Source organism: Nicotiana sylvestris, chromosome 5, assembly GCF_000393655.2.
Source record: "Nicotiana sylvestris chromosome 5, ASM39365v2, whole genome shotgun sequence".
NCBI lineage: Eukaryota > Viridiplantae > Streptophyta > Magnoliopsida > Solanales > Solanaceae > Nicotiana > Nicotiana sylvestris.
The window spans coordinates 650,898-794,632 of NC_091061.1; the positions used below are offsets into that span (position 1 = coordinate 650,898).

A 143,735-nucleotide genomic window follows, 5' to 3' on the forward strand; every position below is an offset into this window, starting at 1 on the left:
AACGAGTTTATCGCAAATGCGAATGTCCCTTCACAAATGCGAAAATACCCTGAACTCTCCAGTCGTCGCAAATACGACAATTCCATCGCAAAAAGCGAGTTTGCAATTGCGAACATTAATTGAAAATACAAAGTTAGCAGTCTGAGGGGTTCACAATTGCGAACCTTGGTCGCAATTGCGATACCTGCAACCTGCAAAATCATAACTTAGACGCATTTCAACCATTTTTCAAACCCTTTCAAAACCAAAACACTTATGGGCGATTATTTAAAGACAAGTACTCTTCCAAATCAATTGTAAGTCATTTCTAACTTGTTTTTATTAATCTTTAACATATTTTCTCATGATTTTAACTCAAATCAAAGGTTTTCATGAGGGAAATTGGGTGTTTTGAGTAGAACCTAGGTTTTTCAAATTTGTGGATTTGGACCTCGATTTGAGGTCTGATTTCAAAACAAATTATATATTTGGGTTCGTAGGGGAATGGGTAGTCGAGTTTTGGCGAGAACCTCAGGGTTTGACCATGTGGGCCCGGGGGAGATTTTTGACTTTTTGGAAAAAACTTTAGAAAACTTATTTTCATGCATTGGAATTGATTCATTTAGCATTTATTGATATAGTTAAGTAACTTGTGGCTAGGTACGAGCGAATTGGTGGTGGAATCAAGAGATAAAGCGATAGTTTAGACTTGAATTATGTTCGTGGCATCGAGGTAAGTGTTTGGTCTAACCTTAGCTTGAGGGATTAGGAATTGTGTCCTATTTTCTATGTGTTATTTTTTGATTACAACGTATAGGCATGGTGACGAGTATCTATACGTTGGTGTCAAGCATGCCCGTGAGTCTTATACTATGATTAATGTAACTCCGTTTGTATTGTTCATGTCTTATGTGATGATTTCTATTGTTGAGCAAAGTTTGTAGAAGAAATATTGGTATTTGAATATTGAAGAGCGTTGGCTCAAGTTGTAAAAGGAATTGTGGAAGTATAATTGGCAATTGAACCATACAGAGCATTGGCCCAAGTTGTGAAGTGTGTTGTGAAGTAAGTGTAAAAAAGAGAAGAGGATTATTATCTCGTCTCCCTTGCGAGGATGTTGTTGCTTTTAATACTATCTCCCTTGCCGGGATGTTGATGTTTTTGATATTGTTCCCTTGCCGGGATTTTATTGTTGTACTATTGTTCCCTTGCTTGGAAACAGCCTCTCTACCTGCATTAGGTGTTGATACCCAATTTTTTCTTAATTATTTTTTACACTCAAAATACTTTCAAAATAACATATATGTGCATACATAAGCATGCCCAAGTATTTTGGCATTTTTTCCAAATTTTTAAAGATTTTCAAAACCAATTTATTGTCTATTTCAGCAGTGCAAAATCCAATAATTATTCCCAAAATTATCATTTTGGTGAATAATTTATTTTATTTCTCATATTTACACCAAAATATAATTAAGGTGATTTTTGTATATTTTTTACAAATCTATTTGGTATTTTTTAAGCTAAATTGCATGTAATTGCAATTATAGCCTATCTCACGATTAGTAGCATTTTATAATTATAAAATTATTTCCAGTATTTTTAAATTAATATTTATATATTATTAATTGGGTCAGTACTTTTAATGTGCTTTTAAAATCATTTTTTATTATTTTTATATAATAAAAAGGAAAAACTGACTATTTAACATTTAGCCTCATTTTATTTCAATTACAGCCTATTTACATTTCAATTTTAGCCCTTAAATTGACTCAATCCTAACCCCAATCGGACCGACCCATTTTTTATTTTGACCCAACCCATAACCCAATCCAAACGGCCGTACCCGGTTTCCACCTACCTTCTTAGATCTAGGCCGTTGATCATACAGATCAACGACCATAATTCACCCTTCCATAATTAAACCTAAACGACTACCCTAATCCCCTCATTCTCACTTGACCCGCAGCCTTTGAAACCTCTCATCTCTAAAACTCTCTCAAACTCTCTCAAACTCACTCGAAGGTTCTTAAACTCATCTCCCTCTGCTCTTAAACACTTGGTGTTCGAAGTTTTGAGGTTTAACCTCAATGGTGTCCGTTCATATCCACCTCGATTCAGGGTTCTATGGCCTCTTCGGCCTTGCTCCGACGTATCCAAACATTATGAGCCTATTTCTGACTTATCCGACTCAGATCGGACCTTTTCCAAGCCTTTCTCGCTTTAGGGTTCCTCTGAAACCCTAGATATTCGAGGTTTTCTTTGATTAAGTTTTCTTAAATCTGTTCTATATATGTGCTCTACTTGAGTTTTTAAACGTTTTCCCTAATTTTTCTTTCAAAAATTACTTCTTTCCGATTTAGGGTTTTTCTGAAAAGCTTAAAATGTTTCTCTGACTTTTCTTCTTCTTTTCTTTGTGTGTATTTGTCTTTACTATGTTCTTATGTTTTCTTTTCTACTATGTTCTTGTGTTTTCCTTTATCATGCGTGTTCTTCTGTGCTTTGTTTTTCTACTGTGTTTTGTACCATGCTCGCATGTTTATCTTGCTATATTTTTCTATATGATATTTTGCTATGCTTTTCCGGTATTTTTGTGTTCTTCTACTGTAATTTCCTACTGAGTTCTTAAGTTTTGTTTGCCTTCTACTGAACTCTGTTTAAGTCCCTTCTAAAAGGTTTTCTTAAACACATTTCTTTTACTGTCATGACTATTCTCTCATTATGCTCCTACGCTTTGTTTGCTTTGAATGTTATTTGTATTTGCTTGTCTTCTTATGAGATCCTGAAAAGAAATCTCTGAGCCTGTTGCCTCCTCATCTCTGTATTTGACTCGAGTCGAAAACCCTAGGATGTGGGGGTTTCCTCCGATTTTGGTCATATGATCAAACTAGGGTTATGTTTGAGGACCCTTGACTATTTCAGACTTATTTCTGGGTTTAGGAACTAAGTGTGAACTTCTTTTGTTTACACACAATTTTGATTCTCCTACACTAGACTCTTCTATTGAATAGCATGACAAATTTCTTCATGTTTAACGTGTCTGTGTGCTTTTATATATAAGGAACCTTTCTTCAAAAGGGCTTTCCAACTTGTGATTGATTCAGAATCCCTTTTAATAGGTCTAATTGATTGTTACTGATTTTCCCCTAATTGAACCTCCCTTTACCTCTCTTTCTGACTTGGTTCATTGGTAATTTCGAATCCCTGATTCCTTGATTTACTAGGTACTAATTGATTTACTGTGTTCTTGCCTTATTTGGGCTAACCGTATATTTTAAAATTTTCTTTCCTTAGTTAAACCCCTATGTATTTACCCCTAATTTCCTACTTTACACAAGATGTTTACTTGATTCTCTTTCCTTAACTGATTGTTGTCCATTACCGTTTGAGTTTGAACTCCTTAATTAAAGGAAGTTCTTATGTTGATTGATTATAATTGATACATAGTTCCATAATTACTACGATTCTTCCCTTACTCTCTACCTGTTTTTCAAACTATAAATACTCGACTCTTTTTCTTTCCACAACACCGAATACACTTCAGAGCTTCACTTAATTCTCACAACCTCTTCTAAAACTTTCTGCACTTTGGCTTTCTCGAGACTTCTGCTTTCATTTGTTTTTCCTGAAACTGGTATGTCCTAGTTTTGATTCTAGCATCAACCCCAATGTGTTTACTTACAAGCTTTTATGTCCATGCCTACTTTACTGCTTTGTAGAGTTCCACTTCTATGATAGTATGCTTATGTCTTGCTATTTGTTACTGCAATGAATCCCATTTCTCATACCCCTTTATGTGCTTGAGTTGTGGTTTAAGACATGACAATACACAAAGTTATTGTCCATGGATTAAAACTGGATCCTTTGGATCCTAGGCTCCTTCAATTTCCCATACCCTATTCCCTTATGTGTGTTGAGTTGAGGTATAGCCTGGCAGCATCCAAATTGTTGTCCAGGGATAAACCTGACCTTCAATAGGTCCTAACTCTCTAATTTTAAAGCTGACGGGCTGGTCAGGGGTGTGCCAGAATCCCAATTGTTGGGCATGACCACCAACCTGTCATGGCCTTCCCTAATTCCCCTCTATTGCACTTACACTTACTCCTAGCCTCTAAGTTCTGCCCCCCTCCTATGAGCCTTGCCTTGGGACATTGAGTTCCCTCTGAACTTGGACATTTGAGGGCTGGCTTTTCCACACTGCACTATAATTCAAATTCTGCAATGATATTTGGGGGTGTAAGCATTGCCTGGAGTTCTTGAAGCTCCTTGAAACTTTGACACATCCCAAATAAGAGAAAGACTTTGGAAATCTGATCTTTGGAAGTTGGTTTATTTCATATTTTAGACCTGGGGTCTGAATTAGGCTCCCCTTGGTTGGAATCTTTAATTTCTGATATATTTTTTTTCTTTTCTGGTATGTAATAAACTACTGGGGTGTTAGTGGAAAGGGAGGGGAACTATACATGCAAGGGGTAGATATCATGCCTATAGGGGTTATCATTTATAAAATTCTGCATCTCATCTAGAGATCATGCCTATAAGGATTACTATTTTCTAAAGTTCTGCATTTTATAAATCACTGAAACTCTGCATTCTCGTATAGATACCATGTCCATAAGATTTTCTACATTCTCATATAGATACAATGTTTATAGGATCTTCTGCATTCTTATATAGATACTATGTCTATAGAGTTTTCTGCAATTTCATAATAGATGCCATGCCTGTAAGTCAATTCTAAAATTCTGCATCTTCATATAGACACCATGCCTATAGGACTTTCTGTATTCTGCATCCGTCATTAGGCAAACCTATTATAGGATTTAAATAACTAATCAATTGCATGTAGACAACCTGCCTATAGGATTCCTGCATAAGCAATAACAGTGCTCAAATCAGTAACACCTAGAAAACATGTCTATAGAAGCTGTTAACTAAACTTGAATCGCCAATTCGTCTAAAATCAGTAGCAATAACGCGTAAACACCTGCAGAACTTATGCTTTTGTAACTAACAAATCTTTTCTGCAATTAGTTTAATCTCTTTGTTTTTTCCTGAAATTGATAGATATCATGCCTATAGGTTCTGTTTAACGCCTAGGTAAGACTTAGGGTAAAAACTATAATTGCATCAATCTTTGATAATTACAACCAGCAGGAAGGCCTAATTAGGACTTCTTATCTGAAAATATGTGATAAATCAGCCTTCCTTAATGTTTAAGTTTAATTCAGACCTAATCAGTACGTGTAAGACATGCTAAACTATATGATTTTCTCTGATTTAAGGAGGTTTATTTGAGCCATATCTGCTTACTTGCTTTCCCAATACTTGCTGTATATGTTTTTGAATATCGCCTTAGAATTTTATCCTTTTGAAAACTCTGAAAAAGCCCCAACTCCCTCCCCTTTAGGATTAGTAGTCTCAATGCCTCCGAGACTGATAGGATTGGGACTGGTACTAGCATGCAATAAGTAACAAAACTTTCCGCGCTTTAATACCTTAACGGGGTGGGAAGGGTAGATATGGATATGATGACCGATGCGCTAATATCACGTGCGACCCCTCTTCTGAGGAGTGATTGCTGGATATTGCATTTAAGTGATCCATATTAATCATAAACCTAGGACCCCCCTCCCTTTATTTGCTTTCATCTCTTCTTGTAAAACTATTCAAATCTTTTTCATAAATTTCTGCCCTCTCTACTTACCTTCAAAAGTTTTCAACCTAATTGCGATGTTGTATGCAAGTCTTTATTTGAGCCTTGATTGTTTACTTGTAAAGTCACAATTGTAACATGGCCGGGACCACACTAGTGGATCTTGAGGGGTGCCTAACACCTTCCCCTCGAGATAATTTCTAGCCCTTACCCGAACTCTGGTTTTTCCAACTCAAACCTTTCTTAAAGTGTCCTAATGCACTATAATCATTAGGTGGCGACTCTTCAACTTCTAAACCCAATTCTCGAAAGGGAATAGAGTTGTCCTCCTAATGTCGTATACCCGATTTTGACCCATAGAAAAAGAGGGCGTCGACATTAGGTAGGGGTAAGGTCTGCGTACAGACTACCCTCCTGTTGGGATCAAACTGGGTTTGTTGTTGTTGGGTTTGTTGTTGACTATTGTTCCCTTGCCAGGATTTTATTGTGATTTCATTTATTTCCTTGCCTTTATTTCTTGGAATTATTGTCTGGGTGAGGAAGAGTGTTAAAGCACAAAGGGTGATGTCGTGTATGATTTTGTGAGGAAGAGTAAAAGCACAAAGGGTGATGCTGTGCCGCATGATGTACAATTCCGTGCCGATTATATTGATTTTATGGTAAGGACGAGAGTAAAAGCACGAAGGGTGATGCCGTGCAGATTATATTGATTCTTATGGTGAGGACGAGAGTAAAAGCACGAAGGGTGATGTCGTGCACTTGTCCTTGATTTTTCTGATTCTTGTTGATAATTGAGTTCGGTTGTCCTTTACGCTTATTTACTGATTTTTTGTTGTTGCTTGATTTTATTTTGATGTTATTGATTCCCATACCATATTTGCCTTGTGATTGTTGCTTGGGTGAGGAAGAGTGTAAAGCACGAAGGGTGATGCCATGTACTATTTTGGTGAGAGAGTGTTAAAGCACGAAGGGTGATGCCATGCATTATTTTTGTGAGAGAGTGTTAAAGTACGAAGGGTGATACTGTGCACCTGTCTTGATTTTCCTGATTTTTATTGATAATTGTGTTATGGTTTCTCTACATTTAATTGTTGGTTTTCTGTTGATACTTGTTGTACACCGTAGCATAATTCCCGCATCCTATCTTCAATTGAACTGTGGTGATCCTTATATCTATTTGTTGTTCTTCTGTTATTATTCGATGTCCCCGCAACATGTTTTCCCCTCCCATTCTTAACTGTACATTCCTGCTTTTATTTTCTGATGTATATGATTTAACTGCATATGTTTAATTGGTAATCTGGTCCTAGCCTCGTCACTACTTCGCCGAGGTTAGGCTAGGCACTTACCAGCATATGAGGTCGGTTCTGCTGATACTACACTCTGCACTGTGTGCAGATCCCGGTACTAGAGCATACGGACCACAACTTTGGGTTGCTGCCCTTGGTCCATTCGGAGATGATCACGCCCAACTATGCCTTATAAAAATGACTAAGCGGTTGTTGCAAATATAATCCGGTTTACAAGTCCGGAGTCGAATCCCACAGAGAACTAAGGTTTAGCTACATATGTTCACTATCACCAAGAAAACAAGCTTGAACAATTCCTAAGTTATTAATATTAAGGTTCTTATATCTAATTAACTAAATAATTAAATTAGTAGATTAACAACTAAAAATACTACGGGTTGGAGAAAAGATTAAGGAGGTCTAGAGTTATGATTTCCCTAATTGTTGGAATCCTTTCCGCTATGTCTTCTATAATTTTGCGTAAGTATTCTCTACCGATCATGAGCACTCTTATCACCGTAAATCTCTCCGAGTAATTACGACAATTTACTAGATGTACTCTCCCGAGCTATGCTATCTGGCTTTTAATACAGCTCACTTCAGATCGCACCCAAGGCTTCGTTATCCCTAATCCCACCTTTAAACCCTTGGTTATCGATTCCTCACATATGTCGGGAGTAATGTTGTTCAACAACTACTTAAATATGCACTCTCTCCCGAGTAATACATACTAAATAGGCACAGCTAATTGAGGATCCTATCAATTAACTACAACAAGAACGTAGTTGAACAAATAGAGATTATACTACGACTCAATTATATAAAAATATAACAAGAATTTATCCTATAAAAGGTTCCATCAAAACCCTAGATAACAAATTAGCTATTCATAATAGTATGTAAAACTACAATACTAAAAGTCATAACCAACAATGAAAAATAGGAAGAAGAAGGAAAAACTCGTAGAAGAATTCCCCGCCTTGATCCTATTGTGTCTCTGCCTCCTTAGGTCTAAAATATGTCAAAAGTATGTCCAATCTCTCAAAATAGCGTTTTTACATGTATTTATACCAAGTAGGGTCGGGTCCAGACGAAAAAACCCTTTCCTGCGCGAACTAGGACTTTGCTCTGTAAAAGTTGAACAGCTGCGCTGCACCATGCGGCGCGTTAGTGAATTTTATCAGCAGCCTCAACTTTTCGCATCAGACAACATTTTACACTGCTGTGCCGCGCCTTGCGGCGCCCCATGCGGCGCGGCAGTGTAATTTTCTCAGCGTGAACTTATTTTGTCCTCTTTTAACATCCGGACTTGGTACACGACCTCCGAACACAATCCCGGCTTAATGTATTGGGGTTTTACTCATACTTCAAAGCTCCAAATTGATTAATTTAGCTCCAAATTAACTTTTGAGCTCAGGATCACTTCCTACAAGGCATAAAACACGCACTAAGTGCAATTCACTATCATTTGAACTCAAATGCACGTAAAAAATGCAGTCATTGGCATGTAATACTACGGCTAAAATACGGGTTTCTAGCCTAACATCAGGAGATCCAAGGTAATCCTGTAGGCGTCCGCATGCCCTGGCGTCTCCCTCTATCCTTTCATCCTGGTTCATTTACGTATTTCAGAAACAATGTTGCATTTATTTTTCGAACCTTTTTTGTAGTATTCCTAGACTGTCTGTGAAGTTGTGACACCAGTTCTGGGTAGTCTTTGTTGTGAAGTTGTGAAGTTGTGACACCAAAAGTCAACCAGCAAAATTAATAAATGATTCTCACGTATATTAACGAATAACACATTACTTCAAACCAAATGAAAATAGTATCAGTTGAAATATGCCATGAAGTTAAGCTTTTTTTTTGAATGATTATGTTTTTGTTTAACCCATTACGTGCGAAGTTGCAGCATACTATTTTATTTAAAGTATCTCCTCCATGAATTTTGAGGAATTTTACTATAAGCTAAAACAGTAAGCAACGAAGAAGCTTATATAAGATGTATGATGTGTTGGTTGAATTGTTTGTGGTATATATTACTGTCTTGATGATTATTTACATATTAATAGCATTATCAAACTTATGATTACATCTCTTATACATATATTGTACTTCGGACAACCTAAGTTATGAGAAAGTTCTCCTTAATCTTAATGCGCTTAAAAGAAATGTTGAGGTTAAAAATTCCGGCAATAGCCTGTAAATTCGGGAGAAATTTAAAAATAGCCAGATTTATAAGTGGTCATTCAAAAATTGTCATAGTTTCAAAGGTAATCGAAATTTAACCACTTTTCATGTAAAGATAAATTTGAACGAAAACACTGTTCAAAATCCGGAAAAATACTTCAGCATAATATACTGGAGTTCCAATATAATATACCGGTCCAACATAATATATTGGAGTTTGGAGCACCGGTGCTCCAGTCTCCAGTATATTATACTGGAGCCAGCAAAGTATACCGGTCCAGCATAATATGCTGAAACTTCATACACAGGTGCACCGAATTCCAGTATATTATGCTGGACCGGTCTCTATTGCAGCAAAATAGTGGCTATTTTTCATTGACTTGGTAAACGGTAGCTATTTTTGAATGACCAGTCCGAAAACTGACTAAACCGTGCTATTTTAACTGCAAATTCCTACAATAGTTTGTAGGTTCTGGCCTCAATTACAGTCAGACCTCTCTATAACAACATCCATATATAACAGTCATTCACTATAAAAGTCTAGTTTTTCTCAGAATCGATTTTTATGCTATATTTTACCTCTGTATAACAACATTCTGCCTATAACAGCAACATCCATCTTTATGACAGTACGCTCTTTGTAAAATTACCCTCTATAACAGTCATGTAGATTTTCTAAGATTATTACTAATAATAATTCTAAATTTTAACCAAATATTTTATAACGTTAATGTACACCTTATAATATATATATATATATATGTTATCTTAAGGATAGTAGTATATTCCATGAACATATACACATCAAATATTTTTATAACTAAAGATCTACAAATGTTATACCTTGTATTAGAAAAATGCCAAAAGATACTTAAAAGATCTATTTATACTTTTTGAAGATATGCCTATCATTCTTTTTTTATTTGAAGATATACACATGATATATCTTATATTGGACAATTACCAATAATATGTAAACGTAATCTATTCATATTTTTTAATTGTGTGCCTTAGAGTTTAAACATTTGTGCGTTTAGTTAAAAAATAATAATAATGTATTAGATTTCTTTAGCATTTAATTTGTGAAATATTTATATCTTTTGAGATTTTGAATTTAAATATTTTATTAATTTTTTATATATAATATTAAAAAAAACAATTAGTTTTTGGATAATTTTTGTCTATAATAGCTAAAATATATTCAAATGCCAAATGTTATTATAGGTGTCTAACAATCATTCACTATAAAAGCCGAACAATTACGGAACAAACGATACTGTTATAGAGAAGTTTGACTGTAATTCAGCGTGTTCGTTGATTTTTGGGTTAAAGGAAGTTCCCTTTCCCATTCAAAAGGTGAAGGGGTATTGTTTCCCAACGCTAAAAGGTTAAGGAGGTAACTAGTCTTGTTTCCTTTAATTGCTCTTGTAAGATCCATGTTATTTTCTAAAGAAAGACTAAACATATGATTCAGCTTTTCATTTACATATTTTTGAATATGATCTTACCGAGGAGATGATTAATCATAAACATTAGTAGTATTTATATCAGAAGGTAGAGATTTTTTTTTATCTTGTTTTTCATTTTAAATATTACGTAAAGGAAAAGAGAAAAATTGATTAGTGGAAGAGATAAAGAAGAAAAGAGGTGAGCATATTTTCCACTCCTTTACAGCACCACTAGCACTTAGCGAAATTATAATAATAAAAAAAGGAATTAATTGGTTCTCCATTAAATCACTAATTTTTCTAAAAGTAAACACGTTGAATTAAAAAAAAAAATTGAAAAGAAAAAGGCGAAAGACCACATGAAAAAAGTGTAGAACATATCTTTTGGGAAAAAGTTCTTAAAATTTTTTAATTTAAATTTTTAAAAAGACTTTGTGCAAAAGAAAAATATGTTTGGACAAACATGATTTTTTAAGGTTTTGTTAGTTTTTTATGAAGGAAAGAAATTCTTCTTTAAGTTTTTTTTTTTTGGTTCAAAAAGAAATTTAATCAAACGAGTTATATGGAAAGTTACTCTGTGTTTCACAAATTTCTCGCGTCCAAACTTTGAATGTTAGAAAATTGTGGCAAAAAGATCAGAAATATCCTAATTCACAACTTATAATTGAAAAATAGCCACAATTTCAAAAATAATTGAAATTTGGCTACTTTTTCATGTAAAGATAAAATGTGAACAAAAACACCCTTAAAAATCCGGAAAAATTCCAGCATAATATGTTGGAGTTCGAATTTTTTACACATGATATTCCAGCACAATGTGTGGAATTTCATAATGTGTTGGAATTTCAATATAATATGCTGAAAGTTTATTATACACATGAGCTCCATAATTCAGTATATTATGTTGTAACTTTCCGTGTTTCAGCTAAAATAATGACTATTTTTCAAAGACTTTGCAAACGTTTATTATTTTTCAATTACTAATCCGAAACTAACTGGGGCATTTGCATCTATATCCGCTTTTTGGGTCACGTTTTAACTTGTGCCCGCTTTGCAAAAAACATTGCAAACGTACCCACTTTTTCGTGTAACTTCAGCATACGGGGCTGAAGTAGCAAAGTCAATCACACAAAACTTCAGCATTCTAGTAGACGGGACTGAAGTAGCAAGTGTGCTGAACCAAGTGTGATGAAGTTTTTGTTTGTAATTGCTGAACTTAAGCATAGTAGCTGTAGTTTTGTTCTCTATTTGCTGAAATTTTTATTTGTAATTGCTGAAGTTTTTGTTTTTGTAACTGGCGAACTTCAGCTCTAGAGTTGAAGTTTTTGTTTTTGTAACTGGAGAACTTCAGCTCTAGAGCTGAAGTTTTTTGTTTCTAACTGGCGAACTTTAGCTCTAGAGCTGAAGTTTTTGTTTGTAACTAGCGAACTTCAGCCTTCTTAGAGTTGAAGTTTTAACTGACTTTCCATATGATTCGAACGTTAAAAGTATTCACAAATATTTTTTTCTTTTAGGTAATCCAATTCACATGCTGCCTGTAATGACTTCTACTTCCCTATCTGAGGCAAGCCTCAAGAGTTCCTCTTGAAAAATAATCCCCAGTTCCCACTGTTGAAGTTTGGCAAAATGCCAAAGTCCCACATTGGTTGGGAGTTAAGTTTGGGGGGGGGATTTTTCCCCTATAAAAGAAGGCCTAATGTTTAGGATTGAAACACACCTCTCATTTGCCTTCTCATCTGTTTAAGGCATTTGTATCTTCTCTCTTTAGTATTATTTCACTTGTATTTTGGAGTGGAATAAAATATTGGTTGTGTCCGAGGAGTAGGCAAAATTAGCCGAACCTCGTAAATTCTGGTGTTTCCTTTATTGTTGTTTTATTGTCTTATTTATTATTTGGTGGCTGTCATAATTTTTGGTATAGTAGTTGTGACTTATTCACACTATATACATTTGGCTTCCGCAACAATTGGTATCAGAGCCAAGGTACTGTCTAAGTATGCTCTGTGGTTGCAGCATAGTCTGATCTTCCACATCAGAAAAGATTTATCTTGGTAACTGAGTCAAGGTTCTGTCTGAGTATGCTCTGTGGTTGCAGCTTAGTCTGATCTTCCACACCAGAAAGGAAATAATCTTGATTTGTGTCGTCAGCTATTAAATAATATTTGTGTCAAAGATGGGAGACAATAAACAAGAAGAATCTACATCAAGTGTCAACAATACGTCATCATTGGCATCTTCGCTTATGACAAGAATTGTGTCAAATGCGAAATTTGCGGTAGAAATATTTGACGGGTCCGGACATTTTGGGATGTGGCAAGGCGAGGTTCTAGATGTCCTTTTTCAACAAGGGCTAGATCTTGCTATTGAAGAAAAGAGACCAGATGCTATTGGAGAAGAAGATTGGAGAATTATCAATCGTGTTGCTTGCGGTACCATTCGATCCTACCTTGCTAGAGAGCAGAAATATCCATACACAAAGGAAACTTCTGCAAGTAGATTATGGAAAGCACTGGAGGATAAATTTTTGAAGAAAAACAGTCAAAATAAATTGTACATGAAGAAGAGACTGTTTCACTTCACCTATGTTCCTGGTACCACGATGAATGAACATATCACCAGTTTCAATAAGTTGGTCACAGATTTGCAAAATATGGATACAACTTATGATGATGGTGACTTGGCCTTGATGTTGTTGGCGTCACTTCCTGATGAGTACGAGCACCTTGAAACTACTCTACTCCATGGAAATGACGAAGTTTCTCTCAGAGAAGTTTGTTCGGCTTTGTACAGCTATGAACAAAGAAAGCGAGAAAAACAGAAGGGCGGAGAAGGAGAAGCACTATTTGTGAGGGGTCGTCCTCAAAGTCAAACGAGGACAAAGAAGGGAAGATCCAAGTCAAGATCCAGACCCAGCAAAGATGAATGTGCCTTTTGTCGAGAAAAAGGGCACTGGAAGAAAGACTGTCCGAAGTTGAAAGAATAAGGCCAAACATAACAATGGAAAGGCCATTATGGATTCAAATGTAGCTGATTGTGATGATTCAGATTTCTCATTAGTTACAACAGAGTCATCAACATCATCAGACATATGGTTGATGGACTCGGCTTGTAGCTATCATATGTGTCCCAATAGGGACTGGTTCGTGGAATTTCAAGAAGGAGAATATGGAGTCGTCCACACAAGCGGATAACAGCCCTCTTACCTCATATGGCATTGGTTCAATACGATTAAGGAACCATGATGGAATGATCAGAACATTAACAGATGTTCGATATGTACCGGATTTGAAGAAGAATCTCATCTCTGTGGGAGCCCTAGAATCAAAAGGGTTCAAAATCATTGCAGAAAATGGAGTGATGAGAGTATGCTCCGGTGCACTAGTGGTAATGAAGGCTAATCGAAAGAATAATAATATGTACCGCTATCGTGGCAGTACAATTATTGGGACAGCGACAGTGACATCCAGTGACGACAAAGAGGCAGAAGCAACCAAGCTATGGCACATGCGCTTGGGACATGCTGGAGGAAAATCCTTGAAAACTCTATCAGATCAAGGATTGTTAAAAGGAGTCAAGGCTTGCAACTTGGAGTTTTGTGAGCATTGTGTTAAAGGGAAACAGACAAGGGTTAAATTTGGTACAGCGATCCATAATACTAAAGGCATTTTGGATTATGTACACTCTGATGTTTGGGGTCCTTCCAAAACACCTTCATTGGGTGGGAAGCACTATTTTGTAACCTTTGTTGATGATTTTTCCCGAAGAGTATGGGTGTATACAATGAAGAGCAAAGATGAAGTGTTGGGAATTTTTCTCAAATGGAAGACGATGGTGGAGAATCAAACAGGCAAGAGGATCAAGTGTATTCGCACAGACAATGGAGGTGAATACAAAAATGATCATTTCAATAAGGTCTGTCAAAATGATGGCATCGTCCGACACTTCACTGTCAGACATACACCACAACAGAATGGAGTGGCTGAACGTATGAACCGGACCTTGCTGGAGAAGGTACGGTGTATGTTGTCCAATGCTGGCTTGGGCAAAGAATTTTGGGCTGAGGCAATTACATATGCATGCCACCTCATTAATCGTCTACCATCTGCTGCTATTGATGGCAAGACACCATTTGAAAAATGGTATGGAAAGCCTGCTGTAGATTATGACTCTTTGCACGTGTTTGGCTCAACTGCATATTATCATGTGACAGAGTCAAAATTGGATCCAAGGGCAAAGAAGGCTATTTTTATGGGAATTACTTCTGGAGTCAAAGGATATCGCTTATGGTGTCCTATGACAAAGAAAGTAATATTCAGCAGGGATGTTACCTTTGATGAATCTGCTATGGTAAATAAGGTAACAGAAGATACCAAACAAAATAAAGGTGCTTCTAAGCAGGTGGAGTTTGAGGGAAAATTTATTTTTCCTACACAAGAAGCAGAGGAGGAAACAAATGAAGATTACCCTCTGGAAGGAGAGCCAGTAGAGGAGATTCCAACTCAGGAACCTCAACAACAACTTGAATCAATAGCAACCAGCAGGCCAAAAAGAACAATAACGAAACCTGTTCGTCTCATAGAGACGGTTGCTTGTGCAACCTCAATTGTAGCTGATGATGTTCCTACTACTTATAAAGACGTTGTCCAAAGTTCAGAAGAAGATAAGTGGAGGATTGCCATGAATGATGAAATACAGTCCCTTCATCAGAATCATACATGGAGATTGGCCAATCTCCCGAAGGGAAAGAAAGCAATTGGGTGCAAATGGGTATTTGCAAAGAAGGAAGGATTTCCTAACCAAGTAGATGTTCGCTACAAAGCAAGATTGGTGGCCAAAGGATATGCTCAAAAGGAGGGAATTGATTACAATGAAGTGTTTTCTCCAGTTGTAAAACATTCCTCCATTAGAATTATGTTGGCTTTGGTAGCACAATTGGATTTGGAACTAGTTCAGATGGATGTAAAAACTGCGTTTTTACATGGAAACTTGGAGGAGGAAATCTACATGACTCAGCCAGAAGGATTCAAAGTTGCTGGAAAAGAAAATATGGTGTGCAAACTTGAAAAATCGTTGTACGGTTTGAAACAATCTTCTAGACAATGGTACAAACGATTTGACAAGTTTATGTTGCAGCAAGGGTACAAGAGAAGCAAATACGATCATTGTGTGTATTTGCGCAGGCTTAAAGATGGTTCCTTTATATATTTTCTCCTATATGTTGATGATATGTCGATAGCTTCCAAGAATTCGGAAGAAATTTGATAAGTTGAAGATTCAACTGAAGAAGGAGTTCGAGATGAAGGATTTGGGTGAGGCAAAGAAAATTCTTGGCATGGAGATAATTAGAGATAGACGTTCAAAGAAACTCTGTTTATCTCAAAAGGAATATTTGAAGAGAGTACTTCAACGTTTTGGCATAGATGACAAGACTAAGCCAGTTAGTACTCCACTTGCTTCCCATTTTAAGCTAAGTACTATTATGTCGCCAATGGATGAAGCTGAACGAGAGTATATGTCAAAGGTACCATACGCAAATGTTGTTGGTAGCTTGATGTATGCAATGGTTTGCACAAGGCCTGACATTTCACAAGCTGTTGGAATTATTAGCAGATATATGCACAATCCAGGGAAGGAGCATTGGCAAGCTGTGAAGTGGATTCTACGGTATATTCATAATACTGTAGATGTCGGGTTAGTTTTTGAGCAGGAATACAATCAGTCTGTAGTTGGATATTGTGACTCAGATTTTGCGGGTGATCTGGACAAACGAAGATCAACTACTGGTTATGTGTTTACTTTTGCAAAAGCACCAGTTAGTTGGAAGTCTACTTTGCAGTCAACAGTTGCTTTGTCTACAACAGAGGCAGAGTACATGGCTATTACAGAGGCTGTGAAGGAGGCAATTTAGCTTCAAGGATTGCTAAAGGAGCTTGGTGTTGAACAAAAAGGTATCACAATTTTTTGTGATAGTCAAAGTGTTATTCAATTAGCGAAGAACCAAGTTTATCATGCAAGGACGAAGCATATTGATGTTCGGTATCATTTCGTACGAGAAATCATAGAAGAAGGAGGAGTCACAGTGAAGAAAATTCATACTACGGAGAATCCTACTGATATGCTAACTAAGGTGGTGACTGCGATCAAGTTTCAACATTGTTTGGATTTGATCAACATTGTTGAACACTGAAGATTGAAGATGAAGACACAACCAAAATTTGTTATTGAGAGAGAATTGAAAATGTGGAATTTTGCCAAGGTGGAGATTTGTTGAAGTTTGGCAAAATGCCAAAGTCCCACATTGGTTGGGAGTTAAGTTTGGGGGGGATTTTTCCCCTATAAAAGAAGGCCTAATGTTTAGGATTGAAACACACCTCTCATTTGCCTTCTCATCTGTTTAAGGCATTTGTATCTTCTCTCTTTAGTATTATTTCACTTGTATTTTGGAGTGGAATAAAATATTGGTTGTGTCCGAGGAGTAGGCAAAATTAGCCGAACCTCGTAAATTCTGGTGTTTCCTTTATTGTTGTTTTATTGTCTTATTTATTATTTGGTGGCTGTCATAATTTTTGGTATAGTAGTTGTGACTTATTCACACTATATACATTTGGCTTCCGCAATACCCACCACCGCCAGAAGAAAGAGGAGGGAAGACAAGGGGGACACAACGAAAAGCTCACCTTTGACGTAAATGGAACTGACACCATCTTGTCAACATGCTTAGAGGGCCAATTTAAACAGAAAAAGCAAAACAAACTCTACCTGATACAATCCTGTATCCACAACAATAATATCTAACTTTGAGGGCGGATATAACTTTGAGGAGGAGAAGGGGGAGGAGAAAGATGGCTGAAGTTGTTTAAAAAGTGGGTACAAATTAAAATTTTAAAAAAAATAGGTATAGGTTAAATGGGCACGACCAAATAGGACACCCCGTACAATTTTTATAAACTAGCTAGCTCATTCTATTTTCACGGGAACGTTATGACAAGACATGATAGATCAAACACTTGAGCCTCACGTGATAAAAAATCAAATCACTACCTAACTAGAGAGTTGGGTGGAAATTTCTCTTTTTTCTTTTATTTTTGTATCATAACTATGTACAATATTTATGAGTTTAAATTTTAGGCATTGATGATGTAAAAATACTTACACAATCAAGCCGCCTATTACGTAGTAACTACAGGTAAATCTTTATAATAAAATATTTATAGGTAATTTGGCAAAATAATAACTAACCATTAATCACAGGTTAACTGAGACCATAGTATATACCAACTTAAATCCAATTTTTGTTTAAAAATATAAAAGAATATGAATTGACAACAAAACTAAAAACTTATTGGACTCTCGCATTTTACGCCCAGCCATTCTAGCAGAACGGAGGAACTAAAAGTTGATTACTTCTTAATAGTCATTTGATCATAAAACACACGTTCTCTACACTGTGTCTAATAATATACTATCATTTCATATAAAGAAAACAAACCATCTTTAGGCTTTGGAGAAGAAAAGCTCCTTCTTCACCTTCTTCCTTTTTACATACAATACAATAGAAAGAATAAAGCACTTTAATTATTTTTCTCCTTTTCCTTCATTTTTGAGTATTGCTATAGTGAATTTGATTTCCCAATTCTTTTGTGGAAATCACCTTTTTTGTCTATATATATAATTGACCAAAATGGAAGCCACACAACAGCAATAGCCATGGCCGCCAACAATTCTAAAGCTGTCACCGCCATGCCACCACCTCAAAGTAAACCAATCAATTCTCTCTCTCTTTATGTATATCTGCATGTGTTTTCGTTTTCTTGATTTCTTTTGACTCTCTTTTTCCTGCATGCATTATTAGTACAAAGGAAAACGCGTGATTTTCTTGTGTTCTAGTTATGAATTCCAATGGCGCAACGGTAAAGTTGCTGCCATATGACTAGAAGGTTACGGGTTCGAGCCGTAAAAACAGCCTCGGTAAAAATGCAAGGTTGCGTACAATATACCCTTGTGGGGCCCTTCCCCGGACCCCGCACATAGTGGGAGTTTAGTGCACCCGGCTGCCATTTTTTCTAGTTATGAATTCCAAATTAAGGAATGAGTGACCAAAAGGTTGAAATAGGAATAAATACAGTCAAACCTCTCTATAACAGCCTCGTTTGTTCCGAATATTTTTGGATGTTACAGCGAAAAACTATTATAGAGAACATATATTATAACATAACATAAAAATAGGTTTCGGAAAAACTTGGCTTTTATAGTGAAGTTTTGTTATATAATGATGATGTTATAGAAAGGTGACTGTATAACAAAATGCAAGAATGTCAAATCTATGACCATATTTTGTGTAGACCATGTTCAATTGATCATATAATTACCAAAATGTTGAGAAATCTAAACATGTTGTCATTTCTTTATCTTGACAGAGACAAATCCATCAACGAAAAACTCAAAAGGATCCCTCGACAGAGGTATGTATATATCGCGGACTAGACCTTAACCACTTTTTACAACATTGTAACAATAGTAGGATGTGCTTCTACTTCTGCGATAATGTCCTAAGGAGTCAAAACTAATGGTGCGAAAAGTCTTAAATTTCTTTGGAATATCTGGTTTTTGGAAGTTGAAGGGAAGCCCTGACAGTAACTAGTAAAGTTGCTGCCATGTGACCAGGAGGTCACGAGTTCGAGCCGTGGAAACAACCTCTTACAGAAATGCAGGGTAAGACTGTGTACAATAGACCTTTGTAATCCGGCCCTTCACTGTATCCCGCGCATGGCGGGAGCTTATGCACCGGGCTGCCCTATCTGGTTTTTGGAAGTTTAGTTTGATGCTCTAGTGTTTAGTTACCAAATTCACCAACTGAATGATTTTATTCACATTTCAGAAGCTAACAAGTATCCTGTTTCTTGTTTTTTTTCCTTAGATACTGCTCTTGCGCAGCTTAATAATGACAAGAAGTCTGCTTTTATCAAGGCATGGGAAGAGAGTGAAAAAAGCAGAGTGGATAACAAGTAGAATTCCTTACTTCCTATATATATATATATATATATATATATATATATATATATATGTTGTCAATTGTTAGTTATCATACAATTGGCTCCTCTAAGTCATCTTAACATTGCCTGTGTGATTGAATAGGGCCCAAAAGAAGCTATCTAAAGTTGCAGCATGGGAAAACAGCAAGAAAGCACATCTTGAAGCTAAACTGAAAAAACTTGAGGTAAACATGCACAAAGTCTAGTATTCGCATTCTCAACAATTTTTGACATTACATCCTGTAAAGAGGAAAGTATTGGCAAAACATTTCTCAATCTCAAATTGTTCTGAAGAGCCTTTCAAAATACAAGCTCTTAAACACTTTTAAAGTATGTTTGAAATGACAGAAGTCATTTTCCATGAAATCATTTTACTGGAAATGCATGGCGTGGAACAGCCTCTCTGCCCTCCTAGGGTAAAGGCAAGGTCTGCGTACACACTACCTTCCCCAAATCCCACTTGTGTGAATTCACTGAGTTTGTTGTTGTTGTTGTTGTTGCATGGATTGGAAAAATCCATGTGGTTTAGTTTAGGATACCATTGAGTCAAATGTCTTTTAACCATATAGGCTTTTCAGCAATGTTGATAAGCTTGTGGAATTTGCAGGAAAGATTAGAGCAAAAGAAAGCAGAATATGCAGAAAAGATGAAAAATAGAGCAGCTTTAATTCACAAAGAGGCAGAGGAGAAGAAAGCGATGGTTGAAGCTAAACGAGGGGAACAAATTCTTAAAACGGAGGAGATGGCTGCCAAATATCGCGCCACAGGACAAACTCCTAAGAAGTTACTTGGATGTGTTGGATGATTAAAGCTTTTCCCTTGTATATTTTCATGCTTGCTGCTTTTTAGTGTGTATTCTTTTACGCGTCAAGTTTTGTTGTAAGCTTCTAGTCTGTAAAGGATCTTACTAGTCTGCATAGGAAAAACACTCTTGTGCTCTAAAGAATTCAATGTCAATAATAATAATTCCACTTGAGAAGTTTTCACAAAAGCCAGCATTTTCTCCCTTGTTTTAGCTACTCAAAAGATGTACTAACTTACAGAAAATATGCTTCAAACGTGGCAATAGTTGCAAAAAAGAAACATGCCATGCCACTAGGCCTAAATTTGCCCAACATTCTGGCTTACAATAACACATAAGATGGCTCTATTACTATAACATTAATACATAATGAGTCGAAATACAAACCTTTTCTGCATCTGGCCTACTAAACAGAAAATTTTCGACAATTTAGGCTTCCACGACTACCATATTTAGAGAAAGCCAACTCTATGGTCTGCTAAGGAGCAGTTCAAGGAACTGTCACTCAAAAAGCCAAGAAAGCTCATGTCATTGCTACTCGGGAAATCCAAAAGAAGTTGCAATGCTGATTCAGATGAATCCTCCAACTCACTGGAGCTAGAGGTGTCAGATCCTTGCAAGATATCTTCAGTATATGGTTGACTGTCCTTCCACTCGATATCTTCAGCAAGAGTAAGGTCCATCTCAGTTGTGATGCCTGAAGCAGATCCATATTTTGCAGATGAAGATACTTGAGAGGCTGGACTTTGACACTTGTCTTCTGTCTTGAATTTCCTAAATGCTTCTCCTATCTCTGAATTCCATATGCGTAAAAAGTAGTCAGTCTCAGACCTTCCTGCTGACGATGGAACCAAGAGTTGCGATTCCCTGGAGAGACGCGCTTCAGCTTCGAGCCTTGCACTTTCCCATTGTGCCATGTGACGTGCTGAAGTTGATGTAGGCAGTCTTCTCAACAGCCCATTAGAGGGTTCATGAGTCAGAGGATCAATGCCCATAGAAAATAGGCGTTTCTTCAGGTGAGTATTCCATAAGTTCTTTATCTCATTGTCCGTCCTTCCAGGAAGTTGTGATGCGATTGCAGCCCATCTGGATAGAAATTTAGTTTCATAGTTATACAAGTAAAAATTCCAGCTACAGATTCTGTGAAACTACACTGGACTAGGTTCCCTAATACTGGACAAAAGTTCAATTTTGATTACTTGGCATACATGGATCAAATTGATGTTCTATTTGTTGCAGAAACTCTGAGAAATTACTAACAGGAAACTCCAAATAGATTCTAGTAGCTTATCAATTTTTGTGAGAAAAAAAAAAGGCAGTCCAGTGCACTAAGCTCTCGCTATGCGCGGGGTCCGTGAAAAGGTCGGACTACAAGGGTCTATTGGACGCAACCTTACTCTGTATTTCTACAAGAGGTTGTTTCCCACGGTTCGAACACATGACCGCCTGGTCACATGATAGTAACTTTACCAGTTACGCCAAGGCTCCCCTTCTATCAATTTCTCAGAGAATACCAAAAAAAAACATTTTTAAGCAGACAAAAGAGTAAAATTGAAGACCAATGGAAATGTCACTCATATAGATGTATCAAGATGAAAGTTTCATACTATCACCTGTTGCCAAGAATGCCATGTAACTGTATGACAAGCTTTTCTTCTTCAGGGCTAAAGGGACCTCTTTTGATGTCTGGCCTGAGATAATTTGTCCATCTAAGACGACAACTCTTCCCACAACGAAGAAGACCTAAAAGAAAAAACAATTACAACAATTAATCTCAGACATTAGTAATGCTTTTCCTTCCTTCATTTCCCTCCTCGATGTGTTTTGTAAAAAAAATCTTACATCCCCAAAAAAATTTAAACCATAGAACAAGAATGAAGTCAAATGAATCAGTATTTGCAAGATACAATACAATACTATGTATTACTGACCTATGTTGCGCGGACTCTCCAAAATATAGCCGCACCCGTGTCAGATCCTTCAGAAATGCACTACTTTTGGAGGATCCGACACGTATCCGGCCACATTTTTGGTGAGTCCGAGCAACATAGTTAGTGACCAAGATCCAGCAATTTAGCATTTTAGACAGGTTACATATATAATTTAAGCAATGCCCTTTTGATATCTGAATATGTACACACCATGTACCAAATTCACCCCCAAAAAGTGCAAGGTGAATTCTTGTATACAAAGCTGATTTTTCTTCAAAATAGTTACAATAATGTGTTTGAGAAATAAATAACCTATTTTTCCAATGAGTGAACATGATACTAGCAAAGTCTAAATATTTGAACTTGGATAATAAAAGCAGAGGAAATTCACCCTCTCCTCATAACCATTAACATGAAAAGAAAACTCCAATGCTCATTAATAGAGTAGAGAAACAAATGGCTGCTTCACTTTCCTCTTTTAGTTCACTTCATCCAAAGTTGGAAATAGGAAGTATTTCCTCACTTCCCTTCTTCTTACCACATAAACACAGACACAAACAAGATAGGCCATTCAATAATGCTGCCAACCACAAGCTAACATTTAGGTTCAAAGAATTCTAATTGACATATTGCATGATCTAGCTTCTAGGCATGTTTCCCTTACAATCTTAAAGGAGTCCAAAACAAAGCAATTCATTAGTAACTTGGAAAGTAAGACTTCAAGATCAGTTGACCAGTAGTTATATACAAAGGATTATTGTTTTTCTACACAACAGAACTAAGTATTTACACACAAAAGAGAAGAGTTGTGAAGAAACCTGCAAGATTTGGAAGACAACGCCAGCTACCATGACCATGCTTCTTGATATACTCAACAAGCTTTTCATCTTCCTCAGGTGTCCATGGTCCTTTCTTTAATCCTTTCTTATCACAACATGGTGTTCTTCCCATCTCTCTCTCTCTCTCTCTCTCACACACACACACACACACGCAAGTCCTTTGTATTTGTTTCTCAATGTTTACCTTGAAAAACAGGTCTTTAAGCTATGAAGCAAGAGTCTTTTTATGAGTAAAATGGCAGCACGGTGCATAAAGCATCTCGCATTCACGTAGGTCCCGAGGAAGGGCCGCATCCGAAGGGGATGTGATGTAGACAGTCTACTCTAATGCAAGCATTAGTGACTCCCTTCAGTCTTTTTATGAGTGAGGGGAAAAAAAGAAAATGAATGTCAAATGGAGTAACAGTACAAATTGTAGGTCATATATCAATAGGGTAAAAGCATCAACAGGTCTTAAGCTGGCCATGCATTTAATGCCATGATATGATGTCTAAAGAGATACCACTACTATTGTTAGTGTAAATAAATGTATACATAGGTCACATGCTACAAGAAAAATTGAATGATTGATGCAATAGAACAAGAAAGTTGCATTGAATGCATGCCTAATCTTCAATTCTTGAGGTTTGAGAATCTGATCTGAGATAGTATTGGATAGCAAAAGCTTTTGGTTAAATGCACAGTGCACAGACAAATATATATAGAGAAAAAATGAAAAATAGAGGAACACAAAAATGTATAGTGAGCATTAAATCCAATTGAAATCAGCATAGACTTAACTCTGTCTTTAGATTGAGAACAGAGAAATAAAAGCAGCAATTGGTCAACAAGTACTAGTATCTTGTCTGTGAAAGTCTATATTGACACTAATTTATCAGAAATAAATGCATAGGCAACTTAAGTACTACATGTGTATCTATCTACTGTAATTGCTTTGAGTCAAGGTATAGAATCTAACTACACATGAATAGGCTCTTCATTAAACCTAGCCGGTTAAAAGCTATGTTGTACAGACTCTCCGAACATGTAGTCGGGTGTGTGTCGGATCCTCCAAAAGTAATATATTTTTGGATGATCCGACATGAATGCGACAGTATTTTGGAGAGTCCGTGCAACATAGATTAAAAGAAACAAATCTTCCTATGTCAATGTTGTCATTTGCTACCCTTTTCTATACAGATTGGTTATTTGTAAGCACCAAGTTAGCTGAAAGCCTTTAGCTTCTTTGACCTTTCTAGCGGTATAAAAAGTTACCTCTGTTCAGTTTTATGAATCTTTTATTTAGTCTGCTCCAAAAGAAAATGACATTTTTTAATATTTGAAAACTGTCTAGCTATAAATTCTCATTTTATTCTCAATGACATGTACTTAGAAACACAGAAATATACAACAATAATAATTCCTCAAGTGGGGTCTGGGAAGGGTAGTGTGTACGCAGACTTTATCCCTACCTTGTGAAGATAAAGAGACTGTTTTTGATAGACCCTCAACTCAAAGAAAGCATGGTCACAACAGACGCCAAAGAAATATAGAAGTGAAGAAGCTATAGAAAAAGAAACGATAACAACAGCCAGTAAAATAAGATAATCGAAGTAAAATAAACAACAAATAATAATAACATCTAAGAATGGGAAATACCAGAAAAACACTAGTGCTATATTTGAGGGAAAGAGATACAAATATGGAAAAGAAAAACGCTCGACTACTAACTAATCCACTACCTTAATCCTCGACATCCACACCCTTCTATAGAGGGTCATATCCTCGGTAAACTGAAGATGTGTCATGTCTTGCGTGATTACCTCACCCCAGTAAGATTACAGATATCAAAAGTTATCCTTTCTGTCTTAAACTTTATGTCAGTTAAACAGTGCTTTATGAAATGAAACAAAGGGAGTAATTGATAAATCGTTTTATCAAAATCGCATCTAATTTAAATTTGAGGATGTAGCAGTACATTTGACACCTAATGTACAGTTTAATCAAGCCATAGAAACAACCTCTTGTAAAAATGCAGGGTAAGGCTGCGTACAATAGACCCTTGTGGCCCCGGCCCTTCCCCGAATCCCGCATATAGCGGGAGCTTAATGCACCGGGCGACCCCTTTTAATCTCATTATAATGATCATGGTTATCTATTACCCTTGCTATGGACAAACTTATAAGCAGAAGATTACTTTTCTTGACTTGCATTACATATATTGGGAAATTTTTGGAAAAATACAATAAAACACTGAACTTAAATCAATTTTTATCACAGAAAAATAGCAGTGCAATGACTCTACATTTACTAACATAAATTCTTGGGACCCCTTTACTTACAGGATTGAAAAAAAGAGAACTACAGGAGATGCATTAAATATGAAAGAGAAGAGCAGTTAATGGGAGGATCATGAAATTTCAGAGCATTCATAAATACAAGATGACAAAACCAACATACACCATATATGTAAAACACACATTACCAAGCTTTGGTGGGCAAAGTTGCTCGATATTTGGATAGTCGAGACGTGCGCAAGCTGATTCAAACACCACTGACATAGGAAAAAGAATGTAAAATACACAGTGTAGAACAAAGGGTCATAGAGAAAGAGCATTAATGGAGGTGACAAAGAATAATCAAAGGGGTTGTTTGGTATGATGTATAAGTTATCCCGGTGTTAATTTTATCACTGAAATAACTTATACCTTATAGAAGGTGGGGTAATTAGCACTGGTATAACTTATACCTTCTTCTTAGAAATTATGCAATTGTCATTCTTAATACAACATACCAAATAATGAATAAACAACAATTCCAACATAACTAATCTCAGCATAATTTATCCCAATATAACTTATAACTGTATAAATCGTATTCCAACGAAACGACCCAAAAGGGAGGGAAGAGTGTAAAGGGAACACTTGTTAGGCAATGACATGGAAACGTCTTTTTTCTTGTGATAGGTTAACATGGCCTTCGTTTTCTGGGGCTAGGCTAGTAGTCTAGTACCATCTGACTCTTGTATTTGAAAAATGAGAAGGTCTATTCGATGTCAGTGAAATGAATGTGGTCAAACCCCATGTTTGCTGTACATGAAAGCCCCTATAGGTATAAGTCTACACTTAACAACCCAAAAATTATTGCAAGTGTCCTGGTAAAGTCTATCAAAGTGACATGATTATATTATCATATATAGTCAAATATACAGAAAATGAAAAAACAATAATAACACACCTCAAATCCAAATTAGTTAGAGTTATCGTATTGCATTGTACTGCATTGTATTGTATTGTTTGATGAATACAACGTTTGGATAGACTATATTGTTTACCGTCATTTCAAGATATCATGCACAACATTGATGAATGAACTTGCAATATTACCCACAAAAAAAAAAAGATATGGAGTAGAATTATTATATAAAAAGTATGGTCAAGGATGAAATATAATTATTTAATAATAAGGAAGAGGAAGATGAGAGAAAATATCAAGGAAACGACGTCACCACACACCAAATTCGTCGTTCCATAAGGTGACTCTTTTCGTCGTTACGAAACTATGAATTTAATGATACGATATAATAAAATTTAAGTAACAATCAAAACAAACATTATATTTAAACTAACAGTACAATACAATACAATAGGTAACAACCATCCAAACAAGCCGGCGAAGTTAGAAATTTATACAAGAAGATCCGAAAGTAGCAATTTTTTAATTTCCTTCACCACTTCACTAGAATTAACTCTCTTATGTGAAGGGGATTTAGTAACTTATACATATTTTTTGTAAAAAAAATTTTTTTTTGCTTATTTACATAGTATGTAAAGTGAAGAAGTAGATCACGTATATTAATGCGAGGTGCCGGTAAGAATTTTATTTTGAATTTCAATTATTTTATGTTGGTCGCCTCATAATAGCTATCTGTATAGTTATTTGTTTAAGAGAAAATTTCCAAATATTCTTAACGGCTAACTGAAACAAAACCTAAAACTAAACATTGAAATTCAAATTAATGGTATAAAAAATCGAAAAAGAAAACAACAACAACATACTAGTATTATCTCACACCGTAGGGTCTGGGGATGATAGTGTGTATGCAGACTTTATCCCTACCTTGTGAGGACAGAGGTTGTTCTAATAGACCCTCAGCTCAGGAAAGCATAAGTACCACATTAATGACAATATAGACAAGAATGACAGTACCGAAAAGTCATACAAAGGCAGAATAAAAACAACAAGATAGTAAGATGATCAACAATGAGAGAAAACAACGGTTAGTCATAAAAATCTACCACCAACAGAAAGCGAGACTGCATGCTAATATTACTGTTAAGAACACTCTAGACTACCTGCTCTAATACCTTAATCCTCGACCTTCATACCTTCCTATCAAAGGTTATGTCCTCGGTCATCTGAAGTTGCGCCATGTCTTGTCTAATCACCTCTCTGCACCTCTTCTTTGGCCTACCTCTACCTCTCTGTAGGCCCTCCAATGTCAACCTCTCACACCTCCTCACCGGGGCGTCTGTGCTCTTCCTCCTCACATGACCAAACCGCCTAAGCCGCGCTTCCCGCATCTTGTCCTCAATAGGGGCCACATCCACCTTGTCGCGAATAACCTCATTTCTGATCATATCTAACCTGGTGTGCCCGCACATCCATCTCAACATCCTCATCTCTGCTACCTTCATCTTTTGGACATGAGCGACCTTGACTGACCAACACTCAGCCCCAAACAACATTGTTGGTTTGATCACCTCTCTGTAGAACTTATCCTTAAGTTTTGGTGGCACCTTCTTGTCACACAAAACAGCAGAATCGAGTTTCCATTTCATCCATCCCGCCCCGATACGATGTGTGACATATTTATCAATCTCCCCATCCCCCTGAATAATAGACCCAAGGTACTTAAAACTTTCTCTCCTAGGGATGACCTGCGAGTCCAGTCTCACATCCCCTTCCCCTCCTTGATTCTCGCTTCTGTACTTACACTCCAAGTATTCTGTCTTGGTCCTGATCAACTTGAAACCTTTAGATTCCAGGGCCTGCCTCCATACCTTTAATAGCGCGTTCACACCGTCTCGCGTCTCGTCAATAAATACAATATCATCTACAAATATCATGCACCACGGCACCTCCTTAGATGTGGCGCGTTAGTACGTCCATTGCCAGAGTAAACAAAAAAGGGCTGAGTGCCGACCCCTGATGCAATGCCATCATAATCGAAAAATGGTCTGAGTCCCCACCTAGTGTCCTCACAAGGGTCTTTACTCCATCATACATGTCCTTAATCAACCTAACTAGGCAATAGGTACACCTCTAGCCTCCAAATATCTCCACAAAACTTCCCTCGAAACTTTATTGTATGCCTTTTCTAAGTCGATGAACACCATATGCAAGTCCTTCTTTCTCTCCCTATACTGCTCAATCAATCTCCTAACAAGGTGGATGGATTCTGTAGTCAAACGCTTTGGCATAAACCCAAAATAGTTCTCGAAAATAGACACACTCATCCTCACCCTTAGCTCTACCACTCTCTCCCAGACTTTCATAGTATGGCTAAGCAGCTTGATACCCCGATAGTTATTGCAATTTTGGATATCACCCTTGTTCTTGTATACAGTAACTATCGTGCTCCACCTCCATTCTTCGGGCATCTTCTTCGTTCTAAAAATAACATTAAATAACCTAGTGAGTCATTCCAAGCCTACCTTGCTTGCACTCTTCCAAAACTCCACCGGAATTTCATCTGGCCAGGTCACTTTGCCCCTGCTCATCTTACGCATATCCCCCTTAACTTCATCAACTCTAATCCGCCTACAATACCCAAAGTCACAAGGTCTCCCCGAGAGTTCCAAATCACCTAGTACAATGCTTAGGTCCCCCTCCTCGTTCAAGAAACTATGGAAGTAGGTTTGCCATCTCTGACGGATAAGCCCCTCATCCAACAAAACTCTACCTTCTTCGTCCTTAATGCACTTCACTTGGTCCAAGTCACGCGCCTTCCTCTCTCGCAGCTTGGCTAACCTGAACAACCTCTTATCCCCACCTCGGCCTCGAGTTCCTCATACAAACGACTAAAAGTTGCAGCCTTGGCCATCGTAACTACTATATTTGCCTCATCTTAGCCAACTTATAATGCTCCCTATTCACCCTCATCTCCTCCTCGTCTAAACTTTCCACTAGCTTCAGATACACTGCTTTCTTGGTTTTCACTTTTCTTTGCACCTCTCCATTCCACCACTAATCTCCCTTGTGACCGCCAGAGTAACCCTTTGAGACCCCTAATACCTCACTCGTAGCTTCCCTAATGCATTGCGCAGTCGTGGTCCACATAGAGCTTGCATCCTTACTACTCCTCCAAGCCCCCATAGTCAACAGCTTGTCCCCCAACTCCTGCGCTTTAGCTTCCGTCAAGGCTCTGCACTTGATCTTATGCTGGTTATATATCGCCCTTTTCCTCCTCTTTCTCGTGATCTCAAGGTCCATGACTAGGAGCCTATGAAGGGTCGAGAGGGTTTCACTCGGGGTGACCTTGCAATCCGTACAAAGACTTCTATCGGACTTCTTGCAGAGTAAATAATCAATCAGAGTCTTGACCCATAAACTCCAGAATGTGACCAAGTGCTCCCTCTTCGTCGGGAAACTCGAGTTTTCTATCACCAAATTAAATGTTCTAACAAAGTCCAGCAGAGACGTTCCTCCTCCTTTTCTATCTCCAAAACCAAAACCACCATGCACATTATCATAGCCCCTAGACGTCGCTCCAATGTGGCAGTTGAAATATCCTTCTATGAAAAGCTTCTTGGTATGCGAGATACCATGCACCATCTTATCCAAATCCTCCCAGAAATACCTCTTGACTTCCTCATCCAAGCCTTTCTGGGGTGTGTACGCACTGATTATGTTCAAAGTAAAACCTCCAACAACTAGTTTAATAGTCATCAGCCTGTTATTTACCCTCCTGACCTCCACCACTAGTTAACGAAGGTCCTTATCAACCAAGATACCTACCTCGTTCCTGCCCTCACCCTCCAGAATACCATAGTTTGAAACTGCCCACATCCCGCGTTTTATCTCCTACCCATCTAGTCTCCTGTACACAAGCTACAATACTATCACACACATACACATATATACATGTGTATGCATGTGTGCGAGAGAGATATTATAGCATGGGAACATGATTTAATTTTTTTTCTTCTTTTTCGATTTTATATATATGTATAATAACAGTATTAGTGTAACGACCCGATCAATTGTTTTGAGAGTAATAGCCCTGATCGCCTATCTACTGCTTCCCCCTATCTTTTTTTGCTTATGTGACTTGTCAGGGGGTTTTGTTTTTGGTTTCAGAGTATTTTGGGACACTTAGTCCCTAAACGGAAGCTTAAGTCTTAGAATTTTGACCATAGTCAGAAGTGTGTAAAGACGACTCTAGAATGGAGTTTTTTGGTCATGTTAGCTTCGTTGGGTGATTTTGGACTTAGGGACGTATCTGAATTGTGTTTTGGAGGTCTGTAGCTGATTTAGGCTTGAAATGGCAAAAGTCGAATTTTTGGAGATTTTGACTGGTAGTGGACTTTTTGATATCGGGGTAAGATTGGATTTCCGGAAGCTGGAGTAGGTTCTTAGTGTCATTTATGACTTGTGTGAAAATTTTGAGGTCAATCGGACGTGGTTTGGTAGGTTTCAGCATCGGTTGTAGAAATTTGAAGTTTCAAGTTCATTAAGTTTGGATTGGAAGGTAATTCGTGTTTTTAGCGTTGTTTGATATGATTTGAGGGTTCGACTAAGTTCGTATGGTATTTTAGGACTTGTTGGCATATCTGGTTCAGGTCCCGGTGTTCTCGGGTTGATTTCAGATGCTTAACGGATCAAAAATTGGACTTGTGTCATTGTTGAAGTCTTCAGGCTTCTGGTGTTTTCGCACCTGCGGTCGAGAGACCGCAGGTGCGGGTAGCACGTGTGAGAGGAGGGCCGCAGGTGCGGTCTGGAGGAATTGGACTGTGGGCGCAGGTGCGAGAAGGGAGCCGCATATGCGCAACCGCATATGCAGAGAATTGACCGCAGAAGTGGATTCTAGATTTAAGTAGAATTCGCAACTGCGATGGAAATTCCGCAGGTGCGGCGTCACAGGTGCGACAGGTAGCCCGCAGAAGCAAAGATCGCTGGGCAGAAAAGAAGAGTTTTGAGGGTTTTATCCCATTTTTAATTTTGGGACTTTGAGAGCTCGGATTTGGGAGATATTTTGAGAGATTTTCAGAGGAAGATTTTAGGTAATGATTCCTAACTCCCTTATGGATATATTTCACTAATCTATAGTTGGTTTCTTCATTAATTAAGGAATTTGAGTGAGAAATTTGGGTGAAAAGGTTGAAAGTTCTTTAACAAATTTTTTTTATATTTGATTGGGACTTTGATATCATATTTGGATAATTTTTATACGAGTGAACTCGTGAGTGAAAGAGTGTTCATATTTTGTGACTTTTATCCGATTCCGAGACATTGGCCCGGGGAGACCTTTTAGGGCAATTTTCGAATTTCTTATTGAAGTCTTGATTGTATTAATTAGATTAGTCTATTATAGTTGTATTTATGATATGTAATTGCTTTTGGCTAGATTTGGGCCATTCAGAGTTTGACATTCGTGGGAAAGGCATTGTTACTGATTGATTGAGCTTGATTTGAGGTAAGTGGCTCGCCTAACCTTATGTGGGGAAACTTCCCTTAGGATTTGGTACTGTTTTGGTATGTGAGTGTCGTGTACATGAGGTGACGAGTGCGTACACGGGCTATTTGTTGTGAAATTCGATTTTTACCGAGTAATAACTTGTTTCTTCTTATAGAGTTATATCAACATGTGTAGTTATCCTGTTTAGCCTAGAATAGCATGTCTGCGTGCGTTAATGCTTATCTGAACGTTGTGAAGCATGCTTAGTGGATTGTCCTACTTTTTCCTTGACTTGTACTTAGTATAAACTGTAGGATTTTCTCGTTGTAACTATTATATTTCATTATTTGAGCTGCGTATTTATTTGGGGACTACGGAACGGTTATTTCGGGAGATCCCCCTGCATAGTTACTTTAGGGCTACGGGACGGTATCTTGGTAGATCCTCCTGCACATTTACTTTTGGGACTACGAGACGGTATCTCGGGAGATCCCCTGTTGTTATTTCTGTACATTGTACTGTTATGTTTCTGTGATTTCCTTTTTGTTAAATTTCAATCTTTTATTATACTGCAATATTTTGTTCTGCCTTATTATATATATATATATATATATATATATATATATATATATATATATATATATATATATATATATATATATATACCAGTAGGGAACTGACCTGACCTAATCATTACTCGACCGAGGTTAGGCTTGGCACTTATTGGGTACCGTTGTGGTGTACTCATGCTAGTCTTCTGCACATGTTTTCATGTGCAGATCCAAGTACCTCCTAGCAGTCTCGTTTTTAGTTGCACTGTTGCTGCTGCTTCGGAGACTTCAAGGTATATCTTCTCGTGTCTGCAGACCTCGGAGTCCCCCTTTATCTCTTTTGCGTTGTTCTTCATTACTTCATCTAAATACTAATGTACAGAATAGTTAGATAAATCCTAGAAGCTTGTGACTTATGGTATTCCGAGTCTTTGGATAGTTTTTGTGTATATTAAGAGTTAGTTATTGTATATGTCGAGCGACATCTCTATCGTTTATTAGAATATTTGTTATAGCTAGTTGTCGAACTATGTTTTCATTTCATTATTCCGCAATGTTAGGCTTACTTAGTCGCAGAGACTAGGTGTCGTCATGACATCTAACATAAGGAGGATTTGGGTCATGACAAGTTGGTATCAGAGCTCTAGGTTCATAGGTCATGAGTTACAAGCATGTTTAGTAGAGTCTTGCGGAGACGTTCATATATCTCTTCGGGAGGCTATGGAACTATTAGGAAAATTTCACTTCTTTTGATTCCTTGTCGTGCGAAATTTGTTGACCTCAAAATTTTAAACTTCTGTCTTCTATTCTCGGCCTTTTTGTCCTCTTGAGCCGAGGGTCTTTCAGAAACAGCCTCTCTATTCCTTCGGGGTAAGGGTAAGGTCTGCATACACACTACCCTCACCAGACCCCACTAGTGGGATTTCACTAGGTTGTTGTTGTTGTTATCTTCTATTCTCTCACAGATGGTGATGATACGTACATCCGGATCAGATGACCAGGCACTCGCTCCCCTTACTAGAGCTGTCAGAGGCCGGGGTTGGGATATAGGCCGAAGACGTCTACCTGGTGGAGTCAGAGCACCCGCACGAGTTGCCACAGAGGAGCCCCCAGTAGCTCCAATTGGAGGACCGACACATGAGGTACCTGTTGTTGCACCAGCCCTCTAGGAGACTCTAGCCCAGTTTCCGAGCATGTTCAGCACCTTTGCTCAGGCTGCATTGATTCCACTTGCTACTGCCACATCTCAGGCCAGGAGAGGAGTACAGACTCATGCCGCCTGTACCTAGAGTAGCGGGTTTAAGTCTATCAGATTCCAGAGGTTATACCGATGCCACCAATAGCCTTAGTTCAGCCCAAGGGTAGAGAAGTAGTTTCTGAGGAGGAGGAGCATAGGTTTGAGAGGTACAAGAAGTACTACCCTCCTATCTTCAGTGGTTTGACGACAGAGGATGCTCAGGGCTTTCTGGAGGAGTGCCACCGCATCCTCCATACTATGGGCATAACGGAGTCGAGTAGGGTTTCTTTCACTGCATTTCAGCTTAGAGGAGCAGCCTTTCAGTAGTGGCGTGCTTCTGAGTTGGACAGTCCATCTAAGGCAGCTTCACTTTCATGGACTCAGTTCTCAGATATGTTTTTAGGGAGTATCTTCCCCAAAGCCTCAGAGATGCATGGAGCGCCGAGTTTGAGCAGTTGTGCCAGGGTGCTATGACTGTGTCAGAGTATATAGTTCATTATAGTGATTTGGCCAGACATGCACCGACATTGGTTTTTACAGTTTGAGAGAGGGTCCATCGGTTTATCGAGGAGCTCTATCCCAGCATCAAGACTAGCATGGCCTGGGAGTTAGAGATGGTTATTTCGTACTACTAGGTGTGAGTATTTCTAGGATAGTGGAGGGCATGCTTACTCGGGAGAGGGAGGAGAGAGAGGCCAAGAGGTCTTAAGAGACTAGTTCTTATATTGGTACTCGTGCCCCAACTACAGTTCGACATGGTAGGGGCTATGTGAGTCACCCCATTCGTTCAGCTCTTCCAGCCGCCAGTGGTATTCCGGCTACTTTTAGGCCCCAGGAGCCTTATTATGCATCGCCAGTATCTAGTGTGCCTCATGCACGAAGTGTTTCCAGCGATCAGTCCAGCAAACCTAGCCCGAGCCAGTCACAACAGCCATGTCATCCCATAGCGTTTTTTGAGTATGGCAAAACTCTCCATATATATGGTGAGGGATTTCCCCAGACATAGGAGGATTGTACCTCCACAGACTTCTCAGGTACCGCATGCTCTACCGGGTCCTTAGACTATGGTTACAGCACCCGTCACTACTCCACCTGCTCATCCAGCTTGAGGTGGAGATCGGGGAGGTAGAGGTTACCCTAGAAGGGGAGGCCAGACCAGATACTATGCCCTTTCTGCTCGTACAGAGGCAGTTGCTTCTGGCTCTATCATTACAGGTATTATTTCGGTCTTTCACAGAGATGCATCGGTTCTATTCGACCCAAGCTCCACTTATTCCTATGTGTCATCTTATTTTGCTCCATATTTGTGAGTATCTTGTGATTCTATGAGTTCTCCTGTATATGTGTCTATATCTGTGGGAGATTCTATTATTGTTGACTGTGTGTATCAATCGTGTTTGGTTGTTATTAGTGGTTTTGAGACCAGAGCTGATTTATTATTGCTCAGTATGGTAGATTTTGATATTATCTTAGTCATGGACTAGTTGTCACCCTATTATACTATTCTTGATTGTCACGCCAAGACCGTGATATTGGCTATGCTAGGTTTACCACGATTAGAGTGGAGGGGTATCTTAGATTACACTCCTAGCAGAGTTATTTCATTCTTAAAGCTCAATGAATGGTTGAGAAGGGGTGTGACGCGTATCTAGCTTATGTGAGAGATGTCAGTATTGATGCCCCTACAGTTGAGTCAGTTCCAGTAATGAGGGATTTCCCTAATGTGTTTCCAGTTGATCTTTCGGGCATGCCGCCCGATGGAGATATCGACTTTGGTATTAATTTGTTTCCGAGAACTTAGCCTATCTCTATTCCTCCATATCATATGGCTCCTCCTAAGTTGTAGGAGTTAAAGGAATAGTTACAGGAATTACTTGATAAGGGCTTCATTAGGCCCAGTGCGTCCCCTTGAGGTTCTCTTATCTTGTTTGTGAAGAAAAGGGATGGTTCCATGCATATGTGCATTGATTATTGCTAGTTGAACAAAGTTACAATGAAGAACAAGTATCCCTTGCCTCATATTGATAACTTATTTGATCAGTTACAGGGTGCCAAACTGTTTTCCAAGATTGACTTACGTTCAGGTTATCATCAGTTGAAGATTCGGGAGCCAGATATCCTTAAGACTGCTTTCAGGACTCAGTATGGTCATTACAAGTTCCTTGTGATGTCATTTGGGCTGACCAACGCCCTAGCAACATTTATGCATTTGATGCATAGTATATTTTGGCCCTATCTTGACTCTTTCGTCATTGTGTTTATTGACAATATTTTGGTGTACTCCCGAAGTTGGGAGGATCATGAGCAGCACCTGAGGGTTGTGCTTCAGACCTTGAGAGAAAATAAATTATATGCAAAGTTCTCAAAATGTGAGTTCTGGTTAGATACCGTGGCATTTTTGGGTCACGCGGTATCGAGTGAAGGGATCAAGGAGGAAGCAGTGTAGAGTTGGCCCAGACCGTCCTTAACTTTGGAGATCCAGAGTTTCTTTGGTTTGACGGGTAATACCGTCAATTTGTTAAGGGATTCTCATTTATTGCAGCACCTATGACCAGGCTGACCTATAAGGGCTCTCCATTCAGGTGGATAGAGGAGTGCGCAGAGAGCTTTCAAAAGCTCAAGACAACTTTGACTACAACCCGGTATTGGTATTGCCTATAGGTTTGGGGTCTTATACTATTTATTATGATGCATCTCGGATTGGTCTCGGCGTGGAGTTGATGCAGGATTGCCTAGGCGTACAGACAATTGAAGGTACATGAAAAGAACTATTCTATCCATAGCCTTGAGTTACCAGCTATTGTTCATGCCTTGAAGATTTTGAGGCATTATTTGTACGGTGTCCCTTGTGAGATCTACATTGATTACCGCAGTTTGCAGCATCTGTTAAAGAAGAAGGATCTTAACTTGCGTTAGTGGAGGTGGTTAGATCTGCTTAAGGATTATGATATCATTATTCTATATCATCCCGGAAAGGCCAATGTGGTGGGCAATGCCTTGATTTGCAGGGCGGAGAGTTTGGGGAGCTTAGCATATTTACTAGTAGCAGAGAGGCCATTGGCATTGGATGTTTAGGCCTTGGCCAACTAGTTTGTTAGATTGAATATTTCTGAGCCGGATCGAGTTTTGGCTTGTGTGGTCTCCCAGTCTTCTCTTTATGACGTATCAGGGAGCATCAGTATGATGACCCCCATCTGCTCGTCCTTAAGGACATGGTTCAGCACAGTAATGCTAATGAGGTCACTATTAGAGATGATGGTGCATTGAGGATGTAGGGCAGGCTATGTGTGCCCAATGTAGATGGATTGTATGAGTTGATTCTCTAGGAGGCTCACAGTTCGCGGTACTCCATTTATCCGGGTGCCACGAAGATGTATCAGGACTTAAGGCATCATTATTGGTGGAGGATAATGAAGAAGGACATAGTGGAATATGTAGCTCGGTGCCTAAATTGCCAGCATGTGAAATATGAGCATCAGCGGCCGGGTGGATTGCTTCAGAAGTTAGAGATTCTGGAGTGGAAATGGGAGCGGATCACTATGGATTTCGTTGTTGGACTCAACAGAAGTTTAATGCAATTTGGGTGATTGTGGACAGGCTGACTAAGTCAGATCATTTAGTGGCGATCTCTAGTGGGTTGGTTCGAGCCGAGCGAGGCTAGATTATTGGGTACAGACTTGGTTCAGGATATTTTGGATAAGGTTAAGGTGATACAGGATAGACTTCGCACATCCCAGTCCAGACAGAAGAGTTATGCGGATTGGAAGGTTCGCGATGTTGCATTCATGGTTAGAGAGCGGGTCTTGCTCCGGGTTTTGCCTATGAAGGGCATTATGAGGTTCGGGAAGAAGGGCAATCTGAGTCCAAGTTTCATTGGTCCATTTGAGGTGTTGCAGCGAGTTGGGGAGGTTGCTTATGAGCTTTCCTTACCTCCCAGTCTAGTAAGAGTTCATCCGATATTCCATGTTTCTATGCTCCAGAAGCATCACGGTGATTCGTCTCACGTGTTGGATTTCAGCTCGGTCCAGTTAGGGAAGGATCTATCTTATGTTGAGGAGCCAGTGTCTATTTTAGACAGGCAGGTTCGAAAGTTGAGGTCAAAGAACATTGCTTCAGTGAAGGGGTCAGCCGGTTGAGGAGGCGACTTGGGAGAGCGAGCAGGATATGTGCAACAGTTATCCTCATCTTTTCACCACTTCAGGTATGTCTCTATGCTCGTTCGAGGACGAACGATTATTTTAAGAGGGGGAGGATGTAACGACTCGGTCGGTCATTTTGAGAGTAATATCCCCGATCCCCTATCTACTGCTTCCCCCGTATCTTTTTCTGCTTATGTGACTTGCCTGGAAGTTTTATTTTTGGTTTCAGAGTATTTTGGGATACTTAGTCCCTAAACGGAAACTTAAGTCTTAGGATTTTGACCGTAGTCAGAACTACATGAAGACGACTCCGGAATGGAGTTACGTCGGTTTCGTTAGCTCCGTTGGGTGATTTTGGACTTAGGAGCGTATCTAGATTGTGTTTTGGAGGTCTGTAGCTGATTTAAGGTTGAAATTGCAAAAATCGAATTTTTGGAGGTTTTGACCGGTGGTGGACTTTTTGATTGGGTCGGATTGGGTTTTCAGAAGTTGGAGTAGGTTTGTGGTGTCATTTATGACTTGTGTGCAAAATTTAAGGTCAATCGGACGTGGTTTGATAGGTTTCGGCATTGGTTGTAGAAATTTGAAGTTTCAAGTTCATTAAGTTTGGATTGGAGGGCGATTCATTTTTTTAGCATTGTTTGATGTGATTTGAGGGCTCGATTAAGTTAGTATGATATTTTAGAACTTGTTGGTAGGTTTGGTTGAGGTTCCGGGGGCCTCGGTTGATTTCGGATGCTTAACAGATCAAAAATTGGACTTGTGTCATTGTTGAAGTCTCACGTGCGATAGGAGGGCCGCAGGTGCGGTCCGGAGGAATTGGCATGTGGGCTCAGGTGCAAGAAGGGAGCCGCATCTGCACAATCGCAGATGCTGAGAATTGACTGCAAAAGCGGAATCTGGTCTTTAAGTGGAATCTGCACCTCCGATAGAAATTTCGTAGGTGCGGCGTCGCAGGTGCGATTGGTAGCCCGTAGAAGTGAAGATCGCTGGGCAGAAAAAAAAGTTTCGAGAGTTTTATCCCATTTTCAATTTTGGGATTTTGAGAGCTCGGATTTGGGCGACATTTTGAGATATTTCCAGGGGAAGCTTTTGGGTAATGATTTCTAACTCTTTTATGGTTATATTTCACTAATTTATAGTTGGGACTTTGATATCAGAATTTGATAATTTTGGTACGAGTGAACTCGTGAGTGAATGGGTGTTCATATTTTGTGACTTTTACATGATTCCAAGAGGTGGGCCCGGGGAGACCTTTTAGGACGATTTTCGAATTTCTTATTAAAGTTTTGATTTCATTAATTAGATTAGTCTATTATATATGTATTTATGATATGTAATTGCTTTTGGATAGATTTGGGTCGTTCGTAGTTGGATATTCGTGGGAAATACATTGTTACTGATTGATTGAGCTTGATTCGAGGTAAGTGGTTTGCCTAACATTGTACGGGGGAACTCCTCTTAGGATTTGGTACTGTTGGGATATGTGAGCTCCGTGTACGTGAGGTGACGAGTGCGTACACGGGCTATTTGTTGTGAAATTCGATTTTTACTGAGTAATAACATGTTTCTTCTTATTGAGTTATACCAGCATGTGTAGTTATCATGTTTAGCCTAGAATAGCATGTCTATGTGCCTTAAATGTTTATCTGAACTCCATGTAACATGCTTAGTGGATTTTCCTGCTTTTTCCTTGCCTTGTACTTAGTTTAAACTATATAATTTTCTTGTTGTAACTGATATATTCCATTGTTTGAGCTGCGTATTTATTTTGGGACTACAGAACGGTATTCTGGGAGATCCCCCTGCATATTTACTTTGAGACTAGGGGACGGTATCCCCAGAGATCCCCTTCCATATTTACTTTGGGACTACGGGACTGTATCCCGGGAGATCCCCTGCATATTTACTTTGGGACTACGGAACGGTATCTCGGGAGATCCCCCTGCATATTTACTTTTGGGATAATGAGACGGTATCTCGGGAGATCCCCTGTTATTATTTATGTACACTGTACTGTTATGTTTCTGTTATTTCCTTCTTGTTAAATTTCAGTCTTTTATTATACTACGATATTTTGTTCTGTCTTTTTGATGTCGTCCAAATCCACTACTAAAAAGTAAATGGTCACGGTCGCATGAAATATAATTTATCCAACTATGAGTTGGGGTCGAATCCTACAGAGAACAATATGTAGGCGATTAGGAATGTAAGAAAATTATCACTTATCGCGCAATGTCAAACGCTTAGAATTTGGTTTGGAAAATATTTATATCTAAATGCGGAAATATAAACTAACTTAGAAAGCAATTAAAATGATCAATGGCTACAAGTATGGTTGCATCGGGATTACACTCGAGTAACGATCTAATGTATTTCATGACTTTACAAATATGAGCTAGTTTACGTTAATTAATCCCCCCCCCCCCCCGTTGTTGATTTCCTTAGTCGTATGTTTCTTATAGCTATGATTTAGTTGTCTCTATCGATCATGAACTCTCCAGCTATCATAACTCTCTCTCAAGTAATTATGATAATTTACTAGACGCACTCTCTCAAGCTACGCTAGCTAGATTCGCATTACAGTTCACTTAGATCGCACTCGAGGTATCATTATCTCTACTCCAACCTCTAAACCCTCGATTATGACTCTCGCCTATACTCCGGGAGTGATGTTGTTCAAACAATTACCTAAATATGCACTCTCTTTCAAGCAGATACATAATAAATAGGCACGGCTAATTGAGGATCCTTTCAACTAACCAAAATCAAAACGTAGTTGAACAAATAGAGATTAACAACCAACTCAAAACTATATTAATATAACAACAAGTTCATCCACAACGGGATCACCCAAAACCTTAGATTACCCGGTTCACTACTCATACTAGTGTTCATTCAATACATAAGCACAACAAGGTATTTAATCCACACTTTAAACAAGAATATTTCCATAAACAAGATTCAAGTGTTGGATAAAATACTACACACTTAGATATACAATACAAAGCAAGGAAATGAAGAAAGCAACATAAATGGGTAAGAAAATCTTAACCACAAGCATCAAATCTTCAAAACCAAAGTGTGTGTGCAAAGCCCTAGCTTCCAACCTTGTTCTATCAAGCCCTAAGAACTGAAAATATGCCAAAGATCCCGTACAAATGAGTTGAATTGGGTATTAAAGGGTTTGGGGTCAAAAAATGTGAAATTCCAGAACTTCCCCGTTTTCACGCCAGTTTCTTCATCGCGTTCGCGATAACACCTTCGCGTTCGCGAAGGTTTGCTAGAATCATTCTCCGCGTTCGCGTTTGGACCTTTGCGTTCGCGAAGGTTTGGGTAACCATGCATCGCGTTCGCGTTTGGACCTTTGCGTTCACGTTTGGACCTTTGCGTTCGCGTTTGGACCTTCGCGTTCGCGAAAGTTTGGTCAATCATGCATCGCATTCCCGTAGTGTGCTTCGCGTTCGCGAAGGTAACTTTCCTGCTTCTTCGCGTTCGCGTGGTACCTACGCGTTCACGAAGAGCAAATTACTGGCAGGCTCCATGTTGTATATTTTAGCTCCTTTTTACTTGTTTTCACTTGGTTTCTTCACCATTACTTCTAAATCACATACAACCTGTAAAATAGAAGTAAATGACATTAAATGAACTATTGTATCGGATTTAATATTCAGTAGACTTGTATCCGAATTTCTTAGTTGCTCATGACTTGTGACACCCCGGTTTGGGCTGTGTCGGAATGGTTCTTACTGACACGATTTCTTATCACTCAAACATAGCAAAAGTATAGGTTTAAAGATAAGATAATTTGGTAAAATACCAACTTATCACACCCCCAAACTTGAACTATTGTCTGTCCTCAAGCAATGAAAGCGACAAAACCTCCTCCCAAGTAGTTAACTCAACCATGCATCCATATCATGCCAAGCCAAATAGGTCTACTATAAGCACAAAAATATGACTTCGATTGGTACGAACAATTACTCCAGAGCATATGAATTATCAAGCACTTCTTATGAACTTCATTACACTTCAAGTGCTCAAACACTAATGCAATTCAAAGTAGCAATCAAGTCATGACACTAAAGCTTCAAAATTTTCCTCTCTATCACAATCAACTTTCTTTGGTCATTCCTTCCAATTGAAAATGGGATTAAATTCACAACTTAATTCTCATGTGCCCTCACATTTAAGAGAGGATCCCATACTCATAAATCTTTAATTCAAAACAAAAATGGGACATCAAATGGAAAGAATTAACTCTCTCTCAAAAAGATGTTCAACTGCATACAAGTAGTACCATAGGCTTGCCCTTCATGTATTCCTCCACTAATGTAGACAACCTGGTTCAAAATCAATTAGGACTTAAAGGGTTGTATTTTAGGCCTTTGGTTAAGGTAGGGCACAATTGATGTTAGAGTGACTCTAAACCTCCCCAAGCACTACAAAGTTTACAATTAAAGTCCACTTCCTTCAAAATCATTTTTCATCATTTCTTCACTTTTCATTCTACACCTAGTCTTCCCTTTATTCACAACTTCTTATCAATTTATTCTACATTTTTTTTCTACCTTCCACCTTTTTAAACAACTTCCATATCACAAATTTTCCATTCTTCACCCTCAAACTTAGGCTTTTAACCTATGTTTACATTTTCAAAGTACTTAAGGAGGTAAGGTGCCAAAAGCTAGATCAATACAGAACAAAGGATTAAAGTTTGTAACATGGTTGCCAAAGAATAAGGTTAAAGGCTCAAAATGGGTTGACTAGGGAAAATATTAAAGGGTAGGAAATTTAGGGCACAATGGTGGTCCAAGGAAGGCCTAATATCATTTTTTTTCAAACCAAGTTAGTCTATAATTTTGCCTTGAAGCACATTCCGGGCAAGTTCTAGACTACAAGTACTGCAAGAGAACTCACAATAAATCTCACCACACATGGCACATGAACACTCAAGTGGAATACAAATCCAAAATCCAATTAAAACTAATGACTCAAAGAGGTTGCATTTAGCATAGGAAGCTATTTAGTGAATTAAAGAGCCAAAATTTTGAGTCTAAAAGTCATGACATCATTACTTCAATTATGTTGGTATTTAACAACCAAAAATTCATATGTCGAGGTTTAAATCATGTTGGTACCAAGCAAGCCATAACTTGGTCAATGGGCACAAACCCCAACTCAAACCATTTATTTTTCCTAAATTAACATAAGCTATATATATCTAGTTACAAGACTAATTCCCTTAAGAAAATTGTTTATCTATCCATCATCGGGAAAAGTCAACAAAATTTTTCTATAATTACCTGGTTCAAAAAGAAAACTGGCATCCTTGGAAAAAGAACCGTGGTATAAAGAAAACCAAAGATCTTGCCACTAACATCAAACATACTATAAAAAAATTAAGAAGCAAGAAAAAACTAACCACAGTACCAATCTGCCATACCCAAAATTATATAAAAACAACAGTTATACAAGAAGTTACCCCCATCTAAAGATGTTGCAATGTCCCCAATGCAACTAAATATGATAGAGTAAAATGGTGTAAGGTGCTCCCTAAATACTGCATCAGTCTGAACTGGAGGTGGTGGGAAATTTTAGCTCCAAGTCCGCATCATCATCATCATCATCTGATTCCTGGGAACCACAAAATGTACTCAGCTTTTGCATCATCCTGGACAGCAGTTTGCTTTTCTTCTTCTCATGCTCTTTAAACTTTCTCTGCCTCTTTTCCATCTTCCCTTGTCGGCGACTCATGTTCTCCAGCCTGTTGTTAATGGCCTCCATCTTGCCTGTCATCTCTTTTAGCTTTCTGACCAAATCCGCCATGGATGGTGGGGCAGTAGTCCCAGTAGAAATGTCAGGCCCAGATGGGCCAGTGGGAAGGCCAGCTATAAGCTGCCTAACATGTGCTTCTACCCCATATATCTGGCTGGACAAGTGGCGCATAGTGTGAGAACCGGACTGGAGTGACCCCATGGGGTCACAGGATCCTGCATGGTCAGTGGTAGCCTCAGAGAACTGCCCAAAAGAAGGGGAAGCAACATCAATTCTCCTCTTTTTTTGTTTTTCACTAGGTCCCTTTTTCAGCAAGGGATAGATCATCGGCTTTCCTGGACCTTTCCCAACATCATTGGGGCGTTTAGGTACCCCAGCATCATAGCAAATTCTGGTGATCAAGGATGGAAAGAAAAGGCTCTTGGACCTCCCATGAGTGGCTTCTTCAATTTCTCGGACAATGTGTTCCCCTACATTCACAGGTAGTCCATCCATGATAGCAGCAATCATTAGTGCCCTGTGTGGTGTCACATCAGTGTCATTTGTAGAGGGTGACACTCTTGAACAGATAATGGAGCCCCATGTCTTCGCCTCATCCATGAAGTCGTGAGAATCAACTCCCTTGTGCACTGTCAGCCACTTCGGAACAACCCCATCATGTAGCTTGTTAACTAGCTACTGGTTGCCGTCTGCTCTGGCTCTGTCTCTGTAGGCCTCGTTGTCAGCATTGGGGAGGTCATAAACATCATTGATTATCTCAGAGCTGAAATAGACTTGTACACCCCGCACAGTGGTAACCAAGGCACCTTGGAAGTCGGTCTGCGAGGCGTTTGCATAGAATTCCAAAACTATTGTGTGGTTTGCATTATTTGGTTGCTCAACAAAAAAAATCCACCCGCTCTCTATCAAGCGCGGGTAGAAGCCTGGCATTTTTGCTTCAACTTTCTCCAAGTTTATGCCTCTTTCCCGGACGATGGTCTTGGACATGAGTTCATCGTATTTCCTCTCACATGCTGCAGATAGAAACCGTTCCTGATCAAAGGCTTTCTCTTGTCCAGGTCCAAAGACATGTTCTTGTGCAATTTCATCATGTTCCAGTTCCCTTTTAAGCTCAAAGTACCTACAAAATATACCAACAATGTTAAAAGCTCATACAGACACTTAAAACAATGTATTAGGAAGTATTTAGGCCAAAGAAATGGGCGAAAAAGGTCCTGGGCAGAGCTGTGCGAAGCTACTATTTTTTTGCCATTTTTGGGACTGCCAGGCATTGCTCTTCGCATTCGCGAAGAGTAAAAAAAATTTGCACAGAAATATACCTTCGCGTTCGTGAAGGCCAAAAATTTGCCCCTACTGATTTGCCTTCGCGTTCGCGAAGGTTGTCTTCCTCGCCCAGATTCTATTTTCTTTCAGGTATTTCTTCAAACAGTTGGAGGCCATCTTTTCTTTGTTCGATTTACAGACAATTTAACAACAGATTTCGCCCAAAATTTTCGTAAAAACACTCACTCTCAACCAATCTTACCCAGCAAACAACAACTAATTTCAAGCATAAATTTGCAAATTAATGCTCAAAATTTGAGCCCTAAGGACCAACAACTATGGATTTTCTTCCATTGTTTCACAATGCACACCAAGAAGAGAAGAAGAATTGAGAGGAGAGAGAAGAAATTACATACCTTGTGAATGGAGATGAAAAATTGCAATAAACTTGAAGATTATGGAGGAATTGATTTTTAGGGCTTAAGGAGTGAAAGGGGACTGTTTTTTGAGCAAAATGGGTGATTTTCCCATTTCTAGTAGCTGAATTGTATTTACCCTTACCCGACCCTACGTGTTCACGAGGGGTCTACGTGTACGCGAAGGGTAAACTTACCTGCAGGTCGCGAACGCGAGCTGATATCACGCGAACGCGAAGTTTAACTTCGCTGGAGGCCGCGAACGCGAGGTAGTTGTACGCGAACGCAAAGGGTTAAGTTTTTTTTTGACCTACGCGTTCGTGGGGTATAGAATGCGAACGCGAAGAGTATTTCTTCCCTGCACTTCAACAGTTCTGGCAGCTACTGGTTTTGGCTCTCCGGAACACTCCGACCTGCTCAAATCAACTTCAAAAAATCTAAAACTTGGCAGATTAGTCACAAATAATATTCTAAGCTATTCAAAAAAATGACTAAAAGTTTTTAAAAATGATGGGTTACCTCCCACCAAGCGCTGTATTTAACGTCGTGGCACGACGCAAACAACATTACCACTTGGATGATATGAACTGGGCACCTAGCTTGGAATCAAACTTGTGAACACGAGCGATGGGGGGTGGTAAGTCGATGATCAAGCCAATCCTTAAATTCTCCATTTTACACTTCTTGGCTCTCATGTGAGGAATGTCATTTTGCTTGCTTGCTTCCTCAAACTGTAAAATGTACGATTGTTGACTTTCCTCCTCGCAATACCTCATTGACTCGTGTAGTTCAATTTCCATATCACCACACAATTCCAATGTTGAAAAATGCTTGGAATGTGACTTCAAACCTTCACTTTGTAATTTTTCTCGGATTTTGACATCCTCTTTTTCCCCCGGATTAGAGTCAATTTCAACCACATTTTCATTTACACCGATTGACTCTAATTCCATATTTTTCTTAGCATCATTAACACTCATGGATTCGGTTGGCGGATGTTCAATTCTTGAATCCTCAAAGTAAAGCTCACTTTCTTCCTCGGAATTTGGATTTTCTTGGATTTCTTCCACACTCTCAAGTTGGTGGGCATAGTGAGCCTCAACCAATATTTGCATTTGATCCTCCAAGGTGCGAATATGTTTATCATTATGAGCCAATCCTTGTTTCAAGTCCTCGAGTGCAAAGTTGTGCTTCTCCTAATTTTCAAGTATGGTCTCAAACATGAGCATCATCTTCTCATTTTGAGCATTTGAGAGTTCTTCTTGGTTTTGTTCAAGTGCCAAGGAAGGATTTTCGGCTTCCACATCTAAGGAAAATTCTTGGCTATTATCAACTTCCGAGGATTTTTGGACCTCTAAAGCTTTAAGCATTTCTCCCATTTGTGAGTGCAACCTTGCAAGTGTCAAGTCATTTTGGAGACTATTTTCCAAAAGCTCCTCCAAAGCACTTTGCTCTTTGTTTCTTCCTTCAAGTAGGCATTCTAACATGAGCTTGAACTCTCCATTTTGATCATGCCCCACTTCTTCCATTTCCATAGCCCAATAATTTTCATCACAAAAAGTAGAATCATCATAGAGGGGGCTTGGGGAAGGGAAGGACAAATAAGCACAATCATCCCAATAACCATTTTGAAAACCACACTTATCACAAATACTCCACTCATGGGTTTGAGATTATGCGTACAATCCACCCCGAGGAGAATTTAAATAATTTTTCCACGAGTGTGGTCCTCCACAATAAGGACAAGGGTCATCAAAGTATGAACAACTACCATCCGACCAATTTTCATTATATGATGCCATTTTTCAAAACTAAGAAAATAAACAAGAAACAAACAATACAAATAGACCAAGGTAAGAAAAATAATTACACAAATATTCACAAGTTTGGACCAAAGCACTTTCGCTTATTTCTCAAACAACCTAAATTACGCCAAATTGTTCCCCGGCAACGGCGCCAATTTTGATGTCGTCCAAATCCACTACTAAAAAGTAAATGGTCACGGTCGCATGAAATATAATTTATCCAACTATGAGTTGGGGTCGAATCCTACAGAGAACAATATGTAGGCGATTAGGAATGTAAGAAAATTATCACTTATCGCGCAATGTCAAACGCTTAGAATTTGGTTTGGAAAATATTTATATCTAAATGCGGAAATATAAACTAACTTAGAAAGCAATTAAAATGATCAATGGCTACAAGTATGGTTGCATCGGGATTACACTCGAGTAACGATCTAATGTATTTCATGACTTTACAAATATGAGCTAGTTTACGTTAATTAATCCCCCCCCCCGTTGTTGATTTCCTTAGTCGTATGTTTCTTATAGCTATGATTTAGTTGTCTCTATCGATCATGAACTCTCCAGCTATCATAACTCTCTCTCAAGTAATTATGATAATTTACTAGACGCACTCTCTCAAGCTGCGCTAGCTAGATTCGCATTACAGTTCACTTAGATCGCACCCGAGGTATCGTTATCTCTACTCCAACCTCTAAACCGTCGGTTATGACTCTCGCCTATACTCCGAGAGTGATGTTGTTCAAACAATTACCTAAATATACACTCTCTTTCAAGCAGATACATAATAAATAGGCACGGCTAATTGAGGATCCTTTCAACTAACCAAAATCAAAACGTAGTTGAACAAATAGAGATTAACAACCAACTCAAAACTATATTAATATAACAACAAGTTCATCCACAACGGGTTCACCCAAAACCTTAGATTACCCGGTTCACTACTTATACTAGTGTTCATTCAATACATAATCACAACAAGGTATTTAATCCACACTTTAAACAAGAATATTTCCATAAACAAGATTCAAGTGTTGGATAAAATACTACACACTTAGATATACAATACAAAGCAAGGAAATGAAGAAAGCAACATAAATGGGTAAGAAAATCTTAACCACAAGCATCAAATCTTCAAAACTAAAGTGTGTGTGCAAAGCCCTAGCTTCCAACCTTGTTCTCTCAAGCCCTAAGAACTGAAAATATGCCAAAGATCCCGTACAAATGAGTTGAATTGGGTATTAAAGGGTTTGGAGTCAAAAAATGTGAAATTCCAGAACTGCCCAGTTTTCACGCCAGTTTCTTCATCGCGTTCGCGATAACACCTTTGCGTTCGCGAAGGTTTGCTAGAATCATTCTCCGCGTTCGCGTTTGGACCTTCGTGTTCGCGAAGGTTTGGGTAACCATGCATCGCGTTCGCGTTTGGACCTTCGCGTTTGCGATGGTTTGGTCAATCATGCATCGTGTTCCCGTAGTGTGCTTCGCGTTCGCGAAGGTAGCTTTCCTGCTTCTTCGCGTTCGCGTGGTACCTACGCATTCACGAAGAGCAAATCACTGGCAGGCTCCATTTTGTATATTTTAGCTCCTTTTGACTTGTTTTCACTTGGTTTCTTCACCATTACTTCTAAATCACATACAACCTGTAAAATAGAAGTAAATGACATTAAATACACGATTTTTTATCACTCAAACATAGCAAAAGTATAGGTTTAAAGACAAGATAAGTTGGTAAAATACCAACTTATCAAACCCTCAAACTTAAATTATTGCTTGTCCTCAAGATATATATATATATATACCAGTAGGGCCTTGACCTGACCTCGTCACTACTCGATCGAAGTTAGGCTTGACACTTATTGGGTATCGTTGTGGTGTACTCATGTTACTCTTCTGCACATGTTTTCGTGTATAGATCCAGGTACCTCCTACCAGTCTCGTTTTTAGTTGCATTGTTGCTGCTGCTCCGGAGACTTCAAGGTACATCTGCCCGCGTTCGTAGACCTCGGATTCCCCCCTCTTATCTCTTTTGTGTTGTTCTTCATTACTTTGTCTAGATACTGATGTACATAATAGTTAGATGAATCCTAGAAGCTTGTGACTTATAGTACGAGTCTTGGGAGAGTTTTTGTGTATATTGAGAGTTGGTTATTGTATATGCCGAGCGGCATCTCTATCGTTTATTGGAATATCTATTATAGTTAGTTGCCGAATTTATGTTTCATTTTATTATTCTGTGATGTTAGGCTCACCTAGTCGTAGAGACTAGGCGTCGTCACGACATCTAACGGAGGGAGGATTTGGGTCGTGACAATTAGGTCGCAAGTTACAATGGCGTTTTGGGCTTTGTGTTTTGCATTCTATCCCGTAGGCGGGTGGGTTTAAGTTTTTTATTAATGAGATGTCATTCAAAGTATATAGTTAAAATAGCACGGTTTAGCCAATTTTCGGAGTGGTCATTCAAAAATAGCCAGTGTTTGCCAAGTCATTGAAAAATAGCCGCTATTTTGCTGCAACAGAGACCGGTCCAGCATAATATACTGGAGTTCGGTGCACCTGTGTATGAACTTCCAGCATATTATGTTGGACCGGTATACTTTGCCGGCTCCAGTATAATATACTGGAGACTGGAGCGCCGGTACTCCAAACTCCAGTATATTATGCTGGACCGGTATATTATACTGGAACTTCAGTATATTATGCTGGAGTATTTTTCAGGATTTTGAACAGTGTTTTCGTTCACAATTATCTTTACATAAAAAGTGGCTAAATTTTGATTACTTTTGAAACTGTGGCTATTTTTGATTGACCACTTGTAAATCTGGCTATTTTTGAATTTCTCCCAAGTATATACCGTTCATAACTCCATCATGTACTTTCACCACAATAGGTTAATCTTTTCGAAATGATATCTTTTGCAAGAACTTAACTATCAGTTTACTACAAGTTTAAACCGTAGGCTCAAAATTAAAGTTTGAAAAATTAAAGAACACTCAAGTGTGATTCTTTCAAAATAGTAGGTTCTTTGAACACCATATGGATGGTGGGGAAAGAATTTAAAAAGGGTCCGGTGCACAAAGTATTCCCCGTGCACACAGGGTCCGAGGAACAGTTATATTCTAAGAGATGTGATGTACACAATTTACCCTAATGCAAGCATTTAGTGGTTGTTGCCACAGCTCGAACTCGTGAACCTCAAGATAGTCATACATTGGTTTATCTGCACTTAGCAGCGGCTTCAATCGACCATGTTGCCTAACCTCCTTAATTCTTTCTTCCATCTATTAGATCAAAATGAGCAGTTAACTACTTAGAGATGTCACTTGCTTACTTCCATCAAAACTATCAAGGAAGCTTGTAGTCAAGCTTTCAGCTGTAGTTCCAACAAACTCCACTGCTTTTTAGGTAGACTTCATTGACAATCAGAAACATAGAAGTCACATATAGAAAACAACTGGAATTTAGTAATCTATCGGTCTACTGAAGTTGGAGAAAAACAGCAGAGAAATGTGTAAGAGTTTTGGCTCGTATAATTGTTCACACATAAAAAGAGGGAGCTTTGGCGTAACTCGTAAAGTTGTTGTCATATGACCAGGAGGTCACGGGTTCAAGCCGTGGAAACATCCTCTTGCAGAAATGCAAGGCAAGGCTGCGTACAATAGACCCTTGTGGTCCGGTCATTCCCGTACCCCGCGCATAGCGGGAACTTAGTGCACCGGACTGCCCTAAGTGTTCACATAAAACATCTACAACACATAAATGCTACAAGCTTATAAAACAGAACTTAATTTGAGAATCCTTTGTAATAAAGTAACTGTGCATTTCAAAATCCATGATAAATCTCAAAGTCGGATGCACCTACATCATGCTTGAGTAAAGTTTGATACATGATGTCCATTGGCAAGAGGTAAGTCCTTTTTACAGAAATGAAGAGGGAAAAAGTACGTACTAAACACCTGAATCTGTTAGTTCTTACATATTACATGCATTGTACTGTGATTAAATAGAAAGTTTGAGCTCCTCTGCTTGTTGCTGCTAATTCTCAGAGCATAGACTCATCCAACTACAGCTAGAGCTACCACGAATATTCAGCAGATCATTATCTACTCGGGGTAAGTAGTCATCAGCAATTACATACAGCCCCAATTATCTGCATGATGCCTTCAAGTTTGACTTCTGTTTCTCAATGGAAATTTCTGTTGATTTTGTATCATTTTCTGCTATTTTTAAAGCTCAATCTCTTCCGTATGCACCAAAAGATATACTTATTGAGCAGAAGATACCTCAAGATGCCCATAATACTCTGGTTTTTTCCCATTTGGCATAAATGTGTATATGCCCTAAACTAGCAAAAGGTTCCAATAAAATTCTCGACGCCATGAAATATATTTGGCAGGTTCCTCAATTCCAACATTTCTTTTCTGAACCACGTTTCTTGATTAGAATTTCTGACTCGTCATAATAATCTAAGGGACCCAAATATTATATGAGGTTCAACCATTTTTCCCATGAATGAACCATACTGGGGGGTAATCCTGATAGTATGTGGAATGGTAAACACTGGGTCTTCTACAATTTGGTGGAAGTTTTGGGATCTCTTTAAGCCTCTTGCAGTGTAGCAAGCCCAAATGTCGAAGGCAACAGAGTTGGGTTATGCTTTGAGGCAGATAATCAAAATTATTTCCGTTGAGATGCAATTCTACCAAAGAAGATAAAGATCCAATGTCTTCCGGAAGTCCTCCGTCTACTATATTGCAGTAAGTGAGAGACAGAATTTCCAACGACAATAATCCTTGAGCCACTGAAGGAAAGATAAAGGACTCTTCTCCGTAGAGTTGTTCATTGACGATGGCTCCAAACATCAAGGATTTAAGTTTGTTCAAGCGTGTGATAGAAGAAGGAGGTCGTGAAATTCTAGTACATCTAGCATCAAGTTTCTCTAAGCTTTCTAAATCCCCTATCTCTTCTGGCAAGCTTTTAAGTTCTGAGCATTTCACAAGACATAGAGACTTCAAATTTTTCAACCTACAAATGTTGCTTGGAAGAGTTACCAAAACATTGGAAAACAAGTCTAACTCGGTAAGGGCACTTAGGTATCTAATAAATGATGGTAGTTTTGTTATCCCTGTTCCGCTCATATCTAATTCTGACAAGCAATTCATGCTTTGGGGGATTTCTGGACAATTTTCCAAATGATTGCAGTGTCTTAAGTTCAGATATTTAAGAGATCCCGTGTGAAAAATACTTGGAAGCCTCTCAAGTCTTGTACACCAAGAAAAATCTAACATGATGAGCTTTTTGCAATATCCAAGGGAATGGTGAACCTCTTCGAGATATGCACATCCTGACAGTCTCAAAATCTCCAAATTTGGCATCCCTGTGAAATCTGGTGCGTGCATTAAGCTTGTACTCATGGAAAGATCGAGGGACTTTAAATCTGTCAAATACTGTTCACAAAAATATGGAAAACTGAGCTTATAATGAGGGGGAGCCATGATTTGGCGTTGTCATGCATCATAAATTTGGACATGTCAAAGTAGAAATTATGTTAAGCAAATGTGAGAAAGTCAATGGTTTTTATTCATCACTGAAAGATAGTGATTGTTAGATATAGAGATAACAGGAAGGAAATAATATTCAACTATACTACCTTTTTCTCCATCCATAATTGATGCAATGAACTACGCGGAAGTGCCAGATGAACAAGCCTTTTGGGTTCAAATTTAGCTGGCAATGACTTTAAAGGGTAGACATCCCAGCAAAACCAACGCAAATTGTTTGACAGGTACTCAATGGATCCATCATGAAATTTGATAGGCTTACCACGTGTCAGAATGTGTAATATCCTAAGCCTCTTCATATTTTTCAGAGCCGCTTTGCTATTGATTGAATGGTCCGTGGTACAGTTGATCCAGATTGCTTCCATTGTCTCGCTACCCTGGTAAACAAGATCATTAATATTTGTCTACAGTGGATAATTGAAAATGCAGTATAAGATCATCCCAAATATGGTTACTTTAGTTTCCTTACTCCTCACAGTGTTAAACATGATTTAAGCTGGATTGGTTCAACCTTTAAGGTTCTTAGAGCTTAATCCATTGTACTTCTAAAATCATGGGTTTTGATCTAATACTTGTTCAAATTTAGTGAACTTTCACATACACACACATATATACATATAGGGTGCAGATGAATTCGTTCCTAAAAAGCTACATCTTGACTCTCTCTCTACATATATATAAAGTCCTTTCATTTGTGATATAGACAACTCTATTTGTATGCAAAATTTCACAATTTCAAGGGATTAAATTTATTTCAAGTATTCAAATTTTAAACTTTGAGGCAATGGTTTTTTCTATCATTCTAGCTTTCAACCATTACTTTAACATCTTTTATACTATTACTAATGAAATACATAGATTACTATAACATCTTAAATTTAAGTCAAGTCAAATACGATCTTACAAGATGACCACAGGGGGAGTACTTTTCTACTTAAAATATTATGTCAATTTGTAAACTTTTTAGAATTTCAGTGACGGAGCGAACTCTATATTAAGAAGTTATGTACCAATTTATGCAAATAGAAATTTGACTTGAAGAATGAAACAGGGTAAATAGAAAATGTGGAAACTTGAGGTTCAAGCTTCAAAAAAGTATGAAAATGTATTTGCTGCATCAGGTAGTTCATTTTGCTTTCTGTCGACTAACATACACAAGTGACGTGATTCAAAAATTTAAACAAAACCAGATCCATGTATGCAAGACTGGGAAGGATTTGGAATTTGAATATATCCAATATATCTTCGAATATGAGAGAAAAATTAGTATAATTTTTGAGCATTATTTAGCTTACTTACCATGTTGTTATTCATCAGTTCCACAAAATCTTCTTTGAGCCATAGTCTACTTCGCTTTGCAGGATCCTTTTGCATGGTCACTACATATCTGCCCATTTCTTGTATCAAATCATGCATATCAATTCTACCTTCTTTAGAGATAAACACAAGCGATTTTTCAATTAAGACACTCAAACCAAGAGTAGAACCAAAGTGACAGCTCTTGACGATTTCTTCAACATAATGTTTCTCGTATCCTCGTAGGAAACATGCTATATCTAGAAATATCTCTTGCTCTATGGGCTCCAGTCCATCATAACTTATTTTCAGCTTTTTAAAAATTTCGAAACTGAAATCATTCTTCATCTGTTTTGCAGCAATTCTCCACTCAATTATGCTTCTCTTATGCAAGTAAGAACCCCAAACTTTGAGTGCTATAGGAAGGCCTTTAGCAAGACTTACTACCTCCAATATGAGCTTCTCGAAACACTTATCAGGAACTTCTTTCTTGAAAGCATGTTGATTGAACAATTGAATAGCATCACGGTTAGCAAGTGTAGTTATCTCATATATGGCATCAGTCTTACCAAGCAAATGATTGTTTCTACTTGTAACGATAATTCTACTGCCTTTACCAAACCAACCATGATCTCCAGCTAAGTAATCCAAATGGTCCCCATGATCAACATCATCAAGGACAATTAGAACCTTTTTAGAACGGAGTCTACCGCTATCATGTGCTTTCCCTCATCCTTATTATTGACGTAATCATCTTTGTTTCTCAACAATTTAGAAAGCAGGGTATTTTGCAGAGAATGTATTTGATATCTTGTTTCATTTTCCTTAATATCCGCAAGGAAACAAACAACATCAAATTGATCGGAAAGTTCGTCAAAAACGACCCTTACAATTGCTGTCTTGCCTATTCTTCCCATGCCACAGATCCCAATCATTCGAACACCGTCAGTTTCCATCTCTAGCATGGATTTTACTTGCTCGAGGTGAGTATCTATTCCCACAATATCTTTTCTAGAGGACAAAACAGCATTGCGTAAGCTGGACGAAATTTTGTCAACAATCTGCAAAATGATTTCTGATTCAATCCTGCAATGATGACAAGGTCATAGAAACAGATAAAATTTGCTTGATTGAAAGTGAATATGTAAAAGGAGTAATCACATAGATCAAAAACTTGAAGGCCCGCCTTATTTATCAATATGTCCGATCATCAAAATAAACTAAAAATGAGGCACTAAACTGATTTTCGCCTTTTCTTTTATTTGTGTTTCTACATACAATGAGTTGATTTAGTTTTGATTCTTAACCCATTTTCAGCCTGTTAATCAATTGAGAGGATAGTTATCAGCTAAAGTCATAATGGATTATTATAGTAAATTCCATCTTTAGATTTCATAGAAGCACTATGTATACTTAACTTACCCATCACAGTTATTGCAGACATCGGGACCCTTTATAGTGGCCACTTCATTCAGAGAATTTCGCCATCTTCGCACCTTTTCTATTCCATCATCATCCTTATATTTTGATTCGTGTTCAGCTAAGACTTTAGCAAAGCTCCCCTTTTGATGTCGAACTTCTGATGGATCCACATGATAAAAAACTGGGATGACAATTTGTCCATGTTGCTTCTTGCATTCCATGATTTTCAGTAATTCCATTAAGCACCACGAAGATGAAGCAAAATTCTTTGACAAAATGATAACGGCCACTTGAGACTCTTCAATAGCTTTATCAAGTTCTTGTGGGATTGAAGTCCCATGCTCTACTCTTTTATCATCCAGAAATGTGTGAATTCCACTGATTTTCAAAGCATGGTATAAGTGACTTACAAACGTTTTGCGGGTATCTTCACCCCTAAAACTTAGGAAGACATCATAGTTCCATCGAGGAACTTGTGAAGCACTGGTAACAGAAGAAGATGCCTGCTTTTAGTTGTGTGAAAGAAAATGAATTATAGGAATTTCCGTTGTAGTGCTATTTTTAACAAAGTCTACAGGCAGGAGCCAGGCGCACCAAAGTCTTTAATATAAACCTGCCACTACTCAAAAGAGAAGACATTAGCACTAGAAAACTGTTGTTACCCCAAATAAGCACACCTTTCTCCAACTAATGTTAAGCAAAAAAATATAGTGTCTGGTGTAGATGTATATCCCACTCCGGCACATTCATATATTTTGGAGGACCCTTTAAGCTACTTTCAATCAGAAAGGTCAAGGTAAAGCGAAGGGTCCACTTAATTTTGGCTGAGAAGAGAGATGTTCAACTGTGGACTTTTGTACCTCCTTGGCACAATAGAATGCAGCTTCAGAATATCAGAACACTGCTTAAATTACTTCTAAAATCGAGATAAGGAAATAAGTATCCAGCAACCTTCAAGTAATCCACATTCATAGAACTCCATCACATGTAAAAGACTACAAGCAAGCAGCTAAAAAGGGTTCCAACACATAGAAGTTTGTGTAGATATAGCACAATGTTCATTAATTCTTAATAAACATCCTTCTTGATTGAAAACATAAAGCTACCATCAGTCATAAAAGGCTGTGACCTGCTATAACTCTCATACCTATGATCAATCTATGAAATCAACAAATCCTTTACTCCTCCTTTGAACTTCTTTCTTCCTATGGCTATAGCCTATAGCTGTCCAACCCTCTCAAATGCAAAGATAACTAATAAGAAATGGACCTTGGACCTAACTCAACCCTAAAAGCTAGCTTATGAGGTGAGAATTGTCCAAGATCATACAACAATAATAACCCAAAAGTAATATATTTTCTTGGATAAGTAAGCCAACGGAATTAGACATATAACTTATCTAACAAAAGGAGTATCCAATCATGATTACAGTCTGCAATTAAAACAATATAGTAAATTTAGCGATAAATTAAACCACCTTGTGAAGTATATGTAATTGATAGTAAAAAAGGGGGGAAATATAGTACCTCCAAACTTGCCATATGATATTGGTTGGTGATTCAATCAAGAATTACTGGAGTTAGTTCTTTTCTGCAATTAACAGAGCTTTGTTGGACTGTTTATTGCTGGATATATTCACTTGAGAATTGGGAACCATCTAAGCTTACCAAGATGACAGTAATTCCAACATAATACAAGTCAGCATCGAACGGAAGTTCAAGCAAAGGGCAACAACAAATAGTTAAAGCATACGGAGTTTCCAATGTATTTCTTGTGGTTATATGGTTGTTAGTTTCTTGTCTCTTGGCTTCGGTTATAGAGTTGGTTACTTGTACTTTCCGTTGAATAAGAACATCTGAATCAGAATAAAACAACTGACTATTAAAATGTGTATTAAATTTAAAAATGTACGTCTGAATATTACAATAGATTAAAATTTAAACAAAGGTTAGGCAGGGGAATAAAAGTCCAATATTTTAAACATGGAGGACTATTAGTGCTTCATATGAAAGGAAAGGAATGAAATGCAGTTAACTCATTTGAGATTGAACTCATAGTCATGGCTCAAATTTACCTCAACATGAAAGTGCAGTTCTCAAGCCCAACTAGATTTCAGTTTGAACCTACTTCAATGGAGCTCAAAAGCGAGCCCTACCGAAAAGCATATTATTTGTTATTAATCAACAAACTAAAATGAATGCTGGTACAGGTCAAGACGTGTATATAGACATCTTGGAAAAGCAGTTTAAGGCCCTAAACGTCGCGCTAATATCTTGAGAACCAGAAACTTTGCTATCCAGCTAGAAGATTCTTACAAGCAACTCAAACTAACTTAAAAAGATTTAGCAAGAGAAGTCGTTCAGCTATACAAAACATTGACACCCACTAAAATGCCAATTCAACTATTCTCCAATAATCGATGATTCAATTCTAACTTAACATATTTAATCTAGTTATTACTAGTTCTCAACCAACAACAAGTCCATGATAATTCAGCTCAATCTTATACTCGTCCGACAACTTTCAATATGAACAATATATACCATAAGAACCAAAGACACCAAAAAAGGAAAAAAAAAAAAAAATACAGGCTACAGCTACGCCTCGATTCCAAACTTGTTTGGGTTATACATCCTTACTGTCTATATCACTCCATTTAGAATTGTCGTCAATCCAGTATTCAATAATTTGTCTAACACTAGACTACTAGAGGTCTATATAACTTTGTATGTCTTCTACTTTTTGGTATAATTCTTCTATAAAGACATGTTTTCCTCCAATCATTAATAAAATTTATGAATTGATAAAAAATCTATAATTTCGTCAAAAAGGAAGGAAAAAAAAGAGTGAAGGAACTCTGCCTTCCGTCAGCTGTGTTTGCTGGTTCTGAAAATACTGCTACTGATATGGCGCTGAACGTCTCTGCTGATGATTTCTCTGTTGAAAGATAGGGTTAGCATTAGGATGCATGCTCCGACCGCCACTGCCATGTCCACCACTCATCCACGGCGGCGGATATTTTGATCTCGAATTCATAACCAATATGGTTATCTATGGAGTTCTCAAATCCATAATACTAAAAGGAGACATCATCAACAAGGGAGACTCGAACTCACAACCTCTCGGTTGGAAGGGGGACATCAACCAGAATAAGAAAAGACAGTATAGAAGAATTTTTAAATGTGAATCTTCCGATTATGGCAACCGCCGGCGACCGGAGGCAACGCCAACTTGCAAAGCAATTAATGTGAAGTAGCAGGGCGATTTATAAGTCGCATTCACGATTTAATGTGAAGTATTAGGTGTTGATTTAAAAAATAAGAACTAGGTATAAAGAGTTTTTTTTTTTTAAAAGAAGTATTTTATGGATAAAATAGTAAATATTTTGGTTAAATTTAAAGTGGTTATAAGCTGAAATTTGATAAGTCGGGAGAGACTAACTTATGGCTTTTGGCTTATCTTTGGCTTATAAACACTTAACTTATAAGCACTTTTAATTTTACCAAACGCGTAAATAAGCCAAAAAGTGCTTATAAGCCAGTTTGACCTGCTTATAAACTTAGCCAAATACCCTCTTATAAGCTGCATTATACTATTGTGATTTATAAGTGGTATTCTAATATTGCGATTTTAATAGCTTGTTTGGATGTGTTTGTATTGTATAGTATTATTACTTTAAATATAATATTTATTTTGATTGTTACTTAAATTTTGTTGTATCGTATCGTTTAAATCATTCGTTATGTAACGATGAAAAGTGTCACTTTATGGAACGAGCGATTTGGTGTAATCACGTCGTTTTCTTTTTTCTCTCATCTTGCACCCTTTTATTATTAAATAATCCTATTTTATTCTTTACCTTACTTTTTTATATAATAATATTACCTCGTTTATATTTTCTTTATAATATTGCAACTTTATTCTTCATATTATCAGTGCATGACATCACGAAATGGTGACAAACAATACAATCTATTCAATTATTGTAAATATCAAAACGATACAGTACAATACAATACAATACAATACAATAAAACGATATATAACAACCATCCAAACAAGCTGTAAGTCGCATCAAATCACATTGGTTCCATTCTACTATAGTCGCGTTGGTTGCATTCCAATATAGTCGCATTCCGTTTTTACGATTTATAAGTCGCATTTCTACATTGTGATTTATTCTTATTCGTTGTTATATTCCTGAATCACAATTTACAAGTCGCATTAAAATTGTGATATATAAGTCGCATTCCAAAATACAATTTATAATTTTCATTACGTAATAAGAATTATAAGTAGCATTTCTGAAATGTGATTTACAATTCACAATTTATATATCGCATGTAATTGTATTTTTAAAATACGATGCAAGCTAAAACCATCCGTCGAACGGTTCATTACCTACCTCAAAACGCATGTGAATCACGTTTATCATATTCGCTTTGTATATTCTTTGCAAAAATTACACAATAATAAAAAGTTTATTCACTCGAATGAGCTCTTAAGAATGAGGCGGAGTCACCTTCGTGGAAAAAATACATTGTGTAAGTAGGCAAAAAGAAAATTTTATATATATACTATGTATTGACTCCCCTTAATTTTTCAATATGTTTACTTTTATATATTTTGATACTCCTTAATGAAAATTCTGGCTCCGCCACTGAGTAAACATACTACTAATTAAGTCTGTGATTTTGGTGACTCTTATACGTTAGTAAAACGGGGGTGAAATTCAAAAATAGCCAAATTTACAATTGGTCGTTCAAAAATAGTCCAGTTTCAAAAGTAATTGAAATTTAGCCACTTTTTATATAAAGATAAATCTAAATGAAAACATTGTTCAAACTCTGGAAAAATACTCCAGCATAATATACTGGAGTTCCAGTATAATATACCCTGTCCAACATAATATACTGAAGTTTGGAGCACCGATGCTCCAGTCTCCAGTATATTATACTGGAGCCAGCAAAGTATACTGCTCCAGCATAATATACTGGAAGTTCATACACAGGTGCACCCAGTATATTATGCTGGACCGGTCTCTGTTACAGCAAAATAGTGGCTATTTTTTATTGACTTGGTAAACGCTGACTATTTTTGAATGACCAGTCCGAAAACTGGCTAGACCGTGCTATTTTTACGTAAAACTGTTACTCCCTCCATTCCACAATGAATGACCAATTTGCTTGGGCACACCCATTAAGAAAATACTAAATTCTAGACAAAAATAATTAGTGTGACTAAACTACCCTAAATTAAATATTGAAGCATAATTTAATGTGATGAGTAAAACTTATTTTGGACCAAAATAAAAAGGCAAATTAATCATTTATTGTGGATCGGAGGGAGTAAAACACTCTTACGATAGCAAGAACTTTTAAAAATTATTAATCATAGTATTATTTAAAAGATAAATTCGGGAAAATAGACAGAAGAAAAAGAAAAGAAAATAAAGGAAAGGATAAAGTAGAGTAATGAAAACGGTTCAGCCTAATAAGTTAACTACCTCAAAGAAAGAAGAAAAAAAAACAATATTTGTCGTGGTAAAGAGTTAGAAAAGGGCCTCATTTCACTCCAATTTAAGAGAATTATATCCACAATTTTTTAGAGGTTACTAAATTCCATCAATTTCACCTCCTATTATGTGGATCTCCCAATCACGTGTCGTGTTTTTATCGGTGTAATTCAATAAATTATTTTCTTCAAAAAAAAAAAAATGTGAATAATTCTACATTATCGGTCAGGACAATTTATTCGTTTGTTTGTTTGTTTAATGTCAATGATCAAGAAAGTTAAATATAAGAAGGAAAGATTGGATTATTAAAGTTTTTTTTCTCTGCCATTTCACATTGAAAAATTTATATTGAGAAGAAGAAAAGAAGAGAAAAAAGGAGAAGGAAATGGCATTTACAGGTACATTGGATAAATGCAAAGCTTGTGATAAGACAGTTTATTTTGTTGATTTATTGTCTGCTGATGGAGCTACTTTCCATAAATCCTGTTTCAAATGTAGCCATTGCAAAGGCACTCTTGTGGTATGTTTAATTAATTACCTTTCTCTTACTTTTTTAACTCTTTATTTGCTATACTTCGTGACTTGACAAGTTTTACGTTAACGGTAAATGTACCGCTATATTCTTCCTTTATGTATCGACCCCAATTTATTTGAAATGGATACGTAGTTACTAATATATTTCTTTTGCTCAACATATGGTAAAAGAATCTTGCTTTTTATCGATCTATAGTTTTCCTTGTCTTCTATAATTTGTTTGTGTTATTGCCTTGTTCAGGGGCGAAGAGAGAGTAGAACCTGCAGGTTCGGCCAAATCCAATAGTTTTGGTCCAAATCATATATTTGTCTTAAAAAACTCATTGGATATACGTAAAGTATTAATTCAGAACCAGCAACTTAAAAGATTTAGAATTTCGAACTCACAAATTTTAAATCCGGCCTCTGATTCTTGCCCTGTTTGGCCCCACCCCCAACCTCTCCTCACCTTTAAATATAAAATAGAAAAGGAAAAAGAATCCAGTTACAAAAATTAAATATAGTGACAATATTAGCATTGTGACTATATTTTAAAAAAATGTGTAATATTCTTACCTAATATGGGATCTTGAAGGCATGTATTCATTGAAAATCCATGCTAAATTGGCCTTAAGATAGACCAAGTTGTCAATGAAATTAATCATCAAGAATTAAGAAAAAAACTAGACCCTTGTTTCTGTGTATTTTAGTTGGGTAGGTAGCCCGATGCATAAGGTATTCCGTATTCACGCAAGGTACGAGAAAGGATCGTATCCCAAGAAGTGCAATGTAGACAGTCTATCATAATACAAGCATTAGTAACTGCTTTATCGTTTCTGTATATTTGACTTTTTAAATTAATGTAGTTGTGGTGATTTTGGACAGATGAGCAATTATTCCTCAATGGATGGAGTACTCTACTGCAAGCCACATTTCGAACAACTTTTTAAGGAATCTGGAAATTTTAGCAAGAATTTTCAGACTGCTTGTAAGACATCATTTTCTCATAATTCATGATTTATTTGCAAGGTTTCACAGTATTCAATTTCTTTATATTTACTAATCAATTTTAACCTTATTTTTTTAAATTTATGTAGCCAAACCTGAGAGGGAAAATTCGCTGGTACGTTGTCTCAAACTTCACATCTAAATAATATTATACTGGATCTTTACATGTCTTAAGATTGATATTAACCCTCCCTAAATTTCTCTTTTCTTGTCATTAAACAAGAAAACATGGTAATGACAATTCATACAACCAATTTCAACTTATTTGGAGTTGAGACACAATATTATTATTGTTATTTTTAGGATATCATTAAAAACATTCTAAATATTTTCTTTTTGTGTTTTAGTTCAACCCTCCTAATGATTAAATGCCATAATTTTGTGTAGACAAGGGCTCCAAGCAAACTCTCAGCCTTGTTTTCTGGAACTCAAGACAAATGTGCTGCTTGCAACAAAACTGTTTACCCTCTCGAAAAGGTATGAAATTATTTTTTTTAGGAAAATATAAATTTTCAAAATATAAGTCATTTCTGGTGTTTGATTGCCATAAAATATTCTCAAGAGAAAATGACTTTTCTCACTGTTGAGCGCAGAAGTTATTTTCCATCGGGATTATTTTGCTTTAACCAAAGTATTTTTTATCAAACAGTGAAAAATATTTTCTAAAAAATTATTTTCCAGAAAAAGAGTATTTTCCCGAAAATTTTACTTTTATCAAACCATTTTGCTTATATTATCCAAATTTTATTATCCATCTTTAATCAATATTTATTGTCTGTCTTTAATACTCAAAATTTTCATTAAACAGTACCCAATTTGCTAATATTTTCATCAAAAAACTATTACTCCTATCAATCTTTAATACAATATATGCTTTTTCCTGGAAATATTTTCACTCTCCAACCAAACCAAACAGTGGAAAACATTTTTAAGGAATTATTTTCCAAAATAAGTAATTTTCGAAAAGTGATTTTTCTCATACCAAACATGTCCGATCAATATGATTTTGTGTTGAATACTAGCTTCTATAAACTCATCTCATAATGATGATTTGTTAGGTAACAATGGAGGGAGAAGCTTTCCACAAATCATGCTTCAAGTGTGCACATGGAGGTTGTCCCTTAACTCATGCAACATATGCTGCACTTGATGGAGTTCTCTACTGCAAACACCATTTTGCTCAACTTTTCATGGAGAAAGGAAATTACCAACATGTCCTCAAGGCTGCTAATAACAAGAAGAATAGTGCTGAAAAGGCAGATGAAGAGCAAGAGCCAACTGAAAAGGCAGAAGATGAGCAGCCACAAGACAAGGAGCCTGATGATAATGAGCAACCACCAATTATAGAGGAATTCTGATCACTTAAAATTTTATACTATTATTGATTGCTTTAACCTAAAATATTTGTGTTTTTTATAAGTTTGAAAAGGTTTTTCTCATTTAAATCCAAGACAAATACTCTTATTTTGTGATTTAAAATTCTTGTCTTGATTTTTTTTACTTTCATTTTTTTCCCCTTCTTGGTGTCCAGCTTGTAAACATGTTTGAGAGGTTGTTCATTTTGACAATACAATAATTTGTTAGATATTATTCTTATTGTATTGTTGCAAGCATTGCTGAATGTTGCTGGCTAATGAATCAATTAAAAGAAGTACCGGTGAGGTGATTAGGCAGGACATGGCGCCTTCAACTTGCCGAAGACATGACTCTCGATAGGAGGGTGGGGAGGTTGAGAATTAGGGTTGTGAGTTAACAGGCAGTCTAGAGTTTCATCTAGGCATCCCAGTAGTATTAGTGCTAGTCTTATATTTTTCTCTGCCTAGCCCCTTGCTATTTCATATTGAGACATTATTTCCAGCAAGACTGAATTTATTTTTATAGTGTCGTATTCTTAGATATTTGTTGTTGCACGTATCTTCATCTGTGCCCATGTCTAATTGCACGTATCTTCATTTGTGCCCATGTCTAATTAACTGGTTGTTGTTAATGTCTGTTTATTGCTTTATTTTCACTTCTTTTGAGCCGAGGGTCTTTCGGAAACAGCCTCTCTACCTTCATTAGATAGGGGTAAGGTCTGCGTACACTTTACACTTCCCGGACCCCACGTGTGAAATTTCACTGGGGTTCTTGTTGTTGTCTTATTTTTTTTCCATCAAACTTGGTGTCCAGCTTGTAATTAACACGTTTGAGTGGTTGTCGATTTTGATTATACAATGATTTGTTAGATAATCTTCTTATTGTATTGTTGCAAGTATTGCTGCTGAATGTTGCTGGCTAATGAATCAATTAAAAGAACATCATTTTTCCCTCTCATTTCCATTAATATATTCCAGTTTATGCAACTCTATAGCGAATAGCGATGTAAGTTTCTACACAGACAGTGTCATCTGTCAATTAAAGAGATTGTCTTGGAGCAAGACCAGTTGTGAGAAATAAGTAACTATAGGTGGCTCCTGGTTGAAATTTTTAAGGCGTTAGACGAACCAGAAGTCATACTCAGAACATACAAGAAGATAGAAAGAGAGGTTGCAGGTTGTAATAGCAGCTGCATAAGACTAACCCTGAAGTCTGAACTTTTGTAATGCCAAATATTCCAATCTATTATAGTACACACACATCAAACCATTGTAATTTCCAAAAGTAGAGTGCTGTAAGTGTACCTAAGGCACTTTATTCAGATTTAACATTTGCAGCTCGGAAGGACTCTTTAGTTCGTCCATAGTATATGGCATGCCCGCTGGTGTATGTTATAAAGTTCCAGCCAAATGCTGAACCTCCAACGACATATGTCCCTTGGACAACATCATCTCCAGCTTGCTGTTTCTGAGATGAATTCGCTTCAGTTTTTGCAGATGTCCCATTTTCTGGAGGCTTCGTGTCTTTCTGCTGCTCGCTAGGCTTTTCTCGGTCCTTGATATCCACAGACATAGGCTGAGCTCCAGGTGCATCCTTAGCTGCCTCTGGATTTACTGTTTCAGTCATCATCTCCTTGTGAAGATCCATTAGGAGATTCAACTCTGCATACCAGCATTTACATGCACATGAGGATAAATGTCTGATATAATAATAACAATTTGATTGTCATGCTGAAAATCTTGATCATGGTTTGACAACAAAAAATTAAAAGAGCAGACACATAGGCATGGTTCCAATAACAACAAATAACCATATCCATGGCCAGGCATTTGAATTGCTATAGCTAAATATGTCTCACCTGAGGTGAGAGAAAGCCTGACCATTCAAAGTAGCACAACAAATGCGCCTTATGCAGATCATGCCTAATGGAATTTAAACAGTCTTCAATTAAGATACATCCAAGTGCCAGCGACAGTGAATCACACTGAATACAAGTTCAATAAAATCCAAGCATTTCCTAAATGAATAGCTGAAAACTGCTGCTATGTAAATTAATGTACAAGGCATAAGCTCCAGAGGAAGAAATGGCTTAACCACTAAAGTACCTCGCTACTCCTAGCATGCTGCAACTAACCAGCTTGTACTAAAACTAGGCACACTAGAAAACAAAGCAACAAACAACCATGTAACTATAGAGATAATGCAGTAAACCGCCATGCATTTCTTACTGACTCCAGAACTTTCACATGATGTATTAGATTAGTATCAGGAAAACAGAAAAGAAGAGAATGCACTAGCATGTACATAATCTCGTGATTAGTGTGGATTAAATTGCTAGTAACTTGGTGATGTATTTCATACAACTGTTCAAATAAGAAATCGAAAAGAATAAATTTGATAGGAAGCTTACGTTGACGAATTTCGGTAGCAGCCTTGCAATTCCGGAAGTCAGGAGTCCGAAGAACCTTCAAGATGACAAATAAAAGTAAGCTCCTATAACATCCAATAAAATGAGTTAACATTCATGAAGGCAATAGAAAAAGTGAGTTTTTCCATGGATTGGCCTTTTACAACTTTCTTCCCAGTGTCATTTTGTGCTTATAGATAAGACCTCTAGGTGTTTAGGGTATCATTATGCATTGCTTGAGGTCTCATTTTACAAAAATGAATCTACAGAACTTTAACAAGCTAACCAGAGAATTATAAATGATATATATACATTTTTGCGCATAATGCTTCTCTTATTCTGGTTCAAGATCTTACATCAAATTAGCAATTGGAAACCATTTACAGTTTTCAGCTCAAGGCAAAGGTGAGTCCTCAGTTCCGTAAGACATTCAGATCCAATGCATGGGGAGAGAAACTTTCCCCATTATGGCACATCCAAGCAGCTTAATGGAACAAAGGATTTTATATCTTATATTGAAATAAGTTCAAGCACAATCACAGGTTCTAACCACATTAGTGCCAGTTAATAGACACCTACAGTTTACACACGTTTGAAATGGACTGAGATAGATTAAATTCATTATGATACTCAAGGAACCTATTGGAAGCATGTCAAAACCTAACTGGATTCATATATCAGGTAAAGTGTCACAACTGAAAATTATTTGCATAATGTACTGTATTACAATGCTTACTGTATCAACCGCGACTTTACAGCTTGTCTTGGATTATTAGTCATAGACTAATAGCTTTAGATTTAGTACTAAGCCACTTCATGCCCATGTTTGTCAAAGTTCAAGAACCAAAGCTGGATTATAATAGAAACCAGATATAAACACCTAGAAGGGAAGCCTGAGAGGAACAGTTAAGTTATCTCCAGATGATGTATAAGTCACCAGTTCGATCCGTGGAATCAACTAACTCTTGCGTCATGATAGGTTTCCTACATCACATCCACTTGGAGTACGGTCCTTTCCCCGGACCCTGCGTGAACACGGGATGCTTCATGGCTTCATGCACTGGGCTGCCCTTTTTATATAAATACCTACCTAACCTATACCCTAATAAACAACCAGAAATAGTAGAGACTTGCAGTCGCAAGAAGAAAAATGGCAACTCTTGCCTTGTCACTCTTTATGTAGTTTCTAACCTCTTTAAATCTCGCCAACTTTGTTTGTTTTAGATGCTTCCAGGGAGCATACACAAGGAAAAATATGCAGAAGAAGCTAGTTCATTTAGCAAGATAGAAATCCTTTCATTATAGGTTTAGAAACAAAGAGTTTTTGTGTTTGTTCCTTACTATCAGTACTTAGACGTTAGAGAAATTCAGAACGAAAGGAAAAATGAAGAGCATCCAGTGTGAAACAAAATGTCTCTTATACAAGTCCGAAAAGAAAAAAGAAGATGGACAGAGAGTATGCATCGGTGGAGGGGGAGTGACGCTAGGGAGAGGTAGAGGAGCACCAGGAGATGGTGGGAATGAAAGTGGCTTTCGAAACATAACACTATGCTCTTTACGGAAATAGCCCTTTTCTACAAAACTGTTAGAATTTTTTACTAAAGAGCTCTTGTTATTGAAATGTTTTCAATAAAAAGAGAAGAAAAATTGTTTCTATACATGCTTATGGAAAAAGAGTATCTGTACACTAGTATTTCCTCCGTATAAATTTGAAAAGCACCTTTCTACAAAGCACCCTTAAGTTTTCAATTACTGCTGAATGGTTTGATCTTGGATAAGTAAGCACCATCAGGTTCAAAATAAAGAAGCTAAGTTCTATTTATAGACCATTTTAACAGAGTAGGTCTTTTTTTTTTATAAGATAAATTGTATTAATCAAAAGGGAGAGAACTCCCGTATACAAGAAGTATACCAAAAAGTAGAGAATTTACATTTTAACAGAGTAGGTCATAGCTGACACACACAGAGAAAAGCCAAAACAGTTGGCGAAATTATGCCAAATTCTGGACTTCTTTCTAAAAGGAAATTCTATTTACAGAGACAGCGATGTGGCTTCTCAAGTACTAGTCAGGTTAGTAAAAAATGACATTGTTACTGCATTTTTACAAACTTGCAGAGTTCTCTTCATGCAGATCACCTTCAACTAATACAGTGAAATATTATTCACTGAAACAGCTAACCTGCTCTAAACCATACAGAATTCTACGATTTTCTGAACCTACTTCATCACCCAGGAATCCTATTCCCAACATGCCAACTTGTATAGTATAACTAATACTCGTAAATCATATTGCATGAAGAAGAATAACATTACTGGCTTACTGCTGCTACTATAGTTTCTTTCAACAACTAGTAAATACATGGATAAATTGCACTAAAATGTTTATAAAACCCAAAAGCCCTAGTATGATAAATGTCACATTTCTACCACCTTCGGAGCTAGAAAATCTTTTAAATGGAGAGAAAAAATCACAAGAGAAAATTATACTCCAACATTGAGCAGAACTTTAACAAGAGTAGTCCAAACAAAGTCAAGTTATTCACAGATAAATGTCAAATCTTTAACACCACAGGAGCTAGAACAACTCTTAAACCGGAGAAAAGAATAGGAAATGTGATATTTTTTTATCTTTTAAGAACAAAAAATATCAAGAACGGATTTTCACAGCCCAAAAATATACTAAAATTCAATTTTCAGAGAAATCTAATAGGAAAACCCACAAAATGAAGGACACCAACAAGCAATAACAACAGGAAGAATCCAAAAGATGTCAAAGTAATGCAACAAAAAAAAATCACACTTTTATACAGCAAAAAAATATACTCCAACTAAATTCAACTTCCAAAGAAATCTAATGGGAAAAACCAAAAATTGAAGGACACCACAAGAAGAGTCCAAAACAAGTCAATTTAGGCAACAACAAACCAAAAAAGTTCACATTTTTATAGAGCAAAAAATACACTCCAACTAAAATTCAAATTTCAATGAAATTTAATGGAGAAAACCGCAAATTGAAGGACACCCACAAGCAATAATAACAAGAAAAGTCCAATACAAGTCAATTTATTCAGAGATTTGTACCTCAATAACATGAGGTCTGAGATCTTTAACAATGAGTCGCATCTTGTAATAAGGGGTGGAGGTGTCAAGTGGCCTCTTTCTACTGTTCATGTGTTGCTGAGAAGAAGGATTTTGAGTTGGGGGTTCCATGGATTCACTTTCCCTTCTACTCTGTACAAATGGAAGGACTCAAGAAGCAGTGAATCTTTGGTGCTGGACAGTGGTGGTCTTTTTCTTGAATCTTGAGCAAACGTCACTCAGGTCCCAAACTATGCTATAAGTACAATGTGATCCTTTAGGTATCGTTTGGTATGAGGTATAAGAAGGTATAAGGGTGGTACAAAAATTTAATATCACCTTAATACTCTGTTTGATTAGTAAATTTCGGTATTAATTTTAACATCGAGATAACTTATATCTTATAGAAGGTGGGGTAATTAGCACCGGAATAACTTATACATTCTTCTTACAAATTATGCAATTGTCATATTTAATAAAACATATCAAACAATGGACAAAAAATAATCCCAGCATAACTAATATCTGCATAACTTATCCAATATAACTTATACCGGTATAAATTATATTTCAACCAAACGACCCCGTATAACTTATACCAGTATAACTTATCCCGGCATAAGCTGTATTCAAACCAAACGACCCTTACGGGGTTGATAGATTTCAGTACCGGTGTTAATTTTAATTATACACATTCTATTATAAAAGTACGAAATTCTAATACGAAGTGTTGATATATTTTCTTACCCTTCGTAAATGCTTTTCATGTCGGACAAATCAAATTACAATTAATAATTAATTATGGCATAACTAAAATTAAGGATTTTGATGACTTTTACGTGGCGGAGCATTTTTTTTCCTTCATTAAGTTAGTTAAATAAAATCAACAATCATTAGTTTCATAGTTTTACAATTTTTTTCATTAACTTTTATTATATAACTCAAATATGAATTTTAAAATAGTGTTATGTGATTTTTTAGACTCATATTCCTTGAATCGAGGTTCACGCACAATGCATGTATCCTAAGATTAGTACAATATATGTGTATTATGTGTGTAAGAATATATCTCGATATTTTTTTCTTAATATCGAATATGGAAATCTTTAAAAACTTAAGCCAAATACATAGTATTATATTAGCTACCAAAACCATAATATAAATCTTTTTATTTCGATTAGATTATTCAGTAAAAGGGCAGCCTAGTGCATAAAGCATCTCATATTCATGCAGAGTCCAAGAAAGGGCCGCAGGCCTAGGGATGTGATATGAACAGTTGACTACTTCCACGGTTCGAACCTGTAATTTATAGGTCACATGGAGATAATATTATCATTGCTCCAGGCTCCCATTCCTGATTCGATTATTCAGCATATACCAAAATTATGCACACCCTTAAATTGACAGAAATTCAAAAATAGCCAGATTTACAAGTGGTCATTCAAAAATAGTCACAGTTTCAAAAGTAATCGAAATTCAGCCACTTTTCATGTAAAGATAAATTTGAATGAAAACAATGTTCAAAATCTGAAAAATACTCCAGCATAATATAATGGAGTTCCAGTATAATATATTGGAGTTCCAGTATAATATACCGGTCCAGCATAATATGTTGGAAGTTCATACATAGGTGCTCCAATTTCCAATATATTATGCTGGAACTTTCCGCGTATCGGAATTCCAGCATAATATGCTGGAAGTTCATACACAGATGCACCGATCTTCAGTATATTATGCTGGAACTTTCCGTGTTGCAACAAAATAATAACTATTTTTCAATGATTTTGCAAACGCTGGCCATTTTTGAATGACCAGTTCGAAAACTAGCTAGCCCGTGTTATTTTTACCCTTAAATTTGACGACTAGTTCAATTGAGTCAAACACCAAATCAATTGGGCAACGATTTGGATTATCATAATGATGTGTTAAGCTTAAAATGGGCTATAGACATTGACTCACCTTGCTGTGACACCAACAATTCTTTTATTTTTTCTTTTTTTAATTCATATCTAGGAATAAGTGAAAAAACCAGATTCACAAATTAACCGTTACCAAACCAACTACCTAATCCAGTATCCACTACATTCCTTAAACAGAACTCTTCACTTCACTCTTTGTACACTCCCATGTTGTCACCTTCCTCCCCCATTTCCAAACCCTAAACCCTAATTCCCATCATCAATGACAAATTCAAGAACCCTTTTCAGCATTCAATCTCCAACCAATGCATCTTTTTCTTCCCATTTTACCCTCAAACTACCTTCAAAATTACAACAACAATCATTCCCTTCCAAACTTAGCTACAAGAAGTTCAGTTTCAGTACTTTCAAAGTCCGTTGTTGCCCTCAACAAACTCCAGAGAATCAAAATTCAACTTCTGCCCTTATCTCAATTCTTCGTATAATACCTGATTGGGCTGACAGAATTCAAGAAGAAGGTATGAAAAAGAAGAGATCTTTATACAAACATGAAAGTTGGGTGCAACATAGAAGTTCTTTGAGGCATGTTAGGCACTTGTTTTCGAGCTTGAATTCGCGTGTTATTTTGTCGTTGGTTCCTCCGGTTATAGCTTTTACTTCAGTGGCAGTAGTGATTGCTAGTTATAATTCTGCTGTTTCAATGCATTGGTTGCCTGAGTTTTTCCCTGTATTGAGAGCTAGTCCACTGCCATATCAGTTGACAGCTCCAGCTCTGGCGCTTCTTTTGGTGTTTAGGACAGAGGCATCGTACTCGAGGTTCGAAACAGGGAAGAAGGCTTGGACTAAAGTGATTGCTGGAACCAATGATTTTGCTAGGCAGGTCATTGCTTGTGTTGATAAGAGTGATGCTGTGCTCAAAGAAGCACTTTTACAGTATATCATGGCATTTCCAGTTGCCTTGAAGGTATATACGTTCGTATAGTTAATCGATTTAGCTCACTATGATCTGTGCATACATACCATACCTTTTTATATGAGGCCTTCAATTTTGCTCATTCATTCTTGCTATGGGGTTAAAAGGGGGCGAGGTAAACCTAACATCACATGGAAAGAAGTTGTCTCGAAAGACCTACAAATTCTTGGAATCAGTGCAGACTTAGCTAAAGATAAGGCACAATGGAAGAAAAATATCCATATAGGCGATACTTAATAGTTAGGAATAGGCTTTAAATATTACTATTTTTCTTATTTTATTTTGGCATGATGGTGATATGAGTTGAGCTTAAAGAAAGAAGTGAGAATTCATATCGCCGACCCCAACTTTTTTCGGGACTGAGACATAGTTGTTGTTGTTGATGATTCTTTCTATGGGTTTACTGTATTTCCCTGCGATCTGTGTAGGAGAGAAATTCATAGATCATTGTGATAAATGGAGAATTTTGGTGTTTCTGCAACTTGTTCTGTCACGAATAAAAAAAATAAGAGAGAACAAAACTTAGGATAAATTCCTAAATACAAGTGAAATTGGGAATAGTCTGCTATCTGCTGGCTAATGCAATGATCAGATAGTTTAGAATGTCTTATTAACTGGATAGTAGCCTAAAAGAGCTAAGTGGATTATTTTCAAAATTTCTATGGCCTAAGTATAGGCTTTATCAAAATCCAAATGGCCTATGTGTATTCCTCCTTGTTTTGATGATTTAACCTGGTCTCTGCATCGTTCATTGATAATTAAAAGAAACTTTCTCAAACTGCGTCAAAAGGCCTTCTATCACAGTTATTGTTGTTGTATATTAACTGAAATGACCATAAAATTGTAGAAGCTTTAAATCCTTATTTTACTTTTTAAACATGGAACAACTGGTATTTTGAGCTCATTGCCAACCTATATATTGATAAGTCTTATTCTATATGTTCTTATGCACTTAAAAGCAGAATATATGTTCTATGATAAGCAAAGGGATAATGTTCCTTAGTATTAAACACTAAGATTACAATACTTTTATGCAGTGCCACATAACATACGGCTCGGATATAGCAAGTGATCTCAAAAACTTACTTGAGGCTGATGATCTAGCATTAGTTCTCAGTTCTAAGCATCGCCCTCGTTGCGTCATTGGGTTCATCTCTCAGTGCCTTCAGTCATTAAACTTGGAGGGAACAAAGCTGACTCAGCTGGTAATTTTTCTTAACGAAGATGTTCTCTTTTATGAAGTAGAAAGGCTACACAGGGGTTACATCTTACATCTTATTATTTCAGCTTTAATTCTTTTTCATTTTGGTGTATTAGAAGACCAGTGTAAACAGCGACCATAGAAATCTCTTTAAGAAGGAGCTTCATTTGCTAAATCACATTGATTTCGTCACTTGCAGGATAATCTTAAGAGTTCGACCTAATGACTTGTGGTTTTAAAAAGTGCAGGAGTCAAAGATTTCTTGTTTCCATGAAGGTATTGGTGTATGTGAACAACTCGCGGGCATACCTATTCCGCTTTCATACACTCGGTTGACTTCAAGGTTCTTGGTCCTTTGGCATCTCACTCTTCCTATAATACTTTGGGACGATTGTCATTGGATTGTGGTTCCAGCTACTTTCATAAGTGCTGCTTCCTTATTCTGCATTGAAGAGGTCAGATTTCACTTTCTTCAATTAACCAGAGGAACTAATACTTTGTGATATAATTACTTCCTGCAGTAGAGATCACTTTGTCTGAAGGCAAGACTATATTAAAATGTCACAGCTTGAAGAGCCGTACTCTTCAATATGTACAATGGCAGAGGCATGATTTTCACCAAGAGGGGTTAAAAAATAAAATAAGTAAACATGCAAAGAATCCAAGGGGATTCATCATCTAAAGATGTACATAAAAATCAAATTTGATCTATAATTTTCCGGCGAAGGGTGTTCGGATAAATCCCCATCCTCCCCTAGCTCCCCTCATGAAACGAACATATTATTATTTATCTTAAGTTTCAGTTTGTGGGGGCATTCCAGCTGATATCATCTTCAATTTAAATTGCTATATATGAGTGCTAAACTTAATGGTCTTATTACATAGAGTATCCGATGAATTGTCCGAGGCCCCAGGAGTTCATGATACTGTAACCTTGGTTTTCAAAATCAAGGCCTATGTGTATTCCTCCTTGTTTTGCAAAAGGTTAAATAATAAAAATAAAGAGGAGAGAAATACAGTTGAAGATTTCTATTTGATTGGAGCGTTGACACTGTTCAATACTGAGGTCACAGCTTGGTTAGTAACCTTCTGGACAAGGGAGGGGCGTAGAGGATGACAAATAATATCAGTTAATTCACATTTGACCAAAACTAGGATGTCCATTTTTGCAGGTTGGTGTCCTTATCGAGGAGCCATTTCCAATGCTTGCACTTGATGAGCTCTGTCAGCTTGTTCGCGACAACATCCAAGAAGCAATGGCAAACGAAAAGCAGATTCAAGAAAGATTAAATGCCAAAAGAAAGAAATGTTTTAGTGAACATTCTCCAAATGGTTGGCCAACCTCATAGGATGATAGGAAGTACTACGACTTAAACGAAGACTGAAGTATGTGTGTATAGAGCATTTTCTCTATCATAACTTCAACTACTGTACAGAAAGAGGGACTCTCGATACATGACTTATTTCTCTCCCCATATGTGTAAATATAGGGTTGGTACAAAGTATTTGTTGTAGAAAAAATAAAACACTTGAAGTACAACTTCTATATTCAATGACTTCAAAATTGGCTTACAGAAAGCATGTATCATCTCGTGTATAACCTCATGAGAAGCATGTACTCTTTGTAACATAATAGAAGAGACATAACTCAGGAAGCATTTTTCAGTTATCGCGGTCTCTCTTTTCGAGGAGAAGATTGAAGTTTTGGCTGTTAATACTCTGGTGTTACAATAGCTGCCTGTCTCCTACTATTTCAGCATTAGATTGAAAAACTCAACTTTCATATTTTTGGTGATACAATATGAATGGTGGTTGTTCAGCCCTGGAACTTTAGATGAAAGAACATACTAATATTTTTGTGGCTGCTAGGTAGAATAAACAAGAACTGTATCATATTCTTGTAGCAGTTTTGAGTTTTATCCTCCACACTTCATGACTTCCTCTCCTAGCTTATGTGAGAAACTTCGGTAGCAGCATGTGTGGTACGAAAAAAAGTAAAAAAATATTATGTCTGAGCCCGGGTTCGAACCGGGGACCTCTAGTGTGTGAGACTAGCGTGATAACCAACTACACCACCCAGACTTTGTTGTTAAGGAAAAGATAAATTTTCTATAAGTCAAGTTTCAGTAAAACAACTCCTCTAATTATCTCCAGCTCCTCATTTCAAAAATTTTGAACAAAGTACACCCCTTAGAGGTCGTCTGATATGATGGATAAACAAAAATAATTCTGAGATAAAAATTTAGTACAGTCTTATCCCTTGTTTGGTTATTAATCTTGAATTATATGTGTCAGAGGATGGAATAGTAATCTCTGGATAAAACAGTAAAATTGATATTACCAAAATTAATACAACATACCAAATAATCAATAACAAATAGTTTAAATATAACTAACTTCATCATAACTCATCTAAATATAACTAATCCCAACATGACTAGCATAACTTGTGTTCAAACCAAACAATCCCTTAACGTTTTATTTCTCAAAACTGTGGCTTACAGATTGGACGGACCCCTAACTATGGGAAAATACCTTAAACCACCTTTAAACTTGGCTCAGATTATTACTGTCCTCCCCGAACTATGTCCGATCCTAATTACTAGGAGTGTCAATGGATATTTAAAAACCGACTAAATCGACTGAACCGTACCGAACCGATTTTTAGTTTTCTTTTAATAAAACTGTAGATTTTTTTTAAATCTATAACTGTACCAATAATTAAGATAAGTTTTTTATTTTATGAAAATAAACTGAAAAAATACAGAACCGTACTGAATAAATTTACAAGAAAAAAATATAATATACATTAAGTTTGAAAAATAATAAAATATTGATTTTTTGGGGGCCTTAAAATGATGAAAACGGTTACAAGATCAACAAGTAATTAAACTCAAAATCCTAATTCCCAAACTATTATAGTATTGTTGAAACTAAATTATTTCCAACATATTCACTAACAAGACACAAGGTATTCTAGTGATTATGAGTTGCAACCTACAATGTATTAATATTTTTTCTTTCGTATGATTTAAATTTATATTTTCGAATATTTAATCTTCAATGATTTTATTCTTGAGTCCCAACTTACTTAATATCTTTCCACTAATGTGATTTATATTTTCTTTGTCTTTTCTTAGTTTCTTTTACGCTACTGTAGAATAGTTGACGGATCTATACTCTGGTATTCTTTCATGTTTTTTTTTATTCATCACCCTTTAAGTAGTAAAAATATCGAGTTTTGATAAGTTCTATAAAAGTACGTATGTTGTGACTTTTAAGTGACATTTCAAAGAATACCGAAAATTAACCGGACCGTACCAATACCGAAGAGAAACTGACATGATTGGTACGGTTTTTAAAAGTCTAAATTTGGTTATACATAATAGAATAACCGAAAAATTGATATGGTACAAATTTTATAAAATAACCGACCGAACCATTGACACCCCTACTAATTACCCCATACACTTAATTATATGAACATACCCCCCCCCCCAGCTCGTATAGCTTAATTCAGTGCATACACGCGCTTTCCAATTTGGAAATTTTATCTTATGTGTGCTCCACATAGGACAAAGAAAATATTATTTTATAAGAGCCCGTTTGGACATAAAAAAATTTACTTTTTTCCGAAATCAATTTTTGGCCATAAAATTTTCAATTTGCACTTGAAAATGAATTTTGAAATTTTTTGAAAATTTTAAAAACTCTAAAAAACTGTTTTTCAATTTTTTTTCACTCAAATTACTCACAAAATTTTAAAAACAACCCAAAATAATATTCATGTCCGAACATAACTCTAATTTTTAAAGACCATTTTCACTTTTAAAAAAATTTCACTTTTTCTTTTGGAATTTTACCATTTTTATGTCCAAACGCACACTTTATATACACAGACAAAAGAAAAAAAGGAATTAAAGTAAAATATTACTAGGAATGGTCGGTCATTTTTCTCCATAGTAGTCAGTACTCCTCTCCCCACTCTCTCTCTCTCGAACTCTCTCAAATCCTCTCACTATTTCCCCCATTTTCCCTAAGATTTCCTTTCGATTTACATTAGTTTAGAAATTTATGATAAATTAGTTTAGGTGATTTTTCAGTCATATTTAGTTAGATTTTGGAGTTGAATCAGTGTGGGTGGCTTCCAATCTAGTGAAAAGGATCCCAAGTGTGGTTGTTTGCCGATTATCTGCGATTTCTTCTCCAATTTCAAGTGCTTCTCAGCAGTCTTCTCCGTATATTCAAGTAGACATATCTAAAGGTTAGTGATTGAAACTTGATTTTATGATTAGGGTTGAAATATGATAGAGTTGAATCTCGATAATGATTTCAATCTTAAATGAAGATGAATTAGGGCCTTTAAAATTGGAATCTTTGTATCTACAACACTTGATTTTGTGCACGCATGCACTTGAGGTTTTTCTGTTATAAGTAACAAATTTTAGGGTTTTTTATTTTATTTTTATATTTAGGGTTGTCTACATGTATATATTTTGGAATATTTTAGTTATTTGGAGACAGAGTAGGGCTTTTTCTTCCATTTCAGTTTATAACAAAACATATTAAAATATTTCTCTGTTAAAGTGAAGGTTTTTCATGTATAGTACTTGTATTTTTTATTTATTTAGTTGTTTCTCTTGTTTTACTGTTAACTATAGATGTTCTCTTTAAATGTTACTTCTTTTGGATGTTTCTCCATTTTTTTGTTACTGTTTTTTGTTGAAGCTTATGTTTTCATGCAACTATGAATTAATTAAGACTTGATGAATTGTGTATGTGGATGTAGGTTGTCCAATGGCTTCTAAATACTTTAATTTAAGATGGAAATTTGGGGGATGTTGGTGAGTGAAGTAGGGCCACTGTTTGTTGGGGTTAGGATTGAATATTCCTTCAACATTGACTTTGATCACCTGTCTATCCCAGAACTAGTAGATATTGCTAAAGATTTTGGAATTAAAAAGTTAGGGACAACTTATATTGTTGCTTCTAAGGGTGGCAAAGTGGTAGAATTAAAACAAGACAAGGATTTATTAGACCTGGAGTATTGTTAAATGATGGTGACACAATAGATATTCCTGTCTGCAATGACTCTAATTTTGAGGATGTGGGGCCTATTAATCAACATGTGACCGGTGGGGAAGTAGGTGGTAGTGAATTAACAAATGTAAATGGGGGCAGCAGGGAATGTGGCCCTATTTTTAATCCCCAACCACCAATAATTACTGCAACACCAAGTATAGATCTAGCTCTAGGAGAAGATGCTGTCAATGCTGCCAGTGATGATATACAAGGAGAAGATGCTGTCAATGGTGATTTACAGGGAGAAAATATTGTTAGTAGTGAATTAGAAAATTCCAATACTTCATCTGAATCTGAATTTGAGCTTTCCGATGACTATGGAAGTGATATTCATGAAGAACTTAGGGTTGTGAAACAAGATCTGAAGGCTTACAACAAAAAAAAGGGAAAAATGATAGGGAAGAAAAACCAGATGGGTTTCTAGGTGAGGCCGGTCTTGGTGAAGGCTGGTCTCACTAATTATCTCCAGCTCCTCCTTTCAAAAAATTTTAACGAATTACACCCCTTAGGGGTCGTTTGATATGATGGATAAACAAAAATAATTGTGAGATAAAAATTTAGTACTGTCTTAGCCCTTGTTTAGTTATTAATCTTGAATTATATGTGCCATAGGATGGAACAGTAATCTCAGGATAAAACAGTAAATTGACAATACCAAAATTAATACAACATACCAAATAATCAATAAGAAAGAGTTTAAGTATAACTAATTTCAAACCAAACAACCCCTTAACTTTTTATTCCTCAAAAGTGCGGCTTACAATGTGGACCTCTAACTATTCTAGTTTTCTTTTAGTTTTTCACATTCAAATTTTCACTTCACTCTTTATCCTCCATTCTTTCCCTCCCCCTCTCTCTCCAGTAAGTAATGGAAACGAGCAGAGCGCAACAGCAGCAAAATCAGGCAGCATCCCTAGTCGACGAATTGGAGGTAGATGAAGCAGAAGGGCAACTGGAAGAAGAAGTAAGAGAATTGGAAGAAAGAATTAACCAAAAAGCTGAGAGAGTTGTGGAGCTCAGAACCACACTTCCACATCAGCTTAAAACTACTCTTGCTTCCCTTCATGTTGCTCAAAGACCCGTTTCTTATGCGGGGTCTGAATCTCAGCCTGGCTGCTCCAGTGACCCTCTCACCTCCGGTATGTTTCTTGGGTTCTCTTTTTCTAATCCATTAGCATATATTTTTTTAGATTTGCAGTGTTATTAAACGGTAAAATATTTAGTGTTGTAATGAAATGACGTATAGAGTGCAATAGTTAAAAATTATCAGAGTTAATTCCTTGTTTTTTTTTTGATTTGATAACTATTGTATATATTATAAAAATCAGTACATAGGTTGCACTGAAAACCAAATTTACATTGAGAGAATTTGAAGATATTCTAATTCAAAACCTAGCAGGATCCTAGTATGTCTATGATTGTCAATGTATCTTCTGTGTACAACTGTTTGCACCAAAAACAAAATAGAAGAATACAATTGAGTTTGATCTTCTGCAAAGGATTGCTTCTGTCTTCAAAACATCTAGTGTTCCTTTCCCTCCAGACTGTCCACCAAATACATGCCGGAACAGTCCTCCATCTATCTCTGCTAGTTGCTTCAGCTCCAGCTTCTTCCCAACTATAAATGACATCTTTAATCCTGTATGGCATTGACCATGAAATACCCCTAAGATTAATAAAGATTTTCCATAGTTGGTCTGTAATCTTGCAATGTAGAAACAAATGGTTGACAGTCTCAGCATTCTCCCCACACAGAAAACATCTTGAACACATTGATATTCCCCTTTTTATGAGATTATCCTGGGTTAAAACCGCTTCTTTTGCTAGTAGCCAAGTGAAGCAAGCTACCTTGTATGGAATCTTTGTTTTCCATATATGTTTCCAAGGCCATGTGTCTACCTGTTGATTGTCATGATTCAAAATCTTATATGCATCCTTCACTCGGTAAACCCCTCTGTTGCGCCTCTCCCACCATATTGAATCCAACCCTTCTTGTAATCCTGTAAATGCTTCCAGCTCTTTGTAGAGATCAGTTAATCTTGTTATCTCCCAGTCATTCAGCTGCCTTCTTAGAGCTATTTCCCATCCTTGACAACTCCTCATTTCAGCTATTGTCTTATGCTGGTTTTGTGCTAACCCGAACATATCTGGGTATCTTTCCTTTAAGCTTCCAATTCCTAACCAGTTATCATTCCAAAATGATGTGTTCCTTCCGTTGTTCACTCTTATGGAGGAGTGATTGTTCATTATTGGCCAAAGTTCTCTGATGGATTTCCACACACTAACTCCCTGTGATGTTCTGACTTTTTTTGACACCCAGTTGCTTTCTTCACCATACTTTGCTTTGATCACTTTGGACCATAAAGATTGGGTTCTTTAGAGTACTTCCATAACCATTTAATTCTGAGAGCCTTGCTTTGGTTCTTCAAATTCCTTATCCCCATTCCACCTTGTTTTTTCTCCATTGTTATCGTCTTCCAAATGACTAAATGGAAGACCTTTTTCTCCTTATTGCCTTGCCAAAGGAATGTTCTTCGGAGTTTGTCCAATCTCTGTAAAACGCCTGCTGGAATTGGGAACAAAGACATCATGTAAGTAGGTAGAGAGTCTAATACTGAGTTGATTAGAACTAGCCTACCCCCCAATGATAGGTATTGCGATTTCCATCTTGACAACTTCTTCTCACACTTTTCTATGACTGAATTCCAGATTTCTTTTGATTTGGACCTTGCACCAAGAGGCATCCCAAGGTAAACTGTTGGTAGGGACCCAACTTCTCCTCCCAATATCTGAGTCAGTTGCCCCATGTTGTCAACTTCATTAATAGGAAAAATATTGCTCTTCCTCCAGTTAATGTGTAATCTTGATACTCCCTCAAATAGGACCAAAATGATCCTTAAGAATCTAAGTTGTTCTTTTTCAGCATCACAGAAGACTAGAGTGTCATCTGCGTATTGGAGATGTGTGATCTCTAGATTGTTAGCCTCACTCCTGTTTACCTCAAATCCTTTAACCCATCCACTGACTTTAGCCGTTTTGATCATGTTGTTCAATCCTTCCATGGCTATGATGAATAGGAAAGGAGATAAAGGATCACCTTGTCTGAGATCTCTGTGTGAATGAAAATAACCTTTAGGACATCCATTTATAAGAATGGAGAATTTCACAGTAGATATGCAAAATTTCATCCATCTAATCCATTTTTGCCCAAAACCCATTTGTTCTAACATTCTTAGAAGGAAGCTCCAGTTCACATGATCATAGGCCTTCTCGATATCCAATTTGCATAAGATTCCAGGTTCTTTCTTCTTTATTCTTGAGTTCACAGCTTCATTAGCAATCATCACTGCATCAATTATTTGTCTTCCTTTGATAAACGCCATTTGTTGAGCATCGACAATTTTCCCAACCACCCTCTTAAGTCTTTCAGTTAAAACTTTTGCGAGCAGTTTGTAGAAGCTCCCTATCAGACTGATCGGTCTAAAATCTCTCAATTCTTTCGCACCTGTCTTCTTTGGAATCAAAGCTATATATGTTGCATTGAAGCTTTTCTCAAACATCTCCTGACAATGGAAGTTGTTAAAAGCCGCCATGATATCTTCCTTCAAAATGTCCCAGCATTTTTTGAAAAAACCCATTGTGTATCCATCTGGCCCTGGAGCCTTGTCACTTGCACACATCTTCAGACTGCTCAGCACTTCTTGTTCCTCAAAATTACTCTGTAAAGACTCCCTTTCTGATTCAGTAATGCTTGAACTATTTTCGAAATTGACTGTTGGTCTCCACTGTTCAGGTTCTGTGTAAAGCTCCTTGTAGAATTCAATGATCTCGGCCTCTATTCTTCCTGGATCCTCGATTACTTCATGTCGAATCATTATTTGGTCAATGTTGTTGTTTCTCTTGCGTGCATTTGCAGTCCGATGGAAAAATTTTGTATTCCTATCCCCTTCTTTGAGCCACAAAGCTCTTGATTTTTGTCTCCATGTCGATTCTTCATTCTTGAGTTGCACCTCAATCTCCATTAGAGTGGCTGCTCCACACGCGTACGTGTACACAATAACTTTTGATAATATATTTATTAAGCAATCATTTTTTCGAGATTGTGCTGAATCAAGAATATTTGTTTTTCTTAAATATTGAACCGCACATCGCGGATTTTTATGAAATTAATTTAACGCCTTTGAAAAAATCCTTTTATTAAATATTCGCTCGAAATTGCGCGTACGCATAATCCGAATTTTGCTTTTAAAAATATAATCAGGGTACGCGAACGTATCCCTAATTGCGCGAAATATTTGCAATGATATTAGGGATTTTTCCATAAATTGTTTATTATATTATGAGAAATCTTCATTTAAGATATCCCTAATTCTTGAAAAAAGAATTCACAATTTATTGAATGTTGCCCATTGATTATAATTTCCGAATATAAGTTATATTCATTCCAACTATTCAAATTCAAAGAACAGAATAAAAATATGATTAATACTATTTTTAAACAAATATGACATATATATATATATATGCCAAAGAATAAATTGCATATGAAACTGAAAATAAATGATTCATAAAGGAAGGAAATATTTTTCGAGAATTTTCATTATTTACTTAATGCAAATTCTATTTCTAATTATCATTGATGTAAAGTGTGGCAATTTATGCTTGTACATCTCTTTTCATTCTCATATACTTGCTTTTAATCTAATAGGCCTAATTATTTGGTCAATTTGTTTTATGAAGGTAGATAGGCATCGAATTTATAGGAAAGGAATTATTATACAAGTTAATTCAACAAAGTTACCTTACATGCAACCTAACTGTTTGGCGTAAACATTCATAACGTTTTAACGTCATGACGAGCTATACCAACTTACTTTACTCATATGATTATACCTGTCATCATACCATATAATAACTTATACCAATCTAAACAAAATCATATTTGTTACAAGATATTCTACTAATGTAACTTCTTAATCTTTACATTTAGCTAATGGTATTATGGGATGTAATCAATGGCCCATTTTTATGCCTTACTCCCTGTTTTGACAATTCACATATACCTATACCAATGAGATTTCGGAATGGCTAACATTATTACAAAACTTTATATGAATTTCAAAATAAGACAATTTAACTCATAGCTATCAAATTGAATTCACTACTAGTTAACTAACATAAAAAAAATGAAATTTAAACTAATGAATTCGGACAATTGAAAAATAGAATTTCAATTCAAGCTTCATTGATGAGTCATGTTGAATCTCTTTCCAACTTAAAATTTAAAAGACATGTACCTGAAAATGAAGGTGGAAGGAATAAATTTCAGCAGTAGCAACAGTAACAAACTCAGCCCCAAATACCAGTATTCCCACATATTTAAACAATAATAAGATCCGAAGAAAACATATGCACAGTACAGTTACTTTTTAAAAGACACTTCAGATGTTAACTGAATCAGTGGAACCAAGTAAGATTGAACAGATTCAACAAAAGAACAATATTTCAGACTTCAATTTCTTTTCAGTTTCAAATTCCCATTTTTTCTCTGATTTTTCTGTTTCTGCTGCTGTATATCTGTGTGTGTGTGTGACTGTTCTTTTTGTTCCTTTTCTGTTTATTCTTCCTCTCCTAAAATCTCTCAAACTCTCTTCTTCTGAAAACTGATTTCCCTCTCTGAAAACTGATTTTTTCTTCTCCTCTTAAAGTCTGTTTTTAAAACTCTCTCTTAGCTCTCTTTTCTCTAAAAAAAACTCCCTTTTCCCCTCTTAAAACTCCTTCCTTTCTGTCTGTCCAGCTCCTGTATTTATACAGGGCTGGTTGCACCTTTGTAATGGTGGATGGACCCTTTATCCCTTTAAAAATTAGAAAGTTTCCATTAAAAACTACTTTTTAATACTTTATATGATCCTAACCTGATTTTCAGCAGCCCCATTATCCCTTGTTCCCCATTATTATCTTAAACTATAGCCACTAACATTACATTATAATACACTAGCACTAACACCCTGTTTTTACTGTTTCATTCCCAGAAATGCCCCTGAAATCCTGATGTTATTACTGAAAAATCAGAACCTACTGCAAAACAGATTCTAAAATCTGTATAAACTTAATTATCCTTCTGATTTACAGCTATAACCAATCCTATTAACATCCTAACACAATTGTATTTGACCAACTTTTGTAAACTTGAATTCAAACTTGACATTACAGCAATATTATACTGAATTCAGAACTAACATCATAACAACATATTACTGAAATTATCATAACAATTCAGACTGGACTTAACATTGAACCAAAATCAAACACACACAGGATCATTGTCAATACTAACAATGCCCTGAAACTTTAATGTTCAGACAATAACATATATACAACACTTATTTTGACAGATTCATATAAACCAGGATGATTTAACTGACGAGTATTAGTTAAAAATGATTATCTACAATATCTGTCAACAAACAGTGCATAAATAGAAACAGATTGTTTCAATCAGTATTATCATGAATGAGAATTCATAATATAACTAATCGACGAACTTAATCGAGTCGATTACACACATTGTAACTAAGCACAATCAACAGAAACAATTCACATTTAAAATCAAGTAGACGGGTAGGAGACAGTATGATAATAAAAGATGGGAAAATTACACAGACTAAAACAAACACAAAAATACATGTATAATACACAAAATAAATAGAAAAAATACCTTTGAATCTTCAATTTTATTCCGACTCGAACTCAACTTGGATTTGGATTTTTGTTTGAAATCAAACAGACCTTAGTCGAAGTATTTTCTACTGAAAATACTTCGACTAAGGTCGATTAAACCTCAATCTTTAATTAATATGAACGGAATCCAAAAGTTTGGTATTTTTAGGGTTTCAGGTTCTTGGATCTTAAATCCGAACATTTCCGGGCAGATTCGAAGGGAACCAAACATGATACAAGGGTGAGGGTAGCCTAGGGGTCATTTGGTGTTAGTTTGAAACGGATCTGAGTTTGTTCTTGTTTGGTCCGAATCTTCAAAAGAAGATTCGAGAAGTTCAGAACTGATTCGAGCCAAACTAACTTCAGATCCATACTCAGGATGACTAGGGGAAGCTATGGTGTCGACTAGGTGCTGTTTGGTTTAGATCTGAACTTGGCTCGAATCTTCAAATGAAGATTCGAGAACCTTCAGGGAGATTTGAACCAAGCAGATAACATATTTGAATAGAGGGTGTTCAGGGGATCTTTGGGTGTTATTTTGGTGACCGGCAGCGTTGATGCCGCCGGGTTTCAGGCGAAGGGGAATAGGGGCGGCTAGGGTTAGGGGTTTTGGTTTGGAACGATGATGAACAGGAGCGGAGGGGGGGGGTGTTTAGTTAGGGGGCCGGGGTAAGGGTTATGGGTTTATATAGGGGAATGGTGGGTGGATATTGACCGTTGGATTAGGCAGGATGGACGACTGAGATCTATTCACTTAACCAAACGGTGTCGTTTGGTTTAAGTTAGGGGGACGGGTTGAACCGGGTGTTGGATCGAGTAAAGGTCTCGGGTTAGGGTGATGAAATCTTGGCCGTTGGATGGACTTAATCCAACGGGCCTTGACGAGAGGTGACCAAACGTCGTCGTTTGGTTCTGGCTTTGAATTGGACCGGACAGGTTGTTTTAGATTGGGCTGGGGGGGGGGAATTAATTCACTTGGGCCTGGATTTTAATCCAGGTCCAATTTCCTTTCACAATTTATATATATTTTCTAATTTTATTTAAATTATAAAAAATCCTAATAAAAATTATAAAACAATTTTTAACCTTACACAAAAATATTAATTACTTCATAACAATTATTTAACACATAGTCAAAACATTAATCACACAGTGGGATATTTAAAATAGAACTAACGCATATTTTTTTATTTTATTTAAATTATCTTTTAAAATGCATAATTATATCCTATATGCATGCAACATGTATTTTATTTTATTTTTGATTTATTTTGGAGTAGTTTTTCGTAAGGCAAAAATCACGTGCTCACAGCTGCCCCTCTTTGTGCGGAAACTCGAAGAGTTTTCGTGCAAAGATAAAGTGAGCGGATACGAGCGATTTTTGCCCGTTCGAATACTCCGTGGGAAGCATTTTTAGAAAGATTTGACCGAACCTCTGCTTCAAAGGTTTCCTACATATCCTTGGCTATAAAGGAATCAGGTCAATGTAGTTCGGGAATTTTGGGTAGCTGGGACTACCATGGGACTGTGATGTTACTGCTGCTTCGTGCTGTTTTTACTGCTTGCTGACCTCCTTATTACACCTTACTTTAAAGGAAATACAAAAATTAAACTAGACTATGGTACATGAATTATAAAAATCTTATCTAGATCATGCCCTTGCGTTTCTTGTTGTCTTGATATCTTGGTGACTTTTGGGCATTTGGCTTATTCCGTATTCCTTTTGGAACTCTTGTTGTTTCTTGCTGGGGATTCTGTTGGACTCCTCTGACTTCTTTAATTCTCATCCTCATTCTCCAGGTGGACGCCTGACTTCTTTAATTCTCATCCTCATTCTCCAGGTGGACGCCTGACTTCTTCAATTCTTCATCCTCATTCTCCAGGTGGACGCCTGACTTCTTTAATTCTCATCCTCATTCTCCAGGTGGACGCCTGACTTCTTCAATTTCTTCATCCTCATTCTCCAGGTGGACGCCTGACTTCTTCTTTTCTCATCCTCATTCTCCAGGTGGACGCCTGACTTCTTCAATTCTCATCCTCATTCTCCAGGTGCACGCCTGACTTCTTTAATTCTTCATCCTCATTCTCCAGGTGGACGCCTGACTTCTTTAATTCTTCATCCTCATTCTCCAGGTGGACGCCTGACTTCTTTAATTCTCATCCTCATTCTCCAGGTGGACGCCTGACTTCTTTAATTCTCATCCTCATTCTCCAGGTGGACGCCTGACTTCTTTAATTCTCATCCTCATTCTCCAGGTGGACGCCTGACTTCTTTAATTCTCATCCTCATTCTCCAGGTGGACGCCTGACTTCTTTAATTTCTTCATCCTCATTCTCCAGGTGGACGCCTGACTTCTTCTTTTCTCATCCTCATTCTCCAGGTGGACGCCTGACTTCTTCAATTCTCATCCTCATTCTCCAGGTGGACGCCTGACTTCTTCAATTCTCATCCTCATTCTCCAGGTGGACGCCTGACTTCTTCAATTCTTCATCCTCATTCTCCAGGTGGACGCCTGACTTCTTCAATTCTTCATCCTCATTCTCCAGGTGGACGCCTGACTTCTTTAATTCTTATCCTCATTCTCCAGGTGGACGCCTGACTTCTTCAATTTCTTCATCCTCATTCTCCAGGTGGACGCCTGACTTCTTTAATTCTTCATCCTCATTCTCCAGGTGGACGCCTGACTTCTTTAATTCTCATCCTCATTCTCCAGGTGGACGCCTGACTTCTTCAATTTCTTCATCCTCATTCTCCAGGTGGACGCCTGACTTCTTTAATTCTCATCCTCATTCTCCAGGTGGACGCCTGACTTCTTCTTTTCTCATCCTCATTCTCCAGGTGGACGCCTGACTTCTTTAATTCTTCATCCTCATTCTCCAGGTGGACGCCTGACTTCTTCAATTCTCATCCTCATTCTCCAGGTGGACGCCTGACTTCTTTAATTTCTTCATCCTCATTCTCCAGGTGGACGCCTGACTTCTTCTTTTCTCATCCTCATTCTCCAGGTGGACGCCTGACTTCTTCAATTCTCATCCTCATTCTCCAGGTGGACGCCTGACTTCTTCAATTCTCATCCTCATTCTCCAGGTGGACGCCTGACTTCTTCAATTCTTCATCCTCATTCTCCAGGTGGACGCCTGACTTCTTCAATTCTTCATCCTCATTCTCCAGGTGGACGCCTGACTTCTTTAATTCTTCATCCTCATTCTCCAGGTGGGTGCCTTGACTGCTTCTTTTCTTTCTTCGTCCTTATTCTCCAGGTGGACGCCTGACTTCTTTAATTCTCATCCTCATTCTCCAGGTGGACGCCTGACTTCTTCAATTTCTTCATCCTCATTCTCCAGGTGGACGCCTGACTTCTTTAATTCTTCATCCTCATTCTCCAGGTGGACGCCTGACTTCTTCTTTTCTCATCCTCATTCTCCAGGTGGACGCCTGACTTCTTTAATTCTTCATTCTCATTCTCCAGGTGGACGCCTGACTTCTTCAATTCTCATCCTCATTCTCCAGGTGGACGCCTGACTTCTTTAATTTCTTCATCCTCATTCTCCAGGTGGACGCCTGACTTCTTCTTTTCTCATCCTCATTCTCCAGGTGGACGCCTGACTTCTTCAATTCTCATCCTCATTCTCCAGGTGGACGCCTGACTTCTTCAATTCTTCATCCTCATTCTCCAGGTGGACGCCTGACTTCTTTAATTCTTCATCCTCATTCTCCAGGTGGGTGCCTTGACTGCTTCTTTTCTTTCTTCGTCCTTATTCTCCAGGTGGACGCCTGACTTCTTTAATTCTCATCCTCATTCTCCAGGTGGACGCCTGACTTCTTCAATTTCTTCATCCTCATTCTCCAGGTAGACGCCTAACTTCTTTAATTCTTCATCCTCATTCTCCAGGTGGACGCCTGACTTCTTCTTTTCTCATCCAATTCTCCAGGTGGACGCCTGACTTCTTCAATTCACATCCTCATTCTCCAGGTGGACGCCTGACTTCTTTAATTCTTCATCCTCATTCTCCAGGTGGACGCCTGACTTCTTTAATTCTTCATCCTCATTCTCCAGGTGGACGCCTGACTTCTTTAATTCTCATCCTCATTCTCCAGGTGGACGCCTGACTTCTTTAATTCTCATCCTCATTCTCCAGGTGGACGCCTGACTTCTTTAATTCTTATCCTCATTCTCCAGGTGGACGCCTGACTTCTTTAATTCTCATCCTCATTCTCCAGGTGGACGCCTGACTTCTTTAATTTCTTCATCCTCATTCTCCAGGTGGACGCCTGACTTCTTCTTTTCTCATCCTCATTCTCCAGGTGGACGCCTGACTTCTTCAATTCTCATCCTCATTCTCCAGGTGGACGCCTGGCTTCTTCAATTCTCATCCTCATTCTCCAGGTGGACGCCTGATTTCTTCAATTCTTCATCCTCATTCTCCAGGTGGACGCCTGACTTCTTTAATTCTTATCCTCATTCTCCAGGTGGACGCCTGACTTCTTCAATTTCTTCATCCTCATTCTCCAGGTGGACGCCTGACTTCTTTAATTCTTATCCTCATTCTCCAGGTGGACGCCTGACTTCTTTAATTCTCATCCTCATTCTCCAGGTGGACGCCTGACTTCTTCAATTTCTTCATCCTCATTCTCCAGGTGGACGCCTGACTTCTTTAATTTCTTCATCCTCATTCTCCAGGTGGACGCCTGACTTCTTCTTTTCTCATCCTCATTCTCCAGGTGGACGCCTGACTTCTTTAATTCTTATCCTCATTCTCCAGGTGGACGCCTGACTTCTTTAATTCTCTTCATCCTCATTCTCCAGGTGGACGCCTGACTTCTTCAATTCTCATCCTCATTCTCCAGGTGGACGCCTGACTTCTTCAATTTTCATCCTCATTCTCCAGGTGGACGCCTGACTTCTTCAATTCTCATCCTCATTCTCCAGGTGGACGCCTGACTTCTTTAATTTTTATCCTCATTCTCCAGGTGGACGCCTGACTTCTTTAATTCTTATCCTCATTCTCCAGGTGGACGCCTGACTTCTTTAATTTCTTCATCCTCATTCTCCAGGTGGACGCCTGACTTCTTCTTTTCTCATCCTCATTCTCCAGGTGGACGCCTGACTTCTTTAATTCTTATCCTCATTCTCCAGGTGGACGCCTGACTTTTTCAATTCTCATCCTCATTCTCCAGGTGGACGCCTGACTTTTTTAATTTCTTCATCCTCATTCTCCAGGTGGACGCCTGACTTCTTCTTTTCTCATCCTCATTCTCCAGGTGGACGCCTGACTTCTTCTTTTCTCATCCTCATTCTCCAGGTGGACGCCTGACTTCTTCAATTCTCATCCTCATTCTCCAGGTGGACGCCTGACTTCTTCAATTCTTCATCCTCATTTTCCAGGTGGACGCCTGACTTCTTCAATTTTTCATCCTCATTTTCCAGGTGGACGCCTGACTTCTTCAATTCTTTATCCTCATTCTCCAGGTGGACGCCTGACTTCTTCTTTATTTTACCAGGTATTTCCTGACACAAATATTGTATTTGCCCCTGTTTTAAATCAAAGAAAACTTCGTTAGTTTAAAGCAGGGTAGTTGACTGGGGTATTCTTGCCGATGGTGATGTTTCTCTTCATTTCTCTTTGTTGCTCTGGAATGGTTGAAAAGACTGACTGTTTTGTCCTTGTAATTGATTCTTGACTTATAGGATTCTCCTCTGTATGCTTTTCTTCGAACCCTTTTAACTGTAATCATATGTCCCTTCTGACTTTGCTGATCCACTTTTGATTTCACCTTTCTTATACTCATATCTTTTATCTTCTACCTTTCGTGGCTGTATTTTGTAACCTTGAATCTTGGTAGTATACCTTGACATTCCTTCTTATTTGTTTGGAACAAAACTTATCTCAAAGTTTTTTAGAAAGTGAGATTATTAGTAACGAAATACGTTGATTTCGACAATTATAGAATGAAAAGAAAAATCCAAGTTTGGATGACTGTTGGAGAAAGAATAAAAACTTATCTGATTGGAATTACTGGCACCAATGATCAGGGTATGCATTTTGGATTAATTAACCCAGTCTTTTGATCAATCTGCTTTCAATTGTCTCATTTTTGTTTTTGCCAAAATTTCCATAACCCAACTTCATTTTTTCATTTCACAGACCTGTTGGACTTGCAACGTCTCAAAGAGTTTTTGCCGATAAATTTTCCTCATTTGTTCATTTCTTACTTCCTTTTCGCCTTAGGGTGCCTATGAAGGTTTTCACCAATAAGACTCTCTCATTTTATTTTTCTCTCAACTTCCGTCGCCTTATGGTGCCCGTGTGGGTTTTCACCTATAAGACTCTCTCATTTTTACTTTCTTTTCTTGTTTGTACCAGAGTATTATGAACCATCTTCATTTGCTTGACTCAGCATTTTTCTAAGATTGGTCGAAAGGTCTTTCTGGTATGGGGTTAGAAATGGAAAAGGTATTAAAAGCTAAACAGTTTTGGTATGTGTTTAAAATTACAACTCTTGGAATCTTTTTCTTATTTCCAATACAATTCTTGCCCCAGTTCCTTGATTGGGGTCGCTTGATGTTTCTTTTTGTGCACATTATGTATATTGTGCACCCTATGACTGAGCCGTGAGGCGCCTACGTATCCTTCTTTGAGGAATCAGGTCAAACGTAGTTCACTAATAATAGTGATTTTTTTTTTCAAATTTCATACTTGATTCTTTTTTTTTATTGATTCCAAGAGAGGGTAAGAAAGAAACAAGTATGGCTCAAAGGGGGAAAACAAAGGGTATAGTGTTTGGATAGCAGAATAAATTGCCTTTGTCATTCCAATCTTCGAAATAATGCTAAATACAAACATTCAAAAAGTTATGCATAATATCTCTTTACCGCGTCAGAATTGATCGCCATATCTATGCATTTGCCTTCAATGTCTGTTAAGCATAGTGCACCATTCTGATAATACTCTGGTCACAATGAATGGTCCTTGCCAATTCGGGGCAAATTTGCCTTTTGCTTCAACCTGATGTGGAAGAATACGTTTCAGCACATGCTGACCTACTTCAAACTTCCGAGGACGCACCTTTTTGTTGTATGCTCTTTCTATTCTTCTTTGATATAATTGACCATGGCATACTGCGGTCAATCGTTTTTCATCAATCAAGTTTAACTGTTCTAGACGGGTTTTGACCCATTCATCATCATCAATCTTTGCTTCGGCGATGATCCGAAGGGAAGGAATCTCAATTTCTGCAGGAATTACTGCTTCAGTGCCATATACCAACAAATAAGGAGTGACTCCTACTGAAGTACGAACAGTAGTGCGGTATCCCAATAATGCAAATGGTAATTTTTCATGCCATTGTTTTGATCCTTCTATCATTTTCCGAAGTATCTTCTTTATGTTTTTGTTGGCTGCTTCTACTGCTCCATTCGCCTTGGGCCGATATGGGGTAGAGTTGCGATGTGTAATCTTAAACTGTTGACATACTTCCTTCATTAGGTTGCTATTAAGATTAGCACCGTTATCTGTGATGATCACCTTCGGGATTCCGAATCGACATATGATATTTGAGTGGACAAAATCGACCACAGCTTTCTTGGTCACTGATTTGAATGTCTTGGCCTCAACCCATTTGGTAAAATAATCAATAGCTACCAGAATGAACCTGTGCCCATTGGATGCTGCCGGCTCAATTGGTCCAATCACATCCATGCCCCAGGCAACGAAGGGCCATGGTGCCGACATTGTGTGCAACTCGGATGGTGGAGAATGAATCAAATCTCCGTGTATTTGGCATTGATGACACTTGCGCACAAAACTGATACAATCTCGCTCCATGGTAAGCCAATAGTAACCGGCTCGGAGGATTTTCTTTGCCAATACATATCCACTCATGTGGGGTCCGCAAACTCCTGAATGTACTTCAGACATGACAGCTGCAGCTTGTCTGGCATCTATGCATCTTAATAATCCAAGATCTGGTGTTCTTTTATACAAAACTCCTCCGCTTAAGAAGATTCTGTTGGCTATTTTGCCCAAATGATTTACAGAGATCTTTTCAGGAACATGAGCTTCATTCAGGATTTTCATCAACGCCAGACGGTGTTCCTCTGAATGGATCAGTAATGACAACAATGAAATTTGAGCGGGGGTCTTCTTTAATTGATCCACAACAGAATAATCATGGAGTTTCATTTTTCTTAAAAACTCCTCCGCCTCTTCTTCCGTCACAGCTTTCTTTGTTGGCATTGGATTGTTTTTAGTTTTTCTCAGCTCTTCGGGAGTAAAACATCTTCCCGAACGAGTCAAGCCTTGTACCTCACACACTTCTTCCTTGATTTCTTTGCCCTTGTACATTACGGTCACCCGTTCATAGTTCCATGGGATGGCTTTGTTGTTGATGATTGGCAGCTGGATTACAGGTGCAATAATAACCCGATCTGTACGTGCTCCTTCCACAATTATAATGGGTTTGTTAGCAACCCCTGGTACTATCACTTTCGGCCTTTCTTGTTTTACGGCAACTTTGCTCGATGATGCCTCATCGACTATCATAGACGGTTCATCACCATTTCTGTTCTGCTTAGATACTGGCTTCTCCTCCATTAACTGCTTATCTGGCTTGGTTTCATGAGTCTTGATCATCATGACAGTTTGTGACGGCTTCTTTGTCTCCCCATCAGCTTGTATGATTTCTATCATGTTAGCCTCTTGATGGGCTGGCATTGGATTTCTATTGATATTTGGAGCTTCGGGGGTTTGAACCTCGATTTTATTAGTATCAATCAGCTCTTGTATTGCATTTTTCAAATGCCAACATTTCTCCGTATCATGGCCTGGTGCACCGGAGCAATATTCACAGCTAATGGTGTAATCCAGATTCTTTGGTGGAGGATTGGGTAGTTTGGATTGTATTGGTCTCAGCATGTCTAACTGTCTCAGCCTGTGGAACAGACTAGTGTAAGACTCTCCCAATGGAGTGTAAGTTTTCTTTTTCTGTTCCCTTTCTCCCCTGAATGCTGGCCTAGGCCTGAAACTTGGTCCGGGATAGGCTCGTGGGTAAGTATTTGGTGTGACAGGAGCACGCCAATTGGTGTGAATAGGTGGCTGATTGTATGCTTGAGCATGGTTAATGGCAAAATGAGGCTCTGAAGGGTGATAGTAATGTTGGGATGAATCATGGTGGTAAACTGATTGGCGAGGTCGTTGTTGATTATAGTAAAGCGGTGAACCTCTGGGTCCCGGCCAAATTCCTGAATCAATTACTGCTGCTTCCTCCCTCTTCTTTCTTCCGATTCCTCCTACCCCGCCTTGAATAGCTTGAGTAGTTGCCTTAATTGCTGAATAGCTCATGATTTTATTTGTTTTGAGGCCTTCTTCCACCATACCTCCCATCTTCACTACCTCGTTGAATGATTTTCCAACCGCTGAAACCAAGTGGGCATAGTAAGTTGGTTCCAAGGCTTGGAGGAAGTAGTCTACCATTTCGCTCTCCTTCATAGGAGGATCCACTCTTGCTGCCTGTTCTCTCCACCGAAAACCATACTCTCTGAAACTTTCATTGTGTTTCTTCTCAAATTTGGTCAAAGATAATCGATCTGGGATGATTTCCAGATTGTATTGGAAATGGTATGCGAATGCCTGTGCCAGGTCATCCCAGGTGTACCATCTTCCATGGTCTTGGCGTGTATACCACTCCAAAGCTGATCCGCTTAGACTTTGACTGAAGTAAGCCATCAATAATTCATCCTTTCCCCCAGCTCCTCGCATCTTGCTACAGAAACCCCTTAAGTGGGCTACTGGGTCGCCGTGCCCGCTGTATAGGTCAAATTTGGGCATCTTGAAGCCAACTGGCAATTGTACATTGGGGAATAAGCATAAATCTTTGTATGCTACATTGACTTGCCCACCTAATCCCCGTATGTCTCGGAACGATTGTTCTAGACTTTTGACCTTCCTGAACATCTCTTCTTGTTCAACATTTTTGGTTGGCTTGTCAATTTTGGTTGGGAGATCAAACCGAGGAGCAGTTGAATTGATTTCGGAGGCTTTGAAGGTGGGCTCCGGGGGGTAATATTGGTTGTCTTGGGCCTGGAATGTAGGCTCACTAGGAGATTTGTGAAATGTAGCAGGGGGAGGTGCTACGAAAACAGGAGTCATAGGTGGAGGAAGGTACGAAACTGGTTTTGGAGGTGGAGATGTGGTGTCTGAGAGGTGGTGCCTCGGTAGTGCTGATAAATGGGGAAACTTGGGGATAATTCAGTGGTGATATTATCCTGAGTTTGGGTCATTGATGGAGCAGGGTTATTTGGGTAAGATGGGGGTAACTGTCCTGTAGACCAAGCTTGGTACATCTCAGCCATTTGCTGCTTGAGCTTAAACATCTCTTCTTTCATTTTCCCGACATCCATCTCTTCTATCTCCATACCTGTGTCAACATCTGGGATAGACATACTTTCGGGTATTGGTCCTTTTGATCTTGTGTGATAGTGATAATATGCCAGTATACTCTTTAGAGAAACTAACTGCTTGAATTCTGAAAATGAACAAATTTGTTAGTTTTGAGAGTTTAACACATATATAATCACATGTTGAGATGCAATGCTCCTAGACAAATAATCCCTTTCTATTATGCATTTGCTCGGCTGCTTGTGTCGTCCCAGCCTTCTTGAAATTTTTATTGTTATTCATTTTTATTTATTATATATATCTTTTATCGTGGTGGTCGAATCTGAGAGATTGCCTACGTATCATGCTCTTACATGAATCAGACCTTGCGTAGTTCGGACCAAAGGCAATCACTTTTATTTATTACACAAAGATGGAATTACATTTGAAAACTTTAAGAAAATGGCTTGAGAACACACACTTAAATCAAAATAAAAGACACAATTCTTAACATCTCACAACGTGCCCCACTTTCCACTTTTGTTGTCAAATATTGGGTTCTCTGCTCAATGTGGGGCTTGACCCGGATGGCCTCCCAGCGTTCGATACATCCTTTCCAACTCCATTGCTAGATGACGAGCAAAAGTGGGCGCATGCTCTGTAAACTTTTCATAATCCATTCCTTGGCAGTTTACATAACTTTGAGATGTGAAGACTGCCAGGTCGTGGATTTGTGCCCTGAAACCTTGGAGACGTTGGTCTTGCAATTGCTGCTGACGAGTGGTGGCTATATCTCTGACACGGTTTTCACGATCTAGAGCTGATTCTAACAGAGCTCGGAGTCTGGCCTGCTCTAATCTTGCTTGCGATCTTTCCCTGTCGAGGTCTGCTTGTTGATGCTCTCTTTTGCATCTTCTTGCCTCTTCTAATTGTGCACGAAGCTGGTCTTCTGATCGCATCCAATAGTCTTTTTCCTTCTTGAATTGAGCCTTGTCTTTTTCGGATTGCCTATCTTGGCGTTCCTTGTTAGATCTGGCTTCTTCGTTTAATTGTTGGATCCTTTCTTTTGCTTTGCTCAATGCCCTTTCGTTTTCCGCAAGAATGGAATCATAATCTTGCATTCTTTCAAAGAGATTGGCGATGGTTTTTTGATCCTTCCAGCTCCTCTTTGGCGTTTCAGAAACTCTTTTCATTTTTTGGAATCGAGCATGAAGATTTTCATTCTCACAAGCTAGACTCTTTTTCTCGCCTTCGGCTTCTTGTGCTTGCAAATCTTTCTCCAAACTGAGGCTTCTTAGATTTTCTTTTAGGGCATGGATAGTTGCTTTGTACCCTTTTTCTTTTTCTCCCCAGATCAACCGCTCTTGGATTTTATCATTGAAGTTTTGAACATGGGGTCTTTTTGTTGGCCTTTTTAGCTCAGGTTCTGGTACATCATCCACGCGAGACCGTTTTTCGAACCACCTTGCATATCCAGGATTTATCTCACCCTTTGTAGCGTCTAGGACTTGAGTATCGCTTTTCAAGTATCGGCACCCATTCCACATCTGCTGAAGTAGAGCTTCGGGAATAGTGGCTTCTGGGTGTAATTCGATTACTTGCATACTCAAATCTTCATCATCAGGAACTATTTGATATCTCCCTAGTTGCCTTAGGACTCTTAGTGGTGCATACGGCTGAATGCTTCTCAATCCCAATAGTAGTAGATAACTATTTGAGGTTGACATATGTATTGCTTCTTTCATCGGGAGCCATCCCAGAGTCCATTCAATTTGATTTGCCGTTAAAGCCTTTAGATGAGATACCCATGCTTCTATCCCTTCTGGAGCCTGATAATTTTTTGCTCTTTCCTCATAGCTCTCAATGCAATTAGCTTTGTTTGACTCATACTGTATGATCTTGGGCTGTTGTTGGAGATGTTCAATCACCCACATTTGCAACAAAATTTTGCATCCTTCGAAGACTTTTGCTCCTGATTTGCATAAAGTCAAAGCCCGATAAATATCTGATAGAATGATGGGGACAAGGGTGTGATTTTCTTTAGTGGTGAGGATTTGCACAACTTTTGCGGTGCGAATATCAATTGTTCGCTCTTTATTTGGGAAGACCATGACTCCTAGAAAAGCCACCATGAAAGCAAATCGACGGTGCATCTGCCAAGTGTCTTTGTTTTGCTTATTAGTAAGGCCTTTCTCATGAATTTCGAACCCATCTGACTTTCCGAACCTTGAATACAAAAAGTTGAAAGAACAACATCCATTGATGACATTGCTTTTCCTGATTTGACTGCTGATGTTCAGAAGACCGAAGAATCGATGTACCGAAGGAGCCTTTGTGAATATCAAGCTTTGATTTCTTAAACTTCCGTCAAAACCAACATAGCCAGCTATCTCCTCTAATGTAGGAGTAAGCTCGAAGTCAGAGAAACGAAAAACATTGTGAACAGGATCCCAGAAAGTTACTAACGCCGCAATCAGATCATCACGGGGTTTAACTTTCATAATGTCCGTGAGATTTCCCAAATGCTTGACGACCCATTTTTGACCGTCTTCGCCTAAATCATACCACCACATTTGAAGCTGACATAGAAATTCTTCCGTACTTGTGGATGAGGGGCTTTGTGTGGTGCTCATTTTGTATCTGAAATTTAATTTTGATAAAGTCAAAATTCATTTTGCAAAATTTAAAACTATATTTTTTTTTCGAAATTTTTAAAACAACCCATTTTATTCCTTTCTTCTTACCATGATTTTATTTAAGCTGGTCAACAAGCATGTTCGAGGCAAATGAATGCACAAGTAACAAGTAGGATGCATCATGATGGTCTTTTAATTTTTTGGGTTCACCTGTCCTAGACAGACCCAACCCCTGTGTTGAGTCTCCAAGGCCAAATGCATATGATGCAAATATTCGTTCCTACTAGGGATCCGGTACATGGCTGAGTTATTCTAAGTGTAAAACCTTAGGTTGATTGTTCTAAACCTGGCTTACCCAAACAGACAGTTGGAGCCGAAGCGGGAGCAACGTACCGGGAGCACGAAAGTCTGCCCGACCTAGTTACTTGTCCCAACTCCGTCTTGTTTGGTATGACTTTAACAGAAAGGTGGGTCACGCGCACGTGTACACCATAAATTCAGAAGACTCAGAAAGAAGGGGTTTCGTAGCAGTTGTATATATTCACAATTAAAAAAAAACATTTAGCATATTAGCATATAAACAGTTGAAAATCATATAGTAAATAAAGCCAATAAAAACAGATATTTTAAGCTCAGAACCATTGGTTCAAGTTATTATAACCCAGAACCATTGGTTCAGGGTTTAAAGAATTCGAGCTTATTTGGGAAGACCATGACTCCTAGAAAATATCTGTTTAAAATATCTGTTTTTATTGGCTTTATTTACTATATGATTTTCAACTGTTTATATGCTAATATGCTAAATGTTTTTTTTTAATTGTGAATATATACAACTGCTACGAAACCCCCTTCTTTCTGAGTCTTCTGAATTTATGGTGTACACGTGCGCGTGACCCACCTTTCTGTTAAAGTCATACCAAACAAGACGGAGTTGGGACAAGTAACTAGGTCGGGCAGACTTTCGTGCTCCCGGTACGTTGCTCCCGCTTCGGCTCCAACTGTCTGTTTGGGTAAGCCAGGTTTAGAACAATCAACCTAAGGTTTTACACTTAGAATAACTCAGCCATGTACCGGATCCCTAGTAGGAACGAATATTTGCATCATATGCATTTGGCCTTGGAGACTCAACACAGGGGTTGGGTCTGTCTAGGACAGGTGAACCCAAAAATTAAAAGACCATCATGATGCATCCTACTTGTTACTTGTGCATTCATTTGCCTCGAACATGCTTGTTGACCAGCTTAAATAAAATCATGGTAAGAAGAAAGGAATAAAATGGGTTGTTTTAAAAATTTCGAAAAAAAAATATAGTTTTAAATTTTGAAAAATGAATTTTGACTTTATCAAAATTAAATTTCAGATACAAAATGAGCACCACACAAAGCCCCTCATCCACAAGTACGGAAGAATTTCTATGTCAGCTTCAAATGTGGTGGTATGATTTAGGCGAAGACGGTCAAAAATGGGTCGTCAAGCATTTGGGAAATCTCACGGACATTATGAAAGTTAAACCCCGTGATGATCTGATTGCGGCGTTAGTAACTTTCTGGGATCCTGTTCACAATGTTTTTCGTTTCTCTGACTTCGAGCTTACTCCTACATTAGAGGAGATAGCTGGCTATGTTGGTTTTGACGGAAGTTTAAGAAATCAAAGCTTGATATTCACAAAGGCTCCTTCGGTACATCGATTCTTCGGTCTTCTGAACATCAGCAGTCAAATCAGGAAAAGCAATGTCATCAATGGATGTTGTTCTTTCAACTTTTTGTATTCAAGGTTCGGAAAGTCAGATGGGTTCGAAATTCATGAGAAAGGCCTTACTAATAAGCAAAACAAAGACACTTGGCAGATGCACCGTCGATTTGCTTTCATGGTGGCTTTTCTAGGAGTCATGGTCTTCCCAAATAAAGAGCGAACAATTGATATTCGCACCGCAAAAGTTGTGCAAATCCTCACCACTAAAGAAAATCACACCCTTGTCCCCATCATTCTATCAGATATTTATCGGGCTTTGACTTTATGCAAATCAGGAGCAAAAGTCTTCGAAGGATGCAAAATTTTGTTGCAAATGTGGGTGATTGAACATCTCCAACAACAGCCCAAGATCATACAGTATGAGTCAAACAAAGCTAATTGCATTGAGAGCTATGAGGAAAGAGCAAAAAATTATCAGGCTCCAGAAGGGATAGAAGCATGGGTATCTCATCTAAAGGCTTTAACGGCAAATCAAATTGAATGGACTCTGGGATGGCTCCCGATGAAAGAAGCAATACATATGTCAACCTCAAATAGTTATCTACTACTATTGGGATTGAGAAGCATTCAGCCGTATGCACCACTAAGAGTCCTAAGGCAACTAGGGAGATATCAAATAGTTCCTGATGATGAAGATTTGAGTATGCAAGTAATCGAATTACACCCAGAAGCCACTATTCCCGAAGCTCTACTTCAGCAGATGTGGAATGGGTGCCGATACTTGAAAAGCGATACTCAAGTCCTAGACGCTACAAAGGGTGAGATAAATCCTGGATATGCAAGGTGGTTCGAAAAACGGTCTCGCGTGGATGATGTACCAGAACCTGAGCTAAAAAGGCCAACAAAAAGACCCCATGTTCAAAACTTCAATGATAAAATCCAAGAGCGGTTGATCTGGGGAGAAAAAGAAAAAGGGTACAAAGCAACTATCCATGCCCTAAAAGAAAATCTAAGAAGCCTCAGTTTGGAGAAAGATTTGCAAGCACAAGAAGCCGAAGGCGAGAAAAAGAGTCTAGCTTGTGAGAATGAAAATCTTCATGCTCGATTCCAAAAAATGAAAAGAGTTTCTGAAACGCCAAAGAGGAGCTGGAAGGATCAAAAAACCATCGCCAATCTCTTTGAAAGAATGCAAGATTATGATTCCATTCTTGCGGAAAACGAAAGGGCATTGAGCAAAGCAAAAGAAAGGATCCAACAATTAAACGAAGAAGCCAGATCTAACAAGGAACGCCAAGATAGGCAATCCGAAAAAGACAAGGCTCAATTCAAGAAGGAAAAAGACTATTGGATGCGATCAGAAGACCAGCTTCGTGCACAATTAGAAGAGGCAAGAAGATGCAAAAGAGAGCATCAACAAGCAGACCTCGACAGGGAAAGATCGCAAGCAAGATTAGAGCAGGCCAGACTCCGAGCTCTGTTAGAATCAGCTCTAGATCGTGAAAACCGTGTCAGAGATATAGCCACCACTCGTCAGCAGCAATTGCAAGACCAAGGTCTCCAAGGTTTCAGGGCACAAATCCACGACCTGGCAGTCTTCACATCTCAAAGTTATGTAAACTGCCAAGGAATGGATTATGAAAAGTTTACAGAGCATGCGCCCACTTTTGCTCGTCATCTAGCAATGGAGTTGGAAAGGATGTATCGAACGCTGGGAGGCCATCCGGGTCAAGCCCCACATTGAGCAGAGAACCCAATATTTGACAACAAAAGTGGAAAGTGGGGCACGTTGTGAGATGTTAAGAATTGTGTCTTTTATTTTGATTTAAGTGTGTGTTCTCAAGCCATTTTCTTAAAGTTTTCAAATGTAATTCCATCTTTGTGTAATAAATAAAAGTGATTGCCTTTGGTCCGAACTACGCAAGGTCTGATTCATGTAAGAGCATGATACGTAGGCAATCTCTCAGATTCGACCACCACGATAAAAGATATATATAATAAATAAAAATGAATAACAATAAAAATTTCAAGAAGGCTGGGACGACACAAGCAGCCGAGCAAATGCATAATAGAAAGGGATTATTTGTCTAGGAGCATTGCATCTCAACATGTGATTATATATGTGTTAAACTCTCAAAACTAACAAATTTGTTCATTTTCAGAATTCAAGCAGTTAGTTTCTCTAAAGAGTATACTGGCATATTATCACTATCACACAAGATCAAAAGGACCAATACCCGAAAGTATGTCTATCCCAGATGTTGACACAGGTATGGAGATAGAAGAGATGGATGTCGGGAAAATGAAAGAAGAGATGTTTAAGCTCAAGCAGCAAATGGCTGAGATGTACCAAGCTTGGTCTACAGGACAGTTACCCCCATCTTACCCAAATAACCCTGCTCCATCAATGACCCAAACTCAGGATAATATCACCACTGAATTATCCCCAAGTTTCCCCATTTATCAGCACTACCGAGGCACCACCTCTCAGACACCACAGTCTCCACCTCCAAAACCAGCCTTCCTCCACCTATGACTCCTGTTTTCGTAGCACCTCCCCCTGCTACATTTCACAAATCTCCTAGTGAGCCTACATTCCAGGCCCAAGACAACCAATATTACCCCCGGAGCCCACCTTCAAAGCCTCCGAAATCAATTCAACTGCTCCTCGGTTTGATCTCCCAACCAAAATTGACAAGCCAACCAAAAATGTTGAACAAGAAGAGATGTTCAGGAAGGTCAAAAGTCTAGAACAATCGTTCCGAGACATACGGGGATTAGGTGGGCAAGTCAATGTAGCATACAAAGATTTATGCTTATTCCCCAATGTACAATTGCCAGTTGGCTTCAAGATGCCCAAATTTGACTTATACAGCGGGCACGGCGACCCAGTAGCCCACTTAAGGGGTTTCTGTAGCAAGATGCGAGGAGCTGGGGGAAAGGATGAATTATTAATGGCTTACTTCAGTCAAAGTTTAAGCGGATCAGCTTTGGAGTGGTATACACGCCAGGACCATGGGAGATGGTACACCTGGGATGACCTGGCACAAGCATTCGCATACCATTTCCAATACAATCTGGAAATCATCCCAGATCGATTATCTTTGACCAAATTTGAGAAGAAACACAATGAAAGTTTCAGAGAGTATGGTTTTCGGTGGAGAGAACAGGCAGCAAGAGTGGATCCTCCTATGAAGGAGAGCGAAATGGTAGACTACTTCCTCCAAGCCTTGGAACCAACTTACTATGCCCACTTGGTTTCAGCGGTTGGAAAATCATTCAACGAGGTAGTGAAGATGGGAGGTATGGTGGAAGAAGGCCTCAAAACAAATAAAATCATGAGCTATTCAGCAATTAAGGCAACTACTCAAGCTATTCAAGGCGGGGTAGGAGGAATCGGAAGAAAGAAGAGGGAGGAAGCAGCAGTAATTGATTCAGGAATTTGGCCGGGACCCAGAGGTTCACCGCTTTACTATAATCAACAACGACCTCGCCAATCAGTTTACCACCATGATTCATCCCAACATTACTATCACCCTTCAGAGCCTCATTTTGCCATTAACCATGCTCAAGCATACAATCAGCCACCTATTCACACCAATTGGCGTGCTCCTGTCACACCAAATACTTACCCACGAGCCTATCCCGGACCAAGTTTCAGGCCTAGGCCAGCATTCAGGGGAGAAAGGGAACAGAAAAAGAAAACTTACACTCCATTGGGAGAGTCTTACACTAGTCTGTTCCACAGGCTGAGACAGTTAGACATGCTGAGACCAATACAATCCAAACTACCCAATCCTCCACCAAAGAATCTGGATTACACCATCAGCTGTGAATATTGCTCCGGTGCACTAGGCCATGATACGGAGAAATGTTGGCATTTGAAAAATGCAATACAAGAGCTGATTGATACTAATAAAATCGAGGTTCAAACCCCCGAAGCTCCAAATATCAATAGAAATCCAATGCCAGCCCATCAAGAGGCTAACATGATAGAAATCATACAAGCTGATGGGGAGACAAAGAAGCCGTCACAAACTGTCATGATGATCAAGACTCATGAAACCAAGCCAGATAAGCAGTTAATGGAGGAGAAGCCAGTATCTAAGCAGAACAGAAATGGTGATGAACCGTCTATGATAGTCGATGAGGCATCATCGAGCAAAGTTGCCGTAAAACAAGAAAGGCCGAAAGTGATAGTACCAGGGGTTGCTAACAAACCCATTATATTTGTGGAAGGAGCACGTACAGATCGGGTTATTATTGCACCTGTAATCCAGCTGCCAATCATCAACAACAAAGCCATCCCATGGAACTATGAACGGGTGACCGTAATGTACAAGGGCAAAGAAATCAAGGAAGAAGTGTGTGAGGTACAAGGCTTGACTCGTTCGGGAAGATGTTTTACTCCCGAAGAGCTGAGAAAAACTAAAAACAATCCAATGCCAACAAAGAAAGCTGTGACGGAAGAAGAGGCGGAGGAGTTTTTAAGAAAAATGAAACTCCATGATTATTCTGTTGTGGATCAATTAAAGAAGACCCCCGCTCAAATTTCATTGTTGTCATTACTGATCCATTCAGAGGAACACCGTCTGGCGTTGATGAAAATCCTGAATGAAGCTCATGTTCCTGAAAAGATCTCTGTAAATCATTTGGGCAAAATAGCCAACAGAATCTTTGAGACAAACAGAATTACGTTTGCTGATGATGAATTACCTGTGGAAGGTACCGAGCACAACAGAGCTCGTTACCTCACTGTAAAATGTGAAAACTCCATAGTAACCCGGGTATTGGTTGACAATGGATCAAGTGCAAACATATGTCCTCTCTCCACTTTAAACAAATTAAAGATTAAAGAGGAGAGGATCCAGAAGATTAGTATCTGCGTACGAGGGTTTGACGGTGGAAGCAGAGATTCATTTGGCGACATAGTATTGGAACTAACAATAGGGGCAGTTGAATTCACAATGGAATTCCAAGTGTTGGACATAACTGTTTCTTACAACTTGTTGTTGGGTCGACCATGGATCCACGCTGCTAAAGCAGTTCCGTCAACACTACATCAGGCTGTCAAGTTTGAATGGGATCATCAAGAAGTAGTCGTGTATGGAGAAGAAAGTTTACATGCTCACAGCAGTACCATTGTACCGGTCGAGGGAACAGAAAATGACCAGGGACCATGGGTATACCAAGTAACCGACACAGTGTCGATAGAGAAAATTCCAGAGGGGAAATATCTTCCAAATCCAAAGATATCCTCTGCATCAGTCATGGTAGCTTATGAAATGTTAAAGAATGGCTTTATACCCGGCAAAGGTTTGGGTTTATCTTTGCAAGGAATTATACAACCAGTATCTCTCCCCGAGAACTGGGGAACATTCGGTTTGGGGTTCATACCCATTGCCAATGACGTGATAAGGGCCAGGAAGCTGAAACACCAAACATGGGTTCTTCCAAAACCAGTCCCACATCTGTCAAAGTCTTTTGTCAAGACCGGCGCTAAAAATCGCCCGATAACAACAATTCCTAAATCCCGGGTCAATCCTGAGAAGGAATTAATTGAAAGGTTCGAGAAATTGTTTAGTGATGTGAATATGTTGGAAAGCGGAGAAGGGTGTAGCAACGCAGAAGTTCAATTCGTTGGGCCAGAAACAAAGCTCAATAATTGGAAAGCCACTCCTCTCCCAATTCGAAAGGAGTCTTGGTAGTTTATTTTGATTTTCTTTCAGTTTGTTTGGGTTATTTCAAGGTTGTAATCCCAAAGTTTATCTTACAGTTGGTTTGAAGTGTGCAAAACCTTGTTATCTTTCATTATCCAATAAAAAGCAGTTTCCTTTTTATTATCGTTCCTAATAGCTTTCTTTTCTTTTTCTTCTTTTCTGTACAATTCCTTTTACGCTGGCTCTAATGATATGGCATGCATGAGGAATCCTCAGCCCAGTCTTAAAAATCAATCTGGTTCCGAAGTAATAATTCAAGAAATATATTGTGATTATGAATCAGAATATGATGAAGATGAGGTTTTTGAAGAGATTAGTAAAGAGTTAATTCACTTTGAGGAAAAAATCAAACCTAACTTGAGTGATACCGAGGACATCAATATAGGGGACACGAGTAATGTCCGGGAAACTAAAATAAGTGTCCATCTCGAACCAAAGATCCGAGAGGAGTTAATTAAAGCACTCATAGAATTCAAAGATGTTTTTGCATGGTCGTATGACGACATGCCGGGCTTGAGCACTGATTTAGTGGTCCACAAATTGCCCACCGATCCAACGGTGCCTCCTGTCAAGCAGAGGCTGAGAAAATTCAAGCCTGACATGAGTGTGAGAATTAAGGAAGAAATCACCAAACAATTGGAAGCAAAGGTCATTCGAGTCACTCGATATCCTGTTTGGTTGGCTAATATCGTTCCTGTACCAAAGAAAGACGGCAAAATTAGAGTATGCGTCGACTATCGCAATCTCAACAAAGCAAGTCCAAAGGATAATTTCCCATTACCCAATATCCATATTTTGATCGACAATTGTGCCAAGCATGATATAGGATCTTTCGTGGATTGTTATGCCGGATATCATCAAATTCTAATGGATGAAGAAGATGCAGAAAAGACGGCATTCATCACACCATGGGGAACTTATTGCTACAGGGTAATGCCATTCGGTCTGAAGAACGCCGGAGCAACCTATATGAGAGCAATGACCACAGTGTTTCATGATATGATACACAAGGAAATTGAGGTATACGTGGATGATGTGATCATAAAATCAAAGCATCAGGCCAACCACGTTGGGGATTTGAGGAAGTTCTTCTTAAGACTTCGCAGGTACAACCTCAAGCTTAACCCTGCCAAGTGCGCATTTGGAGTTCCATCTGGAAAGTTGCTGGGATTCATAGTCAGTCGACGAGGCATCGAGCTAGACCCATCAAAGATCAAAGCCATCCAAGAACTGCCACCTCCAAGAAACAAAACTGAAGTAATGAGTTTGTTGGGAAGGTTAAATTACATCAGCAGGTTTATTGCTCAGCTCACAACAACCTGTGAGCCAATTTTCAAATTGTTAAAAAAGGATGCTGCAGTCAAATGGACCGATGAGTGTCAAGAAGCGTTTGATAAAATAAAAGGGTACTTGTCAAACCCACCTGTGTTGGTCCCGCCAGAGCCAGGAAGACCTTTGATTCTTTACTTGACGGTTTTGGAAAATTCATTTGGTTGTGTATTGGGGCAACATGACCTCACTAGCAGAAAAAGAACAGGCCATCTACTACCTTAGCAAGAAGTTCACAGCTTATGAAGTTAAGTATACTCATCTGGAAAAGACATGTTGCGCCCTAACATGGGTAGCTCAAAAATTGAAACATTATTTGTCATCCTACACTACTTACCTCATTTCTCGGTTGGATCCATTGAAATACATTTTTCAAAAACCTATGCCAACGGGAAGACTTGCAAAGTGGCAGATATTGCTCACGGAATTCGACATCATCTATGTGACTCGAACTGCAATGAAGGCTCAAGCACTGACCGATCATTTAGCCGAAAACCCGGTCGATGAGGAATATGAGTCGTTGAAGACTTATTTTCCTGATGAAGAAACAATGCATATCGACGAGGCGGAACAAATTGAAAAACCTGGCTGGAAACTTTTCTTTGATGGAGCCGCTAACATGAAAGGAGTCGGAATAGGAGCTGTAATCATTTCTGAAACAGGGCATCACTATCCTGTTACGGCTCAATTACGATTTTATTGCACCAATAATATGGCTGAATATGAAGCTTGTATTTTGGGGTTAAGGCTAGCTGCAGACATGGGTATCCGAGAAATCTTAGTCATGGGAGATTCGGATCTTTTGGTACATCAAATTCAAGGAGAATGGGAAACCCGAGACTTGAAGCTCATCCCATACCGGCAATGTCTACATGATCTTTGTCAGCGGTTTCAATCAGTGGAATTCCAACATATTCCAAGAATCCATAATGAGGTTGCCGATGCATTGGCTACCCTAGCATCAATGTTGCACCATCCGGACAAAGCTTATGTAGATCCAATACATATTCAAGTCCACGATCAGCACGCTTATTGCAATATGGTTGAAGAAGAATTTGATGGTGAACCATGGTTCCACGACATCAAGGAGTATATCAGAATGGGGATATATCCCGCACAAGCCACAGGAGATCAAAAGAGGACCATTAGGCGATTGGCAAATGGATTCTTCTTAAGCGGAGGAAGTTTTGTATAAAAGAACACCAGATCTTGGATTATTAAGATGCATAGATGCCAGACAAGCTGCAGCTGTCATGTCTGAAGTACATTCAGGAGTTTGCGGACCCCACATGAGTGGATATGTATTGGCAAAGAAAATCCTCCGAGCCGGTTACTATTGGCTTACCATGGAGCGAGATTGTATCAGTTTTGTGCGCAAGTGTCATCAATGCCAAATACACGGAGATTTGATTCATTCTCCACCATCCGAGTTGCACACAATGTCGGCACCATGGCCCTTCGTTGCCTGGGGCATGGATGTGATTGGACCAATTGAGCCGGCAGCATCCAATGGGCACAGGTTCATTCTGGTAGCTATTGATTATTTTACCAAATGGGTTGAGGCCAAGACATTCAAATCAGTGACCAAGAAAGCTGTGGTCGATTTTGTCCACTCAAATATCATATGTCGATTCGGAATCCCGAAGGTGATCATCACAGATAACGGTGCTAATCTTAATAGCAACCTAATGAAGGAAGTATGTCAACAGTTTAAGATTACACATCGCAACTCTACCCCATATCGGCCCAAGGCGAATGGAGCAGTAGAAGCAGCCAACAAAAACATAAAGAAGATACTTCGGAAAATGATAGAAGGATCAAAACAATGGCATGAAAAATTACCATTTGCATTATTGGGATACCGCACTACTGTTCGTACTTCAGTAGGAGTCACTCCTTATTTGTTGGTATATGGCACTGAAGCAGTAATTCCTGCAGAAATTGAGATTCCTTCCCTTCGGATCATCGCCGAAGCAAAGATTGATGATGATGAATGGGTCAAAACCCGTCTAGAACAGTTAAACTTGATTGATGAAAAACGATTGACCGCAGTATGCCATGGTCAATTATATCAAAGAAGAATAGAAAGAGCATACAACAAAAAGGTGCGTCCTCGGAAGTTTGAAGTAGGTCAGCATGTGCTGAAACGTATTCTTCCACATCAGGTTGAAGCAAAAGGCAAATTTGCCCCGAATTGGCAAGGACCATTCATTGTGACCAGAGTATTATCAGAATGGTGCACTATGCTTAACAGACATTGAAGGCAAATGCATAGATATGGCGATCAATTCTGACGCGGTAAAGAGATATTATGCATAACTTTTTGAATGTTTGTATTTAGCATTATTTCGAAGATTGGAATGACAAAGGCAATTTATTCTGCTATCCAAACACTATACCCTTTGTTTTCCCCTTTGAGCCATACTTGTTTCTTTCTTACCCTCTCTTGGAATCAATAAAAAAAAAGAATCAAGTATGAAATTTGAAAAAAAAAATCACTATTATTAGTGAACTACGTTTGACCTGATTCCTCAAAGAAGGATACGTAGGCGCCTCACGGCTCGGTCATAGGGTGCACAATATACATAATGTGCACAAAAAGAAACATCAAGCGACCCCAATCAAGGAACTGGGGCAAGAATTGTATTGGAAATAAGAAAAAGATTCCAAGAGTTGTAATTTTAAACACATACCAAAACTGTTTAGCTTTTAATACCTTTTCCATTTCTAACCCCATACCAGAAAGACCTTTCGACCAATCTTAGAAAAATGCTGAGTCAAGCAAATGAAGATGGTTCATAATACTCTGGTACAAACAAGAAAAGAAAGTAAAAATGAGAGAGTCTTATAGGTGAAAACCCACACGGGCACCATAAGGCGACGGAAGTTGAGAGAAAAATAAAATGAGAGAGTCTTATTGGTGAAAACCTTCATAGGCACCCTAAGGCGAAAAGGAAGTGAGAAATGAACAAATGAGGAAAATTTATCGGCAAAAACTCTTTGAGACGTTGCAAGTCCAACAGGTCTGTGAAATGAAAAAATGAAGTTGGGTTATGGAAATTTTGGCAAAAACAAAAATGAGACAATTGAAAGGAGATTGATCAAAAGACTGGGTTAATTAATCCAAAATGCATACCCTGATCATTGGTGCCAGTAATTCCAATCAGATAAGTTTTTATTCTTTCTCCAACAGTCATCCAAACTTGGATTTTTCTTTTCATTCTATAATTGTCGAAATCAACGTATTTCGTTACTAATAATCTCACTTTCTAAAAAACTTTGAGATAAGTATTGTTCCAAACAAATAAGAAGGAATGTCAAGGTATACTACCAAGATTCAAGGTTACAAAATACAGCCACGAAAGGTAGGAGATAAAAGATATGAGTATAAGAAAGGTGAAATCAAAAGTGGATCAGCAAAGTCAGAAGGGACATATGATTACAGTTAAAAGGGTTCGAAGAAAAGCATACAGAGGAGAATCCTATAAGTCAAGAATCAATTACAAGGACAAAATAGTCAGTCTTTTCAACCATTCCAGAGCAACAAAGAGAAATGAAGAGAAGCATCACCATCGACAAGAATACCCCAGTCAACTACCCTGCTTTAAACTAACGAAGTTTTCTTTGATTTAAAACAGGGGCAAATACAATATTTGTGTCAGGAAATACCTGGTAAAATAAAGAAGAAGTCAGGCGTCCACCTGGAGAATGAGGATAAAGAATTGAAGAAGTCAGGCGTCCACCTGGAAAATGAGGATGAAAAATTGAAGAAGTCAGGCGTCCACCTGGAAAATGAGGATGAAGAATTGAAGAAGTCAGGCGTCCACCTGGAGAATGAGGATGAGAAAAGAAGAAGTCAGGCGTCCACCTGGAGAATGAGGATGAGAAAAGAAGAAGTCAGGCGTCCACCTGGAGAATGAGGATGAAGAAATTAAAGAAGTCAGGCGTCCACCTGGAGAATGAGGATGAGAATTAAAGAAGTCAGGCGTCCACCTGGAGAATGAGGATGAAGAATTAAAGAAGTCAGACGTCCACCTGGAGAATGAGGATGAGAATTGAAGAAGTCAGGCGTCCACCTGGAGAATGAGGATGAGAAAGAAGAAGTCAGGCGTCCACCTGGAGAATGAGGATGAAGAATTAAAGAAGTCAGGCGTCCACCTGGAGAATGAGGATAAGAATTAAAGAAGTCAGGCGTCCACCTGGAGAATGAGGATAAGAATTAAAGAAGTCAGGCGTCCACCTGGAGAATGAGGATGAAGAAATTGAAGAAGTCAGGCGTCCACCTGGAGAATGAGGATGAAAATTGAAGAAGTCAGGCGTCCACCTGGAGAATGAGGATGAGAATTGAAGAAGTCAGGCGTCCACCTGGAGAATGAGGATGAAGAATTGAAGAAGTCAGGCGTCCACCTGGAGAATGAGGATGAAGAATTGAAGAAGTCAGGCGTCCACCTGGAGAATGAGGATGAGAATTGAAGAAGTCAGGCGTCCACCTGGAGAATGAGGATGAGAATTGAAGAAGTCAGGCGTCCACCTGGAGAATGAGGATGAGAAAAGAAGAAGTCAGGCGTCCACCTGGAGAATGAGGATGAAGAAATTAAAGAAGTCAGGCGTCCACCTGGAGAATGAGGATAAGAATTAAAGAAGTCAGGCGTCCACCTGGAGAATGAGGATGAAGAATTGAAGAAGTCAGGCGTCCACCTGGAGAATGAGGATGAAGAAAGTAATGAGAATTAAAGAAGTCAGGCGTCCACCTGGAGAATGAGGATGAAGAAATTGAAGAAGTCAGGCGTCCACCTGGAGAATGAGGATGAGAATTGAAGAAGTCAGGCGTCCACCTGGAGAATGAGGATAAGAATTAAAGAAGTCAGGCGTCCACCTGGAGAATGAGGATGAAGAAATTGAAGAAGTCAGGCGTCCACCTGGAGAATGAGGATGAAAATTGAAGAAGTCAGGCGTCCACCTGGAGAATGAGGATGAAGAATTGAAGAAGTCAGGCGTCCACCTGGAGAATGAGGATGAAGAATTGAAGAAGTCAGGCGTCCACCTGGAGAATGAGGATGAGAATTGAAGAAGTCAGGCGTCCAGGATGAGAATTGAAGAAGTCAGGCGTCCACCTGGAGAATGAGGATAAGAATTAAAGAAGTCAGGCGTCCACCTGGAGAATGAGGATAAGAATTAAAGAAGTCAGGCGTCCACCTGGAGAATGAGGATGAGAATTAAAGAAGTCAGGCGTCCACCTGGAGAATGAGGATGAAGAAATTGAAGAAGTCAGGCGTCCACCTGGAGAATGAGGATGAGAAAAGAAGAAGTCAGGCGTCCACCTGGAGAATGAGGATGAAGGAATTAAAGAAGTCAGGCGTCCACCTGGAGAATGAGGATGAGAAAAGAAGAAGTCAGGCGTCCATCTGGAGAATGAGGATGAGAAAAGATGAAGTCAGGCGTCCACCTGGAGAATGAGGATGAAGAATTAAAGAAGTCAGGCATCCACCTGGAGAATGAGGATGAAGAAATTGAAGAAGTCAGGCGTCCACCTGGAGAATGAGGATGAGAATTAAAGAAGTCAGGCGTCCACCTGGAGAATAAGGACGAAGAAAGAAAAGAAGCAGTCAAGGCACCCACCTGAGGAACGAGGGAATGCAATTGAAGTGTTGAAACCAAAAGAGAAAGGAGCACACTTAGAATCAATAAAGCAGAGGAGTCCAACAGAATCCCCAGCAAGAAACAACAAGAGTTCCAAAAGGAATACGGAATAAGCCAAATGCCCAAGAGTCACCAAGATATCAAGACAACAAGAAACGCAAGGGCATGATCTAGATAAGATTTTTATAATTCATGTACCATAGTCTAGTTTAATTTTTGTATTTCCTTTAAAGTAAGGTGTAATAAGGAGGTCAGCAAGCAGTAAAAACAGCACGAAGCAGCAGTAACATCACAGTCCCATGGTAGTGCCAGCTACCCAAAATTCCCGAACTACATTGAAAGATAATTGCATGCATATAGGATATAATTATGCATTTTAAAAGATAATTTAAAAAAAATAAAAAAATATGCGTTAGTTCTATTTTAAATATCCCACTGTGTGATTAATGTTTTGACTATGTGTTAAATAATTGTTATGAAGTAATTAATATTTTTGTGTAAGGTTAAAAATTGTTTTATAATTTTTATTAGGATTTTTTATAATTTAAATAAAATTAGAAAATATATATAAATTGTGAAAGGAAATTGGACCTGGATTAAAATCCAGGCCCAAGTGAATTAATTCCCCCCCCCCAGCCCAATCTAAAACAACTTGTCCGGTCCAATTCAAAGCCAGAACCAAACGACGACGTTTGGTCACCTCTCGTCAAGGGCCGTTGGATTAAGTCCATCCAACGGCCAAGATTTCATCACCCTAACCCGAGACCTTTACCCGATCCAACACCCGGTTCAACCCGTCCCCCTAACTTAAACCAAACGACACCGTTTGGTTAAGTGAATAGATCTCAGTCGTCCATCCTGCCTAATCCAACGGTCAATATCCACCCACCATTCCCCTATATAAACCCATAACCCTTACCCCGGCCCCCTAACTAAACACCCCCCCCTCCGCTCTTGTTCATCATCGTTCCAAACCAAAACCCCTAACCCTAGCCGCCCCTATTCCCCTTCGCCTGAAACCCGGCGGCATCAACGCCGCCGGTCACCAAAATAACACCCTAAGATCCCCTGAACACCCTCTATTCAAATATGTTATCTGCTTGGTTCGAATCTCCCCGAAGGTTCTCGAATCTTCATTTGAAGATTCGAGCCAAGTTCAGATCTAAACCAAACAGCACCTAGTCGACACCATAGCTTCCCCTAGTCATCCTGAGTATGGATCTGAAGTTAGTTTGGCTCGAATCAGTTCTGAACTTCTCGAATCTTCTTTTGAAGATTCGGACCAAACAAGAACAAACTCAGATCCGTTTCAAACTAACACCAAATGACCCCTAGGCTACCCTCACCCTTGTATCATGTTTGGTTCCCTTCGAATCTGCCCGGAAATGTTCGGATTTAAGATCCAAGAACCTGAAACCCTAAAAATACCAAACTTTTGGATTCCGTTCATATTAATTAAAGATTGAGGTTTAATCGACCTTAGTCGAAGTATTTTCAGTAGAAAATACTTCGACTAAGGTCTGTTTGATTTCAAACAAAAATCCAAATCCAAGTTGAGTTCGAGTCGGAATAAAATTGAAGATTCAAAGGTATTTTTTCTATTTATTTTGTGTATTATACATGTATTTTTGTGTTTGTTTTAGTCTGTGTAATTTTCCCATCTTTTATTATCATACTGTCTCCTACCCGTCTACTTGATTTTAAATGTGAATTGTTTCTGTTGATTGTGCTTAGTTACAATGTGTGTAATCGACTCGATTAAGTTCGTCGATTAGTTATATTATGAATTCTCATTCATGATAATACTGATTGAAACAATCTGTTTCTATTTATGCACTGTTTGTTGACAGATATTGTAGATAATCATTTTTAACTAATACTCGTCAGTTAAATCATCCTGGTTTATATGAATCTGTCAAAATAAGTGTTGTATATATGTTATTGTCTGAACATTAAAGTTTCAGGGCATTGTTAGTATTGACAATGATCCTGTGTGTGTTTGATTTTGGTTCAATGTTAAGTCCAGTCTGAATTGTTATGATAATTTCAGTAATATGTTGTTATGATGTTAGTTCTGAATTCAGTATAATATTGCTGTAATGTCAAGTTTGAATTCAAGTTTACAAAAGTTGGTCAAATACAATTGTGTTAGGATGTTAATAGGATTGGTTATAGCTGTAAATCAGAAGGATAATTAAGTTTATACAGATTTTAGAATCTGTTTTGCAGTAGGTTCTGATTTTTCAGTAATAACATCAGGATTTCAGGGGCATTTCTGGGAATGAAACAGTAAAAACAGGGTGTTAGTGCTAGTGTATTATAATGTAATGTTAGTGGCTATAGTTTAAGATAATAATGGGGAACAAGGGATAATGGGGCTGCTGAAAATCAGGTTAGGATCATATAAAGTATTAAAAAGTAGTTTTTAATGGAAACTTTCTAATTTTTAAAGGGATAAAGGGTCCATCCACCATTACAAAGGTGCAACCAGCCCTGTATAAATACAGGAGCTGGACAGACAGAAAGGAAGGAGTTTTAAGAGGGGAAAAAGGAGTTTTTTTTAGAGAAAAGAGAGCTAAGAGAGAGTTTTAAAAACAGACTTTAAGAGGAGAAGAAAAAATCAGTTTTCAGAGAGGGAAATCAGTTTTCAGAAGAAGAGAGTTTGAGAGATTTTAGGAGAGGAAGAATAAACAGAAAAGGAACAAAAAGAACAGTCACACACACACACAGATATACAGCAGCAGAAACAGAAAAATCAGAGAAAAAATGGGAATTTGAAACTGAAAAGAAATTGAAGTCTGAAATATTGTTCTTTTGTTGAATCTGTTCAATCTTACTTGGTTCCACTGATTCAGTTAACATCTGAAGTGTCTTTTAAAAAGTAACTGTACTGTGCATATGTTTTCTTCGGATCTTATTATTGTTTAAATCTGTGGGAATACTGGTATTTGGGGCTGAGTTTGTTACTGTTGCTACTGCTGAAATTTATTCCTTCCACCTTCATTTTCAGGTACATGTCTTTTAAATTTTAAGTTGGAAAGAGATTCAACATGACTCATCAATGAAGCTTGAATTGAAATTCTATTTTTCAATTGTCCGAATTCATTAGTTTAAATTTCATTTTTTTTATGTTAGTTAACTAGTAGTGAATTCAATTTGATAGCTATGAGTTAAATTGTCTTATTTTGAAATTCATATAAAGTTTTGTAATAATGTTAGCCATTCCGAAATCTCATTGGTATAGGTATATGTGAATTGTCAAAACAGGGAGTAAGGCATAAAAATGGGCCATTGATTACATCCCATAATACCGTTAGCTAAATGTAAAGATTAAGAAGTTACATTAGTAGAATATCTTGTAACAAATATGATTTTGTTTAGATTGGTATAAGTTATTATATGGTATGATGACAGGTATAATCATATGAGTAAAGTAAGTTGGTATAGCTCGTCATGACGTTAAAACGTTATGAATGTTTACGCCAAACAGTTAGGTTGCATGTAAGGTAACTTTGTTGAATTAACTTGTATAATAATTCCTTTCCTATAAATTCGATGCCTATCTACCTTCATAAAACAAATTGACCAAATAATTAGGCCTATTAGATTAAAAGCAAGTATATGAGAATGAAAAGAGATGTACAAGCATAAATTGCCACACTTTACATCAATGATAATTAGAAATAGAATTTGCATTAAGTAAATAATGAAAATTCTCGAAAAATATTTCCTTCCTTTATGAATCATTTATTTTCAGTTTCATATGCAATTTATTCTTTGGCATATATATATATATGTCATATTTGTTTAAAAATAGTATTAATCATATTTTTATTCTGTTCTTTGAATTTGAATAGTTGGAATGAATATAACTTATATTCGGAAATTATAATCAATGGGCAACATTCAATAAATTGTGAATTCTTTTTCAAGAATTAGGGATATCTTAAATGAAGATTTCTCATAATATAATAAACAATTTATGGAAAAATCCCTAATATCATTGCAAATATTTCGCGCAATTAGGGATATGTTCGCGTACCCTGATTATATTTTTAAAAGCAAAATTCGGATTATGCGTACGCGCAATTTCGAGCGAATATTTAATAAAAGGATTTTTTCAAAGGCGTTAAATTAATTTCATAAAAATCCGCGATGTGCGGTTCAATATTTAAGAAAAACAAATATTCTTGATTCAGCACAATCTCGAAAAAATGATTGCTTAATAAATATATTATCAAAAGTTATTGTGTACACGTACGCGTGACACAATTCCGCATTTTTAAATTTATAACACGAATATACGTACGCGTAATTCGATTCAAAGAAGGGTCCTTAATCACAATAAGTAAAAGCGGTAGAAAAATCACGTAACAAAAAGTATTTAATAAAAATCAAGATAATTAAGCCAATAATAAAAACAGTTAAGCGACCGTGCTAGAACCACGGAATTCGGAAATGCCTAACACCTTCTTCCGGATTAACAGAATTCCTTACTCAGGATTTCTGGTTCGCAGAATAATAAACAGAGTCATGTTCTCCTCGATTCAGGGATTAAAATTGGTGACTTGGGACGCCTTAAAATTCCCAGGTGGCGACTAGTGTTGTAATGAAATGACGTATAGAGTGCAATAGTTAAAAATTATCAGAGTTAATTCCTTGTATGACCTGTAATTTCTCTTATTTTAAGTTATTAACTTTGTAAACAAACATTCTTGAATCACATTTTTGTGTGATATCCAAAAAAATAGAAAGAAAAAAGTAAAAGCTGAACTCCATTATTTCACTCCTACAGTTGCTCAAAATTTTCCATTTCTAGCATCAGTTATGAGAAAAAGCCAACTTGCAGCTTCTGCCTTTTTTGTTTGTTCTAGGATTTGAACCTTGGTCCCCAGCAGTCCTATCAACTGCTGGGTTACACCCTTGATGCTTTTCTCCCTTTTTTACATATGAGGTAATTTCAGAACTAAAGAAGACCACGAGTATCAAACTATCTTAGAAGCACATTGTAGAGAATGGTGCAATGAATTGAAAGAGGATCTAGTGTTTCCTTACGAATGTGAAATTGTCTAATCCTTACCTTATAAAGAAAGAAATTTGTCCATCCTAGTTCAGTATAAACTAAAAACCCATCTCTTATAGATAGACTTTTTAGATATCATGTTATTATTATGCGAGCTATTGATCCAAGGGAAGTTGTCAAAATTTGGTGTCAGCGGGGATTCCAGAAATTCTACATTGAGTTTGAGCCTTTGAGGAGGTCATAGGTATAGAGAAGACTTGGGGCGACATCATATTGTGGACATAGAATTTGAACCCATGTCATGCTTTGAAACTCATACATTATGGTAAAAAGGAGTCCTTCTATCTTAACACTTGGAACTTCTTTCTCTATTCACTTAGGCCTTCTATTAGTTGGTTAACACATCAGTGAACTTGCAGTGCTGTGAACTACTGTGGTGACATAGGCTTCTCCATTGAAGTGAGAGCTCAGTCTTGCTTTCTTATGTCGAATCTAGTACTCTGCTGTAGGATGCAGGCCTGAAGCACCCAAACTAGTTATTCATGTCACCTATGTTATTGTATAGAAGGTTAGTGTGTGGTTCTAGGTTGATATATCGAGGCCACCAAACTTTTTCTTGAGAAGGTAAAGTGTTATCGAGGCCACCAAACTAGTTAAGCAGCTTAAGCATGTACCTATTGTGGTGTACTGAAGGATAGTTTGTGGTTTAGCTTGACCTATCGAGTTAAGCTATTATATGAACATGAATTTTCCATTATTCTCATATTCTGGAGTTCACGACGATTGAAAAAAAGAGTATTGCCATCTTAATTGAAATTCTGTGCAAACATAAAACCATATCACACTAACAAACGCTGCATGTAAAATGATTATAAAAAGAGATTAGTAAAAACAACTACTTCTCCCGCCTCCCCCAACAATATAAGCTAAGGATGAAAGGGAAGTTTAAACATAATAATTTTTAAAAAAAATATTATGAAGTTTGTAGTATGGTTTATGACCAGGTTCCATCATAATGCAGGTGGGTGCAAAATTATCTGGAGATAAGTCTCCTTTGCAACAATCTTTTGTTGAGTGACTAGTTTTCCTCTTCGTTTTTCCCTTTTCATAAATGTTGAAGGGTTTGTTACTAAATAAATGGTCTTCGCATTAACTTAGCAGGAGTACGTGCTGTTTTATTATTTTAGTACCTCTTGATAATAGGGAATTAGTTTTTTTAACTGTCTGTAATTTTTTCAGAACAAGGTTGCATTTCCTGATGTGCTTTTCCTTCTTTTTTATGGCGTGCCCTGATTGTCCTGCAATTGATAAGCCCTTTCTCCTTTTCAATTATTTTGGACCAGTACCTTTAGAAATAATCAACCATCCCTAGATATTTGTCTCTTTTGATCGTCAACTTTTGGCAGAGTGAAGTTCTCCCCGTCTTAAAAATAGAGGCGCTTCTGATCTGGAAGATTTCCTTGTTAACTGTTTTAAGTTGGACGATAAAATTCTGAAACAGTATTATAGGGGTAGTGGTAAAAGATCACACAGACCTTAAGAAAAATAAGCTCATGTATTATACGAAGAACATTAGGAAGCGCAAAACGTAGACCTTAAGAAAAATAAGCTCATGTATTATATGAAGAACATTAAGCGCAAAATCAACAAGATAATTATTTGGTTCCACTACTTGGATAGATACCTAATAAGCTTTTGTCGTGATTCCCGGGAAAGTGTACGCCCGAGATACGGTCAAATCTCATTATAACAACCTCGTTTGTTCCGATATTTTTTGGCTGCTATAGTGAAGTGTTGTTATAAAGCACATATTACAATCAGACCTCTCTATAGCATCTCTATATAACAACCATTCACTATAAAAATCAAGTTTTTCTCGGAACCGATTTTTATGTTATGTTTTAATATGTGCTTTATAACAGCATTTCACTATAGCAGCCAAAAAATATTAGAACAAATGAGGCTGTTATAGAGAGGTTTGACTTTATAACATAACATAAAAATTAGTTCCGAGAAAAACTTGGCTTTTATAGTGAATGGTTGTTATATGGAGATGCTGTTATACTTAGGACTGACTGTATACCTGTAACCTTTTAACCGTTGAACAATTGTTGACTATTTCAATGTGGGAAATAAAAAGGAAAGAGGAATCACACAATCTTCTTTCAGTTCAATATGAGTTATGCTTTACCTTTAAAAAGAACAATTGCTTACTTTTGCTTGAGAGCTATGAGGCCAGTGACATGTTCATAGAGTCATTAGGAGTTAATTGCACTTTAATAACAGTTTCCTTTTTAAGGTCTTAACTTTGTCATTAATAGGAGCCTTAAAAAATACCTGTAGAGTCTTAACTGGATACATGCAAAGATCGATGTCCTTGTGTTGATACTTCAGTAAACTTGTGGATTTACAGAATCATTTTCTTTGTAATTAATATCCTTTGCAGTCAACAGTTGCTTTGTCTACAACAGAGGCAGAGTACATGGCTATTACAGATGCTGTGAAAGAGGCAATTTGGCTTCAAGGATTGCTAAAGGAGCTTGGTGTTGAACAAAAAGGTATCACAATTTTTTGTGATAGTCAAAGTGCTATTCAATTAGCGAAGAACCAAGTTTATCATGCAAGGACGAAGCACATTGATGTTCGGTATCATTTCGTACGAGAAATCATAGAAGAAGGTGGAGTCACGGTGAAGAAAATTCATACTACAGAGAATCCTGCTGATATGCTGACAAAGGTGGTGACTGCGGTCAAGTTTCAACATTGTTTGGATTTGATCAACATTGTTGAACACTGAAGATTGAAGATGAAGACACAACCAAAATTTGTTATTGAGAGAGAATTGAAAATGTGGAATTTTGCCAAGGTGGAGATTTGTTGAAGTTTGGCAAAATGCCAAAGTCCCACATTGGTTGGGAGTTAAGTTTGGGGGGGATTTTTCCCCTATAAAAGAAGGCCTAATGTTTAGGATTGATACACACCTCTCATTTGCCTTCTCATCTGTTTAAGGCATTTGTATCTTCTCTCTTTAGTATTATTTCACTTGTATTTTTGGAGTGGAATAAAATATTTGGTTGTGTCCGAGGAGTAGGCAAAATTAGCCGAACCTCGTAAATTCTGGTGTTCCCTTTATTATTGCTTTATTGTCTTATTTATTATTTGGTGGCTGTCATAATTTTTGGTATAGTAGTTGTGACTTATTCACACTCTATACATTTGGCTTCCGCAACAATTGGTATCAGAGCCAAGGTACTGTCTAAGTATGCTCTGTGGTTGCAGCATAGTCTGATCTTCCACATCAGAAAAGATTTATCTTGGTAACTGAGTCAAGGTTCTGTCTGAGTATGCTCTGTGGTTGCAGCTTAGTCTGATCTTCCACACCAGAAAGGAAATAATCTTGATTTGTGTCGTCAGCTATTAAATAATATTTGTGTCAAAGATGGGAGACAATAAACAAGAAGAATCTACATCAAGTGTCAACAATACGTCATCATTGGCATCTTCGCTTATGACAAGAATTGTGTCAAATGCGAAATTTGCGGTCGAAATATTTGACGGGTCCGGACATTTTGGGATGTGGCAAGGCGAGGTTCTAGATGTCCTTTTTCAACAAGGGCTAGATCTGGCCATTGAAGAAAAGAAACCAGATGTTATTGGAGAAGAAGATTGGAGAATTATCAACCGTGTTGCTTGCGGTACCATTCGATCCTACCTTGCTAGAGAGCAGAAATATCCATACACAAAGGAAACTTCTGCAAGTAAATTATGGAAAGCACTGGAGGATAAATTTTTGAAGAAAAACAGTCAAAATAAATTGTACATGAAGAAGAGACTGTTTCACTTCACCTATGTTCCTGGTACCACGATGAATGAACATATCACCAGTTTCAATAAGTTGGTTACAGATTTGCAAAATATGGATACAACTTATGATGATGGTGACTTGGCCTTGATGTTGTTGGCGTCACTTCCTGATGAGTACGAGCACCTTGAAACTACTCTACTCCATGGAAATGACGAAGTTTCTCTCAGAGAAGTTTGTTCGGCTTTGTACAGCTATGAACAAAGAAAGCGAGAAAAACAGAAGGGCGGAGAAGGAGAAGCACTATTTGTGAGGGGTCGTCCTCAAAATCAAACGAGGACAAAGAAGGGAAGATCCAAGTCAAGATCCAGACCCAGCAAAGATGAATGTGCCTTTTGTCGAGAAAAAGGGCACTGGAAGAAAGACTGTCCGAAGTTGAAGAATAAGGCCAAACATAACAATGGAAAGGCCATTATGGATTCAAATGTAGCTGATTGTGATGATTCAGACTTCTCATTAGTTACAACAGAGTCATCAACATCATCAGACATATGGTTGATGGACTCGGCTTGTAGCTATCATATGTGTCCCAACAGGGACTGGTTCATGGAATTTCAAGAAGGAGAATATGGAGTCATCCACACAGCGGATAACAGCCCTCTTACCTCATATGGCATTGGTTCAATACGATTAAGGAACCATGATGGAATGATCAGAACATTGATAGATGTTCGATATGTACCGGATTTGAAGAAGAATCTCATCTCTGTGGGAGCCCTAGAATCAAAAGGGTTCAAAATCATTGCAGAAAATGGAGTGATGAGAGTATGCTCCGGTGCACTAGTGGTAATGAAGGCTAATCGGAAGAATAATAATATGTACCGCTATCGTGGCAGTACAGTTATTGGGATAGCGACAGTAACATCCAGTGACGACAAAGAGGCAGAAGCAACCAAGCTATGGCACATGCGCTTGGGACATGCTGGAGGAAAATCCTTGAAAACTCTATCAGATCAAGGATTGTTAAAAGGAGTAAAGGCTTGCAACTTGGAGTTTTGTGAGCATTGTGTCAAAGGGAAACAGACAAGGGTTAAATTTGGTACAGCGATCCATAATACTAAAGGCATTTTGGATTATGTACACTCTGATGTTTGGGGTCCTTCCAAAACACCTTCATTGGGTGGGAAGCACTATTTTGTAACCTTTGTTGATGATTTTTCTCGAAGAGTGTGGGTGTATACAATGAAAAACAAAGATGAAGTGCTGGGAATTTTTCTCAAATGGAAGACGATGGTGGAGAATCAAACAGGCAGGAGGATCAAGTGTATTCGCACAGACAATGGAGGTGAATACAAAAATGATCATTTCAATAAGGTCTGTGAAAATGATGGCATCGTCCGACACTTCACTGTTAGACATACACCACAACAGAATGGAGTGGCAGAACGTATGAACCGGACCTTGCTGGAGAAGGTACGGTGTATGTTGTCCAATGCTGGCTTGGGCAAAGAATTTTGGGCTGAGGCAATTACATATGCATGTCACCTCATTAATCGTCTACCATCTGCTGCTATTGATGGCAAAACACCATTTGAAAAATGGTACGGAAAACCTGCTGTAGATTATAACTCTTTGCACGTGTTTGGCTCAACTGCATATTATCATGTGACGGAGTCAAAATTGGATCCAAGGGCAAAGAAGGCTATTTTTATGGGAATTACTTCTGGAGTCAAAGGATATCGCTTATGGTGCCCTATGACAAAGAAAGTAATATTCAGCAGAGATGTTACCTTTGATGAATTTGCTATGGTAAATAAGGTAACAGAAGATACCAAACAAAATGAAGGTGCTTCTAAGCAGGTGGAGTTTGAGGGAAAATTTATTTTTCCTACACAAGAAGCAGAGGAGGAAACAAATGAAGATTACCCTCTGGAAGGAGAGCCAGTAGAGGAGATTCCAACTCAGGAATCTCAACAACAACTTGAATCAATAGCAACCAGCAGGCCAAAAAGAACAATAACGAAACCTGTTCGTCTCATAGAGACGGTTGCTTGTGCAACCTCAATTGTAGCTGATGATGTTCCTACTACTTATAAAGACGCTGTCCAAAGTTCAGAAGAAGATAAGTGGAGGATTGCCATGAATGATGAAATACAGTCCCTTCATCAGAATCATACATGGAGATTGGCCAATCTCCCGAAGGGAAAGAAAGCAATTGGGTGCAAATGGGTATTTGCAAAGAAGGAAGGATTTCCTAACCAAGTAGATGTTCGCTACAAAGCAAGATTGGTGGCCAAAGGATATGCTCAAAAGGAGGGAATTGATTACAATGAAGTGTTTTCTCCAGTTGTAAAACATTCCTCCATTAGAATTATGTTGGCTTTGGTAGCACAATTGGATTTGGAACTAGTTCAGATGGATGTAAAAACTGCGTTTTTACATGGAAACTTGGAGGAGGAAATCTACATGACTCAGCCAGAAGGATTCAAAGTTGCTGGAAAAGAAAATATGGTGTGCAAACTTGAAAAATCGTTGTACGGATTGAAACAATCTTCTAGACAATGGTACAAGCGATTTGACGAGTTTATGTTGCGGCAAGGGTACAAGAGAAGCAAATACGATCATTGTGTGTATTTGCACAAGCTTAAAGATGGTTCCTTTGTATATCTTCTCCTATATGTTGATGATATGTTGATAGCTTCCAAGAATTCGGAAGAAATTGATAAGTTGAAGATTCAACTGAAGAAGGAGTTCGAGATGAAGGATTTGGGTGAGGCAAAGAAAATTCTTGGCATGGAGATAATTAGAGATAGACGTTCAAAGAAACTCTGTTTATCTCAAAAGGAATATTTGAAGAGAGTACTTCAACGTTTTGGCATAGATGACAAGACTAAGCCAGTTAGTACTCCACTTGCTTCCCATTTTAAGCTAAGTACTACTATGTCGCCAATGGATGAAGCTGAACGAGAGTATATGTCAAAGGTACCATACGCAAATGCTGTTGGTAGCTTGATGTATGCAATGGTTTGCACAAGGCCTGACATTTCACAAGCTGTTGGAGTTATTAGCAGATATATGCACAATCCAGGGAAGGAGCATTGGCAAGCTGTGAAGTGGATTCTACGGTATATTCATAATACTGTAGATGTCGGGTTAGTTTTTGAGCAGGAAGACAATCAGTTTGTAGTTGGATATTGTGACTCAGATTTTGCGGGTGATATGGACAAACGAAGATCAACTACTGGTTATGTGTTTACTTTTGCAAAGGCACCAGTTAGTTGGAAGTCTACTTTGCAGTCAACAGTTGCTTTGTCTACAACAGAGGCAGAGTACATGGCTATTACAGATGCTGTGAAAGAGGCAATTTGGCTTCAAGGATTGCTAAAGGAGCTTGGTGTTGAACAAAAAGGTATCACAATTTTTTGTGATAGTCAAAGTGCTATTCAATTAGCGAAGAACCAAGTTTATCATGCAAGGACGAAGCACATTGATGTTCGGTATCATTTCGTACGAGAAATCATAGAAGAAGGTGGAGTCACGGTGAAGAAAATTCATACTACAGAGAATCCTGCTGATATGCTGACAAAGGTGGTGACTGCGGTCAAGTTTCAACATTGTTTGGATTTGATCAACATTGTTGAACACTGAAGATTGAAGATGAAGACACAACCAAAATTTGTTATTGAGAGAGAATTGAAAATGTGGAATTTTGCCAAGGTGGAGATTTGTTGAAGTTTGGCAAAATGCCAAAGTCCCACATTGGTTGGGAGTTAAGTTTGGGGGGGATTTTTCCCCTATAAAAGAAGGCCTAATGTTTAGGATTGATACACACCTCTCATTTGCCTTCTCATCTGTTTAAGGCATTTGTATCTTCTCTCTTTAGTATTATTTCACTTGTATTTTTGGAGTGGAATAAAATATTTGGTTGTGTCCGAGGAGTAGGCAAAATTAGCCGAACCTCGTAAATTCTGGTGTTCCCTTTATTATTGCTTTATTGTCTTATTTATTATTTGGTGGCTGTCATAATTTTTGGTATAGTAGTTGTGACTTATTCACACTCTATACATTTGGCTTCCGCAACAGTTATGCTTCTTGTGGTGCTATATTGTACAACTTTTTCTGCTTCTGGATTTGTTATACGTGTACTCCACTATTCTCTATCCTCCCATAGAGATGCAGTTATTTTGCTGTTGGCCATGTGGTGCGCAAAAGATTTGAACTCCAAACTGACCAAAATATAGTATTTATTTATTGATTATCATAATACTATGTTGCGCGGACTCTCCAAAACAGTTACCGCATCCGTGTCGGATCCTCAAAAAATATACTATTTTTGGAGGATCCGACACGCACCCGTTGATATTTTCGGAGAGTCCGAGCAACATAGTCAGAATATGCACCCTGGTCCCTGAATATTAGTACAAAGCGAGTTTAGCTGTAATGAGTTTAAATACTTAATAAGTTGTGAATATTGTAAATATACTTATTTTCTTTTTCTCCAAATTGGTAATTAGGTTCATGATGGAGTACACATCTTGCATTGATGCAAACATATGTATATCTTACTTTACTGTGGTAAGTTTAAGTTATTATCTGACAACAAAGTAATCTTCCTGGAAAAGTATTAGTACTACTGTGTTTCATGCATTTGACTAATAGTACACACAATTAAGAGCTCGTTTGGCTTAGCTGATTTAGAGTAGCTGATAAGGATTAGGTGCTCAAAAGCACTTTTAAGTATTGAAACTGATTTAAAAAATAAGCAGTTACGTGTTTGGATAAAAGTACTGAAATTAATAATAAATAGCTGAAGAACTGGATATATGAAGAGTTTTGTTTTAAAAAGAAGTATTTTAGGGATAAAATAGTAAATATCTTGGTCAAACCTAAAGTGCTTATAAGCTGAAATTTGATAAGTTAGGGGAGACCAGCTTATGGCTTTTGGCTTATTTTTGGCTTATAAGCACTTAACTTGCACTTTTAATTTTATCAAACACGTAGATAAGCCAAAAAGTACTTATAAGCCAATTTAACCCGCTTATAAGCTTAGCCAAACACCCTCTAAAATTAATCCTTTTTCCATATTTTGACGATGAAGGCCAACTTTATATTCTAGTAAAAAATTAGATGGAAAGTAGTTAACAAAAATATAATAGGTTAAAAATTTGTAGCAAGAGGTCTAAGAACTTTGAGTTATAAGCGTCTAATTTGGCCAATTATCTTTTTTTATTTGATTTGCTTTATATTTCTCGTTCTCTCCCTCTCACCTTTATTTGGCAATTCATAATGAGGGAACTGTAAATAGTAATTACTAATAACTATATCGAATCAATTTCCTGATTCAGTGATGCTGGTAAATTGGTGTATATTTTAAAGGATAGCAATGTGTATAAGGTAATAATTTCTTGAAAAATTAGTAATTGTTATAAATAAGATTTTATTTATGGTGAATGTCCATATTTAGAGAGATTCTAGGGTTTATTACTTGGTGGCTAAGTCAACCTCTCCCTATAAATAGAGTGTTCTATTCCATTGTAAATCATCCCAAAATTCAATAAGAATTTCCTCTCTCTCTTTCTCTGCAATATTGTTCTTCTACTTTTATTGTTTCATAACACGTTATCAGCACGAGACTCTAACCAATTGAGTAGAAGTTTTGGGATTGAGCATAATAATTGTCAATTGTTCTATGAACTTCCTTCATAATTAAATTTTGAATTTAAGGTAAGTATTTTACTTTTCTCTTTCAAATTCTTGACATTGTATAATTTGATTTTAAATACAAGCAAAGACGATAAATTTTGATTGCAACTCTAATGGAGTTTGAAAGAAATTATAACCACCCAAAGTGGTAAAATTTCTATGCCTTGCCATGATCAAATTCATGTATGATTGTGTGCAAAGAATTGAAAACCCGTCCCATTGAATTTGCTCCATTCTCATTCCCTTTAGAGAATGTGATAGCAGTATGTGATAAGTCTTAAAGAAGACAAAATTATTACTATGAATATATCAATGGATGTGGACGTGGCAATAGACGAAATTATAATCGTCATCATTGTGGTAATGAGAACAATAAGGATTCTCAAAATAATCTTTCACTGTGTGAAAGTAATATTTATCATCGATTTGACATGAGATTTTATAAAGCACATATAGATAATTATGGTTCATTCATGATGTGAATATAACAACATCTAATTTCTGAATACATATTCATTCTTGGAAGAATATGAACGTGCTAGTGGTAGTGAATATACCACACTCACCTCTAGAAGAAGGTTTGCGATGATATAAGAAAATAATGTTATTATTATGGCATGAATGGTCATTGGTCACGTACCTATTGCACACCAAAATATTTTGGTAATGCGATTATTAAAGAATAACATTAATGCAAGAAACATATCTTGCATATAATTTTGACCATAACCATAATGGTATAACTTTCTCTTTAAAAGAGATATTCACCATACTGATGAATATGTGGTAGTACAAAATTAATTGAGAACTCTGCAAGAGTCAATTATACTATTTTGGATAAACACAATTGATTATCAATTAGGTATTGTGTTGTAGTAAATCTCAAAGAAACTTATTCAGTTTCCAAAGTACACGCGAAAGCGGTTGATTATATTGAGACTATAATAAAGGAAAGATTTAATATCTTTTATTACTACAACTTGTAGCGGGATAATATGTATGTGAAAAGCTACCCGCTTTATTCTCCAGTTTGTACTACACAAATAAAATAACACCACACTAAAGTGGATGTTTATTGATATAAAAACCCATATCATAATTAACTTGGTGTTTATCGATAATTGCACACGTCATGCTGTAAACCTGAACTTTATCAATATTGATAATTTATTTAGTTGACATAATTGGTTTAGCCATACCAATTTAAGTGTGATGTGCAAAAATAATAGAGAATTCACATGGGTAAATATTAAAGAACTAGAAAGTTCTTTACGAAATCTCTTATATTGTTTGTTCTTGTTAATTAATTGACCAACTAAAATTGGGATTGAATCCCATGAATGCTGGAAATATCAAAAGTGAATATGGGCCCATTCACCTGCCATGTATACCACATAAGATGCATCTATGAGATGGTTACATGTGCGATTATTATTAACCTGCAACTTGGCGTTTGCGAGGTAATTTGCTCAATAATTTAATTTAGAGCATAATTTCCAGATTTTCTATCCAAGATAGTTTATCTTGATAAGTTGGTTTACATCACAGTTGGTTTAGCAAAATAATTTATTAAGTGCCTCCACTTAATAGCTAAACTATTGCTTATGAGAACAAAGTTATCTATATCAGTTTGATATAGGTTATATACGAAAGTATAGTACATTCTCCCCTCACAAGTGGTTCAGGGTCAGGAACCAAATAATTTCATATTATTATTATTGATGTGCGGTGTACATTTTGATTAACACCATGACACACAAAGACGTGCTTTCAAAATTGAGGAAGCAAGTTAGTTTTTCTAACATGAGGGGAGACATGATAAACAGTTGAGAAAAAGTTAAGTGGAATGAATTATCATTTGTATATCTCGATCCTCGAATACGATAATATGAACTTGAAGTTCATAAAAAGATAGTCCATCTGCAATATATTGCAAAGCATGCTATGCGCATTTGCTGACCCAAAGAAAGTAACTATATTATCATTACAAATGCTCATATTAAGTTCTAGAAGGACAAAGTCTATGATACGCTTAAAGCGTATAGACAAATCGGTTTCAAATAGAACTTCTTGATAAAGAAGATGAGCAAATGACCAAAGTGATCATAATAAGGAGGCAAGTGATCTAGAAGATCACATGACATAACACTTCATAAAATCTCATGAGAGATTCAGGTACCTGAATATATGAATGAAGAGATCTCTATGTTATGTCTTTATGAAAAAATGTTGGAATCGGTATAAAATGTTCGTCGATGACATCTATCATAGCGCTAAGTATAAATGAGGATCTTAAGTTTATCGAATATAGACTCAAAAATTTTGGCCAAATAGAAGAGACGCAATTCGAATAGAATTGGTTTCATATGAAAGACAAGTATTTGGACCTGCAGTTCAAACACTTGAAAGTATAAAGTCAATGGTATGTGCAATCAGTTTTCGATATCTTATATGTCTAGCATGACATGAAAAATTGATATGCATCTAAAGTCTCTTTAAATGGCTTATTTGACTATACTTATATGACAATCCCCAAGGATTTAAACTGCTTAAAGCATATACAATTCATGATCTTGAAGTACAACTTCCTCAGTGCAATTTGTGCACAAATGTATCTTGCTATAACTATAAACATGATAATGTGATAGCGAGAATACCTCTATGGAGATATTGAAGAGTCATTCCACGATATTTATGAAGACATTATATATGTATCGCGAATGATGATTTCAAGGTGCAAAATATTCATTCAAGTTAATATAGCTGATTTGTTTATCAAGTCTCTACCAAAGATCGTTTGAAGATGGTGCACAAGATTGGAATGCAAATGCTTAAAGATGTGAATTAATGCTCTCATCAGAGAGAGTTAATACGCGTTGTACTCTTTTTCTTTTACAAAGTTTTGTCCCACTGGGTTTTCCTTGCAAGGTTTTTAACGAGGCAACCAAAAGGCGTATAGTTAGATATGTGTACTCTTTTTCCTTCTCTAGAATTTTTTTCCCATTGGGTTTTATTTTAGTTAAGGTTTTAACAAGCCATATTATCTGTTGAATAGACATTCAAGGGGGAGTGTTATAAATAAAATTTTATTTATGGTGAATGTCCATATTTAGAGAGATTCTAGGGTTTATTACTAGGTGGCTAAGTCAACCTCTCCCTATAAATAGAGGGTTCTATTCCATTGTAAATCATCCCAAAATTCAATAAGAATTTCATTTCTCTCTTTCTCTGCAATATTATTCTTCTACTTTTATTGTTTCATAACAGTAATCATTATATACGTATATTTTATCTAGTTAAATAACTTTTCTGTTACAAATTGATGTGTTACTCCCTCTTATCAAATTAGATAATGTACTTTCCTTTTTAGTTTGTTCCAAAATAAATGACATAGTTCTAAATTTAAAAATAATTGAACTTTAAACTCTTCATTTTACTCATTTAACCTTTAACGAGAAGCTTTTACAGCCACACAAATGTCATTGCCCCACAAAGCTTTTAAGACCATAAAATTTCAAATTTTTTTTTTCTTAAACTCCATGCCGAATCAAATTACCTCATCTAAATTGAAACGAAGGGAGTATTTCGTTTACCCATATTTGATTAAATAAGAGACATAAAGTTGTAATTAGTGGCGATAACACAACCCGACCTTAGCTCAGTTGGTAGAGCGGAGGACTGTAGTGTGTTTGCTGAAATCCTTAGGTCGCTGGTTCGAATCCGGCAGGTCGGAATATTTTTGTTATTTTTTCCTCTTTTTCCTTTATTTTGTCTTGCGTTTATTTCTCCCCTTGGGACGACACCGTTTCTTAATAAAAAGTAAACAGTTCGTATACCTTATTTTCCTTAATTGACGTTACTTGGCTTTCACGTCATTATGGCTTTCTGCAACCCAAAACCCTAATATCTACCTCCCTATAAACCCTACTATCACCCAACGAAATTAAAATCTACCTCTCAACTTCTTTACAATCTCCACTCTTAACACAGAAGACAAACTTTTTGCTTTTCTCTCTTAACAATGAGAGCTCCAATGGGTATGTGCTTGTCAATATTGTGTATTAAATCAATACGTACTTTTCACTATATATCTATGATTCGTGTCAAAAATCTTGAGTTCAATTGAACCCCTAAAGGCTGCATTCGCGTCTGTCACATATGCTCATCATTGTATATCTTCATTCATATGGTGTATAGTAGAAGTTTTTCATATTTTTAAGATTATCTGTTCAGTTTTTTGAATAGTTTTATCTTTAATTTGTGTATCTATGAAGGGAAGGGTAAGGTGTGCGTGCACTCCACCTTCCCCCAACCCCCACTTTGTGGGATTACACCGGGCCTTTCGTTGTTGTTGTAATTTGTGTTTTGGATTATTTAATGCTTGAGTTCAGGTCGTGGACGTGGCGGTAGAGGAGGCTTCAATGGCCGTAACAACTCCAATGCTACAAGAGGCAGAGGTGGTGGCGGACGTGGTGGTGGTCATGGTATTGGACGTGGGGCTGGTCGAGGTGGCCTTGCCGGAAGGGGTAGAGGAATAGGAGGCGGTGGTGGTCGTGGCGGAGGAGGAATGAGAGGTGGTAGGAATGTGGTGATCATTCCTCACAGGCATGAAGGTATATTTTTAGCCAAATCAAAGGAGGATGCTCTTGTCACCAAAAACTTGGTACCTGGTGTTACTGTTTACAATGAGAAACGCATAACTGTTCAGGTTCCTACCTAATTATTCCATCTTAATTTCCTCTAATTGCAATGAAGTTGATCATTCGTAATCTTTGATTAATCTACTTTTTTGGTTAAATTCACCTTTTGAATTAACATATACTACTAGCATAATATGTGTATTAAATAGTGGTTAACATATTCTCGTTTCCTTTATTCAGAGAGTCAAAAGGGTGTTTTGTTTTGTTTGTTTATATTGATTTAGCAAACCTTTTTACACCAAATTAATTGGTGGTTTTACAGATGCTATTCTGTTTATGTAGTTTTAAAATTGACTCTCAATTTTTATTAAGAAATTAGATATAGCATAGAAATCTAACTAATAAGTCATACAATAGAAGTAGTATATCTGGGAAATATTGAAGATTTTCATGAAATATTCTTGTGCTTGATTTAAAAATTCTCGCGTCTTAACAGACATAGTGATCTTCCAACTTGTTTACTGCTACATGCTAAGAGTTTATTTTGTGTTGTTTTTTCATTCACCAGAGTGAAGATGGAACAAAGGTTGAATATAGAGTTTGGAATCCATACCGTTCAAAATTGTGCGCTGCTGTCTTGTGTGGCATAGATGATACTTGGATTGTGAGTATATATTTGTTTCATTGAATTACATTCAACAGACTTTTTAATATTCTTACATATGCTCTACTTTTTATTTTCCTCAATCAATTAATATTGTGTTCTTTTCGTTCTTCCAATGTTACAATAGAAACCTGGAAACCGTGTTCTTTACTTGGGAGCTGCTTCTGGAACTTCTGTTTCTCATGTCTCTGACATAGTTGGACCAGTAAGCTATAAGTTTATTTACATCTTAGAATATTATTAATACTGAAGGAGAGCCTTTGAGCAACTGTAAAGTTGCTCCGTTTGACCTATAGGTAACGGGTTCGAGCAGTGGAAAATCAACCACTAATGCCTGCATTAGAATAGGCCGCCTACATCACACTCCCTTAGTATGCGGCCCTTCCCCGCACCCTGCATCAATGTGGGAGGCTTAGTCCGCCCTTCTTGGACCTGCGTGAACGCGGGAAGCTTTGTGCAACCAGGCTGCCTTTGCTTTTTAAATATTACTAATGCCAGTATTATAATTGAGTTGTGAATTGTTTATCAAATTAGAGAGGAGTGGTGTATGCTGTTGAATTCTCAAACAGGAGTGGGAGGGACTTGTTGAACATGGCCAAGAACAGAAGAAATGTTATTCCCATAATTGAAGATGCTAGGCACCCTGCAAGATACAGAATGTTGGTTGGTATGGTGGATGTCATCTTTTCTGATGTTGCTCAGCCTGATCAGGTCACATTCTTAATTTTCTGTATAAGATCTTATACGTGTCATACCATGTACTCCGTTGAGAATATGTTTTAGTTATGTTAGTACGTTACTTGTTTATCGGAAACAACTTCTTTGTCCTCCCAGAGTAGGGATAAGGTTGTGTATATCTTACCCTCCCCATACCCTATTCATGGGAATCCACTGGATTTGTTGTTGTTGTATGTTAGTACGTTACTTCATGTCGTATCTTTATAGAAGTCTTTTAATTATCTTAGAGATTTTTATGCCAGAGAAGTTCTAATATTTTCTTTTTCTTTTTATTTTTTATGATATTGGTCGGAGATGAGCTTTAATATATAGCCAATCTCAACTTGTTTGGTATAGAGACTAGTTGCCGATGTTTGTTTTACATAAGATCCTATTGAACCTTTGTCACCTACTTGAGTTAATTAACAAATCACTTTCTTTTTATTTCTTTTACTAATTCAAGTAATTTTTTCAAAATCTAAAACATCCTCTTATTTGTTCATTTCCTTCTATCCATATTCCTTTTCTTAGTATCTGTCTAGTTTTTTTGGTTGCCTTTTTGTTCCTTTTCCAGTTTATCTCCAAATATTTGGGGATAAAATGAAGGATACTCTCGTTTGATATAATATCAAGCATGTGATGAATTAGCTGGTGTCTCTCCATATACTTTGGTGATTCCCAGGCTTCTGATGCTATCATTATTTTCATTTTCTTAATATTTTTATTGCTACTCTTATTTCCACTTTCTTAGTCTTTTGAGTGATCAAGTGGAGAATAACTATTTTCACATTTAATAGCAAGTGATGAATTATTTAAAGTCTCTACATACACAGATGGTTTTCAATTGTCTAGTTTTGTTTTTAAGAAGTTCGAAATCTCAAAGTATGTAAATGCACAATGTCTTTCATTTTGCCTGCACTGGAAACAGATGATTACATTATATATACACTTGTATGTTTTAGTCACCTAATTCAGTAGTATTGATTTTCCTTCTTTAATTATAAACTAAGAAGCAGCAATGCAGTTGCTACATATATAGAGAGAGAGACAGAAGCCTCAATGTTATACAGGTTTTTAGTCAGAGTTTGTTATATAATCAATAATATTTTAGCTTTGTTTCTTCAACAATATATTTTTTTTCTTGATGTGATTGTGCTTCATGCTTTCTCTCTAAGTTATTCTCCTTATTGTCTAAATGATAATGCAATACAATAGGTATAGTAAAATCACAAAAGTAAGCTGTGTAAATTATGGGATCTGCTACCTACTTGTATAATAGGTCCACCGCAACAATTTTTGTATATATATATTGTGTTAGTGTATTTATTCTACTTACATTTGTTATGTTCTCTATAAATTATAAGAAGGCAAAGTACAATAGGAATGACTTGAAAGCTCATTCCATTTTGTTGAGGAAAAAAGCTCATTCTATTTTCTCCTTTAATAATGAGGCTATGTTGAACTCATATGTTAATTTTGGGTAGAATTTGCTTATTCCCTTCAGTTTTTAGTCTAAGAAACATAACTCTTTAAAGTTATCGAAAAAAGTAAAATTGTTTACTCTTTCTCTCGACAAGAGGGGTTGCTCTAATGGTAAGCAACCTCCACTTCCAACCAAGAGGTTGTGAGTTCGAGTCTCCCCAAGAGCAAGGTGGGAAGTTCTTGGAGGGAAGGATGTCGGGGTCTATTTGGAAACAGCCTCTCTACCCCAGGGTAGGGGTAAGGTCTGCGTACACACTACCCTCCCAAGACCCCACTAAGTGGGATTATACTGGTTGTTGTTGTTGTTGTTTACTCTTTCTTTCAAATTATTAAGTTTATGCTCTCTTAACTCAAATTTGGAGGTTGAGTTATTACCTGAAAAAAAGGAGTAGAGAAAAATAAGGAAGAAAAGATTATATTGGAAGTCTTTAGAGAAAAGACTATTCATTAGAGGAAAAGATTTCCTCGCTGGGGGTTTCTTTCTCGCCTATTGTTGTTACTGCTTCCTTTTGCATCTTTTCTTGTGCCGAGGTCTATCAGAAATAGTCTCTCTACCTTCACAAGGTAGGGTAAGGTCTTTATACACACTACTCTTTCCAGATCACACTTCTAGGAATTCACTAAGATTTTGTTGTTGTTATTAAACAATATTACCTAACAGGTTATGTTTTCCAATTTTAAATAACAGCTGCTATGACTTGCATATATTTCAAACGTCACTTCTCCCCCCATCCCTTTCAAAATCTATTGAGTGCTATGCTTTACATTTTACCCGTTTCAGATAAGGATCTTAGCTTTGAATGCATCATATTTTCTCAAAGTTGGAGGTCACTTTGTGCTGTCAATCAAGGTGAGTCCATTTGGTACATTAAAGCATCAGCATATGCATTGACGGTATAAAAAGATGCTTACATAATCATGTTATCTTATATTTATATGTAAATTTCTACAATAAGCAATACTTAGTAACCTAGTAGTAAGTATGACGACTAACTTGCTATAATATGTTAAAATGCACTCATAGTATAAGAAGTGGAGCTATGGAGCAATGGTAAAGTTATCTCCGTATGATCTATAGGTCATGGGTTCAAGTCATGGAAGCGGCCACTAATGCTTGCATTAGCCGTGAATGCGGGATGCTTTGTCCGCCGAGCTACCCTGTTTTGCACTTATAGTATAAAAGTTCTTTATATTGTCCCTAGTATATACTAAAATACTGTCATCATACTGATGTCACTGAGATGTCAAAATTATCTAGGGAAGTACTGTCTTGACTCCTTTTGGTTTTGCAGGCCAACTGCATAGACTCTACACTTCCAGATGACAAAGTATATGAACAAGAAGTGCAGAAACTTAAGGCCAACCAGTTCAAGCCTATTGAGCAAGTTACTATGGACGAGTACCAAAGACACCATGCTTGTGTTATTGGAGGATACCGAATTCCAAGAAAGAAGAACCCTGTTGCTTAGCTGATATAAGTTTCTACTTTTATCTAGCTCTGGATCCCTTATTTATGCTTCTAATTAGGCATCTTTTATAGTAAAATGACACTAGTAAACTTCAGTGAGATTTATATTTCTTATGCAAAGATTGGTTCAGAACATATTGCTACTTATATATGAGATTTATGAAGGTTAACATCACCCTTCCATATTATACAGTGTTTTTGATATAATCCTTTTGGCACATGGCTTGCAAGTGGTTTTCACTTCGCATCCACAACTGAATAAAATTTCGCTGATATGAAAATTTGGGGTAAAGAAGTACCCTCAGATCAGCTGATATGTCTGTTGGCCCAGAAAGGCACCAGCTCTGTTTTAAACACACACAGCAGATAGAGTTCCAAAATGTAAATAAATGGGCTATTCAAAGCCATCGAAAGTGCACAGAAGCAAAAGTTAAGGGAGAGTAGGAAAGTATTATCTCATTATGAAGATATCAGACAGTGCAGCATGTATCCATCATCTTACAAAGAGATCTGCAGTTAAGAGACTGAATTCCTAGCAATCTTGTTCCTTTGTAAAAATTCAAGAGCTTGGAAGTGTAAAGGGGAGTATTCATACACTTGTTTTGTAGTCAAAAGTCAAAACAGAGGGAAGAAGCTGCTGTGCAGGCTAAGAATTCACTGACCCAAAAAAGGTACAATTCTACGAGGGAATCTTGTATCTGCAGTTGTAAAAGACATACTTTCCAATATAAACTTGCTTGACGAATAAAAGCACAAGAAACTCCAGCAATTTACGGTTCTGGAAAATGCCATGACCACAATCAAGATTCATGTACTACCTCTGATCCAGATGTGCTTTTCTTTGGGGAACAAAAGATGGAGAACTTGGCATCCCGCCCAAAACATTTAAATCTAGGTCCATATTCTGATTCATCATCATCACTGTCAAAATCACTGGCATTAGTTCTATTCTGGTTGCCTCTGCGTCGGAGAAGGAAGACATTGAAGTAGTAGCTTACTAAAGACTCCCTGCTTCTGTTTGGAAAGAATTTGAAAATCTCATTCCAGAAACTCTTGTCCTCAGTCAAACGGTTTGACTTCACTATATCCTGAAATTTCCCTTCTTCTTCTCTTGACCAACAAAGTGCAACTTCTTCACCCATAGAGTCAAATTTCCACTGATAATAGGCTGATCCCAACTCAATCTCAATCTTCTTCCGTTTCTCGAAAAGATGAAACTTGATGCAGTCATAAGAACCTGGAGATTGGCAGCCACAGATATCTTGCCTTCCTTTCCCAATAGGATCTCTTCTGTCAATTAACATTCTGTTTTTTCCTTGTTTGTCTCGTGGCCAGGTTTGGGTGCCCAGCCATTTAGAGTCACTTTCATAGATCACCTCAATGCATTCGGGAATATCTGCTTGAAACTCTGGCCCGACTGGTATTCTCTTTCTGCGCTGCTTCCACCAAAAACCAACCGCTGACTCTGCAGAAGAGTCAGTTGGTCCATCGACCTGATCCTTATCACTATGAGGACTTGATGATGATGACACTGAAAACAGAAGTGCACGCATCTTTTTCAAAGAATCTTTTGCAGATAGAACTCGTCGGCTGCATCTTACTCTTCCAGAACCAGAAGTATCATCATACATAGATGGATGCATCTTCTGTTTTATCTGGAAGGCAAGATTTTCTAAATTAACCCAAGCCAGGACAAAATTTGTGATCTTCCATAACTTTTGGATGTTCACATAAACATGACTTGCTAGATAAGTGTAAATGCTAGGATAGAAAGAGAAGCTGAAGGGAAAATGATACGATGCTCTGTACTGAAACTCTGTGCAATTAGTGAAGTTTTACTTTCCGAGTCATAAAAAAGCACATAAACCAAGGGATGCTGTATTGGTTGCTAAACAGCAACTTATCTAGCAAAAATGGCATGCTGTGCATAAAATGATCGCAACAGGAAGCAGGAAGTTCTCCCCAGTTACAAACATGCCATTAAAAGACGGACATGATCGAAGTGCATTGGTTAATCAATCTGGAAAATGCTACATAGAGTGACAAGTGGACAAACACAATCAGCACTTTGATAGCAAGCTGTATTTATCAGAAAAGTTAGAGCATACTATATTTTAGTTTATACAAAATTAACCAAAGCATTCATAGAGTAGATGGAACTTTCATAAGGTATTTCCTTATCAAGAACACCCAACCCCAGCAGATCATGATTTGCTACGGCAATTTAAAAAAATGACTCTTTTGACATTTTCTACGAAGTTCTAACAACCAGAGGTTGGAGCAATGAATACTCTTTTGACATTTTCTACGAAGTTCTAACAACCAGAGGTTGGAAGCCTCTCTAATTTTCATAATTTCACATTTCCGCTATTTATGTCTAGACCATCTTTTACCCAAGTTGAAGCACATCTGTCCTGTGTTCTCTTCTATTTAGATGTCCATTCAATAACCTACCACAATTAGGAAGGGATAACACGTCTCTATGCCAACTGTTTCTTTATTTGACAGAATAACATGGCTCCTATCCTTACGCACTATTTGGACCTACTGTGGTTTTCCCAAGAAATGTGTTATCTCATCAACAACAACAAACCCAGTGTAATCCCATAAATAGGGTTTGGGGAGGGTAGTGTGTACGCAGACCTTACCCCTACCTTATAAAGATAGAGAGGCTGTTTTCGATAGACCCTCGGCTCAAGGAACAATAGAGAGAAAATAAAGCAGCCAAGTAGCAAACAATGATAACAACAATGTAGTACGGTAACGAGCACGAATGACACAACATGTAATAATAAAAAACCATGATACGATAATACAAAAATAATTCTAGTACTACTGGTAAGCCTAGAAGGAACACACTACTATCAGTCAACCAACAACCCTAATCGTCGACCTCCACACCTTCCTATCGTGGGTCATATCCTCAGTAAGCTGAAGCAATGACATGTCCTATCTAATTACATCTCTCCAATACTTCTTCGGCCTACCCCTTCCGTTCTCGGACCCTCCATGGACAACCCTTCACACCTCCTGACCGGAGCATCTATATCTCTTCTCTTCACATGCCCAAACCATCTCAACCTTGATTCCCGCAGCTTGTCCTCCATAGATGTCACTCCTACCTTGTCCGTAATAACTTCATTCCTAATCCTGTTATCTCATCAACTTATGAAATATATTTTGGCCTCATTTAGAGGATCTCATCCTGCTATAAATACAATAAAACAGCTGACCCCCTATTGACTTACAAGTAGAAACGGCAGATTGCACTGATGATGCCTCCTAATGCAACTTAACTGTGACTTTCTTGGTACAACTCCGTGCTTAACTATCACGAAATAATTAGCTAAGTTGTTTGACATATTGAAAGTTAAACCCGAATACAGTATTTGATCTTCCAAAACAAATGCTAAGCAAATGCACTCAATCGAAAGATATCACACAAAATGCATCACATGCCAAGTAGTCCCCCCCCCCAACACACACACGCGCGCGCACATCAATATGCCCATAAAGCAACAAATGATAGCAATGAGGTGAGCTCTTGAACTGAAGTAAGACATTTTATCTAGCAAAATGAATAAGGTATACACATCCTCTAAACGAACTAATATTTAGTAATTCATAATGATATGAAGTATCAATCCCCAGGTGAAAACTGAAGTACCTGCCATGCCGAGTACCGAGCACATGTATCCACATTCTTTTCCAAAAGCATTTCATCTCGCACCAACAGAACCTGCTTCCAAACCACTTCATCGCCATAATCCTCCCACTTAGACCTTTCCGGCAAAGAACCAATAGCAGGATCACAAGGATCCTTCGCAACTTTACCAACCCACCTCACCAGATCCAAGTATGATTCTCGCTTCCTCTTCCTACTAATGCAATCTTCCTTAACACTTTCCCTTCCGCTGACACACATCAAATGCTCTTCATCATAATTAACACTCCTATTTTCATCAATATCATTTACCGTAAATGCATTGCGGTCCAAATTTCTTTTACCATCAAATGTCTCAATACATTCATTCAAGCCATCAAAATCCCGAGCCTCAACACCATCACGCAGCTGTTCACCATTAACACTTCTATTTTCGTCAATATCTTTTACAGTGACCGCTCTGTGATCCAAATTTTTTTTACCATCAAATGTCTCGGTACATTCATTCAAGCCATCAAAATCCCGAGCCTCAACAACATCATGCAGCTGTTCAACATTAACACTTCTATTTTCGTCAATATCCTTTACAGTAACCGCACTGTGATCCAAATTTCCTTTACCATCAAGATTCTCAGTACATTCATACAAGCCATCAAAACCCCGAGCCTCAACACAATTAACACTTCTATTTTCACCATCATTGGCCTTTTCATCCGCAATTTTCATTAAAATCTCCTTCAAATCCAACTCAACCTCTATTGGAACTCCAGCTTGGCCTGAACCCAAACCCGAACGCAAATCACATTTTCTCACCTCACTATTTATTACACCATCAGTTCTCCCTTTTTTCTTAAGTCTGAACATCCATCTCTCTAAGGCATCCAAATACTTAACATAAACCAACTTCAACCCCAACCCATAACTCGAATCAAACCCACAATCTTTAGCCACTAAACCCCATGACCCATTCACACAAACTCTCTCATACCCACCTTTTCCCCTAACAACCAGATAAAGCTTGAACAAATCAACTGATTTTCCATTACCCAACATTGGTGGCAATGGCCTGTAACACAACAGCCCAGTAACTTCTTTGAAGAATTGAGCTAAAATTTCTATAAACAACAGCTTAGCATTACCGTAATCTACTACTTCAGCCTTTACAACTTGTTTCGGGTCCGGGCCAGTTTCAGGCTTTCTGAAGCTCTCTATACCCGATCCATCAACTCTCTTCGACCACCCAGCCATTGCTTTCCAATTTCAAAATCTACGAACAATTCATCAGTCGTACACATACCAAAAATCCACAATCAAACACAAAAAATAAGAAAAAAATCAAACCGAATTTTCCTTTTTACAAGTAGTAAATGTTTTTTATTTTATTTTGTACAAGTGACACAAATATAACGTGTTAGAAAAAAAGAGGGAAGATTTTAGGCACTGAATTTTGGGCGGGAAGATATGGATCTAGCCAGGGACCTAACTGTAAAATTTGGGGAATTATAGTACCCGCCCTTCTTCCCTCTTCAGACAGAAATGAGGAGGGGAGGGTGGTGGGTTGGACGGTCAATGGTTTCTAAGCAACTTTTATAGTTTTATTCAATTGTTCTAACAACTTATGTAGTCTCCCCAAGAGCAAGGTGGGAAGTTCAAAGAAGAATGTCGGGGGTCTATTTTGGAAACAGTCTCTCTCTACCCTAGGGTAGGGGTAAAGTTTGCGTACACACTACCCTCCCCTGACCCCACTAAGTGAGATTACACTGGGTTGTTGTTGTTGTATCTAGTAACCGCTTTGGTGTCCAATTGATATAAGTGGAGTTAAATTACTCCCTAACAAAAATAATTTTATTTTTAAAATTCAAACTAGAAATAAAAGATATTTAGCCGCTTTGGTGTTTGTAGACAATAAATTGCGTCGAGAAAATAAAATCAAAACCGAAAATATCGCAACAATCATAGTATTTTATTTCAAATAATTGATTTGAGTGTTACAATTTCTATGAATCCTCTGATTCTTCTTTCCAAAAGTAAATAAATTCAAGGGCCTTTGAGCTTGATCTTGAATCTATATTTGTTTCCACGAACGATGATCTTGTTCTTGAGCTTTAGCTTGCTTGCTTGAACTTGATCTTGATTCGTTCTTGAGCTTGAACATAATTTCTTGAAGCTTGAAACTTGTAGAGAAATTTGTGGTGTTTGATCCACGAGCTCTCTCTTGCTTCTTGTTATAACTTCTGGTGTCATTTCTGAGTTATGAAGACCCCTATTTATAGTTGTGGATGGGAGGAGTTGTGATAAAAACAAACTCTTTCCAACCAATCAAATTGAAGTGTGACATAGTCGCATTTGATTGGCCAAAACATGTCACTTGCACACGTGCCGCAATTCCATTAGCCTTTTAATGTGACTTGACATGCTTTGTCATTTTGACACGTGGCATGATCCTATTGGCTTTTCCGTTTGACTTGGCGCGCCCCATCATTTGACATGTGACGCCTAAGCTGGGCCTCTAGGAAGATGGCATTTTGGACTTGATGAAATGGCTCGTCACTTTAGCCCAATTAAATGGGTCAGCCCAATGGATTAAGACTTATTTATTTAACTCATATATATATATATATATATATATATATATATATATATATAATGTTATATAAGTAATTCAATTATATTAGCCCATAATATTTGTTTGAACCAATATATCTTGAATTTAAAATATAGTCCAAAGTATTTTATGAATTTAATTTTAATAAAATTTATATGCTACAGTGTCCCGTTGACTTAAGTGGAGTTAAATTACTCCCTAACAAAAATAATTTTATTTTTAAAATTCAAACTAGAAATTTTTGATAAATAATAAAAAGATATTTATAGACAAGAGAGGTTGCTCTGATGATAAGCAACCTCCACTTCCAACCAAAAGGTTGTGAGTTCGAGTCTCCCCAAAAACAAGGTTGGAAGTTCTTGGAGGGAAGAATGTCGTGGGTCTATTTGGAAACAACTTCTTTAACCTCCACTAAGTGAGATTATACTGGATTGTTGTTGTAATAAAAAGATATTTATCATCACACCATAAGCTCCGATGATATAATATTTATGTTTGTGATTTGCTTTGAGGGAGGCATGGGCGAATGAATTGTATAATAAAGATTTTTAAGACACAAACAGATTTATATTTAATTTGTACCTGGAATTATTGGTTTATTATAATTTCTTTATTAGAGTATTGTGTTTGAGGACCTTGAAGTATGGTGGTTGAAAGCCAGAAGGATCTAAAAGCACTGATTTCAAGAGATTAATTCAAATATTGGACCAGAAATTTATAACAAAAAAATTTATTGCCCTAATTAGGTTTTACTTTGTTTGCTTCTTATTTTGTTAACTTTCGTTATAAAAACAAACAAATAAATAAATTTATGTATTAGCGACAATAACTACAATGCTATACAAATTTCTTCTAGTTAAATTTCTGTCGCGATTAAAATTTAGGCTGAGAAATGTAATCTAGTGTATAATCATAGCGCAAAATGAAAAAATACAACAAGATTTAAAGCAAGTGCGTACCTAGGTAATACCACATCATCAACTAATACATGCTATACAAAAGTATATCATAAGGTTATTTTGTATTGGGTGGGTTACAATTTCATCAATTAGAACCAAAAGTGTACCACTTTTGAAAACTATAAGGACTAGTAGTGTTGTAATATAAATTTCAGGGATGATTTTGAGTTTAAGCCCAAACTTAGGAACTACTTTGAGCTTTTCCTTTATCAGTGCGCTTGCCGATTTCGCTGATACGATTTATAAATCGCAGTCTTCGTACACGATTTATGAGTCGCAGAAAATTCACTAAGGTAAAATCAATTTCTATATAAATTAGTAAATCGCCAAAAAAAACCGTCACTGTATCATCTCTCTCTTTTTCTTTGTTGCTGCTCTGAGTCAGTCATCCATGGCATTTCCATACTTGGAATCCGTTGTCGGTATGCTCTATAACTTTCTCTCTCTTAACCTATACACACGCGTAGTACCTATTTATTTATTTCTTGCTTTTGCATTTCCAAATTTTTAGGTTTTACTTATTTAACAAATTCATTCCCATCTGCCTGTATAGAAG

The 143,735-nt window shown here is 37.6% G+C and overlaps 11 protein-coding genes, 1 long non-coding RNA gene, 2 other non-coding genes and 1 pseudogene across 16 annotated transcripts in view; 7 read left to right on the forward strand and 8 right to left on the reverse strand.

Annotated features, from left to right (window-relative positions):
• Positions 1-18,062: 18,062 nt before the first annotated feature.
• LOC104228430 (remorin-like) lies at positions 18,063-20,582 on the forward strand. Its single transcript, XM_009780895.2, has 5 exons — positions 18,063-18,315; positions 18,977-19,021; positions 19,477-19,564; positions 19,695-19,776; positions 20,199-20,582. The coding sequence occupies exons 1-5, from the start codon at positions 18,267-18,269 to the stop codon at positions 20,394-20,396; spliced, it is 462 nt and encodes a 153-aa protein (XP_009779197.1). The 5' UTR covers positions 18,063-18,266; the 3' UTR covers positions 20,397-20,582.
• LOC104228429 (transcription factor MYB17-like) lies at positions 20,526-24,053 on the reverse strand. The gene is made up of 3 exons (XM_009780894.2): positions 23,143-24,053; positions 22,007-22,136; positions 20,526-21,479 (listed from the first exon to the last, which is right to left on the reverse strand). Exons 1-3 carry the CDS (start codon positions 23,273-23,275, stop codon positions 20,846-20,848), a joined length of 897 nt encoding a protein of 298 aa, XP_009779196.1. The 5' UTR covers positions 23,276-24,053; the 3' UTR covers positions 20,526-20,845.
• A 3,471-nt stretch (positions 24,054-27,524) lies between these two features.
• Positions 27,525-28,271, reverse strand: LOC138891295 (uncharacterized). The gene has a single exon (XM_070174640.1). It carries the CDS (start codon positions 28,269-28,271, stop codon positions 27,525-27,527), a length of 747 nt encoding a protein of 248 aa, XP_070030741.1.
• Positions 28,272-29,391: 1,120 nt separating this feature from the next.
• On the reverse strand, positions 29,392-30,093 carry LOC104228436 (uncharacterized). Its single transcript, XM_009780899.1, has one exon. It carries the CDS (start codon positions 30,091-30,093, stop codon positions 29,392-29,394), a length of 702 nt encoding a protein of 233 aa, XP_009779201.1.
• A 20,842-nt stretch (positions 30,094-50,935) lies between these two features.
• Positions 50,936-55,796, reverse strand: LOC104228437 (TMV resistance protein N-like; annotated as a pseudogene).
• A 49-nt stretch (positions 55,797-55,845) lies between these two features.
• On the reverse strand, positions 55,846-58,571 carry LOC104228431 (uncharacterized). The gene is made up of 2 exons (XR_011407481.1): positions 58,149-58,571; positions 55,846-57,142 (listed from the first exon to the last, which is right to left on the reverse strand). It is a non-coding gene; the product is annotated as an uncharacterized lncRNA (long non-coding RNA).
• A 2,447-nt stretch (positions 58,572-61,018) lies between these two features.
• Positions 61,019-64,201, forward strand: LOC104228432 (LIM domain-containing protein PLIM2c-like). Its single transcript, XM_009780896.2, has 5 exons — positions 61,019-61,322; positions 62,201-62,303; positions 62,413-62,438; positions 62,711-62,800; positions 63,382-64,201. The coding sequence occupies exons 1-5, from the start codon at positions 61,188-61,190 to the stop codon at positions 63,679-63,681; spliced, it is 654 nt and encodes a 217-aa protein (XP_009779198.1). The 5' UTR covers positions 61,019-61,187; the 3' UTR covers positions 63,682-64,201.
• Positions 64,202-64,849: 648 nt separating this feature from the next.
• On the reverse strand, positions 64,850-69,399 carry LOC104228433 (uncharacterized). The gene is made up of 3 exons (XM_009780897.2): positions 69,169-69,399; positions 66,090-66,144; positions 64,850-65,340 (listed from the first exon to the last, which is right to left on the reverse strand). Exons 1-3 carry the CDS (start codon positions 69,295-69,297, stop codon positions 64,994-64,996), a joined length of 531 nt encoding a protein of 176 aa, XP_009779199.1. The 5' UTR covers positions 69,298-69,399; the 3' UTR covers positions 64,850-64,993.
• Positions 69,400-71,261: 1,862 nt separating this feature from the next.
• On the forward strand, positions 71,262-74,927 carry LOC104228435 (voltage-dependent chloride channel 1, chloroplastic-like). The gene is made up of 4 exons (XM_009780898.2): positions 71,262-72,048; positions 73,095-73,262; positions 73,507-73,713; positions 74,431-74,927. Exons 1-4 carry the CDS (start codon positions 71,347-71,349, stop codon positions 74,605-74,607), a joined length of 1,254 nt encoding a protein of 417 aa, XP_009779200.1. The 5' UTR covers positions 71,262-71,346; the 3' UTR covers positions 74,608-74,927.
• A 339-nt stretch (positions 74,928-75,266) lies between these two features.
• Positions 75,267-75,340, reverse strand: TRNAV-CAC (transfer RNA valine (anticodon CAC)). The gene has a single exon. It is a non-coding gene; the product is annotated as a tRNA-Val (tRNA).
• Positions 75,341-77,202: 1,862 nt separating this feature from the next.
• On the forward strand, positions 77,203-115,770 carry LOC138868220 (uncharacterized). Its single transcript, XM_070145750.1, has 3 exons — positions 77,203-77,522; positions 79,203-79,479; positions 115,463-115,770. Exons 2-3 carry the CDS (start codon positions 79,209-79,211, stop codon positions 115,504-115,506), a joined length of 315 nt encoding a protein of 104 aa, XP_070001851.1. The 5' UTR covers positions 77,203-77,522; positions 79,203-79,208; the 3' UTR covers positions 115,507-115,770.
• Positions 115,771-130,627: 14,857 nt separating this feature from the next.
• Positions 130,628-130,713, forward strand: TRNAY-GUA (transfer RNA tyrosine (anticodon GUA)). The gene is given in 2 exon segments: positions 130,628-130,664; positions 130,678-130,713. It is a non-coding gene; the product is annotated as a tRNA-Tyr (tRNA).
• Positions 130,714-130,929: 216 nt separating this feature from the next.
• Positions 130,930-136,306, forward strand: LOC104214702 (rRNA 2'-O-methyltransferase fibrillarin 2-like). Its single transcript, XM_009764415.2, has 7 exons — positions 130,930-131,017; positions 131,372-131,688; positions 132,189-132,284; positions 132,412-132,489; positions 132,819-132,995; positions 135,265-135,333; positions 135,776-136,306. Exons 1-7 carry the CDS (start codon positions 131,002-131,004, stop codon positions 135,950-135,952), a joined length of 930 nt encoding a protein of 309 aa, XP_009762717.1. The 5' UTR covers positions 130,930-131,001; the 3' UTR covers positions 135,953-136,306.
• Positions 136,307-136,392: 86 nt separating this feature from the next.
• LOC104214701 (AT-rich interactive domain-containing protein 1-like) lies at positions 136,393-141,167 on the reverse strand. Its single transcript, XM_009764414.2, has 2 exons — positions 139,619-141,167; positions 136,393-137,606 (listed from the first exon to the last, which is right to left on the reverse strand). The coding sequence occupies exons 1-2, from the start codon at positions 140,861-140,863 to the stop codon at positions 136,752-136,754; spliced, it is 2,100 nt and encodes a 699-aa protein (XP_009762716.1). The 5' UTR covers positions 140,864-141,167; the 3' UTR covers positions 136,393-136,751.
• A 2,327-nt stretch (positions 141,168-143,494) lies between these two features.
• LOC104214700 (CAAX prenyl protease 1 homolog) overlaps positions 143,495-143,735 on the forward strand; it is a 15,551-nt gene continuing 15,310 nt past the window's right edge. For 2 of the 3 annotated variants that reach the window (XR_011407484.1, XM_070174153.1), the window contains exon 1: positions 143,496-143,601. Coding sequence is in view for 1 of the 3 variants with exons in the window: in XM_070174153.1 (XP_070030254.1) it covers positions 143,571-143,601 (31 nt within the window). In the remaining 2 variants the exon portion in view is untranslated. Of the gene's footprint in view, positions 143,602-143,735 lie in introns of all 3 variants that reach the window. The other variant, XR_011407485.1, reaches the window with a different exon arrangement.

What these genes read in the sequence shown, in the direction of transcription:
- LOC104228430 (XM_009780895.2), top strand. Translation starts at nt 18,267, where the DNA reads ATGGCCGCCAACAATTCTAAAGCTGTCACCGCCATGCCACCACCTCAA. An exon ending in AAAAGCAGAGTGGATAACAA is followed by an intron (nt 19,565 to 19,694) that starts GTAGAATTCCTT and finishes GTGATTGAATAG; the next exon opens with GGCCCAAAAGAAGCTATCTA. An exon ending in CTAAACTGAAAAAACTTGAG is followed by an intron (nt 19,777 to 20,198) that starts GTAAACATGCAC and finishes TGGAATTTGCAG; the next exon opens with GAAAGATTAGAGCAAAAGAA.
- LOC104228429 (XM_009780894.2), bottom strand. Translation starts at nt 23,275, where the DNA reads ATGGGAAGAACACCATGTTGTGATAAGAAAGGATTAAAGAAAGGACCA. An exon ending in TTGTCTTCCAAATCTTGCAG is followed by an intron (nt 22,137 to 23,142) that starts GTTTCTTCACAA and finishes TTTTTCTTTTAG; the next exon opens with GTCTTCTTCGTTGTGGGAAG. An exon ending in CATGGCATTCTTGGCAACAG is followed by an intron (nt 21,480 to 22,006) that starts GTGATAGTATGA and finishes ATTTCTATCCAG; the next exon opens with ATGGGCTGCAATCGCATCAC.
- LOC138891295 (XM_070174640.1), bottom strand. Translation starts at nt 28,271, where the DNA reads ATGATATTTGTAGATGATATTGTATTTATTGACGAGACGCGAGACGGT.
- LOC104228436 (XM_009780899.1), bottom strand. Translation starts at nt 30,093, where the DNA reads ATGACTATTAAACTAGTTGTTGGAGGTTTTACTTTGAACATAATCAGT.
- LOC104228432 (XM_009780896.2), top strand. Translation starts at nt 61,188, where the DNA reads ATGGCATTTACAGGTACATTGGATAAATGCAAAGCTTGTGATAAGACA. An exon ending in ATTGCAAAGGCACTCTTGTG is followed by an intron (nt 61,323 to 62,200) that starts GTATGTTTAATT and finishes GATTTTGGACAG; the next exon opens with ATGAGCAATTATTCCTCAAT. An exon ending in CTGAGAGGGAAAATTCGCTG is followed by an intron (nt 62,439 to 62,710) that starts GTACGTTGTCTC and finishes AATTTTGTGTAG; the next exon opens with ACAAGGGCTCCAAGCAAACT.
- LOC104228433 (XM_009780897.2), bottom strand. Translation starts at nt 69,297, where the DNA reads ATGGAACCCCCAACTCAAAATCCTTCTTCTCAGCAACACATGAACAGT. An exon ending in TCAGACCTCATGTTATTGAG is followed by an intron (nt 66,145 to 69,168) that starts GTACAAATCTCT and finishes GTCATCTTGAAG; the next exon opens with GTTCTTCGGACTCCTGACTT. An exon ending in TGCTACCGAAATTCGTCAAC is followed by an intron (nt 65,341 to 66,089) that starts GTAAGCTTCCTA and finishes GCTGGTATGCAG; the next exon opens with AGTTGAATCTCCTAATGGAT.
- LOC104228435 (XM_009780898.2), top strand. Translation starts at nt 71,347, where the DNA reads ATGACAAATTCAAGAACCCTTTTCAGCATTCAATCTCCAACCAATGCA. An exon ending in GAACAAAGCTGACTCAGCTG is followed by an intron (nt 73,263 to 73,506) that starts GTAATTTTTCTT and finishes TAAAAAGTGCAG; the next exon opens with GAGTCAAAGATTTCTTGTTT. An exon ending in CCTTATTCTGCATTGAAGAG is followed by an intron (nt 73,714 to 74,430) that starts GTCAGATTTCAC and finishes CCATTTTTGCAG; the next exon opens with GTTGGTGTCCTTATCGAGGA.
- LOC138868220 (XM_070145750.1), top strand. Translation starts at nt 79,209, where the DNA reads ATGGAAACGAGCAGAGCGCAACAGCAGCAAAATCAGGCAGCATCCCTA. An exon ending in CAGTGACCCTCTCACCTCCG is followed by an intron (nt 79,480 to 115,462) that starts GTATGTTTCTTG and finishes CTTCATTTTCAG; the next exon opens with GTACATGTCTTTTAAATTTT.
- LOC104214702 (XM_009764415.2), top strand. An exon ending in GCATAGATGATACTTGGATT is followed by an intron (nt 132,285 to 132,411) that starts GTGAGTATATAT and finishes ATGTTACAATAG; the next exon opens with AAACCTGGAAACCGTGTTCT. An exon ending in ACTTTGTGCTGTCAATCAAG is followed by an intron (nt 135,334 to 135,775) that starts GTGAGTCCATTT and finishes TTGGTTTTGCAG; the next exon opens with GCCAACTGCATAGACTCTAC.
- LOC104214701 (XM_009764414.2), bottom strand. Translation starts at nt 140,863, where the DNA reads ATGGCTGGGTGGTCGAAGAGAGTTGATGGATCGGGTATAGAGAGCTTC. An exon ending in CTCGGTACTCGGCATGGCAG is followed by an intron (nt 137,607 to 139,618) that starts GTACTTCAGTTT and finishes CTTGCCTTCCAG; the next exon opens with ATAAAACAGAAGATGCATCC.